This window comes from Gasterosteus aculeatus, chromosome 18 (genome assembly GCF_964276395.1).
Source record: "Gasterosteus aculeatus chromosome 18, fGasAcu3.hap1.1, whole genome shotgun sequence".
Classification (NCBI taxonomy): Eukaryota; Metazoa; Chordata; class Actinopteri; order Perciformes; family Gasterosteidae; genus Gasterosteus; species Gasterosteus aculeatus.
The window spans coordinates 718,735-825,651 of NC_135706.1; the positions used below are offsets into that span (position 1 = coordinate 718,735).

A 106,917-nucleotide genomic window follows, 5' to 3' on the forward strand; every position below is an offset into this window, starting at 1 on the left:
CTAATATCTATCTAAGTTCTGTGTGTCTGTGTACGTGGCGCGAGCTGCAGCTAAATGGAAGGTACTCAGACATAATGTCCAGCCTACTTTTCTTTCTATTTATTATTTTATTCTTTCCTTGATTCTAGTCCCAACACATTAATGCAAACATTTCCCATTCCTTTACACACTCAGTGATTCACTCTTTTTTTTACTTGCACACGTACATACAAAAACAACTTTCAATAGCAAATTATTCATACAGTAATTTTATACTTTTTTCTACTATTCGCACCTTTGAAGGCTTTGGTAATTATTTAGTCTCTAACGTCTCCCCAGTTCCTTGAAATGCAACTTATGCAACAATGCATCAACAAGAGGGACAACCAGTTCTACTGGTGTTTGGAGCTGGGGCACATTTTCTCAGCAGGCCTGGCTGTCAGCTCACATCTTGATGACAATGGGTATCGCTTCAAGATGGTATGCAGAGACAGAGCGATCCAACCACAAGACAACCATTACACACCATTACCATTACACCCTCACCCAGGACATCCAGATAACCTGATGTGTGAATGGAAACCATAGGGAGCACAACAGCAGATACAACTGTTACTTTACTAAAATAATACCCCCCCCCCTGCTGTGTTTTGTCTCCCTTGTGATTTTCTGCCTGTGTCCTTGATTCTTTTTCATCACCGGCACCTCCCAGGGTACCTAAAGCGAGTGCGTGCAGAGAGCAGTAGTTCAGCCAGCCAAGGCTCAGAGGCTTCCGACTAAAAATACGTACAGAACGTCAAAAACAATACGTTACACCCAAGAAGACTTGCGTGTTGCTAGCTTTAAGTTCCTGGGTGTCTCTCTTGGACCCTCAACCCTAGTGAAGATTGGACCAGCAGTTTCCGACAGCTTCTTCCTGCTGCTGTCACCCTGCTGAGCTCTGCACCACGGTGACAGCCTCTCGTCCCCCACACCTCGCCAGTGAGCTTACCCCCCCCTCAACCCAAGGAGAGTCCACCCAGCCACTGTACATTTTGCACTTCAATTATGCCATATTACGCCACATGAGGTGACTCACAGTAACTTGAACCGTGGAAAGCGTGAACTATGGTTAAAAACCAACTAAACACGTACACTACAAATATCACCTAACAAACTTGAAACAAATGGTAAGTGAGCTTGTGGAACGGTGTGGCCCTGAAGGTAGCATACTGACATTCGGGTCTTCAGGGATCACATCTCCAACCCTTTAGGGCAAAAGAAAAGTTGTGTTTTGGCCATCGACATCTTCAGCTGTTTACCATTGTAATCTGTGTTTTTGTTAGACACAAGTTAGCAAAGAGGGTACAGCTAGGTACAAACAAAAACTAATTAAAATGTTTAATGAACTGAAAGTTAAAATAAAACAACTGCCAGACTGGACAAAGTCTTAATTGTGACCTGTCAATCAGTAGTTAATGCCCCCAAAGCATACTCTGCTATATGTTCTATTTGACTCTAAATGGACCATCATGAATGAAAAGAACATAATTATATACTTTCAAACTTCCATCCAGTCTGTGATAGATTGAGATTGAGATTTATTTTTTAGCCTAGGGCTTGGAAAGGTGCAAAAATGGGTGTGACCAGGACTCTCACTTCCTGGCAGTGCTGATGCTGCAGACAAACACATCAACAAGGGTTGGGTAGCCAGAACCAGTTCTGAGTTGGAACAACAAGAACCGATTGGATCAGGTTCGTGACGACCATAAACATCTGGTCTGGACTGGTCCGTCTCCTTACGAATCCACCTGCCCCCCACCGTGGACATCTCTCCTCTCAATACCACGTCCAGTGCTTTGCGTCTAATCTCCATGGTCAATGGAGTTGTTTAAAGCGTGGTGCGTCTCAGAGTATTATTATCTGATGCCAAGGGAGTGACGCTCAGCGGACCAATTCCACGTTGAAAAGAGAAAACACTTCTCATTGCCATACAAACAGTCAGTCCAACAGACCTTAAACATTCCAGCAATAAAATTCAAATAAAGCAGTTTGCCAAGTACTCCATCCTGAGCTCCATGTATCACGTGTAACAGGTTGGAAATTGCTGCTCCACCTGAAGCTCCCAAACAACAACAGAGGTTTGCTGTTAGGGAGCGTCTATAGCTTCTGTCTCCAGACGTGCTTTCCCAGGCTTGCACATTCGTTCCAGTTTGACATGCATTGCTGAGATGCGGCCGTGTGGCTCGGCTTGTGAATTTTTTTTTTTTTACCTAAGATGAAATGTAGCTGCCACTGTTTGGACCCCTGAGCCACTGGTATTTATTTCTGAGTAGTGTTATCATCCTATCCCTTAAATGTGTTGAATATCCTGCTAAGTTCACGTCAAGAATACGTAAGATCTGAAAAAAATCTATCTTTTATCTTTTGTCAATTCACAAACACACACAGGTTTGAAGATCAAGTGCTGATGAAGTCGAGGTTGCTGAGGAGATCATTAAACCTGTTGAGCCACTCTGTCTCGTGTTATATTTCAGGAAATGACCTGCGTAGCATGTTCCACATACCGGCACTTGCCTGCTGAAGCCGCCACACGACTCTGCTGGCTTCTGTAATGACATTTGATTCCTGAAAGCGGGACTGGATACATACAAATAGGCGCCAGAGAGGATGGTAAGGAACTACTTTTACATTTCTGTAGAAAATTTGTTGGGACTTTAACGGATCAGCTTTTCAAAGTGATTGTGTAGAAATATTTTGCCACAAACCTTTTTCAACAAACTGTCGCTGTGTTTGTGTATCTCCTCCATAAGGGTCCGTGTGCTAACAAGTGGGTTTAACTGGAGCGGTCTATTATTTCTGTATTACACACCCCCGCCATACATTGGTCAGTTGTTGTTGGTATTATAGTCTTTGAGGGCCCTTTCCTTACTCAGGAATCAAATTTCTCTGCGGAAAATGTTAAGTTAAAGTCACAGATGCTTTAACTTAAAAAATGACACGAAAAAGGTACAACATTGGAATTGGCTGCTTTCTATGGAGTTAAGCATCCAGCATCTATCATAGAGTGAATAGTGAACGAGGGAACAAGGAAGTGATTCTGGACACAGTCCTGGCTTTATATACCTCGGCAGCAGGACGCATCAAAGGCCAACTTGTGAAATGAAACTAGAGCATCTTTTACTGCATTTTGTTTTGTTCAGATCAGAAGCCGGCCAAAAGGATACCATGCTTTATGGTCCTTTTGACTCTAATATCATTTATTATGGAACATTTTGCTGTGTTGAAGAAGGCCGGAAAATAGAATAAAGCCCTGTTGATTGACTTCCACTAACTGTTACTTAGTTGAACCAGTTAAACCATAACGTTAAACGTTATTGATGGATGTTGAATGCAGGATTTCTTGAGATTCATGACTTTTGATTCACATAGTTCTGAAGTACGTGAATTCAACATCTCCTTTGTTCGGTGCAGTACTTAACAAAGGAGATGTTTGAACCTGAGAGCCAACCTATTATATACCCATTATATACCCATACCTTCCCTGCTGTCAAAACCTTGTGTCTTTGTTCCCTGTCAATTGCAGAACTATGGATCATCTTTCATCTTTCCATTAAAGTGGCAATCATAATAGGGGCTTTAGCAGCTGCCTGACTTTTTTTTAAATACCACTGGTGTCAGTAATGCACAGCATTTCCATTTTTTATATCCTGTTCGATCAACAAAAAAGATAAAAATATATGATGGGATTCTTTGAAGCATCATCAATGTAATCATCTGACTCAGTACCATTCTGCATCCTAAACTACTAAATCTTTTGCCTTGTTTCATCTAGCCCCACTAGATCTTATTGAGCCACGGCCAACATGTGGAAGAATATCTGTTGAGCAAAGTTAAAGACAACGTAAAAGAGGACAAGTCATTCAAGGTGGGTTTAGATTCAAACAATGAAGATTGTGTGCTTATTGTCTCCAGATAAAGAAATACGATTTTCAGTTACCCTCGAGAGCACAAGTAGGTTTCGGCGTGAGTCACTGCTGACTGGGTTCACCCAAGATACTTATCCCTTTTCCTTATCCTTAGTTATCCGTTTTACATTAGATGATGTTTTTCTTTCACTTTACTTAAAGCAAACAATGAACACTTACAGTGTCTTATGATTAGATTAAAATGCATACAAATGCATTATGTATTATTATGAAAAAAGAGGTATTACAACTTTCGCATTGTTGCAGAAAAATAAATAAAGCCATAAAGTATTTTTTAATGTTTTTTTTATTTATTAGTGTAGCAACTACACTAATAACAATAATACATATATTTATAACGAACTCTTCACCAACAGATCTCAGAGTGCGACAGATGGCCATGCAGTACACTGTATTACTGCAATAATAAAAAGCACTATAAAGTGAGTAAGTAAGTAAAATATCCTTATGATGCCTTATAGACATGGGCAGTCAGGGCCGTGCTGAAGCTCAATGAAACTTTGTGTTTTTATTTTCTGTTCTTTCCAACCCGTCTTTAAAGGAATGGCAATACCCAGTCATGTGATCATGGTCATGATCACCACCGCCCTTCTGCTGACAAATATTATTTTGGAAACAAGGTGCTTCTCAAGTCCCATCTTACAGGTAGGTCCACTGCTGAAGGGAAAACGTGGAAACTGAGGTTTTGATTAATAACACAAAGCCACTGTGTGGCGGTGTCCTTTGTGCCTCCAGGTGCACAGTGAAGAAGAACACTCTGTATCTCCCGTCAGGGAGAAAAGGAGCGGTGAGTCCCATTAAAGAATACGATTGAATAGGATTTCTATAATGGGAAATATGCTTATTTGCTTTATAAGTCAAAGTCAGATGTGAAGATTTGTCCCAACATATGAAGACACAGCCATGAGATTGGTTCGCTTTTAACATTTATTTTTAAGTTGGGGAAAAACAGCTGACCTGAATGAAGGGTCTTTTTGTTGCTGTTGTGACGACATTTCAAGGAATTCACGTTGATCAGTTCAACAAAGAAAAAGTCCAGGAGGAAACAATCCTTCATTACCGCATCGTGGTTTCTGTCTTTATAAGTTAACTTGGCATGTTAACTAGCCGACGGGCGGCACTGTCGCCTCGCAGCAGGAAGGTCCCAGGTCACTTCTGCGTGCAGTTTGCATGTTTGCGTGGTTTCTCTCCGTCTGTCTCCCACAGTCCAAAGTAACGCAGGTTGGGTTCATTGGTCAATCAAGTTACACGCATGTGAATAAGACCGACTGAAGGCCAGTTTAGGGTGTAACCCGTCCCAACGGCAGCTGGGATTGACCCCAGCACCCACCCTCTATGGATAAGCTGTATAGAAATGGAATGGAATGAATTAGTCAGTTTTGCTAAACTGGGCAAATTGTTTCTAGGCTGTAACACTACAATGTACTGGCATGAAAGTGTTGTCAATCTTCTCACTGACAACAAGAAAACCAACACGACTGAATACCTTGTTCATCATGCATGCATGGCCGCCAACATTCTCTCATGTAAATACTTGCAGTACCAACGAACCAATCGGATTACCTTATTGATGTCGTTGTGACGGCCCCTGATCTACAAACATTCCAGCTGCTTCAGTCCCTGGCGAATACCAGTTTCCCCATAGTACTTGATAACAGCACAGAGATCTCTGAGATTATTGTCACAACAGGTGAGTAGCTTGAGCCTCAGGCTTCGGCCTTCTATGAAACATTCAAAGACAAACATCCTACCAAGCTTAATAGTATACACACTAAATCTGCTCAAACAGTGTGCTCCCCAAGAGAAGCTGGCTTCCAGTGCAGATGTGAGGAAAACTTTGCTTGGCCGTACAGCAGTTGTGTCAAGTATGGAGCCTGTGGTGAAATATCCGGAGGTATCTGTAAATGCATCGACCGCATTCCGGACGATGGCCAGTCCTGCCAGCTGATGTCAGGTAATCAAGTCGTGAACCATAATAGAGGCTGTCCTTGACTAAGAATGTGCATACAGTAGTCAAATTTGATTGGTCCAGTTGTTGCCAATCACTCATTTATCCTCCCTCTAGTTAATCTTTACGTATGGATAAAACTAATGCCAATTCAATTTGAGTTCCACTTTAGAAGAATGTCACCCCCATGTACTGCACAATGAGTGCTTGTAGAATTTTAGCCCAATTGATATTTGTCCCTGAAATGAACAATGAGACCGTAAATGTGCTGTTCCTACAGCGCTGCTAACTCCGGTTGAGTACACAGTGGACGTGGAGCTGAACGTTTCAGACATTCAGATAGTGGACCAGCTGAGGATCCTCCTGCAGCACGGCCCTGAACTCCTGAGCTTGGGTCCCATTGTCAACGTCACTCACATTAACATCACCACAGGTGAGAATGGAGCTTCATCTGATACACCGATCGAGGCAGACTTTTGTGTCATTTGTGTGTGGTAACGTGTGTTGTGTACCATTCAAACAGGGTGTTTGATTCCGTTTGAGATGGATTTCTCTGATAGATATTTTATTTATTAGTTATTGTTAATATTATTTGAAGCTAATTAGCATATTTCAGGAGCAGGACCACGCCTCTACCACCCCCCATCCGGCATTCCTATAAATACAGCCCATCCCGCTCTTCCTGTTCATACGAACACCTTACCTACTTTACGTCATCTAACCTGCGGCACCGAGATGCCATCGCACCTTCCCCTTCAGACGATAACAACATTCTCTCCAGGAAAGACCAGCACGAACCACTTCCAGTTGAAGTTTCCAGTATTCCACGAGATCCTAACATTGCCTCCGTGATCCAGATGCCGCTTTTCCCCAGAAGCAACCGAGTAGAGTAAGCCAGCCTCCCCCGACTATTCCAGGCTTACGACACGTAAAGTTAACCGGAAGCTCCATCACCACGCTACGGCCGACCCCCCCCAAAATCCAGCCTTCATCAATCTCCGGACCGGAGCGTTGTAACCCCGCAAAGAAGCAGTAATAGAAAAAGGATTCCCTTTCAATAGATCAGACACAAGAGTTAAACTCTTAAATCATTTAACGTCACGCAAAAAAACACGTCAAAACGTGTTAAGTTAAAGATACAAGTCACCCAGCAGTAGCAGCTCATGGCACCGGATTGCCCCCCGTCTTGCAGATGCAACCTTGTAGTGTTTCGCGTGGCTTAATAATGAAATACCCCCAGATGTTTGGCCCGCTCACGCTCTTTTTCACCATGATTGTTCAAAAAACATTATTCTTCCCTGCCTTGGTTGCAGTTAAACATGGAGGCAACACTGCCCCCAGCACTTCCCATAGTGCATTGCAACACCAAATGGAAATCACCACTACCACCCACGCCGTTTGGAGCTACCAGCACCAGGACGCCAGCTCACAGCTACAATCCTCAACCTCCCCAGCCAGTTTAGCCGGTGCACGGCACCGGGATGCCAGCATACTCACCACATTCTTCCAGCCCCCCCACTGCCAGGCGTTTCCATCGGGATAGACCTTTATGCCTTCCAGTCACACCATTCGTAGCCACCCATGCTAGTTGGAGCCACTAGCACCGAGATGCCGGCCCACAGCGATAATCCTCAGCATTTACACAATAATGTAGCAGAAAAGAGAAACCTTCCCAGTTGCACCGGGATGCCAAGCCTTCACGCCTCCCAGTTGATCTTTAGTATTTACACAATGCAACACTAAGATTCTAACCTAACTGTACCTCAAGAAAGTTACTCAACAAGGAACGCATTGACTCAGCTTAACGACGCAGCAACATATCGCAGCAACTCAGCAACACAAGCCGTAGCCGAGGCTCAACGCAGCGAGATGCCGGGCCCCCCCACCATCTCCTCCAAGCCACCCAGCTGCTCGGCGTAACCTCTGGCACCAAGATGCCAGACCTTCACACTTCCCAGTGGCACCATGCGTGGCCACGAGTCAGAGCTACCAACACCGGGACACCAACTCACAGCTAACGTTAATCTTCAGCAACTACATGTAAAAATGTAACACAACAAGATAACCTAACAAGGCAACTCGAGAATGTTACTCAACAAGAAAAGACACAAGGTAACGTAGCATAGCAACTTAGCACAAAGGACGCAGAACGTAATGCAAACCACAACCTAACACTGTCAAGAACGTAAAGCAACAAGGCACCGGGATGCCCGTCCACCCTCATCCCATCCAAATCATGGGCCTGGTCCTCACAAGCCCATCATCGCTGCATCTGTCTGGATCTTAAAAGACCTTCAAGTCGCTCAATCACACCTCACGTAATGGCAGTCTTTTGGGGGTTCGCCGTGCCACAGGGCGCACGACGGATCCCCCGACGTAGTTCCCCACAACCCATCCAACCAACCAGACAAAATCATTCAATTACATGTTCGCTCATGACAAACGCCTTCAGTGGATGGCGTGGTCCTTTCTAGTTAAAGTGCCATCCAGGAACGCCCTTGGCTCTCCTTTGTAGTAATGCAGTAACAAATGTTACTGAAATGTTTATTTTAAGTTTACTTTGATTATTAAACCTAGTGAAGTACTTTGGTAGCATATTTTATATTATTACCTTTTTGTTTTGAATTACGTAGGTTGAACCTGAAAGTGTGTTTTCCACATATTGACACTGCAGATTAGCAGGAAAGGTATCGCATTGCATTGATACTGCATTATAGAGTTTATTAAACCTCTTTTCTGGTACGCTGTTTCTGTGGAAAAAGAGTCTTATCTCCTTTTTGGAGGGGTTTGGACACAAATATTTAATAAACAACACATATGTCCTCATTTTGTTTTGAAATAGTCAACAACAAAAACAAAATAATGGAACCATCAAGGCCTGCGCACAAACACACATATCAAAGTTACACAATGTCAAATCCGCAGTCCCCAGAGACCAAACAGAGTAGACGACCTCTGGATAATAAATGCAAAAGGTTCCCATGTTCCTCGTAGCTCTCAACAAAATGAAATGTCTGATGCATGCAGTTTAACACTTTTACTTACCTTTCTCTTGTTTCCTTTAGTGTGTTCCCTAAATGGTACAAACTTCCAGTGCAGGTGTGAGCAACAGTATGTTTGGTCATATGACAACTGTCTCACATACGGAGCCTGTGACGACATCATTGGAGGGACATGTGGTTGCATCAACAGGCTTCCTACCAACGGGCAGTACTGCCAGCCACAGACAGGTGATTCTTTTACATATCAGCTGAATCTTGATGTTTTGGGTCGAGTCTTTTTACGCAAAGATTATGGACATAAACAAATGGGAAAATACATCTTTATGTATTGTAATAGAATAATCTTTTTGTGCCGGCTAGCTATAATCCTAGGCCTCATATCATTTCAGCAATTGCTCTTTGCTGATTGTATATATTGGCTCAATGTTAAGACTGGACATCTGGAGAAATCTTGACAAAAAGATGAATGTGTTTATTCTTGAGCATCAAAACAGCTGATGCAAACAGACTGAAGACACAGAAGTCCTAATAATCACAGCACGGATCAGAAATAATGGAACGTAATGCTTTTCTGTGTCTCTACAGCCCCTCCAGTTGTCTATGATTACCTGGTTTCTATTGAGCTGAACACCACAGATGTTGGTGTCATAGACCTACTGAGGAGCATCAGTTACCCGATCAGCATTACCGACACCATTCTAGTCTCTGACTTAAATATTTCTACAGGTGAGAATAATGCCTTTTGAAGTGTAATGTGTTAACATGGCATATATAACCCTTCATCCAACTGGTGATGTACTTAAATATGTTACACATTGAATTCAAGGTTTAATCTTTTACTCAACATATATGATGGTTTCCAGTTTGCTATCCGAGCAGCGCTGGTTACCAGTGCAGATGTGAGGACCAGTATCGTTGGTCATGTGACCAGTGCTTCAAATACGGATCCTGTGACAACATCACCGACGACACGTGTGGATGCATCAGTGGCATTCCCCCTGATGGACAACACTGCCAGTCTGCTGATCAGCACAGTAAGTCACTGCCAGCTCTGTGTCTCAATGCAGAAACCCTTTTTTAACTTTTTGTTAATAAGAATAGTACTTTCAATAAAACACATAGACGGGCCGGTGCTGAAGAATAATGTCCACATTCCAACTTCTCTCACATCAAAACTGTTCCCTCAGTAAGTACCATTCTAGTTGCTTGCCGCTGCTGCTAAAATCCACCTGATACAGAGTGAATGAATGAATGAGGAAATGAAAGCTTGGTTACCGCTACTACTCGTACTACTCGTACTACTACAGTAGATCAATGACTTGGTCAATTCAAAAGTAGCTTCAATACTTCCTCATTTAGCCCCTTTAGCATAGGGAGTACTGGACCATCCTTTACGAAAGGAAAGGAGATCATTACGTCCCACAATTCCTTGCGGCAGCAATATTTAAGTAGTGACGGATCATTTGGCTGTTAACGAGAACTAACAATCATGACCGACCCCCACGCCTGCATGTCTGATGGCCTTGTAGAAGAGATGCACGCTGGCTAGAGCAGATCTGGGAAGGTGAATTTGACCTCTACTTGACCCTGTAATGTTTTTCACAGAGGAAAAGTAGTCAGTAGGGTTGCCACCTTTAGTACAGAAAAATAAGGGATGATACAGCCGACGGGAGGAGGGACGCTACCTCCGCCATTCTTTCAAATCGACACTCAAGTCCCGCCCTCCTCTGACTCTGATTGGTTTATTTCAGGTTCATGGCCAATCAAACCAATGATGGCAGTATTACCCAATACAGGGCCGAATAGGATGCTGCAGTGACGACAGCTCGGAATATACGAAACAAACCCTGTCCTGTTCGATTCAAAACGGGACGCGTTATTTTATTACGGGACGATTCCGTATTTTAAGGGACGGTTGGCAACTAGGAACAGACGTTAGGAGTTTTTATTTTGACTATTCGAATCCAGCCGATATGTGTCCCTTGTCTCCTTGTCAGTTCGTTAGTCAATATTGGGGACTCGTTTTGGATAGTTTTGCTGGCCTTGTATCTTGGTCCCTGTTTGCCCCAAGCCAGCTTGTGGTCTTCGTTAGTTATGGTTTCTGCGTTTGAGTCCTCCTTTCTCCTGTTCCTGGATTTATCTTGGCAATTTATGCAAGGACAACTGGTAATAGGCTCCTGGTTAGAATACACTGTAAAGACTATAGATCGCATTTGTGGTTTCCCCAGAAAGAGCTGTATATTCTTGCTGGGGAGAGGCCTTCCTAGCCCTGGACAAGTGGAAGACAATGAATAGATAACTAAATAACTAACTAAATAAAAGCAAAAACTGCAACAAATTATGATCAAGCTTATATTTCATCTAAATGGCTGGTTTTTAAATGTATTAAATATCCTAAAATGTGATAAAATTGTCAGCAATTTTAATGCACACACTTTTCCAGAATATGAATTGGGTGGCAAAAATAAAGATGTGTGCCTTTTTCAAGTGTAATATCAAAATGTTGTGATGTTGTACCTTCAAACAATCTGTGCAACTTTTAAATACAGTAGTAACCTTGGACATGTCAGTATGTATTTGTATCGATTCAGGACAATCTTCTGTCCCAATACAACAAAAACTCCAAACCTAACAAGTAAGACTGTTTAAGATAGTATTTAACTCAATATATAAAAGCATTTACAAATAGGACATGTCTTAGAATTTCTTTTCAGATTCATTAACTGTTATTATAGATAATTTGCTGAATTTTACAATTGAAAAACTGAAAAAATGTGTGTGTTTTCTACTTTTCTGACAGTTTTCATACTGTTTTATACTTTAAAAGTTTTTATATTATTATAAAATATTCTAGTATATTATATTAATATAGTTCCTACACCTTCAACTTTTGTTACCAGTAGGTATTCAGAAATAACCAATAGGATAACTGCTTCCTGGTTGACATTTACTTAAATACTTCTACAATATTCTTAATATTTAATCTTATGAATCATCCTTCAGATTCAACAACAGTCGTCAACACAACACATACAACAAATACAACGAGTAAGTATCTGAAAAATAAGAGTTTTAGCAAAGAAATAACAAATCCAGCCTGCAGTAATTGTAACTATATGTAAAAAGACAGTGTTTTACCATGTTTTGTTTTGCACATTCAACAACAACAGTTCCTACGCCTTCAAGTTTTGTTATCAGTAGGTATTTAGAAATAACAGCTTCCTGGTTGAGATTCACTGAAATACTTGATGTAATATTTTGTTTATTTTTGAGATTGCAGTTAAATATTTAATCTTATAAATTATCTTTCAGATTCAACAATAGTCGTCGACACAACACCTACAACAAATACAACGAGTAAGTGTCTAAAAAAAATAGTTTTAGCAAAGAAATAAGAAATCCAGCTTGAGTAAATGTAATTATATGTAAAAAGACAGTGTTTTACCATGTTTTGTTTTGCACATTCAACTACGACAGTTCCTACACCTTCAACTTTTGTTACCAGTAGGTATTTAGAAATAACCAATAGGATAACTGCTTCCTGGTTGACATTTACTGAAATACTTCTACAATATTCTTAATATTTAATCTTATGAATCATCCTTTAGATTCAACAACAGTCGTCAACACAACACCTACAACAAATACAACGAGTAAGTGTCTGAAAAATAATAGTTTTAGCAAAGAAATAAGAAATCCAGCTTGAGTAAATGTAATTATATGTAAAAAGACAGTGTTTTACCATGTTTTGTTTTGCACATTCAACTACGACAGTTCCTACACCTTCAACTTTTGTTACCAGTAGGTATTTAGAAATAACCAATAGGATAACTGCTTCCTGGTTGACATTTACAGAAATACTTCTACAATATTCTTAATATTTAATCTTATGAATCATCCTTTAGATTCAACAACAGTCGTCAACACAACACCTACAACAAATACAACGAGTAAGTGTCTGAAAAATAATAGTTTTAGCAAAGAAATAAGAAATCCAGCTTGAGTAAATGTAATTATATGTAAAAAGACAGTGTTTTACCATGTTTTGTTTTGCACATTCAACTACGACAGTTCCTACACCTTCAACTTTTGTTACCAGTAGGTATTTAGAAATAACCAATAGGATAACTGCTTCCTGGTTGACATTTACTGAAATACTTCTACAATATTCTTAATATTTAATCTTATGAATCATCCTTTAGATTCAACAACAGTCGTCAACACAACACCTACAACAAATACAACGAGTAAGTGTCTGAAAAATAATAGTTTTAGCAAAGAAATAAGAAATCCAGCTTGAGTAAATGTAATTATATGTAAAAAGACAGTGTTTTACCATGTTTTGTTTTGCACATTCAACTACGACAGTTCCTACACCTTCAACTTTTGTTACCAGTAGGTATTTAGAAATAACCAATAGGATAACTGCTTCCTGGTTGACATTTACTGAAATACTTCTACAATATTCTTAATATTTAATCTTATGAATCATCCTTTAGATTCAACAACAGTCGTCAACACAACACCTACAACAAATACAACAAGTAAGTGTCTGAAAAATAATAGTTTTAGCAAAGAAATAACAAATCCAGCTTGAGTAAATGTAATTATATGTAAAAAGACAGTGTTTTACCATGTTTTGTTTTGCACATTCAACTACGACAGTTCCTACACCTTCAACTTTTGTTACCAGTAGGTATTTAGAAATAACCAATAGGATAACCGCTTCCTGGTTGACATTTACTGAAATACTTAATGTAATATTTTGTTTATTTTTAAGATTGCAGTTATATATTTAATCTTATAAATTATCTTTCAGATTCAACAATAGTCGTCGACACAACACCTACAACAACTACAACGAGTAAGTGTCTGAAAAATAATAGTTTTAGCAAAGAAATAACAAATCCAGCTTGAGTAAATGTAATTATATGTAAAAAGACAGTGTTTTACCATGTTTTGTTTTGCACATTCAAATACGACAGTTCCTACACCTTCAACTTTTGTTATCAGTAGGTATTTAGAAATAACCCATAGGAAAACCGCTTCCTGGTTGACATTTACTGAAATATTTAATGTAATATTTTGTTTATTTTTAAGATTGCAGTTATATATTTAATCTTATAAATTATCTTTCAGATTCAACAACAGTCGTCAACACAACACCTACAACAAATACAATGAGTAAGTGTCTGAAAAATAATAGTTTTAGCAAAGAAATAACAAATCCAGCTTTGAGTAAATGTAATTATATGTAAAAAGTCAGTATTTTACCATGTTTTGTTTTGCACATTCAAATATGACAGTTCCTACACCTTCAACTTTTGTTATCAGTAGGTATTTAGAAATAACCCATAGGAAAACCGCTTCCTGGTTGACATTTACTGAAATACTTCATGTAATATTTGTTGGACTGGTTATGACCTTTTTAGCAACTTGTTTTTGAGTTCATGTATTCAGAATTTAATTTGCTGCATTTTGCCAAAACAACACATGTAACGCGTCATCCACGGTTAATTTTACTCTAGCTCCAAACACAAGTACCAAGGCTCCAACCACTACCATCACTGCTCCACCAGCGGTTTCTACCACCACCAACACCCCGATAGGTATCGTTACAGGTTTTGCTTCAATGCAGTAAAAAATGCTGCTATGTATCCGTTTATGATCACCAAATGTAACTTGTATCATTAAGTACATTGCTTTGATCAGATGCCTAAACACCCTTATTCCAATGTCATATTTGATGGCCATTCAATTTAATTTGGCATTTAAGTACTGTTCAAGCATTGCATATATTTTGCATAGTTTAAATAGAAAGCTCTAATTTTGCCACACACTTCGTGTGCCATATTTAACATGTGTTAAGTCAACTTGTGTGTACTAAGTGTACTAACTTGTGTGTTAACAAAGCAAATAGCAAATAGCATTAAATACAGATTGATTATTTGCTTACACATTTCAATTCTGACAGTTACGTTACAACTTTAATTGTGAATGAAGTTCACGATTTTAAGTACCTATTAGCTCTTTAGAGAGAAACGGTTATACCATTGGTCCTCCCTTTTATTCAAATAGATTTGAAAGTGAGTCATGGTTTCTTGTCTACCTATAATTTGGGGTTTTATCGCATGTAAAATTCTCTCTCTGGAAGGCCCAGCGCCAGAACAAGACCAGAATAAGTCAGAATATATAGTCCATTCTAAAAATTCCAAGGTGAAGTCACAAAATGTCACATAAATAATATTTGATTGAATAGACCCTAAAGTTAGCTATGAAGGGAATACCTCTAGAGGTCTGCGACTTCCGAAAATCGTCCCACAGAGATACTGTTCTTAAAGCCCTCCTAAGTTTTACACGTCCTCTGTCCTTGCATCCATATGTAAGGACCATCCAGCTCAGGGATTGGCTGAGACCACGACTGTATCCTCCATACCTCAAAAAACCGCACCCCCTCACTGATCTCTTACCTTACAGCCTTGATTATCTTACATGGCGTTCAAGCAGTCAGCTTGCTGTGCTCTCAAATGTTTCTTTTACTCTTCAGTCTTCACAATATATAATTTTTCCCAATCACAACAAAATGTATTCATTTTCTGTTCTTAGCTTTGCTCATATATTTCATTTCTTTTAAACAAACAGGACTCAATGTGGAAATGTCTGTCGAATTAGACAGGACATTCAACAGCAATTTAAGCAATCCATTAAGTGATGAATACAAGACACTTGAGTCAAGTATTAATAAAGTGGTAAGTGCATTGATCACACCGCATTAAATTGATTCTTGTTTTATCAGTTCTTTACGTTCCAATATTGATATTACCAACCACATTTCTCCCACAGTTAGTTAGCCAGTATAGCAGTATCACAGGGTTCATTAAAGTTTCTGTGACCGGCTTCAGGTAATGGAAATTCTGCTGTCAAAAACATTTTTAGGTTGATGAAGTTTTACACCACGACCTTGACTTGTCTTTGTTCATACAGAGAAGGGAGCGTAATTACAGAGTTTACTGTTCAGACATCAAACATCAATCTGGGTGAAGTGGCAACAGCAAATAAAAACCTCATTACTGCAATAACGCCTATTGCTCCTGTGATTGGCTCAGTTACTGCATTGATTAACAGTAAGTTTTAAAACAAAAGTAATTACATTTTTATTCACCTTGATTGAATTACAATGTGATATATATATGTGTATATATTTTTTTTTTCTAAAGGTAAAACCCCCACAAAGACCATAAAACCATTTCCTATTTTCACCGGTCAAACCATGGCGCTGATGTGTGAGGTTTCTCCGGAGCTGAATATAGGAGATATTTCTGGCTCTAAATGGAAATTCAATGGAAAGGAAATTAATACCAATCAAGTATTGTTCTCTGGCTCAACCTCAACCCTTACAGTTAACAATGTCGCCCTTCTTGATATTGGTAAGTCTCAGCTTGCTGAAGTTGTTAACTAATAACAAATCAATTACCATGAAATCACTTTGCAATTTGTATAAAGCATAGAGTAATGTATGTTTAGTGATGATTGTCAGTTGGCACTCTTGCTGGTAACATCACAGTATGAATTTGTGTGAATGGGTGAATGATGACATTTAGTGTTAAAGCACCTTTTAGTGGTTGGAAGACTAGGAAATTGCTTTAGAAGAACTGTCCATTTACTATTTTACACTAATACTGTGCATGGGTTAAAGTTCTAAATTGATCAACATTGACAACAGTGTAATGGTCTATTTACTCTAAAACGTGAGCATGATTTACTAAATGATTATCAATGTCTAAGGAAATGCTTCAATAAGACTACATTTACCATCAACACTAATTGGACATACTCTTGGGTGCTAGATTATCCTTTTCAATTAGGGTAGCTACAGTCATCTAGGAAAGTAATGTCAACGTGTCAGCGTCAAAATGTTTAGACTAAGATACATTTAAAACAGTTGACAGTTAACATTGTTTATTTATTTTACGCCAGAAAATGTAATCATTGACATTTGTTTCTCTTAATCACAGGACTTTACGAATGTACTCTGACGGGTGGAGTCATATCGTACAGTCAAAAAAGGGCTGTAACAAACGACGAAATCAAAGAAACTCCCATCATACGACTGAAGAGAAGAGTCAATGTTAAATGTGGCGGGGGGGGACAGGTAATACCCATTGAGTGCTGTGTGCAGTCCCCCTATACCGTCAACTGGTTCAGGGGGTCAGAAGATTCGGCCCTTGGTAGGTACCTCAAATGATAATGAAAACTCCTATATATACACATACTGTACATACATATATATATATATATATATATATATATATATATATATATATATATATAACTGTTCACAGTTTATCTCGTTAACACTGACAAACATCCACAGTTTCCTCTGCCATTGGCGGCTGCATCAACTATGATCACCGCCTTGAGAGCTGCAGCGAGCGACCACTTTTCACCTGTAAAGTTCAGAATTTAGCATATGAAGATAAAACAGAGATTATCGTTTTCACACAGGGTAAGAGCAGCTCTCATACTGCGTTCACACCAAAAGTGAAGCAAATTTTCGCAATGCTTTACTTGCTCGGGTTTACGCGCCCGACTACTTGGAGCTAATTTGTTTCATTCGCTCTTAAATATTACGCTTTTTAGCGTCCTTGGCATTGAATCTACTCTGGGAAATAATTTTCTTATTAATAGCTTTTGGTGTGAACGGAGAACTAAAAGACTTTCCTTGTTTTTTTCTATCTAATTGTGTGACATTAATTGATTATTTTACTCTTTAGAAGTTGCATGTAAGGATGGTCAGTACGGTGATGGACGAGACGGCGACGAATCAACCATAAAATGTGACGCAGGTCTAGAAGGGTTCAAGAAGGCGCGGTGTGTGTCAAGAAAGTGGACCGTTTTCGAGGACACCTGCATCGTAACAAGAGTCAAAGAGTTGTTATTTGCATCGGAGGTAGGGAATCAATTGTGCTACTTCACCAATACGTAGCTTCAACTTTTGATCTTTGTCAGATCACCATTATGTAATTGGTCAATCAGTACCTTGACATAGTTGAATTTTTGCTTAAATGACATTGAGGATTCACATTACATTATATTACACGTAATTTAGCTGGGGCTGTTATCCAAAGTGCCTTACAATTAGTCCATGTCATCCATAAGGATACAAACTTTAAAAGAACAAGAAACAAGAAAGTGCAATTTCATTAAATAAGCTGATCTACAACTTGCTATAGATAAGAGCCATCATAAGTATAATTTAAGTACTACAGTATGTTAGTGTTTCAGAGGAGGTAGAGTCTGAAGAGGTGTGTCTTTAGTCTGAAGATGTGAAGGCTCTCTGTGGTCCTGATGTCTTCAGAGACCTCCTTCATCCATTTAGGAGCAGGAAAGCAAAGAGTGGAGATCTAGTCGAGTGTTTTGCTCTCAGTGAGGAGGAACAAGCAGTTTATCAGATGCAGAGCGGAGAGTGCGGGTCGGGATGTTGGGTTGGACCAGGTCCTGGATGTAAGCTGGACCCCATCCATTCACAGCATGGTACGTGAGCACCAGTGTTTAGAACTGGATGAGCCACCGGTACCAGTGAAGAGAGCGGAGGAGTGTGGGAGAACTTAGGAAGGTTAAAGACCAGTCGAGCTGCTGCATTCTGGATGAGCTGCAGAGGTCAAATGGCGGGAGCAGGGAGACCTGCAGGAGAGAGTTACAGTAGTCCAGGTGGGAGATGACAAGGGATGACCTGCGCAGTACAGAACCCTGAGGAACTCCAGTAGTAAGAGGACAAGGTTCCGACACAGATCCTCGCCAGGTTACCCTGCTCTCTCAGAGGCTCTGCTCTCTCCCAGAGACACCAAGTTCCTGAAGGGAGGAAATAAGGATCTGGTGGTTGACTGTGTCAAATGCAGCAGAGAGGTCCAGAAGGACGAGGACAGAGGAGAGAGAGCAGCTCTAGCAGTGTGGAGATGCTCTGAGACAGCAAGGAGAGCAGTCTCTGTGGAACGGCCTTGAAGCCTGACTGGTGGGGGTCAAGGAGGTTGTTAAGGTGGAGATAAGAGGAGAGTTGGTTAAAGATCACACGTTCAAGAGTTTTGGACAAAAAAGAAAAGATTTCACATGTAAGAGTAAGACAACTGGTAACTGATGTTTCTATTATTATAAATTGTTTCTGTGATGGGAGGTCTGTCTCATATACTGTGGTGAAGGTATTATCAGTGTCAGACTTGCAGTTGACGATGCCCTGACCAAATAGTAGAGACAATATTAATCTAAAGCTACTACGAGGAAATTAATTTTGTGTTGAGTCCAGAACCGGAACCTGAGTCTATCCCCATGTCTCTCTTCCTCCCAGTTAAACGTTCATTTATAGGATTATTTTACTTACTGAGAGAGGTGTCAAGTACCGAAGTATACTTATGTAGAAATCTATACATTACTGGAGTATTTATTTTTCAGACGAATGTAATGCACTGACATGTTCTGTGAGCGAGGTTACACATTAAGAGTTTGTCCCTTACACTATCTTACATTAATTTTACTTTTAAACTTTTAAGTAGTTTTTAAACCAGTACTTTTATACTTTTACTTAAGTAAAGAGCTTGAGTTGATACTTCAGCTTCTACAGAAGTCTTTTTAAACACTAGTATCTATACTTCTACTTGAGTAATGAATGTGAATACTTTTTACACCTCTGCTTCAGTACCTTCAGTAATTTGGATGAAGAAATAAGGTGTCAGATGCAGCAGGCTACAGGTGCAGCTACAGCAGCTGGCTATGGCTAAATTAAAAAATATTAGGCATCTGATGGCAGATACCTAAGGACGGATTGATATCAGGTCCAAAAGAACCGAGACATCCTTAATAGCAGCTCGTTCTTTTAGCCTGCCCTACAATCTGGCAGTTTCTAGCGGCCAGAAGAAAAACATCTCTGCATCTGTCATGAATAATTTTGATTTTGTTTTTAATGTTTCATTCTTTTAGCGTTTGAATGAAGAAACAGTGGCAGAATTTGCGACAAATTTAAGCAAAGTTGTCAAAGAAGAAGAAACTAAAATTTTGAGTTCACCTGCAACCATATCTGCTATTGTTGACATCTTAAAGAACATTGCAGCCCATATTGGCGAGGTGGTCAGTAAAGACTTTATCGAGGTAGGTCAAACCGTTTCTGTAGCCTCTTAATATGAGTTATGTGTGTACTTTTTTATGATGTATCCCCATCAAAATGAAATCTCTCTTTACCTGCAGGATGTACTTGAAACAGTTGATGTCATTGTCGGTGATGGTTCAAGAGAGTCTTGGACAACTCTGAATGGCAATGAAACCAAAAATGCAAGCTCAAGTTTACTGGGCTCAATGGAGTTGCTCGCTGGTGGATTGGTCGGGGAGGAGGCCTTGGCGACTAAACGGATACTGTTAAACAGAACATCATTCAACAACTCCTTTAGTGCAGATCTGAATTCCAGCATCTTTATAGATATACCAGACATCAACCTTCGTAACGTCTTTATAACCACCATCACCTTTTCTACACTTAACAATGTTATGCCGGTGCGGCATAACTCCAGCAGCGTCTTGGACACCACCGGCAATGAGAGCAGAGTTGTGGACATTGCCGTCAACGCTGCTGTTGTGCTAGTTCAAATAAATGAAACAATTCAAAATGTTACTCTGAGCTACAGCAAGCTGAACAAGTTGCTGTCACAAGGCCCGCAGTGCGTCTTTTGGAACTTTAAACTTTTTAATAATCGTGGCGCTTGGGACAGTGAGGGCTGTAAATTTGTTTCCGACATAAACAACACTGTAACCTGTAATTGCAACCATCTCACCTCCTTCTCAATTCTGATGTCAACCAACATCCCTGAAGAGATAAGATTTGCCTTGGATGTAATCACCTATGTTGGTGTTGGGATATCTATGGCAAGCCTAGTTATATGTCTAATAATTGAAGGATACATTTGGAAAGCCATGACCAGAAATAGCACTTCCTTCATGCGTCATGTTTCCATCGTTAACAGTGCTGTGTCTTTGTTGATTGCAAACATCTGTTTCATCATCGGAGCCTCTATTGCAGATAATCCCCTCGAAAACCCTGAGAGTGATCATTTGGTACCAGTTGGTCCATGCAGCACAGCAACATTTTTCATGCACTTTTTCTACCTTGCCCTGTTCTTTTGGATGCTGGTGTCAGGCCTACTGCTCTTCTACCGGACGGTCATGGTCTTCTCCCACATGTCCAAGTCAATCATGTTGGGGATTGGCTTCGTATTAGGCTATGGGTGCCCCCTGATTATAGCTGTTATTACTGTTGCTGTCACAGCACCAGGAAATGGATACATCAGGAAAGACAATGCCTGTTGGCTCAACTGGTTTGAGACAAATGCCCTGCTGGCGTTGGTGATACCTGCCTTGACCATAGTTTCCATCAACCTTTTAATAGTGTTCGTGGTTGTGGTCAAAATGCTAAGAAGAGGTGTGGGAGACGCTGCCCAAGCAGATGAGAGGCACACAGTGGTGGTCATTCTAAGGTGTGTGGTCATTTTGACTCCTTTATTCGGACTGACCTGGGCTTTAGGAGTCGGAACCATGATAGACTCAACAAATAAGGGAATCCACATTGCCTTTGCCTTCTTCAATTCTCTACAGGTATTTGCCACAGTTGTAATTAAATAATTACGTAGCAGTATTTTCGTGTAATAAAAGATTGTGTTCCATATTTTAGTTTCTAAAGAAATGTGCATGTCATCCGTGTTTCCTCAGGGTTTCTTCATTTTAGTATTCGGGACCCTATTCGATTCAAGGGTATGTTGGCTTTCAAAAAAATCATTTTACATGCTAGGATACGCACTTACTTGCTTCTTTAAGACATAGATGGCATTCGGCTATAGGTACTAGTTAATAGTTGTGTTTGTACTAGCTTAGCAATAAATAGCAGGAACCCCTAAACCCATTGATGACAACAAGTATTACTGTATTACTGAAATTTGACATGATTTTGATTGTGCCCGTAGATCCGTTCTATTCTGTTGAAGAAATCACCCGCATCAAGCACAGGCTCAAATCATACATCAAGGGTAAGTCTTTTTCAGATCCCAAACTGTTACATAACATCTTTTAAATGATGGTGGTTTCCTTTGTTCCTCGTGAATCGTAGTTGTACTTTCATCTACACTGATCAAGTCTCTTATGCAATCACTCAATTTGACATCTTTTCATTTTTTTTTTACCATAGACTACAAGTGGTGGTCTTTCCTCTCACAGTGGACTAAACTGGATAAATCGACTGCGCAGAAAAAGAAGTAGTTCTTTTAAATTAAATTCATTCAATTTTTCATCTGTTTGAATTGGCTGTTAACAATTGTTTTCTCATCTTTTAGATATCTACCATGTGTCAGAAGCAGCACCCTCAAGTAACACCGGTGCATCAGAGTCATTTATGAATACTTGAGTCAACGCACTCAAACTGTTTAATTTAATACCAAAACTAATTCGAACGATCAGGCAATTTCTTTAATAATACCAAACTATAAAAGGCACCAAGTTGTGTTAGATGTGCCCAGTTGTCTAATGACAAGGCATAGAAAAGCAAGCAGGACTTGTCCAAAAGTTTGGTGCTATTTAAATTGACAATTAACTTGCTAAACATATGCCTTGTGCTGCAAATTTTCGACTGTTTCTTGGTTTGGTAAGAAGCGCAGAGGTCAGAGGAAGTAAGAAGTAGAGAAGCAACTTCTGATTTCTGAATAACTCACAAGAGTGACACAGAAACTATGACTGTAATTAAGTGATCATTTATAGATACACTCAAGTAGTGAATCGTACGATAATGGCTGATCATGATTACCATTAACTTTTCTAGACCCATCTGAAAAGTTACAACTGAGGATTTAATGAACTAAATGGTTCTCCCTAGAGAACAATCAGTTATTTAATGAAATACATCTCCATAAATGCTTTTCAAGGTGAACTTTACTGTTGAACAATGTGTACGGTAGACTGGGTTGTGAAGGGAAAAAATATTAAAATATTTTTGTATTTCTTATTATTTTAAATAAAACCCTTAACAAGAGGAGTATTGCTTTCACCATGTCACCTTCAATATTCCATCCATCACAATGAAATAAGCGAGCACACTAAACATCACAAGAGTTTTAAAGATGAATTAAAAATCCCTTAATGCATACTGGATTTTGCTTTAAAACATGGACAGACATCAACTTGACTCAACAGATTTAAATCATGTCTTGATAAAATGAAGACATGGCCAATCGGAGTGACTGAATGGACCCCAATGCATGAATTTTAACCCGTTGATAAAGTAGCCCATTTGCCCCGATCCAAAGCGGTCCATTAAACAAACATATCTCACACCATTAGAAAAAAGAAATTAAAACCATAAATAATACACCATTTTTTTTATTTAACAGATTTTCCAGATTGAACACCAGAACACACATTAATGTTCGGTCAATGAGAGCAATGTTGAAAATGGCCCGGTCTCCTGGAGCCATTGTATTCACATTCTCCATAAACAAGCCCTAAAAACACTTGATGAAGAAAAAAAAAGTCATGGAATTGCCCCCACAAATTAATATTCATCAATTTTGCGAAATCATGACAAACACTGAGAGGAAAACGAAGAATCGTAACTTCACTCAGTGAGAAGTGGAAATGATCATTGGGAGGTGGGAAGGAGAAGTAAGATGCTCTTTGGAGGACACAGTGTGGATCACTGATGCCAACAAGGCACCTGAGTAGCAAAAGGTTGCAGAGCAACGCTGCAGCCTCACAACCTCGGACCCAAATAAAGAAAAAATGGTCTGACATCAAAGTGGATGCAAAAAAGCGTTTAGCGCGCCATCGCCAAAGAGTGCCTGGGGGGGAAAGGGACACCGGAGCTGTCCCCTCTTGATGAGAGACAGGAGGCAATGATTGGGGATCGGGGACAGGGTCTGGGCCAACATCGGCGTCAGGGGGTCGAGGCACGTTTGGAAGCTGTGCCACATCATGTAGCACAGCACATGCAGCACGATGTTTCACACCTTTTCAGGAGTAAACAACAACCTCCCTCCAGTGCAGTCGAGGCAGCGCCATCTGCCCTTAAACAGGCCGACGGTGCGCTGCGCTACAGCATGAATCCTTCCATGTGCCACGTCTTCTAAGAGCACGAGATCAGCCATCAGCGTCATTACGCATTGTGACGCATCATGGCGTTTTATTACCGTCCGTCTGATTGCATCTGACAAGCAACAGCTGTATTTTGAGGATGAATTTAACAACATGCCAATATTATTGCTGAACATATTTCACTTTTCTTTTTGAAAATGTCTAATACGAAAATGTCAATTTGTATTTGTTTGTTTTACGCTGCAGATCGATCAAACGGGTGTTCGTGTTATTTATAAGAGGCAGTATTGGCATTTCTTTTACAACAGTCTAGTTTTACACACTTTAACACACGTTTGCGTGTTTCTTGCATTTGCAATCAAAATGGTATTTAATGAATCAAGATGCAGTGCCGCATGTGTCGTTGGCTCTGCATCCCAAACATCAGGCTAAAGACTTAGGTCTAATGACGAAACGGGCGCTGCTGCTAGACGACTGGGTATGCACACAGCTGCCGGATGTTTGTTTTTCTCCCTCTGCTAGAATGTACAGAATTACAGGGAAAGTCACTAACTCTGTCATTTTAACACACAAACAGGTGTCCAGAGACCACGGACGCGAAAAGACCGACCATCCCTGCACAGCAACCCTTCTTGAGAAACTTCCAGACTACCTCTGGTCAGAAGGTCCGACTGACGTAGGTTTTTGTAATGCATGTAAACCAGTGACGTTTGAAGTTCATGACGGTCCTCCCATTTGGCAACCTCAATACCCTCACAAGCCAGCCGCTGCATAAGGGATCAAAGAAACTATTGAGGGCCTCATCAAATCAGGTGTATTGGAGCCCTCACAGTCCGCCTGGAACACGCCCATTCTTCCTGTAGAAAAGACAGGGACTGGTAAATATCGCATGGCACATGACCTCAGAAAGATAAATTACATACTGGTACCCACTACAGTACCTGTCCCAAACCCGTACACTACATTGACTAGTCTTACACCACAACAGTAATGGTTCACTTGCATTGATTTGGCGAACGCGGTCTTTGCCAGCTGTTACACAAAGATTTACGGGTTGTGTTCTCATTCACGTATGGGAACAGCTACGTTATACTCGGCTACCACAAGGGTTCGCGCTTTCGCCAGGTATCTTTAACCAAGTGTTGAAACAAGCGTTAAGAGGGTGCCTCCTGCCAGAGGGCACGACATTGATCCAATATGTGGACGACATCCTCCTCGCATCCACTTCAGCAGAATCCTGTTTGGAAGCAACAGACACCGTCCTACGCTGGTTGGCCAAAACAGGTTTTAAGGTCAGTAAGTCTAAGTTGCAGGTCGCCAGAAGACAGGTTTGGACTACTGTCAGAAAGCGGCTCAGGGCTCTCGGCCGCTCACAGGTCCAGTATTCTCCATCATCCGTGTCCACAAAACGTAAAAGAAATTTTGTTTTTGGGCCTCACAGGGTTCAGTAGACAATTCATTGAGCGCTATTTGAATCCCACTCAAGTTCTGCGTGCGAAGGTAAACAAGAAAGGGATGCGAAATCTCACTGCTAATCTTGTATGGGACCAAGGGGCGGAGGAGGGGTTTATCAAGCTAAAAACAGAACTGGCACAGGCCGCAACAACAGGGGTGGTAAATTGGGTTTTGTTTCAGAAAAAGGGGGATGGTAAAAGGAAGGTGCTTCTACATAGCAGTGTCATGTTGGATAACATGGAAAAACGACATCATGAATGCACACAACACGCAGCAGGAGTCGCAAAGCTTGTAATGAAAACAGCACACGTTGTCATGGGCCATCCACTACATGTGCTAACAACACATAGCATAGTAGCTTACGTAAATTCGCAAACTTTTACGATGACGTCACTAAGACAAAGAAGGCTGAGTAAGCTGTTAGAAGCTCCAAATCTCACCTTCACACATGAAGGCATCAACATGGCTGATCACATGGGAAAGGGAGAACCACACCAGTGTGAATACAAGGTGGAACTAGAAGCAAAAGTCCGAACAGACTTAAAAGGCACACCACTGACACACTCTGATTGGCAATTGTTCACTGATGGCAGCTGCTTTAGACATCCAGAGAAGGGGTTGCAGTCGGGATACGTGGTAGTCAGAAGCCATGGGGCAGTGACAGAGGTTCTGGAAGCAGAAAGGATCCAGGGAAGTCAGTCAGCTCAAAGAGCTCAGGTACTCGCATTGATAAGAGCATTACAGCTGGCAGAAGGTAAGGCAGTAAACATCTATACTGACTCGGCGTATGCAGTAGGAGCAGCTGTGGAGCTGGGACAATAGTTAAGAGCAGGTTTTCTGACGGCTAGAGAGAAACCGATTAAACGTGAACAAGAAATGAAAGATTTGGCGGCAGCCTTGGCTCTACCGAGCACCGTGGCTATCATTAAGTGCAAAGGACACGAGAACTCCAACAGTATGGTTGCCAAGGGAAACCAGGCAGCAGACCAAGCTGCAAAACAGGCTGCAGGTTATCAAATTGGGCTCCAAATGGTAAGTGCAGAAGATAAGGGACAGTTAGGGCCACAACTTAATGAGGAACAAATTTAGGAAGCCCAAAACGGGGCGTCTCCTCAGGAGAAAACAGTGTGGAAGCAAAGAGGGGCTACAGAGGTTGGAGGCCTCTGGAGGTCCCCTGATCGTCGCCCAGTGCTGCCGCCGGGCATCAGAAACAAGTGTCGAGGAGGCACATGGGATGGCTCATGTGGGGCTGAAACACGCGTTTGGTACAGTATATCACCCACAATCGCAAGGCAAAGTAGAACGCATGAACCAAAACTTGAAACAAAAATTGTCTAAAATCTGTGCACAGACAAATTTAACCTGGGTTCAAGCGCTCCCACTCGCGTTAATGGCCATTAGAAGCTCAGTAAATCAGGGTACGAACTGACCACCGGGAGACAGTTCCCTGGACCCAGTGCCGGCCTGAAGCTTAGGCCCAACCCGGAAGCTCCGCCAGGTGAGTATGCAAGTCATTATAACGATCTACAAGCTCTCGTTTCAGATTTTGCGGACCAGGTGCGAGACAAAACGGGATCAGAACGCCCACAACCCCCACACGGCAGCCTGGATCCTCCTGAAGGTCATTAAGAGAAAGTGGTCAGAGACGCGGTGGATAGGACCATATCAGGTGGAGGAGAGAACCTCACATGCAGTGAGGCTGAGAGGGAAAGGTGATACCTGGTACCACTGGAGCCAGTGTGCCACCGAAGAGGAACCAGCTCGCACTCTCCAGGACGTCCTGAAGGATCAGGAGCAAGAGGCGGCAACGGGCACCGGAGGGTCGCCAAACGCCTGGAAAGGAGGCGAGAACTCAGATGAGGAGGCTGATCCAGCAGACGTTCTCCAATAGCTGGGGTGATCTCTGAAGAGATCAAAAGGGGGAATTGTGAGATGCATGTACTGGTAAAATATATTATAACATTGTTTTGTGCTAAGGCCGTGTCTCAAGTGTCCTGTATTTGTCCCTGTTGTGCAAGGAGCAACATGATGCAGAATGATAGTTTGCAGCTGTTCATGGCCTTGGTTCATATCTTATTCGGTACGAAAGATCCGGATCCACGTTTTTACTTTATGGCAATTAATTATGATTTGGACCGGCCATTGAGGATGATCTTGCTGTGTGTGTGCGCTACCCTCAGCTTCACTGGCACTGGTCTTCATGTGTATAAAAACTCAGCGGTTTTACTGCTTGGAGACGCCATTACACCGAACGCTGAGATACGTGCTTGTGTGTTTGACCTCCAGCTTGCAAGCAATAGTTAGAGCCAGATATCTGCAGAGAATTGCTCATGTAATCTTTTTCTCTTCAAAATAAATCAATGTGCTGGATCCTTCTCATCAACCGACTCGGGGGGATCGGAGATCCCGACACTTGACTACTTAAAGTAAAAACTACTATCTTACTGCTGACTAGAAAAAGAATGGAGATCCAGACTGCTGTGAGTAGCTTAAAAGAGGAGTCCAGCCAATTAAAGGAGATTCACGTTTTTAAAGCAACATTCCAAAGACTGTTGAAATCCTGAGGACCTGATGCAAGCAGAACGTTATCTTGTGCAGTCAAAGACAAAGCTTTGAAGAACTATCTACGCTAGAGGCTCGTAAAATGGTGTTAAAAGAAGTAGTCATCTGTACAAACTGGACGATGGTCGTCTGATTAGACTAGCGATGCCTGAACAGGCCAAGCACCCAGTTATTCTCTCGAAAGACCTGCACATATCCACACTTTTGCTACGACATATCCATGGACAAATTGGCCACGGAAGAAGAAATCATATGCTGTCCCGACTCCGTAAAAAATATTGGACTATCAAAGCTAACGCGGCAGCAAGAAGGATCAGATCATAGACTACGAATTGGAGTCCACAGATCAAAATCAACCGGTATGTTCATCGATTTATACAATTTACTGCAATAAAACTACAAACCTCAACTGCAATATTTGTCGGAATGTCTTTGTGTGTGTCTACGTAATAACTTCACTCTTACCTGTGCATGATGGCAGAAATACATTTGTTGGAAAGAAGGCTAAAAGGTACAGCAAAGCAAATATTGCCATCTGCATGCAAGCCTGGCCAGTGGAAATGTTTTTTAATGCAAGCAAAGGTTCTGTTTTCCTAGATGGTCTGTATGTATATATATATATATATATATATATATATATATATATATGTACATGCATGTTTATATATTACGTATATATATATATATATGTTGGCCCAGACCCTGTCCCCGATCCCCAATCATTGCCGCCAGTCTCTCATCAAGAGGGGACAGCTCCGGTGTCCCCTTTCCCCCTCCCCCCCGGGGCAGACACACTTTGGCGATGGCGCGCTAAACGCTTTTTTGCATCCACTTTGATGTCAGACCATTTTTTCTTTGTTTCGGCCACGGTCCGAGGTTGTGAGGCTGCAGCGTTGCTCTGCAACCTTTTGCCACTCGAGTGCCTTTTTGGCATTAGTGAGGCTCATACAGTGCCCTCCAAAAGGCATTTTACTTCTCCTTTCCACCTCCCAATGATCATTTCCACTTCACACTGAGTGAAGTTTTCCTCTCAGTGTTTGTCATGATTTCACAATCGATGAATATTAATTTGTGGGCGTTCCAACGACCATATATGGGCACGTATGGGCGTGTCATGAAGCTGCAAAAGCTGCGCTGCATTTAGAAGTGATTGTGATTTATTAAGGGAAAACTGCGTAGGACGTTTTATAAGTCTGAATATTTCTGTGCGTACGCACGTCCAACGTTTCATCCGTACGACACTTCTGCCGCAAATCCTACGCAAGGTTTTATAAATGAGGCCCCTGGCAGCTAATTAGTTGGTGGTGTTCAGGAATCAGGAATCAGGAAACATTTATTAGCCAAAATATGTCAAACATACAAGGAATTTGTCTTGGCGGTTAGTGCGCGACAGTAGACAGACAAGACAACAGTGCACAGGTAATAAAATAAAGTGGAATGAAATGCTAATGCAATGGGTTAGTAAGAATAAGGCTAAGGCTATGGGTTAGTATAAAACAGGGGAATAAAGTTAAACAAATTTTAAATATTAAAAAGTTGAAAAATATTAAGCATAAAGTGCACTAACAAACAAGTAACAGACAAGAGACAAAGTGACAAGTGACAAAGTGATGAATTAATTATTAATTATTAATTAATTGCAGTTAAAGTGACGTGTGCAGTGTGAGGGGGAGTGACCGGTGGAGTGTTATAGTCAGTCAGTGGGGGACCGGCTCTGTTGATGAGCCCGACTGCCGACGGGAAGAAACTGTTGGTGTGGCGGGAGGTCTTAGTCCTGATGGACCTCAGCCTCCTGCCAGATGGAAGGGGCACAAACAGGTTTTGTCCGGGGTGGGAGGGGTCGGCCGCGATCTTTTTAGCTCGCTTCAGAGACCTGGAAGCGAACAAGTCCTCCAGGGACGGCAGATTGCAGCCGATCACCCTCTCTGCAGAGCGGAGGACACGCTGCAGCCTGCCCTTGTCCTTGGCTGTGGCTGCAGCGTACCAGACGGTGATGGAGGAGCAGAGGATGGACTCGATGATGGCCGTGTAGAAGTGGACCATCATCGTCTTTGGCAGGTTGAGTTTCTTCAGCTGCCTCAGGAAGAACAACCTCTGCTGAGCCTTCTTGGTGATGGAGCTGATGTTCAGCTCCCACTTGAGGTCCTGGGTGATGATGGAGCCCAGGAAACGGAAGGAATCCACAATAGTGACGGGGGAGTCACACAGGGTGATGGGGGAGGGTGGGGCTCTGTTCCTCCTGAAATCCACAACCATCTCCACTGTCTTTAGAGCGTTGAGCTCCAGGTTGTTCTGGCTGCACCACGACACCAGATGGTCAGACTCCCACCTGTAGGCGGACTCGTCCCCACCAGAGATTAGTCCAATGAGGGTGGTGTCATCCGCAAACTTCAGGAGCTTGACGGACTGGTGGCTGGAGGTGCAGCTGTTGGTGTACAGGGAGAAGAGCAGAGGGGAAAGAACCCAGCCTTGGGGGGAACAGGTGCTGATGGTCCGAGAGGCTGAGACATGTTTCCCCAGCTTCACATGCTGCCTCCTGTCAGACAGGAAGTCTGTGATCCACTTGCAGGTGGAGTCGAGCACGTGCAGCTGGGAGAGTTTGTCCTGCAGCAGAGACGGGATGATAGTGTTAAAAGCAGAGCTGAAGTCCACAAACAGGATCCTGGCGTAGGTTCCTGGGGAGTCCAGATGCTGGAGGATGTAGTGGAGGGCCATGTTGACAGCATCGTCCACAGACCTGTTGGCTCTGTAGGCGAACTGCAGGGGGTCCAGGAGGGGGTCGGTGAGGGACTTTAGGTGGGACAGGACTAGCCGTTCAAAAGACTTCATGACTACAGAGGTCAGGGCGACGGGCCTGTAGTCATTGAGTCCTGTGATCCTGGGCTTCTTGGGGACAGGGATGATGGTGGAGGCCTTGAAGCAGGCTGGTACGTGGCATGTCTCCAGGGAGGTGTTGAAGATGTCAGTGAACACCGGAGACAGCTGGTCAGCACAATGCTTCAGGGTGTGAGGGGAAACGGAGTCCGGACCGGCTGCCTTACGGGGATTTAGTCTTCTAAAGAGCCGGTTAACGTCTCTCTCCAGAATAGAGAGGGTCGTTGCTGGTGGGGGAGGGGAAGGTGATAATGATGAAGAGGCGTGAGCACCTGATGGGCTGGGGGAGGGAGGTGAGGGGGACTGCAGCAGGTTGGTGGAGCTGTGGGGGATGGGATCAGGACATTGTCTTTCAAATCTGCAGTAGAACTCATTGAGCTCGTCTGCCAGGCGGAGGTCATTCATGGAGTTGGGGGTTTTTGGCTTGTAGTTGGTGAGGTGTTTGAGGCCTCTGCAAACTGAAGCAGAGTCACTTGCTGAGAACTGTTGTTGGAGTTTCTCAGAGTACAGTCGTTTAGCTTCTCTCACCGCCTTGCTAAACTTGTATTTTGCCTTGGTGTACAAGTCTTTGTCCCCACTGGTAGATTGTGGCGCTTTTCTACTGTTTTTGCGTTTGTGCTTGATACGGACGTTTTGATTTTTCTGTTAAATAAATTTCTTTTGAAACACAGAGGTTTCTGGGACAGAATGTTGCATTTGTGCACATTTTGAAGCCGTCTGAGGTAAAATTTTAGTTTTTGATTGTGGGAAAGAGACAATTAAATGAAAAAAAAAAATTGAACAAGCTTTTTTCATGAAATCTTATTAATTATCTCCACTTGAGTTAGTTCATTGATGAAGCATAAGGGTGAAATTGTTCCATGCCATTGTTTTGTGATATTTCTGGTGTAATAGCCGTTTGTTTCCATTTCTGCATTGCTTTATCTAAAATGTATACATTGTAATAATCAGTCCATTAATTCTTTCCTAATGCACGGATTCATTGTAGAATGTCATTACAAGATAGTGGAAACAACAAGTTTAATCAGGAAACATTTATTGCCAAAATATGTCAATGAATGTGAGTGTGAATGGTTGTATGTCTCTGTGTTGGCCCTGCGATTGGCTGGCGACCAATCCAGGATGTACCCTGTCTATCGCCCGAAGTTGGCTGGGATGGACTCCAGCCCCCCCGCGACCCTGTGTGCAGGATAAGCGGTTTGACAATGGATGGATGGATGGAAATGCTAATGCAATGGGTTAGTAGAATAAGAATATGGGTTAGTATAAAACAAGAGAATAAAGTCAGAGTTAAAAATTTAAAATATCAAAAAAGTAAAAAAATATTAAGCATAAAGTGCACTAGCGAACAAGTAACAAAGTGACGAGTGACGACAAAGGATAAAAAAAGACAGTTAAAGTGACATGTGCAGTGTGAAGGGGAGTGACCGGTGGAATGTTATGGTCAGTCAGTGGGGGACCGGCTCTGTTGATGAGCCCGACTGCTGACGGGAAGAAACTGTTGGTGTGGCAGGAGGTCTTAGTCCTGATGGACCTCAGCCTCCTGCCAGATGGAAGGGGCACAAACAGGTTTTGGGTGAGAGGGGTCGGCTACCATCTTTTTAGCTGCTTCAGAGACCTGGAAGCGAACAAGTCCTGCAGGGACGGCAGATTGTAGCCGATCACCCTCTCTGCAGAGCGGAGGACATGCTGAAGCCTGCCCTTGTCCTTGGCTGTGGCTGCAGCGTACCAGACGGTGATGGAGGAGCAGAGGATGGACTCCATGTGTCAGGGTTGGAGGTGGAATGCAGGACTCAGACGCAGACTTGCGGGAAACAAAAGACTTTAATAGTCACAAGGGTCAAAAAACACAGGAACCGGGGCAAACGCACACAGGCAAGAGACTACGGCGATCCAAGACGAAAGACATGCGTGGCGAAAGACAATGACGCGACAAGTGACACAAGAGACACATGGCTTAAATACACAAGGGAGGTGCAGGTGATTGGACACAGGTGGAAACTATTAGACGAACACAGGGGATGACGAGACAAGGCAGGAAGTGAAGTTACCCGGGGACACGAGTGGCAGAAAACTACAAAATAAGACAGGAAGTGAACCACACCGTGACAGTACCCCCCCCTTAAGGGCCGAATTCCAGACGGCCAACACTAGAGCGAACAAGGGGTGGGTGGGGAGGGAAACCAGAGACGTTGGTCGGACCACCCTGGAAACTCTGGCGGGCGGCCTGGCGGGCGGCCCGACCGGCGGGGAGCCTCTGGGGGTCGGCCCGGCGGGCGGCCAGACGAGCGGGGAGCCTCTGGGGGTCGGCCCGGCGGGCGGTCACCAATCCGGCTCCGGAGCGGCGACTGCAGGGCACGGAACGTCTCTAGAATGGCAGACTCTGAGACACGGGAAACGTCTGGGGTAGTCGTCGTCGGCAGCTCGGGGACACGGGAAACGTCCGGGTTAGTAGTCGTCGTCGGCAGCTCGGGGACACCGGAAACGTCCGGGTTAGTAGTCGTCGTCGGCTCGGGGACACGGGAAACCTCCGGGGTAGTAGTCGTCGTCGGCTCGGGGACACGGGAAACCTCCGGGGTAGTCGGCGGCGGCGGCTCGGGGACACGGAACACCTCCGCAGTGAGGTCCAGCTCGTGGACACGGAACACCTCCGCAGTGAGGTCCAGCTCGTGGACACGGAACACCTCCGCAGTGAGGTCCAGCTCGTGGACACGGAACACCTCCGCAGTGAGGTCCGGCTCGGGGACACGGAACACCTCCGCAGTGAGGTCCGGCTCGGGGACACGGAACACCTCCGCAGTGAGGTCCGGCTCGGGGACACGGAACACCTCCGCAGTCGGCTCCGGCTCGGGGACACGGAACACCTCCGCAGTCGGCTCCGGCTCGGGGACACGGAACACCTCCGCAGTCGGCTCCGGCTCGGGGACACGGAACACCTCCGCAGTCGGCTCCGGCTCGGGGACACGGAACACCTCCGCAGTCGGCTCCGGCTCGGGGACACGGAACACCTCCGCAGTCGGCTCCGGCTCGGGGACACGGAACACCTCCGCAGTCTGCTCCGCCTCGGGGACACGGAACACCTCCGTAGTCGGCTCCGCCTCGGGGACACGGAACACCTCCGCAATCGGCGGCGGCTCAGCCCCCCCCATAACCCACCCCGTAGCCCCCCCCTCAAGGGTCGGATCCCAGACGGCCCTCAAATCACCAACGGGAGGGTGGGAGAGGACCATGGGATGGGAGGGAGGGAGCCTGAGTCTCGGAGCGGGGACTGGCCGAGTCGGGGGCATGGAGCGTGGGGCCGGTACTGGTCGGGTCGGGGGCATGGAGCGTGGGGCCGGTACTGGTCGGGCCGGGGGCATGGAGCGTGGGGCCGGTACTGGTCGGGTCGGGGGCATGGAGCGTGGGGCCGGAACTGGTCGGGTCGGGGGCATGGAGCGTGGGGCCGGAACTGGTCGGGTCGGGGGCATGGAGCGTGGGGCCGGAACTGGTCGGGTCGGGGGCATGGAGCGTGGCGCCGGAACTGGTCGGGGGCATGGCTGAGAGTCGGGCCGGCCCAGCGGGAACGGGAGAACGCTGCGGCGGCCCAGCGGGAACGGGAGAACGCTGCGGCGGCCCAGCGGGAACGGGAGAACGCTGCGGCGGCCCAGCGGGAACGGGAGAACGCTGCGGCGGCCCAGCGGGAACGGGAGAACGCTGCGGCGGCCCAGCGGGAACGGGAGAACGCTGCGGCGGCCCAGCGGGAACGGGAGATCGCTTCTTCCGCTTGCTCCTCCTAGGGTTAAGGAGGTCCCGGAGCTCGAGGCAGGCGAGCTGATAGCTCCTGGGACCAAAAACACAGTTTGTTTTCCGCTGCCAGAAGGGACTCCTTACGTCCAGGTAGTCCGGACCGTAGTCTGGCAGCGGGTCTGCTGAGCCCTTCTTTGGTCGCGTCATTCTGTCAGGGTTGGAGGTGGAATGCAGGACTCAGACGCAGACTTGCGGGAAACAAAAGACTTTAATAGTCACAAGGGTCAAAAAACACAGGAACCGGGGCAAACGCACACAGGCAAGAGACTACGGCGATCCAAGACGAAAGACATGCGTGGCGAAAGACAATGACGCGACAAGTGACACAAGAGACACATGGCTTAAATACACAAGGGAGGTGCAGGTGATTGGACACAGGTGGAAACTATTAGACGAACACAGGGGATGACGAGACAAGGCAGGAAGTGAAGTTACCCGGGGACACGAGTGGCAGAAAACTACAAAATAAGACAGGAAGTGAACCACACCGTGACACCATGATGGCCGTGTAGAAGTGGACCATCATCGTCTTTGGCAGGTTGAATTTCTTCAGCTGCCTCAGGAAGAACAACCTCTGCTGAGCCTTCTTGGTGATGGAGCTGATGTTCAGCTCCCACTTGAGGTCCTGGGTGATGATAGAAACCAGGAAACGGAAGGAGTCCACAATAGTGACGGGGGAGTCACACAGGGTGATGGGGGAAGGTGGGGCTCTGTTCCTCTGGAAATCCACAACCATCTCCACTGTCTTTAGAGCGTTTGAGTTCCAGGTTGTTCTGGCTGCACCACGACACCAGATTGTCAGAATCCACCTGTAGGCGGACTCGTCCCCACCAGAGATCAGTCCAATGAGGGTGGTGTCATCCGCAAACTTCAGGAGCTTGACGGATGTGTACAGGGAGAAGAGCAGAGGGGAAAGATTCTGTGTTAACTTCAATAAAATGTATGTTAATGAGGACACTATTTGGAGAGTAGCTCAAATGCATTCTGTGTGACATTCCATACAAAAAAATGATTATTCTAGTGCTCGACACGTTAAATGGTAATGGTAAATGGACTGTACTTGTATAGCACTTTTCTAGTCTTTCGACCACTCAAAGCGCTTTAACACTACATGACATCATTCACGCATTCACACCCATACATACACTGATGACAGGAGAACCACACACAGTGACACCTGCCATCAGTAACTAACATTCACACACTGTAGTTGCAGCTACAGGAGCAATGTTGGGTTAAGTGTCTTGCCCAAGGACACAACGACATACGGGTTAGCCGGGCCTGGGATCGAACCGACAACCCTGTGATTGGAGGACGACCGTGCTCCCCACTCACCCACAGTCGCCCCTAACAGGTTAACAGGTTAGTCTCACGTTAAAATAATTGCCATTCATGAATCAATGCATTAACACGCACAAATAACCACTACCAAGCAGAAACTTTTAATGTGGCTCAATGATAAAAGAAACATGTTGTACCTGTTCAGAAGAGAAAAACTTGAAATTTGATTTAAAAGTGTTAACTTGCCGTTGCTTGGAAAGAGCCTGTCATAATGTAACTAGATAAAAAATGAATGCCCTTGCGGTGGCAAATAGCTTTGGTTTTACATTTGACCATATTTCAAGTTGTGATTTATAATAAATATTTCAACTCTTTTAACAGCACCTTATTTGTTTGCATAAATTGAGGTGCACAATACACTACTTGAATTGAATTTTGCGTTTAATCATGATAAAAAAATTATCCAAAAATTGTTCCAGAGCACAAGTTTAATCATTTTTATGTTTATTTCTTATGAGTTCAGTGAGATAACAGTACTAGAGAAAAGGACACACTTCTAATAACACTTTTTTATTATTATTAATCCCCAACAAAATCAGTTTATAAAAAAATTTGATGTGACTAATTGCAAATCCAGCTGCTGAATCATCCCTTGTATTAGCCCTAAAAGGCCTGATCCAAAGGAGGTTACATCTTTTGCTGCACAGCGACAAGCGAACGGCCCAAGCTCCAGTGCTGTCGACAGATTTTCAGATTTAATTCAGTGAATTAACGCATTTTTGCAATTTTCTGTCAAAAATATTTCATGAATTAACATGTCAGAATATGTTCTGAATGTGGACGTTTAACTAATGTCTTGAAATAGTCCGTTAAATTCTAACCCTTGTATGGAACAATTTTCATACGTAGTTGTAGTGACACTTAACCTGCTTATTGGACAAATGTGGTTAATTTGTATTCATTAAGCAATAATATAAATATACCTTTAAAATATTCTTTAAATAAAACAATGAAATTCAAAAGACAACATTTTTAGAATCACTTTATTTTTTAAATATTGTTGTTAAAGCTACCCGGGAATTAGTTTCAGGGCATGTGATGCCTTTGCCATTGTAGGAGAAAAAATGTGTCAATCTGATGATATAAATCTGTATAATAATTAGCAATGTCTTTCTGCTTATTGCACGGTGAAATACCGTAATTTCTTTAAAGGTTTTGGGCTTTTGGAGTAATGGGCCGGAACATGGCACCCGTGTGGAAGCCATTTTCTGTTGGCCAGTACGAAGTCGCAACACCATTCTTTAGTATAAGAAAATTCCCTATCACTTTGAGGCTGAGACTTGCTAATAATATGTAGGTTTAAGTTAAATATGATATATGAAAAGACACAGTTGTAGAATTTTGAATTGTGAAATAAATAGACTAACTATTTTTACATTTTAATTGGATGTCTAAACTTGTGTTATTATTTTTTTTGATGACTTTCTTTTTTTCTGCAGTGAAGGTAATATTGTGGTTAAAACAATTGTATTCATATTTCAACCTTTGCAAAAACTAAAATTGCATTTTAATATGCAAGAAGTAGAATCACAGGAGTTTTGAATTTTCTAAATTGCCCCAAAATACTTTTCCAGAAATGATCATTTTGAATGCTGATCTGAACCAGCTGTAAAAGAAAGCATAAATAAATGGATTGAGCATTGAATTTGACAGTGTAAGCCAGTTAAGAGTTTCAATCACAGCAATTGGTGTCACATTGTATGTTATAGGCTGAAAAATCATACAAAGAAAGTATGGAGCCCAACATAAGAGAAAAACTCCCAAAACAATAGCCAGAGTTTTGGTGGCCTTTCTCTCCCTCTTACTCACAGTTGTTCCAGACTTTTTGGTCAGACCGGTTGTGATCTGAATACTGATTGCCTGTCTCTTTGCAACAAGGAAAATTTTCAGGTAGATACTGAGCATTATAATGACTGGAATATAAAAAGAAAAAATACACGCCAGAGTGGTTGATATAAGAGCATCAATTAAGCAACTTTCTTCACATTTTCCTTGATTAAAACCTGCAATTATAATGCAGATGCCAATTAGAAGAGGCACGGCCCAGCTCATCAGGATCATCATCCCAGTGACACGATCATTTACTTTACTTTTATAAGAGAGGGGCTGACATACAGCATAGTATCTGTCAATAGAAATACAGCACAAGTGCAAAATAGAAGCCGTGCTCAGTGTAACATCGAAGCCTCCTCTCACTTTACAGAACAAACCCTCATGATGCCAACATGAGGTCACAGTGAAAACCATGCTGAAAGGAAAGACCACAACTCCGACAAGCAGATCAGCAACAGCCAGTGACAGAATGAGGAAGTTAGTAGCGACGTGAAGCTGTTTGAAGTAAGAAACTGAGATTATTACGAGAAGGTTTCCGCATATTGTGACAACAGATAATCCGCCAAGGAAAACATATAATGAAACACATGATATGGAGAAGTTGCTGGTAAATGAGTACGTTCCATTATCTGATTCGTAGCAGGGATGTAAGTCACTAACAGCATTAAACCCGTTGTCAGTCTCTTCTGGTTCCATGCTGCTACATATATTCCTGAAATTCAAATGTACAATATTACCCAACAGACGTTTCTTTCAAATACTTGGATATTTACATTAGTAAACAGCAATTTTGCAATTTTTAAAGTCAAATAAGGTTAAATAAAGTCATTACACTTGTATTACCTTCACAGTATCAAAACATACCACTCAAGATAGATGACACATCAGTGTGTGTGTCTGCAGCCTTCTCTGTGCTGCTTTAAAAACCTGGGACTCGATGTTAAAATAATCAAACTCCACCTAATTACCATAATTAATGTAAAATGCTTCAGTCCAATCAGATGGGAAGAAGCTACATTCTGTTTGCACGTGGTGTGAGTTATAACACACCTCTTTGAGTTTGTTTTTACAATATCAGAGAAACTTTTTCAATGAACAGGGATTTGCCCTGTGGGGCCCAGTCGGGCTCAGCCTGAAGAAAGAACATGGAGCAGCCCCCCTGTGGACCCACCATCCACAGGGACAAGCATCGGGGTGCTGTAGAGACCGGGCAGAAAGACTGCGGCATAGACTGGATCCAGGGATGTGAAACATCACCTCGCCTATGTTCGAACATAAGGTGGCCCATTAGTTTCTATAATGTATTAACCCTATGATAGAACCACTCGTTACTCGCTGTAATGTAGCCTTGGCCCTCCACCCACCACATCCCCCCCAAAACAGTTCTGCACAGCTCTCTATATTGCGTCCCAGGCTTCGAAGGCAAAAGAACGAAATGGATTACAACAACAATGACATTTTCTGGCGGGCGCTCTATGTCTGCTGTGTGTGCTTACTTAGGAGAGCCCCGAGAAGACCCAGCACAAGCTGGTGTCACAACGGCCATGGCCGGATGCAGGACTCAGACTCAGAGTTTGACAACAAAAGGTAACATGCAATGACGCGATAAGGGACAAGAGACACACATGGCTTAACCCAGTTAACCCAGGAACACCAGAGGCATAAAACTACTAAATAAAACGAGACGTGAACCCAAACCGTGAGGAAAGCCCCCCCTCAAGGGCCGAATTCCAGATGGCCCTAACAAAACCCTAAAGGGGGGGGGGAACCGGCAGAGGGCAGACAAGGGGTGAGAGGGAGAGCCGGCTGCAGGACTGGGTGCCGAGCTCTTAGGGGGCGGCTGCAGGACTCCCCCCAAGGGCCGGATTCCAGACGGCCCTCAAAACCCTATAGGGCAGGAGGGAGAGGACCAGGGGATGGGAGGGAGGGGACCTGAGTAGTGGAGCTGCAATCGGCGGAGTCGATGCCGTGAGCAGTGGAGCCGCAATCAGCGGAGTTGATGCCGTGAGCTGTGGAGCCGCAATTGGCGGAGTCGATGGCGTGAGCTGTGGAGCCGCAATTGGCGTAGTGGAGCCGGGACTTGCGGAGTCGAGGAAACAAGTCGTGGAGTCGGGACTTGCGGAGTCAAGGAAACGAGTCGTGGAGCCGGGACTGGAGTCGATGGTGTGAGTCGTGGAGCCAAAAGGTGCCTTCAGATCACGTGACCTGCTGTTCATATGATGCTACATAACTTAAACAGATAAAAACCAGAACCCATTTTCGTTCTCTAGGTTTACAACTTCATGGGGGGGAGGGGTCAGACTTTTTCTGGGGTGGAGGGGCGCACCCCAATTATAATGGTGGGCAAACACTGAACTGGCAGCGGTCCGTTGTCAAAACATTGGCCAAATAACCCATTTGTTAAGGCTTTGTGAGCAAATACAGAATCCCTGTGTGTTCATTTCTAATGCCTCGCATTAAGACACACGTCACTTTATTTACAAGTCACTGTGTTGTGCCACATTTTCAATAAAGTTAGACAAAAACATTTACGGCAAACCCATGGTCAAGAAGATACTCATTCATTCAGTTACATGGAATCTGCATGAGGAGGAGGCGGGTTCATGTCGCAAAATACCAACTGAGATCGGCTTGTGCCGTTCTGAAAAGGATCCAACCACTGACCACCGGAGGAACCGACCACCCAACCTGCCGTTCTGATAAAGAAAGCTGCCACCGACCATGACCCGGCATGATTTGTGTCATCTGCAGGTGTATCAGGAGAAAAGCAATAGGGTATCTGAATGGAATATGTTTGTACTTCTTATCCAACCACAATCAAATTCACTCTATCCGGATAGCGCGATATATCTTCTGAGGGTTTTGGTGTGTGTGTTTTTGAACGATGACAAGCCGGAAAGACTCATGGCCCCGACGCCCCCAGTCCCCGCTCCGAGACTCATGGCCCCGACGCCCCCAGTCCCCGCTCCGAGACTCATGGCCCCGACGCCCCCAGTCCCCGCTCCGAGACTCATGGCCCCGACGCCCCCAGTCCCCGCTCCGAGACTCAGATTCCCTCCCTCCCGCCCCATGGTCCTCTCCCACCCTCCCGTTGATGATTTGAGGGCCGTCTGGGATCCGGCCCTTGAGGGGGGGGGGCTATGGGGTGGGTTATGGGGGGGGCTGAGCCGCCGACTGCGGAGGTGTTCCGTGTCCCCGAGCTGGAGCCGACGCTGACTACTGCGGAAGTGTTCCGTGTCCCTGAGCCGCCGCCGACTACTGCTGCCGTGTTCCGTGTCCCCGAGCTGGAGCCGCCGCCGGCTACTGCTGACGTGTTCCGTGTCCCCGAGCTGGAGCCGCCGCTGACTACTGCGGAGGTGTTCCGTGTCCCCGAGCTACCGCTGACTACTGCTGACGTGTTCCGTGTCCCCGAGCTGGAGCCGCCGCCGACTACTGCTGCCGTGTTCCGTGTCCCCGAGCTGGAGCCGCCGCCGGCTACCGCTGACGTGTTCCGTGTCCCCGAGCTGGAGCCGCCGCCGGCTACTGCTGACGTGTTCCGTGTCCCCGAGCTGGAGCCGCCGCTGACTACTGCGGAGGTGTTCCGTGTCCCCGAGCTACCGCTGACTACTGCTGACGTGTTCCGTGTCCCCGAGCTGGAGCCGCCGCCGCCGACTACTGCTGACGTGTTCCGTTTCCCGTGTCCCCAAGCCGCCGCCGACTACCCCGGAGGTTTCCCGTGTCCCCGAGCCGCCGCCGACTACCCCGGAGGTTTCCCGTGTCCCCGAGCCGCCGCCGACTACCCCGGAGGTTTCCCGTGTCCCCAACTGCAATTCCAGAGACTTTCCGGAGCCGGCCAAATGACCGTCCGCCGGGCCGACCACCGGAGGCTCCCCGGTAGTGTGCCTATCCACCAGGCCAACCCCCAGAGGCTCCCTGGCCGCCTGGCCGCCCGCCGGGCCGCCCGCCAGAGTTTCCTGGGTGGTCCGACCATTGTCTCTGGTTTCCCTCCCCCCCCACCCCTTGTTTCGCTCTAGTGTGAGCCGCCTGGAAGTCGGCCCTTAAGGGGGGGGAACTGTCACGGTGTGGTTCACTTCATGTTATATTTTGTAGTTTTCTGCCACTTGTGTCCCCGGGTAACTTCACTTCCTGCCTTGTCCCGTCATCCTCTGTGATTGTCTTAATAGTTTCCACCTGTGTCCAATCACCTGCACCTCCCTTGTGTATTTAAGCCGTGTGTCTCTTGTGTCACTTGTCGCGTCATTGTCTTTCGCCACGCATGTTCTTGTCTTTTGTCTTGGATCCCCGTAGGTTCATGCCTGTGTGTTTTTGCCCCTTGGCCTTTTGGATTTTGGATCTTGTAACGATTAAAGCCTTTTGTTTCCTGCAAGTCTGCATTTGAGTCCTGCCTTCCACCCCTCTCCCTGACAACATTGTTTAATATGTAATCTCATAATCTGTGTGTGTGTGCGTGTGCGTGTGTGCGTGCGTGTAGAGCTGCCCCAGCACATGCTCCTTTTAAATGTGAGGACAAGATGGAACTCTGTATTTGATGATGGAGAGATTTTGTGAACAGTTTCCTGCTATCCAAGCTGCAGCTATAGACCAACGGCTTAGAAAGCCCATGGAGAAGGAAAAGTAAAAATAATGTTTGACATTTTTTAATGACTTTTAAAAGCCATTAAAGGGGTTATGTATGTTGTTGTTTAGCCAATGTAATATTTTTAGTTTTGGTTATTGCAGACTGGCCAGAATGGGCAATGAGGACCTGAGGAAAGCAGAGGAGTTTGTGCTGCTGATGAGGATGCATTACACATCCACATTGGCTGTTTCCAGCGAAAGATTCCAACCTGTGGCCAAATACTGCCCATCCTCCAGAAACTGCGCAAACATTACACAGTTCAGACAGACGACTCGTCAGGAGCATCAAGCAGAACATTTGGAATGATCTTTCCAAACATTACCAGCTACAGTCACTGTCGGACATATGATGAAAAACTATATGACAATCATATACATGGTTATTTATTGTCATTCACATTTTCTTCTAAATTTGTGTTTGTCCTCCATTTCAAATTCAAGGGTGATGATATCCAGGCCTTCCTGGAGGAAGCCACTGTGTTAGATCCAAGATTTAAATCTAAAATGGACAGGGATGAAATCTGGGACAGGATCAGGGCATCAGCAGTGGCAGCAAACACAGTTGAGATTGAGAAGGTACTTGAATTTGACAATGCCTTTCCCATATCTGAGAGCTTTTCTTCTTGCTCTCTGGTTTTTACACTGTAAATTTCTTCTCAAGCTGTCAGAGCAAAGAGACACAGGGGCAGGCAGAAGAAGAAGAAGAGGAGGAGGATTACGTAAATCTATTGTATCTTATTGTGATGAATGATGATAGATGGCAGGGATTATTACACTATTTCATTAAAAACTAAAGCTTGTGGTTATGTCATTATTTCAGACGCCACCTGTAAAGCAGAAAAAGAGGACAGCCCTAGAGGAACTTTTTGAAGAAGAGGACAGCAAGCTGCTTTCCACACAGCAGCAGCCCCCTGTCTCCACAGCCCAGAGAGTGGATCAAGAAATCCAGCTTTACAGAAGCCTTCCTCCCATTCCAACCAAAGACAGTGCCAGTTTCTGGTGGTGGGAGAAGAGTGACACCTTGCCAGTGTTGTCAGCTCTAGCTGAGAAGTATCTCTGTGTCCAAGCATCCTCCACCCCTTCTGAAAGGGTGTTCTCCACTGCTGGAGACACCCTAAGTCCAGAAAGATCCTTCCTGAGTGGTGAGAAGTAACTCACGTACTTTAAGTTTGTTTTGAGGTTGCTACACATACTTTGTGTATACTCCATGGTGTGTCTTAAAGTTAATTAAAGCGAGTTATAACAAACAAACAAATTTGTACTTATTCCCTCACCAAATGAGAATCGATAAGGAATCGGACCGTTAAGCAATATCGATAAGAGTTTTACGATTCCGATTCCCTTATCAATTCCCATCCCTACCAGTTACATTACATTACATGTAATTTAGCTGACACTTACAATAAGTGCATTCAACCATTGGGGTACAAACGCAGAAAAACAAGAAAATGCAATTTCCTCAAACAAGCCAATTTACAATTTGCTATAAATGAGTGGCGTTACAAGTACAATTCAACCGTAATGTCGTTCAGTTGGCGATAGTCAATGCAGGGTCGGAGACCCCCATCCTTCTTCACAAAAAAGAAACCCGCTCCCACCGGGGAGGACGAAGGCCGAATGAGCCCTGCTGCCACTGACTCCGAGATGTACTCATCCATGGCGGCCTTCTCAGGAATGGACAGGCTGTACAGCCGACTGCTGGGAAGGGGGGCCCAGGGCGGAGGTCGATCGCACAGTTATATGGCCTATTTGGAGGGAGAGATTGTGCTCGGGACATACTAAAAACCTCTCCTAGATCATGATACTCCCGAGGGACAGAGGAAAGATCCGGGGAACACTGGGAGTCGGCTGGGGTGACGGGCTAGGAGCTGCCAGGAGACACTGCGCGTGACAGGAGGCACCCCACTCCAGGATTGTTCCAGAGGACCAGGCAACGTGTGGCTCATGCTGCACGAACCAAGGTTATCCGAGAATCACTGGAACCAACAGGGACTGGATGAGGTAGAACTGGCGGGTCTCCACATGGTTCCCCGCCACAGTGAGGGAGATGGGATAGGTGCACTGCGGGATGTGGGCTAGTCGGCGGTTGTCTAGTGCAAAGGCCTCCACGGGCTCCTCCAGAGCCTTTAGCGGGATATTAGTCTGGACAGCGAACTCCAAATCCAGGAAACAATCATCCGCCCCTGAATCGAGGAGGGCCCCCACCGTAATCCGCTGATCCGCCCAGGACAGGGTGACGCTAAGCCGCCGGTTAGGTGGTGCAGGACTACGGGAACAAGAAAGGCGGCTCACTAGTATCTCCCGGGGTCCTGGTGACAGTGTTAATTTTGTCAGCTATTTAGTGGATTGATTCAGTCTTATGCATTTTTCGTCTAAAGACTAAGACTATTAGTTTTAGTCACATTTAGTCATTTTAATCCTTAGTTTTAGTCTAGTTTTCGTAGACGAAAACTAGACTAAAATGTAATTCGTTTTAGTCTAGTTTTAGTCACATTTAATAGCCATATTAAACTCCTTTTCTTCCCTTCTCAGGCACAGGGACCCCCTGTGTTGTATCTACAACTGCATAAGAGTCTAGCTTGCAGTACTTGGTTGTCCATTAGATGTCCCTCCTAGGACAGGTCTATAGCAGGGGTCGGCAAACTTTTTGACTCGTGGGCCACAATGGGTTGTAAAATGTGACGGAGGAGCCGGGCCAAGAACAAATGGTTGAAGGAACAAACAAAAACTGCCTCCTTAATTGGCAGGGGAAAACAAAAGAAACAACTCAAAATCCCTTGGTCCATGGGTGCTCACAGTTCAACGAAAAAAAGGAAAACTCACTCTCAATAATCCACATGGAAAAGTTTCTCGTAGGTATCCACAGGGAAGTCTCCAAACAACGACCAATATCTCTGGAAACAGGGCACAAACTCGCGAAGAGCCATTGGGAGTCCTCCAACTTAACTCTCCATAGAACGAGCTGCAGCTGCGCAATGAGCAGAGTGGCTTGTGATCCAGTGCACGCCCGGCTCGTCCCCGCCGCAAGGCGCGTAACTCTCTGGCTGGCCGAGCCGTAACACTAACCAAGCCATTTTCATTTCAGGGATCATATCTCCAACCCTTTAGGGCAAAAGAAAAGTTGTGTTTTGGCCATCGACATCTTCAGTTGTTTACCATTGTAATCGGTGTTTTTGTTAGACAGAGGTTACCAAAGAGGCTACAGCTAGGTACAAACAACAAAGCTTGAGCTTGACATTTATTTTTTAGCCCAGGGCTTGGAAAGGTGCAAAAATGGGTGTGACCAGGACTCTCACTTCCTGGCAGTGCTGATGCTGCAGACAAACACATTAACAAGGGTTGGGTAGCCAGAACCAGTTCTGGAACCGACAATCAACAAGAACCGATTGGATCAGATTTGTGACGACCATAAACATCTGGTCTGGACTGGTCCGTCTCCTTACCAATCCACCTGCCCCCCACCGTGGACATCTCTCCTCTCAATACCACGTCCAGTGCTTTGCGTCTAATCTCCATGGTCAATGGAGTTGTTTAAAGCGTGGTGCGTCTCAGAGTATTATTATCTGATGCCAAGGGAGTGACGCTCAGCGGACCAATTCCACGTTGAAAAGAGAAAACACTTCTCTTTGCCATACAAACAGTCAGTCCAACAGACCTTAAACATTCCAGCAATATTCCAGCAATAAAATTCAAATAAAGCAGTTTGCCAAGTACTCCATCCTGAGCTCCATGTATCACGTCTAACAGGTTGGAAATTGCTGCTCCACCTGAAGCTCCCAAACAACAACAGAGGTTTGCTGTTCGGCAGCGTCTATAGCTTCTGTCTCCAGACGTGCTTTACCAGGCTTGCACATTCGTTCCAGTTTGACATGCATTGCTGAGATGCGGCCGTGTGGCTCGGCTTGTTTTAGGGGTTAAATGAGACGAATCCTGGGGCTCGGCTTTGTGGTGTTTCCCAGCAGCTTTTAGGCGTAATAGCTTTGCAAAATACATAAATCCTCACTAGATACCTCTTTTGAGTAGTGTTATGCTGTGTTCAAAAATGAAGAAACGCCGGACGGACAGAGGGCATCGCAGATCGAAAGGTTAAAATCAAATGTATTTAATAAAGGAGATGGTGTTGTGGTAAAAAGAACATCTCAGCTGAGGACCCGCTGGTCATTGCAAAAAACATGTCCCAGGTCAGTCCTTTTGACCATCCCTAGTGCCCGTTTGTAGTCTCCAACTCGAGAACAATGGTTGCCTACAGGTATTTATACCAATCCTTAAAGGTGTGAAAGTTAGTGTCCACACCTCTGGGAGTCTTCTGGTAAGTTCACTGTAATTCGGATTTCGAATGATCCTTAGTCAATATCAGTTGTTGTGCAAGTATTACATGCATGCATTCCAGTTGATTACATTACATTAAATACAATCATAACTGTATATGGATGTTATTCTATTACAGTTGCAGAATTACAGTGGTTTTACATATATTGTCATTACTTTATTGATTACACAGTTTCAGAATAATGGCTGTATCCTGGTGTACATGTATTTTATTAATTTTATGAACCGGGTCATCAGTTTATTTCTAATACCCTACAGTTATCCTTTAACTGTCCTTCAACTGTGTTTAATATCCTGCTAAGTTCACGACAAGAATACGTATGAACTGAAAAAATATATCTTTTGTTAATTTACAAACACACACAGGTTCGAAGATCAAGTGCTGATTAAGTCGAGGTTGCTGAGGAGATCATTAAACCTGTTGAGCCAATGTGTCACTTATTATATTTGAGGAAATGACCTGCGTAGCATGTTCCACATACCAGCACTTGCCTGCTGAAGCCGCCACACGACTCTGCTGGCTTCTGTAATAATATTTGTTTGGATACATACAAATAGGCGCCAGAGAGGATGGTAAGGAACTACGTTTACATTTCTGTAGAAAATTTGTTGGGACTTTAACGGATCAGCTTTTCAAAGTGATTGTGTAGAAATATTTTGCCACAAACCTTTTTCAACAAACTGTCGCTGTGTATGTGTATCTCCTCCATAAGGGTCCGTGTGCTAACAAGTGGGTTTAACTGGAGCGGTCTATTGTTTCTGTATTACACACCCCCGCCATACATTGGTCAGTTGTTGTTGGTATTATAGTCTTTGAGGGCCCTTTCCTTACTCAGGAATCAAATTTCTCTGCGGAAAATGTTAAGTTAAAGTCACAGATGCTTTAACTTAAAAAATGACACGAAAAAGGTACAACATTGGAATTGGCTGCTTTCTATGGAGTTAAGCATCCAGCATCTATCATAGAGTGAATAGTGAACGAGGGAACAAGGAAGTGATTCTGGACACAGTCCTGGCTTCATATACCTCGGCAGCAGGACGCATCAAAGGCCAACTTGTGAAATGAAACTAGAGCATCTTTTACTGCATTTTGTTTTGTTCAGATCAGAAGCCGGCCAAAAGGATACCATGCTTTATGGTCCTTTTGACTCTAATATCATTTATTATGGAACATTTTGCTGTGTTGAAGAAGGCCGGAAAATAGAATAAAGCCCTGTTGATTGACTTCCACTAACTGTTACTTAGTTGAACCAGTTAAACCATAACGTTAAACGTTATTGATGGATGTTGAATGCAGGATTTCTTGAGATTCATGACTTTTGATTCACATAGTTCTGAAGTACGTGAATTCAACATCTCCTTTGTTCGGTGCAGTACTTAACAAAGGAGATGTTTGAACCTGAGAGCCAACCTATTATATACCCATTATATACCCATACCTTCCCTGCTGTCAAAACCTTGTGTCTTTGTTCCCTGTCAATTGCAGAACTATGGATCATCTTTCATCTTTCCATTAAAGTGGCAATCATAATAGGGGCTTTAGCAGCTGGCTGACTTTTCTAAATACCACTGGTGTCAGTAATGCACAGCCTTTCCATTTTTTATATCCTGTTCAATCAACAAAAAAGATAAAAATATATGATTGGATTCTTTGAAGCATCATCAATGTAATCATCTGACTCAGTACCATTCTGCATCCTAAACTACTAAATCTTTTGCCTTGTTTCATCTAGCGCCACTAGATCTTATTGAGCCACGGCCAACATGTGGAAGAATATCTGTTGAGCAAAGTTAAAGACAACGTAAAAGAGGACAAGTCATTCAAGGTGGGTTTAGATTCAAACAATGAAGATTGTGTGCTTATTGTCTCCAGATAAAGAAATACGATTTTCAGTTACCCTCGAGAGCACAAGTAGGTTTCGGCGCGAGTCACTGCTGACTGGGTTCACCAAAGATACTTATCCCTTTTCCTTATCCTTAGTTATCCGTTTTACATTAGATGATGTTTTTCTTTCACTTTACTTAAAGCAAACAATGAACACTTACAGTGTCTTATCATTAGATTAAAATGCATACAAATGTATCATGTGTTATTATGAAAAAAGAGGTATTACAACTTTCGCATTGTTGCAGAAAAATAAATAAAGCGATAAAGTATTTTTTTAATGTTTTTTTTATTTATTAGTGTAGCAACTACACTAATAACAATAATACATATATTTATAACGCACTCTTCACCAACAGATCTCAGAGTGCGACAGAGATGGCCATGCACTACACTGTATTACTGCAATAATAAAAAGCAGACTATAAAGTGAGTAAGTAAGTAAGTAAAATATCCTTATGATGCCTTACAGACATGGGCAGTCAGGGCCGTGCTGAAGCTCAATGAAACTTTATTTTCTGTTCTTTCCAACCCGTCTTTAAAGGAATGGCAATACCCAGTCATGTGATCATGGTCATGATCACCACCGCCCTTCTGCTGACAAATATTATTTTGGAAACAAGGTGCTTCTCAAGTCCCGTCTTACAGGTAGGTCCACTGCTGAAGGGAAAACGTGGGAACTGAGGTTTTGATTAATAACACAAAGCCACTGTGTGACTGTGTCCTCTGTGCCTCCAGGTGCACAGTGAAGAAGAACACTCTGTATCTCCCGTCAGGGAGAAAAGGAGCGGTGAGTCCCATTAAAGAATACGATTGAATAGGATTTCTATATTGGGAAATATGCTGATTTGCTTTATAAGTCAAAGTCAGATGTGAAGATTTGTCCCAACATATGAAGACACAGCCATGAGATTGGATCGCTTTTAACATTTATCATTTTTAAGTTGACAGCTGACCTGAAGGGTCTTTTTGTTGCTGTTGTGACGACATTTCAAGGAATTCACGTTGATCAGTTTAACAAAGAAAAAGTCCAGGAGGAAACAATCCTTCATTACCGCATCGTGGTTTCTGTCTTTATAAGTTAACTTGGCATGTAAACTAGCCGACGGGCGGCACTGTCGCCTCGCAGCAGGAAGGTCCCAGGTCACTTCTGCGTGCAGTTTGCATGTTTGCGTGGTTTCTCTCCGTCTGTCTCCCACAGTCCAAAGTAATGCAGGTTGGGTTCATTGGTCAATCAAGTTACACGCATGTGAATAAGACCGACTGAAGGCCAGTTTAGGGTGTAACCCGTCCCAACGGCAGCTGGGATTGACCCCAGCACCCACCCTCTATGGATAAGCTGTATAGAAATGGAATGGAATGAATTAGTCAGTTTTGCTAAACTGGGCAAATTGTTTCTAGGCTGTAACACTACAATGTACTGGCATGAAAGTGTTGTCAATCTTCTCACTGACAACAAGAAAACCAACACGACTGAATACCTTGTTCATCATGGATGCATGGCCGCCAACATTCTCTCATGTAAATACTTGCAGTACCAACGAACCAATCGGATTACCTTATTGATGTCGTTGTGACGGCCCCTGATCTACAAACATTCCAGCTGCTTCAGTCCCTGGCGAATACCAGTTTCCCCATAGTACTTGATAACAGCACAGAGATCTCTGAGATTATTGTCACAACAGGTGAGTAGCTTGAGCCTCAGGCTTCGGCCTTCTATGAAACATTCAAAGACAAACATCCTACCAAGCTTAATAGTATACACACTAAATCTGCTCAAACAGTGTGCTCCCCAAGAGAAGCTGGCTTCCAGTGCAGATGTGAGGAAAACTTTGCTTGGCCGTACAGCAGTTGTGTCAAGTATGGAGCCTGTGGTGAAATATCCGGAGGTATCTGTAAATGCATCGACCGCATTCCGGACGATGGCCAGTCCTGCCAGCTGATGTCAGGTAATCAAGTCGTGAACCATAATAGAGGCTGTCCTTGACTAAGAATGTGCATACAGTAGTCAAATTTGATTGGTCCAGTTGTTGCCAATCACTCATTTATCCTCCCTCTAGTTAATCTTTACGTATGGATAAAACTAATGCCAATTCAATTTGAGTTCCACTTTAGAAGAATGTCACCCCCATGTACTGCACAATGCGTGCTTGTAGAATTTTAGCCCAATTGATATTTGTCCCTGAAATGAACAATGAGACCGTAAATGTGCTGTTCCTACAGCGCTGCTAACTCCGGTTGAGTACACAGTGGACGTGGAGCTGAACGTTTCAGACATTCAGATAGTGGACCAGCTGAGGATCCTCCTGCAGCACGGCCCTGAACTCCTGAGCTTGGGTCCCATTGTCAACGTCACTCACATTAACATCACCACAGGTGAGAATGGAGCTTCATCTGATACACCGATCGAGACTTTTGTCATTTGTGTGTGGTAACGTGTGTTGTGTACCATTCAAACAGGGTGTTTGATTCCGTTTGAGATGGATTTCTCTGATAGATATTTTATTTATTAGTTATTGTTAATATTATTTGAAGCTAATTAGCATATTTCAGGAGCAGGACCACGCCTCTACCACCCCCCATCCGGCATTCCTATAAATACAGCCCAACCCGCTCTTCCTGTTCATACGAACACCTTACCTACTTTACGTCATCTAACCTGCGGCACCGAGATGCCATCGCACCTTCCCCTTCAGACGATAACAACATTCTCTCCAGGAAAGACCAGCACGAACCACTTCCAGTTGAAGTTTCCAGTATTCCACGAGATCCTAACATTGCCTCCGTGATCCAAATGCCGCTTTTCCCCAGAAGCAACCGAGTAGAGTAAGCCAGCCTCCCCCGACTATTCCAGGCTTACGACACGTAAAGTTAACCGGAAGCTCCATCACCACGCTACGGCCGACCCCCCCAAAATCCAGCCTTCATCAATCTCCGGACCGGAGCGTTGTAACCCCGCAAAGAAGCAGTAATGGAAAAAGGATTCCCTTTCAATAGATCAGACACAAGAGTTAAACTCTTAAATCATTTAACGTCACGCAAAAAAACGCGTCAAAACGTGTTAAGTTAAAGATACAAATCACCCAGCAGTAGCAGTTCATGGCACCGGATTGCCCCCCGTCTTGCAGATGCAACCTTGTAGTGTTTCGCGTGGCTTAATAATGAAATCCCCCCAGATGTTTGGCCCGCTCACGCTCTTTTTCACCATGATTGTTCAAAAAACATTATTCTTCCTCGCCTTGGTTGCAGTTAAACATGGAGGCAACACTGCCCCCAGCACTTCCCATAGTGCATTGCAACACCAAATGGAAATCACCACTACCACCCACGCCGTTTGGAGCTACCAGCAACAGGACGCCAGCTCACAGCTACAATCCTCAACCTCCCCAGCTAGTTTAGCCGGTGCACGGCACCGGGATGCCAGCATACTCACCACATTCTTCCAGCCCCCCCACTGCCAGGCGTTTCCATTGGGATAGACCTTCATGCCTTCCAGTTACACCATTCGTAGCCACCCATGCTAGTTGGAGCCACTAGCACCGAGATGCCGGCCCACAGCGATAATCCTCAGCATTTACACAATAATGTAGCAGAAAAGAGAAACCTTCCCAGTTGCCAGAGCTCAGAGCTACCAACACCGGGACACCAACTCACAGCTAACGTTAATCTTCAGCAACAACATGTAAAAATGTAACACAACAAGATAACCTAACAAGGCAACTCGAGAATGTTACTCAACAAGAAAAGACACAAGGTAACGTAGCATAGCAACTTAGCACAAACAACGCAGAACGTAATGCAAACCACAACCTAACACTGTCAAGAACGTAAAGCAACAAGGCACCGGGATGCCCGTCCACCCTCATCCCATCCAAATCATGGGCCTGGTCCTCACAAGTCCATCATCGCTGCATCTGTCTGGATCTTAAAAGACCTTCAAGTCGCTCAATCACACCTCACGTAATGGCAGTCTTTTGGAGGTTCGCCGTGCCACAGGGCGCACGACGGATCCCCCGGCGTAGTTCCCCACAACCCATCCAACCAACCAGACAAAATCATTCAATTACATGTTCACTCATGACAAACGCCTTCAGTGGATGGCGTGGTCCTTTCTAGTTAAAGTGCCATCCAGGAACGCCCTTGGCTCTCCTTTGTAGTAATGCAGTAACAAATGTTACTGAAATGTTTATTTTAAGTTTACTTTGATTATTAAACCTAGTGAAGTACTTTGGTAGCATATTTTATATTATTATCTTTTTGTTTTGAATTACGTAGGTTGAACCTGAAAGTGTGTTTTCCACATATTGAGACTGCAGATTAGCAGGAAAGTTATCGCATTGCATTGATACTGCATTATAGAGTTTATTAAACCTCTTTTCTGGAAAAAGAGTCTTATCTCCTTTTTGGAGGGGTTTGGACACAAATATTTAATAAACAACACATATGTCCTCATTTTGTTTTGAAATAGTCAACAACAAAAACAAAACAATGGAACCATCAAGGCCTGCGCACAAACACACATATCAAAGTTACACAATGTCAAATCCGCAGTCCCCAGAGACCAAACAGAGTAGACGACCTCTGAATGATAAATGCAAAAGGTTCCCATGTTCCTCGTAGTTCTCAACAAAATGAAATGTCTGATGCATACAGTTTAACACTTTTACTTACCTTTCTCTTGTTTCCTTTAGTGTGTTTCCTAAATGGTACAAACTTCCAGTGCAGGTGTGAGCAACAGTATGTTTGGTCATATGACAACTGTCTCACATACGGAGCCTGTGACGACATCATTGGAGGGACATGTGGTTGCATCAACAGTCTTCCTACCAACGGGCAGTACTGCCAGCCACAGACAGGTGATTCTTTTACATATCAGCTGAATCTTGATGTTTTGGGTCGAGTCTTTTTACGCAAAGATTATGGACATAAACAAATGGGACAATACATCTTTATGTATTGTAATAGAATAATCTTTTTGTGCCGGCTAGCTATAATCCTAGGCCTCATATCATTTCAGCAATTGCTCTTTGCTGATTGTATATATTGGCTCAATGTTAAGACTGGACATCTGGAGAAATCTTGACAAAAAGATGAATGTGTTTATTCTTGAGCATCAAAACAGCTGATGCAAACAGACTGAAGACACAGAAGTCCTAATAATCACAGCACGGATCAGAAATAATGGAACGTAATGCTTTTCTGTGTCTCTACAGCCCCTCCAGTTGTCTATGATTACCTGGTTTCTATTGAGCTGAACACCACAGATGTTGGTGTCAGAGACCTACTGAGGAGCATCAGTTACCCGATCAGCATTACCGACACCATTCTAGTCTCTGACTTAAATATTTCTACAGGTGAGAATAATGCCTTTTGAAGTGTAATGTGTTAACATGGCATATATAACCCTTCATCCAACTGGTGATGTACTTAAATATGTTACACATTGAATTCAAGGTATAATCTTTTACTCAACATATATGATGGTTTCCAGTTTGCTATCCGAGCAGCGCTGGTTACCAGTGCAGATGTGAGGACCAGTATCGTTGGTCATGTGACCAGTGCTTCAAATACGGATCCTGTGACAACATCACCGACGACACGTGTGGATGCATCAGTGGCATTCCCCCTGATGGACAACACTGCCAGTCTGCTGATCAGCACAGTAAGTCACTGCCAGCTCTGTGTCTCAATGCAGAAACCCTTTTTTAACTTTTTGTTAAAATGTTAATAAGAATAGTACTTTCAATAAAACACATAGACGGGCCGGTGCTGAAGAATAATGTCCACATTCCAACTTCTCTCACATCAAAACTGTTCCCTCAGTAAGTACCATTCTAGTTGCTTGCCGCTGCTGCTAAAATCCACCTGATACAGAGTGAATGAATGAATGAGGAAATGAAAGCTTGGTTACCGCTACTACTCGTACTACTACAGTAGATCAATGACTTGGTCAATTCAAAAGTAGCTTCAATACTTCCTCATTTAGCCCCTTTAGCATAGGGAGTACTGGACCATCCTTTACGAAAGGAAAGGAGATCATTACGTCCCACAATTCCTTGCGGCAGCAATATTTAAGTAGTGACGGATCATTTGGCTGTTAACGAGAACTAACAATCATGACCGACCACCACGCCTGCATGTCTGATGGCCTTGTAGAAGAGATGCACGCTGGCTAGAGCAGATCTGGGAAGGTGAATTTGACCTCTACTTGACCCTGTAATGTTTTTCACAGAGGAAAAGTAGTCAGTAGGGTTGCCACCTTTAGTACAGAAAAATAAGGGATGCTACAGCCGACGGGAGAAGGGACGCTACCTCCACCATTCTTTCAAATCGACACTCAAGAGTCCCGCCCTCCTCTGACTCTGATTGGTTTATTTCAGGTTCATGGCCAATCAAACCAATGATGGCAGTATGACCCAATACAGGGCCGAATAGGATGCTGCAGTGACGACAGCTCGAAAAATACGAAACAAACCCCGTCCTGTTCGATTCAAAACGGGACGCGTTATTTTATTACGGGACGATTCCGTATTTTAAGGGACGGTTGGCAACTAGGAACAGACGTTAGGAGTTTTTATTTTGACTATTCGAATCCAGCCGATATGTGTCCCTTGTCTCCTTGTCAGTTCGTTAGTCAATATTGGGGACTCGTTTTGGATAGTTTTGCTGGCCTTCCGCCTTTGCCGGATCTTGGTCCCTGTTTGCCCCAAGCCAGCTTGTGGTCTTCGTTAGTTATGGTTTCTGCGTTTGAGTCCTCCTTTCTCCTGTTCCTGGATTTATCTTGGCAATTTATGCAAGGACAACTGGTAATAGGCTCCTGGTTAGAATACACTGTAAAGACTATGGATCGCATTTGTGGTTTCCCCAGAAAGAGCTGTATATTCTTGCTGGGGAGAGGCCTTCCTAGCCCTGGACAAGTGGAAGACAATGAATAGAAAACTAAATAACTAACTAAATAAAAGCAAAAACTGCAACAAATTATGATCAAACTTATATTTCATCTAAATGGCTGGTTTTTAAATGTATTAAATATCCTAAAATGTGATGAAATTGTCAGCAATTTTAATGCACACGCTTTTCCGGAATATGAATTGGGTGGCAAAAATAAAGATGTGTGCCTTTTTCAAGTGTAATATCAAAATGTTGTGATGTTGTACCTTCAAACTATCTGTGCAACTTTTAAATACAGTAGTAACCTTGGACATGTCAGTATGTATTTGTATCGATTCAGCACAATCTTCTGGCTCTCTTCCTGCTTACAGACTTCAGAGTGTGTCCCAATACAACAACAACTCCAAAACTAACAAGTAAGACTGTTTAAGATAGTATTTAACTCAATATATAAAAGCATTTACAAATAGGACATGTCTTAGAATTTCTTTTCAGATTCATTAACTGTTATTATAGATAATTTGGTGAATTTTACAATTGAAAAACTGAAAAAATGTGTGTGTTTTCTACTTTTCTGACAGTTTTCATACTGTTTTATACTTTAAAAGTTTTCATATTATTATAAAATATTATAGTATATTATATTAATATAGTTCCTACACCTTCAACTTTTGTTACCAGTAGGTATTCAGAAATAACCAATAGGATAACTGCTTCCTGGTTGACATTTACTGAAATACTTCTACAATATTCTTAATATTTAATCTTATGAATCATCCTTCAGATTCAACAACAGTCGTCAACACAACACATACAACAAATACAACGAGTAAGTGTCTGAAAAGTAATAGTTTTAGCAAAGAAATAACAAATCCAGCTTGAGTAAATGTAATTATATGTAAAAAGACAGTGTTTTACCATGTTTTGTTTTGCACATTCAACTATGACAGTTCCTACACCTTCAACTTTTGTTACCAGTAGGTATTTAGAAATAACCAATAGGATAACTGCTTCCTGGTTGACATTTACTGAAATACTTCTACAATATTCTTAATATTTAATCTTATGAATCATCCTTCAGATTCAACAACAGTCGTCAACACAACACCTACAACAAATACAACGAGTAAGTGTCTAAAAAATAATAGTTTTAGCAAAGAAATAACAAATCCAGCTCGAGTAAATGTAATTATATGTAAAAAGACAGTGTTTTACCATGTTTTGTTTTGCACATTCAACAACAACAGTTCCTACGCCTTCAAGTATTGTTATCAGTAGGTATTTAGAAATAACAGCTTCCTGGTTGAGATTTACTGAAATACTTGATGTAATATTTTGTTTATTTTTGAGATTGCAGTTATATATTTAATCTTATAAATTATCTTTTAGATTCAACAACAGTCGTCAACACAACACCTACAACAAATACAATGAGTAAGTGTCTGAAAAATAATAGTTTTAGCAAAGAAATAACAAATCCAGCTTGAGTAAATGTAATTATATGTAAAAAGTCAGTGTTTTACCATGTTTTGTTTTGCACATTCAAATATGACAGTTCCTACACCTTCAACTTTTGTTATCAGTAGGTATTTAGAAATAACCCATTGAATAACCGCTTCCTGGTTGACATTTACTGAAATACTTGATGTAATATTTTGGTTACTTTTGAGGTTGCAGTTATATATTTAATCTTATAAATTATCTTTTAGATTCAACAACAGTCGTCAACACAACACCTACAACAAATACAATGAGTAAGTGTCTGAAAAATAATAGTTTTAGCAAAGAAATAAGAAATCCAGCTTGAGTAAATGTAATTATATGTAAAAAGACAGTGTTTTAACATGTTTTGTTTTGCACATTCAAATACGACAGTTCCTACACCTTCAACTTTTGTTACCAGAAGGTATTTAGAAATAACCAATAGGATAACTGCTTCCTGGTTGACATTTACTGAAATACTTCTACAATATTCTTAATATTTGATCTTATGAATCATCCTTCAGATTCAACAACAGTCGTCAACACAACACCTACAACAAATACAACGAGTAAGTGTCTGAAAAATAATAGTTTTAGCAAAGAAATAACAAATCCAGCTCGAGTAAATGTAATTATATGTAAAAAGACAGTGTTTTACCATGTTTTGTTCTGCCCATTCAACTACGACAGTTCCTACACCTTCAACTTTTGTTACCAGTAGGTATTTAGAAATAACAGCTTCCTGGTTGACATTTACTGAAATACTTGATGTAATATTTTGTTTACTTTTGAAGTTGCAGTTATATATTTAATCGTATAAATTATCTTTCAGATTCAACAACAGCCGTCGACACAACACCTACAACAAATACAACAAGTAAGTGTCTGAAAAATAATAGTTTTAGCAAAGAAATAACAAATCCAGCTTGAGTAAATGTAATTATATGTAAAAAGACAGTGTTTTACCATGTTTTGTTTTGCACATTCAACTACGACAGTTCCTACACCTTCAACTTTTGTTAGCAGTAGGTATTTAGAAATAACCAATAGGATAACTGCTTCCTGGTTGACATTTACTGAAATACTTCTACAATATTCTTAATATTTAATCTTATGAATCATCCTTCAGATTCAACAACAGTCGTCAACACAACACCTACAACAAATACAACGAGTAAGTGTCTGAAAAGTAATAGTTTTAGCAAAGAAATAACAAATCTAGCTTGAGTAAATGTAATTATATGTAAAAAGACAGTGTTTTACCATGTTTTGTTTTGCACATTCAACTACGACAGTTCCTACACCTTCAACTTTTGTTACCAGTAGGTATTTAGAAATAACCAATAGGATAACTGCTTCCTGGTTGACATTTACTGAAATACTTCTACAATATTCTTAATATTTAATCTTATGAATCATCCTTCAGATTCAACAACAGTCGTCAACACAACACCTACAACAAATACAACGAGTAAGTGTCTGAAAAATAATAGTTTTAGCAAAGAAATAACAAATCCAGCTCGAGTAAATGTAATTATATGTAAAAAGACAGTGTTTTACCATGTTTTTTTCTGCCCATTCAACTACGACAGTTCCTACACCTTCAACTTTTGTTACCAGTAGGTATTTAGAAATAACAGCTTCCTGTTTGAGATTCACTGAAATACTTGATGTAATATTTTGTTTATTTTTAAGATTGCAGTTATATATTTAATCTTATAAATTATCTTTCAGATTCAACAATAGTCGTCGACACAACACCTACAACAAATACAACGAGTAAGTGTCTGAAAAATAATAGTTTTAGCAAAGAAATAACAAATCCAGCTTGAGTAAATGTAATTATATGTAAAAAGACAGTGTTTTTGTCAGGGTTGGGGTTGGAAGGCAGGACTCAAACGCAGAGTTGTCAGGAAACACAAAAGACTTTAATAATTACTAGATCCAAAAACACAGGAACCGGGAGGAAAAACAGCAGGCAACATGTGTGACGAAAGACAAGGACATGCGTGGCTAAAGACAATGACGCGACAAGTGACACAGGAGACACATGGCTTAAATACACAAGGGAGGTGCAGGTGATTGGACACAGGTGGAAACTATTAGACGATCACAGGGGATGACGGGACAAGGCAGGAAGTGAAGTTACCCGGGGACACGAGTGGCAGAAAACTACAAAATACAACAGAAAGTGAAACCACACCGTGACAGTTTTACCATGTTTTGTTTTGCACATTCAACTACGACAGTTCCTACACCTTCAACTTTTGTTACCAGTAGGTATTTAGAAATAACCAATAGGATAACTGCTTCCTGGTTGACATTTACTGAAATACTTCTACAATATTCTTAATATTTGATCTTATGAATCATCCTTCAGATTCAACAACAGTCGTCAACACAACACCTACAACAAATACAACGAGTAAGTGTCTGAAAAACAATAGTTTTAGCAAAGAAATAACAAATCCAGCTCGAGTAAATGTAATTATATGTAAAAAGACAGTGTTTTACCATGTTTACCATGTTTTGTTTTGCACATTCAACTAAGACAGTTCCTACACCTTTAACTTTTGTTACCAGTAGGTATTTAGAAATAACCAATAGGATAACTGCTTCCTGGTGGACATTTACTGAAATACTTCTACAATATTCTTAATATTTAATCTTATGAATCATCCTTCAGATTCAACAACAGTCGTCAACACAACACCTACAACAAATACAACGAGTAAGTGTCTGAAAAATAATAGTTTTAGCAAAGAAATAACAAATCCAGCTCGAGTAAATGTAATTATATGTAAAAAGACAGTGTTTTACCATGTTTTGTTCTGCCCATTCAACTACGACAGTTCCTACACCTTCAACTTTTGTTACCAGTAGGTATTTAGAAATAACAGCTTCCTGGTTGAGATTCACTGAAATACTTGATGTAATATTTTGTTTACTTTTGAGGTTGCAGTTATATATTTAATCGTATGAATTATCTTTCAGATTCAACAATAGTCGTCGACACAACACCTACAACAAATACAACAAGTAAGTGTCTGAAAAATAATAGTTTTAGCAAAGAAATAACAAATCCAGCTCGAGTAAATGTAATTATATGTAAAAAGACAGTGTTTTACCATGTTTTGTTTTGCACATTCAACAACAACAGTTCCTACGCCTTCAAGTATTGTTATCAGTAGGTATTTAGAAATAACAGCTTCCTGGTTGAGATTTACTGAAATTCTTGATGTAATATTTTGTTTATTTTTGAGATTGCAGTTATATATTTAATCTTATAAATTATCTTTTAGATTCAACAACAGTCGTCAACACAACACCTACAACAAATACAATGAGTAAGTGTCTGAAAAATAATAGTTTTAGCAAAGAAATAACAAATCCAGCTTGAGTAAATGTAATTATATGTAAAAAGTCAGTGTTTTACCATGTTTTGTTTTGCACATTCAAATATGACAGTTCCTACACCTTCAACTTTTGTTATCAGTAGGTATTTAGAAATAACCCATTGAATAACCGCTTCCTGGTTGACATTTACTGAAATACTTGATGTAATATTTTGGTTACTTTTGAGGTTGCAGTTATATATTTAATCTTATAAATTATCTTTTAGATTCAACAACAGTCGTCAACACAACACCTACAACAAATACAATGAGTAAGTGTCTGAAAAATAATAGTTTTAGCAAAGAAATAAGAAATCCAGCTTGAGTAAATGTAATTATATGTAAAAAGACAGTGTTTTAACATGTTTTGTTTTGCACATTCAAATACGACAGTTCCTACACCTTCAACTTTTGTTACCAGAAGGTATTTAGAAATAACCAATAGGATAACTGCTTCCTGGTTGACATTTACTGAAATACTTCTACAATATTCTTAATATTTGATCTTATGAATCATCCTTCAGATTCAACAACAGTCGTCAACACAACACCTACAACAAATACAACGAGTAAGTGTCTGAAAAATAATAGTTTTAGCAAAGAAATAACAAATCCAGCTCGAGTAAATGAAATTATATGTAAAAAGACAGTGTTTTACCATGTTTTGTTCTGCCCATTCAACTACGACAGTTCCTACACCTTCAACTTTTGTTACCAGTAGGTATTTAGAAATAACAGCTTCCTGGTTGACATTTACTGAAATACTTGATGTAATATTTTGTTTACTTTTGAAGTTGCAGTTATATATTTAATCGTATAAATTATCTTTCAGATTCAACAACAGCCGTCGACACAACACCTACAACAAATACAACAAGTAAGTGTCTGAAAAATAATAGTTTTAGCAAAGAAATAACAAATCCAGCTTGAGTAAATGTAATTATATGTAAAAAGACAGTGTTTTACCATGTTTTGTTTTGCAAATTCAACTACGACAGTTCCTACACCTTCAACTTTTGTTAGCAGTAGGTATTTAGAAATAACCAATAGGATAACTGCTTCCTGGTTGACATTTACTGAAATACTTCTACAATATTCTTAATATTTAATCTTATGAATCATCCTTCAGATTCAACAACAGTCGTCGACACAACACCTACAACAAATACAACGAGTAAGTGTCTGAAAAGTAATAGTTTTAGCAAAGAAATAACAAATCTAGCTTGAGTAAATGTAATTATATGTAAAAAGACAGTGTTTTACCATGTTTTGTTTTGCACATTCAACTACGACAGTTCCTACACCTTCAACTTTTGTTACCAGTAGGTATTTAGAAATAACCAATAGGATAACTGCTTCCTGGTTGACATTTACTGAAATACTTCTACAATATTCTTAATATTTAATCTTATGAATCATCCTTCAGATTCAACAACAGTCGTCAACACAACACCTACAACAAATACAACGAGTAAGTGTCTGAAAAATAATAGTTTTAGCAAAGAAATAACAAATCCAGCTCGAGTAAATGTAATTATATGTAAAAAGACAGTGTTTTACCATGTTTTTTTCTGCCCATTCAACTACGACAGTTCCTACACCTTCAACTTTTGTTACCAGTAGGTATTTAGAAATAACAGCTTCCTGTTTGAGATTCACTGAAATACTTGATGTAATATTTTGTTTATTTTTAAGATTGCAGTTATATATTTAATCTTATAAATTATCTTTCAGATTCAACAATAGTCGTCGACACAACACCTACAACAAATACAACGAGTAAGTGTCTGAAAAATAATAGTTTTAGCAAAGAAATAACAAATCCAGCTTGAGTAAATGTAATTATATGTAAAAAGACAGTGTTTTTGTCAGGGTTGGGGTTGGAAGGCAGGACTCAAACGCAGAGTTGTCAGGAAACACAAAAGACTTTAATAATTACTAGATCCAAAAACACAGGAACCGGGAGGAAAAACAGCAGGCAACATGTGTGACGAAAGACAAGGACATGCGTGGCTAAAGACAATGACGCGACAAGTGACACAGGAGACACATGGCTTAAATACACAAGGGAGGTGCAGGTGATTGGACACAGGTGGAAACTATTAGACGATCACAGGGGATGACGGGACAAGGCAGGAAGTGAAGTTACCCGGGGACACGAGTGGCAGAAAACTACAAAATACAACAGGAAGTGAAACCACACCGTGACAGTTTTACCATGTTTTGTTTTGCACATTCAACTACGACAGTTCCTACACCTTCAACTTTTGTTACCAGTAGGTATTTAGAAATAACCAATAGGATAACTGCTTCCTGGTTGACATTTACTGAAATACTTCTACAATATTCTTAATATTTGATCTTATGAATCATCCTTCAGATTCAACAACAGTCGTCAACACAACACCTACAACAAATACAACGAGTAAGTGTCTGAAAAACAATAGTTTTAGCAAAGAAATAACAAATCCAGCTCGAGTAAATGTAATTATATGTAAAAAGACAGTGTTTTACCATGTTTACCATGTTTTGTTTTGCACATTCAACTAAGACAGTTCCTACACCTTTAACTTTTGTTACCAGTAGGTATTTAGAAATAACCAATAGGATAACTGCTTCCTGGTTGACATTTACTGAAATACTTCTACAATATTCCTAATATTTAATCTTATGAATCATCCTTCAGATTCAACAACAGTCGTCAACACAACACCTACAACAAATACAACGAGTAAGTGTCTGAAAAATAATAGTTTTAGCAAAGAAATAACAAATCCAGCTCGAGTAAATGTAATTATATGTAAAAAGACAGTGTTTTACCATGTTTTGTTCTGCCCATTCAACTACGACAGTTCCTACACCTTCAACTTTTGTTACCAGTAGGTATTTAGAAATAACAGCTTCCTGGTTGAGATTCACTGAAATACTTGATGTAATATTTTGTTTATTTTTAAGATTGCAGTTATATATTTAATCATATAAATTATCTTTCAGATTCAACAATAGTCGTCGACACAACACCTACAACAAATACAACGAGTAAGTGTCTGAAAAATAATAGTTTTAGCAAAGAAATAAGAAATCCAGCTTGAGTAAATGTAATTATATGTAAAAAGACAGTGTTTTACCATGTTTTGTTTTGCACATTCAACTACGACAGTTCCTACACCTTCAACTTTTGTTACCAGTAGGTATTTAGAAATAACCAATAGGATAACTGCTTCCTGGTTGACATTTACTGAAATACTTCTACAATATTCTTAATATTTGATCTTATGAATCATCCTTCAGATTCAACAACAGTCGTCAACATAACACCTACAACAAATACAACGAGTAAGTGTCTGAAAAACTATAGTTTTAGCAAAGAAATAACAAATCCAGCTCGAGTAAATGTAATTATATGTAAAAAGACAGTGTTTTACCATGTTTACCATGTTTTGTTTTGCACATTCAACTACGACAGTTCCTACACCTTCAACTTTTGTTACCAGTAGGTATTTAGAAATAACCAATAGGATAACTGCTTCCTTGTTGACATTTACTGAAATACTTCTACAGTATTCTTAATATTTAATCTTATGAATCATCCTTCAGATTCAACAACAGTCGTCAACACAACACCTACAACAAATACAACGAGTAAGTGTCTGAAAAATAATAGTTTTAGCAAAGAAATAACAAATCCAGCTCGAGTAAATGTAATTATATGTAAAAAGACAGTGTTTTACCATGTTTTGTTCTGCCCATTCAACTACGACAGTTCCTACACCTTCAACTTTTGTTACCAGTAGGTATTTAGAAATAACAGCTTCCTGGTTGAGATTCACTGAAATACTTGATGTAATATTTTGTTTACTTTTGAGGTTGCAGTTATATATTTAATCGTATGAATTATCTTTCAGATTCAACAATAGTCGTCGACACAACACCTACAACAAATACAACAAGTAAGTGTCTGAAAAATAATAGTTTTAGCAAAGAAATAACAAATCCAGCTTGAGTAAATGTAATTATATGTAAAAAGACAGTGTTTTACCATGTTTACCATGTTTTGTTTTGCACATTCAACTACGACAGTTCCTACACCTTCAACTTTTGTTACCAGTAGGTATTTAGAAATAACCAATAGGATAACTGCTTCCTTGTTGACATTTACTGAAATACTTCTACAGTATTCTTAATATTTAATCTTATGAATCATCCTTCAGATTCAACAACAGTCGTCAACACAACACCTACAACAAATACAACGAGTAAGTGTCTGAAAAATAATAGTTTTAGCAAAGAAATAACAAATCCAGCTCGAGTAAATGTAATTATATGTAAAAAGACAGTGTTTTACCATGTTTTGTTCTGCCCATTCAACTACGACAGTTCCTACACCTTCAACTTTTGTTACCAGTAGGTATTTAGAAATAACAGCTTCCTGGTTGAGATTCACTGAAATACTTGATGTAATATTTTGTTTACTTTTGAGGTTGCAGTTATATATTTAATCGTATAAATTATCTTTCAGATTCAACAATAGTCGTCGACACAACACCTACAACAAATACAACAAGTAAGTGTCTGAAAAATAATAGTTTTAGCAAAGAAATAACAAATCCAGCTTGAGTAAATGTAATTATATGTAAAAAGACAGTGTTTTACCATGTTTTGTTTTGCACATTCAACTACGACAGTTCCTACACCTTCAACTTTTGTTACCAGTAGGTATTTAGAAATAACCAATAGGATAACTGCTTCCTAGTTGACATTTACTGAAATACTTCTACAATATTCTTAATATTTAATCTTATGAATCATCCTTCAGATTCAACAACAGTCGTCAACACAACACCTACAACAAATACAACGAGTAAGTGTCTGAAAAATAATAGTTTTAGCAAAGAAATAACAAATCCAGCTCGAGTAAATGTAATTATATGTAAAAAGACAGTGTTTTATCATGTTTTGTTCTGCCCATTCAACTACGTCAGTTCCTACACCTTCAACTTTTGTTACCAGTAGGTATTTAGAAATAACAGCTTCCTGGTTGAGATTCACTGAAATACTTGATGTAATATTTTGTTTACTTTTGAGGTTGCAGTTATATATTTAATCGTATAAATTATCTTTCAGATTCAACAATAGTCGTCGACACAACACCTACAACAAATACAACAAGTAAGTGTCTGAAAAATAATAGTTTTAGCAAAGAAATAAAAAATCCAGCTTGAGTAAATGTAATTATATGTAAAAAGACAGTGTTTTACCATGTTTTGTTTTGCACATTCAACTACGACAGTTCCTACACCTTCAACTTTTGTTACCAGTAGGTATTTAGAAATAACAGCTTCCTGGTTGAGATTCACTGAAATACTTGATGTAATATTTTGTTTACTTTTGAGGTTGCAGTTATATATTTAATCGTATGAATTATCTTTCAGATTCAACAATAGTCGTCGACACAACACCTACAACAAATACAACAAGTAAGTGTCTGAAAAATAATAGTTTTAGCAAAGAAATAACAAATCCAGCTTGAGTAAATGTAATTATATGTAAAAAGACAGTGTTTTACCATGTTTTGTTTTGCACATTCAACTACGACAGTTCCTACACCTTCAACTTTTGTTACCAGTAGGTATTTAGAAATAACCAATAGGATAACTGCTTCCTAGTTGACATTTACTGAAATACTTCTACAATATTCTTAATATTTAATCTTATGAATCATCCTTCAGATTCAACAACAGTCGTCAACACAACACCTACAACAAATACAACGAGTAAGTGTCTGAAAAATAATAGTTTTAGCAAAGAAATAACAATTCCAGCTCGAGTAAATGTAATTATATGTAAAAAGACAGTGTTTTATCATGTTTTGTTCTGCCCATTCAACTACGTCAGTTCCTACACCTTCAACTTTTGTTACCAGTAGGTATTTAGAAATAACAGCTTCCTGGTTGAGATTCACTGAAATACTTGATGTAATATTTTGTTTACTTTTGAGGTTGCAGTTATATATTTAATCGTATAAATTATCTTTCAGATTCAACAATAGTCGTCGACACAACACCTACAACAAATACAACAAGTAAGTGTCTGAAAAATAATAGTTTTAGCAAAGAAATAAAAAATCCAGCTTGAGTAAATGTAATTATATGTAAAAAGACAGTGTTTTACCATGTTTTGTTTTGCACATTCAACTACGACAGTTCCTACACCTTCAACTTTTGTTACCAGTAGGTATTTAGAAATAACCAATAGGATAACTGCTTCCTAGTTGACATTTACTGAAATACTTCTACAATATTCTTAATATTTAATCTTATGAATCATCCTTCAGATTCAACAACAGTCGTCAACACAACACCTACAACAAATACAACGAGTAAGTGTCTGAAAAATAATAGTTTTAGCAAAGAAATAACAAATCCAGCTCGAGTAAATGTAATTATATGTAAAAAGACAGTGTTTTACCATGTTTACCATGTTTTGTTTTGCACATTCAACTACGACAGTTCCTACACCTTCAACTTTTGTTACCAGTAGGTATTTAGAAATAACCAATAGGATAACTGCTTCCTGGTTGACATTTACTGAAATACTTCTACAGTATTCTTAATATTTAATCTTTTGAATCATCCTTCAGATTCAACAACAGTCGTCAACACAACACCTACAACAAATACAACGAGTAAGTGTCTGAAAAATAATAGTTTTAGCAAAGAAATAACAAATCCAGCTTGAGTAAATGTAATTATATGTAAAAAGACAGTGTTTAACCATGTTTTGTTTTGCACATTCAACTACGACAGTTCCTACACCTTCAACTTTTGTTACCAGTAGGTATTTAGAAATAACCCATAGGAAAACCGCTTCCTGGTTGACATTTACTGAAATACTTCATGTAGTATTTGTTGGACTGGTTATGACCTTTTTAGCAACTTGTTTTTGAGTTCATGTATTCAGAATTTAATTTGCTGCATTTTGCCAAAACAACACATGTAACGCGTCATCCACGGTTACCTTTACTCTAGCTCCAAACACAAGTACCGAGGCCACACCCACAACCATCACTACTCCCCCAGTGGTTGCTACCACCACCAACACCCTGATAGGTATCGTTACAGGTTTTGCTTCAATGCAGTAAAAAATGCTGCTATGTATCCGTTTATGATCACCAAATGTAACTTGTATCATTAAGTACATTGCTTTGATCAGATGGCTAAACACCCTTATTCCAATGTCATATTTGATGGCCATTCAATTTAATTTGGCATTTAAGTACTGTTCAAGCATTGCATATATTTTGCATAGTTTAAATAGAAAGCTCTAATTTTGCCACACACTTCGTGTGCCATATTTAACATGTGTTAAGTCAACTTGTGTGTACTAAGTGTACTAACTTGTGTGTTATCAAAGCAAATAGCAAATAGCATTAAATACAGATTGATTATTTGCTTACACATTTAAATTCTGACAGTTACGTTACAACTTTAATTGTGAATGAAGTTCACGATTTTAAGTAGCTATTAGCTCTTTAGAGAGAAACGGTTATACCATTGGTCCTCCCTTTTGTTCAAATAGATTTGAAAGTGAGTCATGGTTTCTTGTCTACCTATAATTTGGGGTTTTATCGCATGTAAAATTCTCTCTCTGGAAGGCCCAGCGCCAGAACAAGACCAGAATAAGTCAGAATATATAGTCCATTCTAAAAATTCCAAGGTGAAGTCACAAAATGTCACATAAATAATATTTGATTGAATAGACCCTAAAGTTAGCTATGAAGGGAATACCTCTAGAGGTCTGCGACTTCCGAAAATCGTCCCACAGAGATACTGTTCTTAAAGCCCTCCTAAGTTTTACACGTCCTCTGTCCTTGCACCCATATGTAAGGACCATCCAGCTCAGGGATTGGCTGAGACCACACTGTATCCACCATACCTCAAAAAACCACACCCCCTCACTGATCTCTTACCTTACAGCCTTGATTATCTTACATGGCGTTCAAGCAGTCAGCTTGCTGTGCTCTCAAATGTTTCTTTTACTCTTCAGTCTTCACAATATATAATTTTTCCCAATCACAACAAAATGTATTCATTTTCTGTTCTTAGCTTTGCTCATATATTTCATTTCTTTTAAACAAACAGGACTCAATGTGGAACTGTCTGTCGAATTAGACAGGACATTCAACAGCAATTTAAGCAATCCATTAAGTGATGAATACAAGACACTTGAGTCAAGTATTAATAAAGTGGTAAGTGCATTGATCACACCGCATTAAATTGATTCTTGTTTTATCAGTTCTTTACGTTCCAATATTGATATTACCAACCACATTTCTCCCCCAGTTAGTTAGCCAGTATAGCAGTATCACAGGGTTTATTAAAGTTTCTGTGACCGGCTTCAGGTAATGGCAATTCTGCTGTCAAAAACATTTTTAGGTTGATGAAGTTTTACACCACGACCTTGACTTGTCTTTGTTCATACAGAGAAGGGAGCGTAATTACAGAGTTTACTGTTCAGACATCAAACATCAATCTGGGTGAAGTTGCAACAGCAAATAAAAACCTCATCACTGCAATAACGCCTATTGCTCCTGTGATTGGCTCAGTTACTGCATTGATTAACAGTAAGTTTTAAAACAAAAGTAAGTACATTTTTATTCACCTTGATTGAATTACAATGTGATATATATATATATGTGTATATATATTTTTTTTCCAAAGGTAAAACCCCCACAAAGACCATAAAACCATTTCCTATTTTCACCGGTCAAACCATGGTGCATATGTGTGAGGTTTCTCCGGAGCTGAATATAGGAGCCATTTCTGGCTCTAAATGGAAATTCAATGGAAAGGAAATTAATACCAATCAAGTATTGCTCTCTGGCTCAACCTCAACCCTTACAGTTAACAATGTCGCCCTTCTTGATATTGGTAAGTCTTAGCTTGCTGAAGTTGTTAACTAATAACAAATCAATTACCATGAAATCACTTTGCAATTTGTATAAAGCATAAAGTATGTATGTTTAGTGATGATTGTCAGTTGGCACTCTTGCTGGTAACATCACAGTATGAATTTGTGTGAATGGGTGAATGATGACATTTAGTGTTAAAGCACCTTTTAGTGGTTGGAAGACTAGGAAATTGCTTTAGAAGAACTGTCCATTTACTATTTTACACTAATACTGTGCATGGGTTAAAGTTCTAAATTGATCAACATTGACAACAGTGTAATGGTCTATTTACTCTAAAACGCGAGCATGATTTACTAAATGATTATCAATGTCTAAGGAAATGCTTCAATAAGACTACATTTACCATCAACACTAATTGGACATACTCTTGGGTGCTAGATTATCCTTTTCAATTAGGGTAGCTACAGTCATCTAGGAAAGTAATGTCAACGTGTCAGTGTCAAAATGTTTAGACTAAGATGCATTTAAAACAGTTGACAGTTAACATTGTTTATTTATTTTACGCCAGAAAATGTAATCATTGACATTTGTTTCTCTTAATCACAGGACTTTACGAATGTACTCTGACGGGTGGAGTCATATCGTACAGTCAAAAAAGGGCTGTAACAAACGGCGAAATCAAAGAAACTCCCATCATACGACTGAAGAGAAGAGTCAATGTTAAATGTGGCGGGGGGGGACAGGTAATATCCATTGAGTGCTGTGTGCAGTCCCCCTATACCGTCAACTGGTTCAGGGGGTCAGAAGATTCGGCCCTTGGTAGGTACCTCAAATGATAATGAAAACTCATATATACACATATTGTACATACATATATATATATATATATACACATATTGTACATACATATATATATATATATATATATACACATATTGTACATACATATATATATATATATATATATATATATATATGTATAACTGTTCACAGTTTATCTCGTTAACACTGACAAACGTTCACAGTTTCCTCTGCCATTGGCGGCTGCATCAACTATGATCACCGCCTTGAGAGCTGCAGCGAGCGACCACTTTTCACCTGTAAAGTTCAGAATTTAGCATATGAAGATAAAACAGAGATTATCGTTTTCACACAGGGTAAGAGCAGCTCTCATGCTGCGTTCACACCAAAAGTGAAGCAAATTTTCGCAATGCTTTACTTGCTCGGGTTTACGCGCCCGACTACTTGGAGCTAATTTGTTTCATTCGCTCTTAAACATTACGCTTTTTAGCGTCCTTGGCATCAAATCTACTCGGGGAAATAATTTTCTTATTAATAGCTTTTGGTGTGAACGGAGAACTAAAAGACTTTACTTGTTTTTTTCCTATCTAATTGTGTGACATTAATTAATTATTTTACTCTTTAGAAGTTACATGTACAAATGTTCAGTACGGTGATGGACGAGACGGCGACGAATCAACCATAAAATGTGACGCAGGTCTAGAAGGGTTCAAGAAGGCGCGGTGTGTGACAAGAAAGTGGACCGTTTTCGAGGACACCTGCATCGTAACAAGAGTCAAGGAGTTGTTTTTTGCATCGGAGGTAGGGAATCATTTGTGCTACTTCACCAATACGTAGCTTCAACTTTTGATCTTTGTCAGATCACCATTATGTAATTGGTCAATCAGTACCTTGACATAGTTGAATTTTTGCTTAAATGAGATTGAGGATTCACATTACATTATATTACACGTAATTTAGCTGGGGCTGTTATCCAAAGTGCCTTACAATTAGTCCATGTCATCCATAAGGATACAAACTTTAAAAGAACAAGAAACAAGAAAGTGCAATTTCATTAAATAAGCCGATCTACAACTTGCTATAGATAAGAGCCATCATAAGTATAATTTAAGTACTACAGTATGTTAGTGTTTCAGAGGAGGTAGAGTGTGAAGAGGTGTGTCTTTAGTCTGAAGATGTGAAGGCTCTCTGTGGTCCTGATGTCTTCAGAGACCTCCTTCCACCATTTAGGAGCAGGACAGCAAAGAGTGGAGATCTAGTCGAGTGTTTTGCTCTCAGTGAGGAGGAACAAGCAGTTTATCACATGCAGAGCAGAGAGTGCGGGTCGGGATGTCGGGTTAGACCAGGTCCTGGATGTAAGCTGGACCCCATCCATTCACAGCATGGTACGTGAGCACCAGTGTTTAGAACTGGATGAGCCACCGGTACCAGTGAAGAGAGTGGAGGAGTGTGGGAGAACTTAGGAAGGTTAAAGACCAGTCGAACGGCTGCATTCTGGATGAGCTGCAGAGGTCAAATGGCGGGAGCAGGGAGACCTGCAGGAGAGAGTTACAGTAGTCCAGGTGGGAGATGACAAGGGATGACCTGCGCAGTACAGAACCCTGAGGAACTCCAGTAGTAAGAGGACATGGTTCCGACAGAGATCCTCTCCAGGTTACCCCCTGAGACACCAAGTTCCTGAAGGGAGGAAATAAGGATCTGGTGGTTGACTGTGTCAAATGCAGCAGAGAGGTCCAGAAGGACGAGGACAGAGGAGAGAGAGGCGGCTCTAGCAGTGTGGAGTTGCTCTGAGACAGCAAGGAGAGCAGTCTCTGTGGAACGGCCTTGAAGCCTGACTGGTGGGGGTCAAGGAGGTTGTAACAGTGGAGATAGGAGGAGAGTTGGTTAAAGATCACACGTTTAAGAGTTTTGGACAAAAAATAAAAGATTTCACATGTAAGAGTAAGACAACTGGTAACTGATGTTTCTATTATTATAAATTGTTTCTGTGATGGGAGGTCTGTCTCATATACTGTGGTGAAGGTATTATCAGCGTCAGACTTGCAGTTGACGATGCCCTGACCAAATAGTAGAGACAATATTAATCTAAAGCTACGAGGAAATTAATTTTGTGTTGAGTCCAGAACCGGAACCTGAGTCTATCCCCATGTCTCTCTTCCTCCCAGTTAAACGTTCATTTATAGGATTATTTTACTTACTGAGAGAGGTGTCAAGTACCGAAGTATACTTATGTAGAAATCTATACATTACTGGAGTATTTATTTTTCAGACGAATGTAATGGACTGACATGTTCTGTGAGCGAGGTTACACATTAAGAGTTTGTCCCTTACATTATCTTACATTAATTTTACTTTTAAACTTTTAAGTAGTTTTTAAACCAGTACTTTTATACTTTTACTTAAGTAAATAGCTTGAGTTGATACTTCAGCTTCTACAGAAGTCTTTTTAAACACTAGTATCTATACTTCTACTTGAGTAATGAATGTGAATACTTTTTACACCTCTGGTTCAGTACCTTCAGTAATTTGGATGAAGAAATAAGGTGTCAGATGCAGCAGGCTACAGGTGCAGCTACAGCAGCTGGCTATGGCTAAATTTAAAAATTTTAGGCATCTGATGGCAGATACTTAATATTAAAGGACGGATTGATATCAGGTCCAAAAGAACAGAGACATCCTTAATAGCAGCTCATTCTTTTAGCCTGACCTACAATCTGGCAGTTTCTAGTGGCCTGAAGAAAAACATCTCTGCATGTGTCATGAATGATTTTGATTTTGTTTTTAATGTTTCATTCTTTTAGCGTTTGAATGAAGAAACAGTGGCAGAATTTGCGACAAATCTAAGCACAGCTGTAGGAAAAGAAAAAACTACAATTTTGAGGTCACCTGCAACCATATCCGCTACGGTTGACGTCGTAAAGAACATTGCAGCCCATATTGGCGAGGTGGTCAGTGAAGACTTCATGAGGGTAGGTCAAACCTCTGTAGCCCCTTAATATGAGTTATGTGTGTACTTTTTTTATGATGTATCCCCATCAAAATGAAATCTCTCTTTACCTGCAGGATGTACTTGAAACGGTTGATGTCATTATCGGTGATGGTTCAAGAGAGTCTTGGACAACTCTGAATGGCAATGAAACCAGAAATGCAAGCTCAAGTTTACTGGGCTCAATGGAGTTGCTCGCTGGTGGATTGGTCGGGGAGGTGGCCTTGGCGACTCAACAGATACTGTTAAACAGAACATCATTCGACAACTCCTTTAGTGCAGATCTGAATCCCAGCATCTTTATAGATATACCAGACATTAACCTTCGTAACGTCTTTATAACCACCATCACCTTTCTTACACTTAACAATGTTATGCCGGTGCGGCATAACTCCAGCAGCGTCTTGGACACCACCGGCAATGAGAGCAGAGTTGTGGACATTGCCGTCAACGCTGCTGTTGTGCTAGTTCAAATAAATGAAACAATTCAAAATGTTACTCTGAGCTACAGCAAGCTGAACAAGTTGCTGTCACAAGGCCCGCAGTGCGTCTTTTGGAACTTTAAACTTTTTAATAATCGTGGCGCTTGGGACAGTGAGGGCTGTAAATTTGTTTCCGACATAAACAACACGGTAACCTGTAACTGCAGCCATCTCACCTCCTTCTCAATTCTGATGTCAACCAACATCCCTTCAGGGATAGGATTTGCCTTGGATGTAATCACCTATGTTGGTGTTGGGATATCTATGGCAAGCCTAGTTATATGTCTAATAATTGAAGGATACATTTGGAAAGCCATGACCAGAAATAGCACTTCCTTCATGCGTCATGTTTCCATCGTTAACAGTGCTGTGTCTTTGTTGATTGCAAACATCTGTTTCATCATCGGAGCCTCTATTGCAGATAATCCCCTCGAAAACCGAGGGGGGGATCATTTGGTACCAGTTGGTCCATGCAGCACAGCAACATTTTTCATGCACTTTTTCTACCTTGCCCTGTTCTTTTGGATGCTGGTGTCAGGCCTACTGCTCTTCTACCGGACGGTCATGGTCTTCTCCCACATGTCTAAGTCAATCATGTTGGGGATTGGCTTCGTATTAGGCTATGGGTACCCCCTGATTATAGCTGTTATTACTGTTGCTGTCACAGCACCAGGAAATGGATACATCAGGAAAGACAATGCCTGTTGGCTCAACTGGTTTCAGACACATGCCCTGCTGGCGTTGGTGATACCTGCCTTGACCATAGTTTCCATCAATCTTTTAATAGTGTTCGTGGTCGTGGTCAAAATGCTAAGAAGAGGTGTGGGAGACGCTGCCCAAGCAGATGAGAGGCACACAGTGGTGGTCATTCTAAGGTGTGTGGTCATTTTGACTCCTTTATTCGGACTGACCTGGGCTTTAGGAGTCGGAACCATGATAGACTCAACAAATAAGGGAATCCACATTGCCTTTGCCTTCTTCAATTCCCTACAGGTATTTGCCACAGTTGTAATTAAATAATTACGTAGCAGTATTTTCGTGTAATAAAAGATTGTGTTCCATATTTTAGTTTCTAAAGAAATGTGCATGTCATCCGTGTTTCCTCAGGGTTTCTTCATTTTAGTGTTCGGGACCCTATTCGATTCAAGGGTATGTTGGCTTTCAAAAAAATCATTTTACATGCTAGGATACGCACTTATTTGCTTCTTTAAGACATAGATGGCATTCGGCTATAGGTACTAGTTAATAGTTGTGTTTGTACTAGCTTAGCAATAAATAGCAGGAACCCCTAAACCCATTGATGACAACAAGTATTACTGTATTACTGAAATTTGACATGATTTTGATTGTGCCCGTAGATCCGTTCTATTCTGTTGAAGAAATCACCCGCATCAAGCACAGGCTCAAATCATACATCAAGGGTAAGTCTTTTTCAGATCCCAAACTGTTACATAACATCTTTTAAATGACGGCGGTTTCCTTTGTTCCCCATGAATCTTGCTTGTACTTTCATCTACACTGATCAAGTCTCTTATGCAATCACTCAATTTTACATCTTTTCATTTTTTCTACCATAGACTACAAGTGGTGGTCTTTCCTCTCGCAGTGGACTAAACTGGATAAATCGACTGCGCAGAAAAAGTAGTTCTTTTAAATGCAGTCATTGTTTTACCTCTGTTTGAATTGGCTGTTAACAATTGTTTTTTCATCTTTTAGATATCTACCATGTGTCAGAAGCAGCAACCTCAACCGACACCGGTGCATCAGAGTCATTTATGAATACTTGAGTCAACGCACTCAAACTGTTAATGAAAAGGCTTAGAAAAGCAAGCATGACTTAGTGAACATAAAGTTTTGAGCTATTTAATTAACACATACCTTGTTTTGCTAATTTTCTACCCAGCACATTTCTGAGAGTTAAATTGACTCTGAGATTCAATTTTAACTCTAAGCTGGTGTTTTTATTCTCCCAATCTTGTCAGTGTTAAATCAACAAGTCAACGTAGTATTAATTTCACTCTGAGTAAGTGTCAAAAATAAATCGCTCAGTGTTCAATACACATATACATATCTTTGTCCTACCTTCCCCCATGGTCATGAAGGATGGGTCATGACCAAAAGAACTAGGTCACGGGTACAAGCGGCCAAAGTGGGTTTCCTCAGGAGAGTGGCTGGCGTCTCCCTTAGAGAAGCTCAGCCATTCGTGAGGAGCTTGGAGTAGAGCCGCTTCCTTTGCTCTCCACCGAGTCCTGGGTCTTCCCCGGGGCCTCTTCCCACTGGCCTGGCCTGGGAACGCCTTGGATCCCCCAGTCAGAGCTGGTAGATGTGGGAAAGGGAAGTTTGGGGTCTTCCCAAGAGCTGTTGCCCCCGCGACCCGACCCCGGATAAGCGGTTGAAAATGGATAGATGGATGGAGTGTTAAATACACAGTACGGAGAGTTAAACAGGACATACTTGGACGTCCTCTCAGCAAATTACATTAAGTCAAATGACTAAATTCAAGATGAAATCTTGTAATGAAGTCACGGTCTGCAGGCTTTGTGCTAACATACGTATATGTTTTGCACTATTTTAGTAGTGGTACAGTTTGATAATGCATGTTAGCTCAACAGAAGGCAAAGTGAACTAGCATACATTTGATCATTCTATTATCTCCCTACATAACATTGAGAAGATCTGTTATTTAGTGAAATCTCCATAAATGCTTTTCAAGTTGAACTTTGTTGTTCAGCAATGTGTAGGGTACACAGAGTTGTGAAGAGTTGATTTTTTTAAATAAAACACTTAACAAGACTGAGGAGTATTGCTTTCACCATGTCACTGTCAATATTCCATCCATCATATGATATAAGTGAGCACACTAGACATCACAAGAGTTAAGTAAAGATGAATTAGGATTCTATGTTGATGATGTCAACCAGAGTAAACGTAAAAATCCCTTATTGCTTACTGGATTTTGCTTTTTGGCCTTTTTTTTCCATTTTGTCCTTTCCAGGTGATGCTCCTCCCAACATCCCCACTGAAAATGCTCCATATAACGCCGATGGTCGCCAGGGTGGAAATCTAAAATGGATTATAAAAGTTATATTATATCTGATACTCAACAGAAACGTTTAAAAAAACAACAACCATTAAACAGCATATTATTTAGTGTTGCTGGGTGACGTACTGGCTTTTAGAAGCTGTTCCTCCTGCTGGTCTTCCACTGTCCAGCTGTGGAAGTGATGGAGTACGTGGGAGAGGTGGAGGAGGGGTAACTGTGCCGCTCGTGGTCAGACCTCTGGCAGGTGGAGGGCGAAGAGCTGGGGGGGGGGGGGGGGCTGCGTTACTAGTGGTTGGACATCTGACTCTTTCTTTAAAAGGATCTCTCTTCTAACTGTCGTCATCAGAGTACTGGGGGTTATAAGAATAGGTCATTTTTCATAATGTAACACGAAGAAAATAAACGTATATGCATTTACATCACATGTCATTTAGCTGCCGTTTTTGTCCAAAGCGACACACAATAAGTACATTCAACCATAGGGTACAAACTCACCAGAGCAAGAAACAAAGTGCAATTTCATCAAATAAGGCAATTTGCTGTAGATAAGAGCCATTATAAGTCCAATGTAAGTGCTACAGTTAGTTAGTGTGTTAGTGGAGGTAGAGTCTGAAGAGGTGTGTCTTTAGTCTGAAGATGTGAAGGCTCTCTGTGGTCCTGATGTCTTCAGAGACCTCCTTCCACCATTTAGGAGCAGGACAGCAAAGAGTGGAGATCTAGTGGAGTGTTTTGCTCTCAGTGAGGAGGAACAAGCAGTTTATCACATGCAGAGCGGAGAGGTCAGAGGTCGGGGTGTCGGGTTGGACCAGGTCCTGGATGTAAGCTGGACCCCATCCATTCACAGCACGGTACCTGAGCACCATGTTTAGAACTGGATGAGCCGCCGGTACCAGTGAAGAGAGCGGAGGAGTGGAGGAGTGTGGGAGAACTTAGGAAGGTTAAAGACCAGTGGAGCTGCTGCATTCTGGAGCTGCAGAGGTGGAATGGTGGTAGTAGGAGACCTGCAGGAGAGAGTTACAGTAGTCCCGGAGGGAGACGACAAGAGCCTGAATCAGTACCTGCGCTGCCTTCTGAGTGAGAAGAGGACGTGTTCTCCTGATGTTGTAGAGTTGTAGAGCGTGTCTCTACAGGATCGTGTTGTCGCTGTAATGTTGGGAGTCAGGGAGAGTTGATTGTCAAGTGTCATACCGCCATTGATTTCTCTTTATTGGAATTGCCTCTTCCTACTGTTGATCCATGTGTTGCAAAACATACTGTACTGTATAATTTCTCATGCTTTGCTCCAAGTAACAAAATAAAAACGAAAGTGCAGAATTATGAACAGAACAATGTGATAAAAATGTTTTTCCCCTTAATTAAAAACACAAGGTAAATTATTTTGGATTTCCTTATAAGACTGCTTTATAAGACGAATTACATTTTTTTCCTCAGTTGCTGTGGTACTATTCTCGAATCATCCTCGTCATTTGCTAAACAGCACGTGCATTTCTCAAAACAATTTGAACAAATAGCTAAACACCATGGATTACTGCAGAAGCTAGTCTCCTGCTCAACATCCTTAGCTCATCTCTCAAAAGTAAATATCTGTGTCAATGAACATGTCAGTGGCATCAGAAGGACAAGCCCTTGTGTCATTGTGTACGGACCAGAAAGTCAAATTGCTTAGTCGTGTTGTCAGTAACAGTGTACTCTAAAGGTTACTCTGAAAGTTTTCATGACAATTATACTAAATTGCAAGTTCAACCTTTGTGTATGTGGGACATTTATTGAAAGACACTCAACTGTAAGACACTTCACATTTACGCTTTCACTGTAATTTGTTGACAGACATGTCATTGCCACAAGACAGCAATGCACTGCAAAAACACAAAAGTAGAGATGTGAACATTAGACAATCTCCTTAGGGAAAGCTGCACATGCAGTGCTGTATGAATTACAGTGCAGTCATTTATACCTCCTGATGGTCTGTTGGGCCACACATTTTCATCTACATCACTACAAATGTCTTCTCTTGTGATGCAGCGCGGAAAGAATCTTTTAGTGTCTTATCCAGCCTCAGCAGGCATCTGCTGTGAAGTAATCATATGCTGATCCATGGCAGCCAGAGGGGTCATCTGTGTATGTGGTTGGTGTTCATACACTTTCCATCTCCATGCTGAGAAGAATTTGTGTTAAACCTAGTTTATGCTTCTGTGTTTTCAGAGCGACGCAATGAAACGCAGACGCAAGAGCCCTCTGCGTGTTTTTCACACCTCCTTGCGTGCGTCGACCCATTTTTCTAGGCTTGCGTCGAAAACTACGTCTGCCAAGATCGGCAGTATTAAAAGGTGAAGTGTTGGCTGTGTTCAAGGGAGCTTGGATACAACAATAACAGCTCATCTATGCTGAGGCATTATAGAGCCCTGCATGTGAACAAGGAGACCAACCAAGATGGACCAAACTTTGGACGTTTGGAGAACCCCCTGGAGAATGTGCCCCAGCTTCATCTGGGCCCTGTGAAAGGGTTCTCTAAATCAGCCAGCACAATAACAATAATATTTTAATAGTATTAAATAGATTGTTTTAATACAAAATACCTTTGTCTATGTAGACGTCCTTCTTTCTGCTGTGAAGGTACTATTCTAGAGGTTAAATAAATTTTTATTCATATTTCAACCTTTACAAAACTAAAATTTCATTTAAATATGCAAAAGGTAGAATCACAGGAGTTTTGAGTTTGCAAAATTCCCCCAAAATACTTTCCCACAGAGGATCATTTTGAAAGCTGATCTGAACCAGCTGTAGAAGAAAGCATAAATAAATGGATTGAGCATTGAATTTGACAGTGTAAGCCAGTTAAGGGTTTCAATTACAGGAGTGGGTACTGAATTCTTACTAAAAGGATTAAATGGGACACAAAGAAAGTATGGAGCCCAACATAAGAGAAAAAATCCCAAAACAATGGCCAGAGTTTTAGTGGCCTTTCTCTCCCTCTTACTCACAGTTGTTCCAGACTTTTTGGTCAGACCGGTTGTGTTCTGAATACTGATTGCCTGTCTCTTTGCAACAAGGAAAATTTTCAGGTAGGTACTAAGGATTATAATGACTGGAATATAAAAAGAAAAAATACACGCCAGAGTGGTTGATATAAGAGCATCAATTAAGCAACTTTCTTCACATTTTTCTTGATTAAAACTTGCAATTATAATGCAGATGCCAATTAGAAGAGCCACGGACCAGCTCATCAGGATCATCATCCCAGTGACACGATCATTTACTTTACTTTTATAAGAGAGGGGCTGACATACAGCATAGTATCTGTCAATAGAAATACAGCACAAGTGCAAAATAGAAGCCGTGCTCAGTGTAACATCGAAGCCTCCTCTCACTTTACAGAACAAACCCTCATGATGCCAACATGAGGTCACAGTGAAAACCATGCTGAAAGGAAAGACCACAACTCCGACAAGCAGATCAGCAACAGCCAGTGACAGAATGAGGAAGTTAGTAGCGACGTGAAGCTGTTTGAAGTAAGAAACTGAGATTATTACGAGAAGGTTTCCGCATATTGTGACAACAGATAATCCGCCAAGGAAAACATATAATGCAACACATGATATGGAGAAGTTGCTGGTAAATGAGTACGTTCCATTATCTGATTCGTAGCAGGGATGTAAGTCACTAACAGCATTAAACCCGTTGTCAGTCTGTTCTGGTTCCATGCTGCTACATATATTCCTGAAATTCAAATGTACAATATTACCCAACAGACGTTTCTTTCAAATACATGGATATTTACATTAGCAAACAGCAATTTTGCAATTTTTAAAGTCAAATAAGGTTAAATAAAGTCATTACACTTGTATTACCTTCACAGTATCAAAACATACCACTCAAGATAGATGACACATCAGTGTGTGTGTCTGCAGCCTTCTCTGTGCTGCTTTAAAAACCTGGGACTCGATGTTAAAATAATCAAACTCCACCTAATTACCATAATTAATGTAAAATGCTTCAGTCCAATCAGATGGGAAGAAGCTACATTCTGTTTGCACGTGGTGTGAGTTATAACACACCTCTTAGAGTTTGTTTTTACAATATCAAAGAAACTTTTTCAATAAACAGGGATTCGCCCTGTTGGGCCCAGTCGGGCTCAGCCTGAAGAAAGAACATGGAGCAGCCCCCCTGTGGACCCACCATCCACAGGGAGCCCTGTGTGTCCTTGGTCGCATCTTTACTGAATGTATGCATGTTATGCCTGCCATCCACAGGGACGAATTGTAAATCCAGCTGGTGAATCATCGCTCATATTAGCTCTACAAGGCCTAATCTAAAGGAGGTTACATCTTTTGTTGCACAGCGACAGGGCACCGCTAGAGACTCCAGTGCTGAGTCTGCAGATTTTCACATTTAATTTTTGTAAATTAACACATCTCGTTAAAATATGGAACAATTTTCATGCGTAGTTGTGGTTCATTTCTAGACATTAAGCAATAATATAAATACCTTATACAATGTTCTTTACATACATTTTTGAATAATTTAAGTTTTTTAAATGTTGTTGTTAAAGCTACCCAGGAATTCGTTTCAGGGCATATTATGCCTTTGCCATTTAAAAAAAGTCAGCCGTATGGCCCCGCTTTAGTTTCGGAATGCCCAGGACACAGAAAGACCACCAGGGATATCTGTATAAAATACACTTTTATTTGTAGTAAAACATAGGAATAATTTATATTTTAAAATCACAGTCTCTGATCGGTAATCAGTTACACATCCTGTCAGGAACAATCCAATTACCAACTGTCCGACAGAGAGTCCATTCACAGTCTCTCTGGCAAAGTTCAGTTCAAATCTGGAAGCGATAATCCATAACAGTCTTAATTTAATGCATTGATCGCTCAATCACTTTGGCTCCCGGTGATTAAGGACTGATCGCGTCTGCCCTATCTGTTGCATGCCCGTTCGATTGGCCTGCCACATTCACGTAGCCCTGCCGTTTCGTCTGTTATCCTTCTCCATTCCATCCGTTTTTCTCCTTCCCCCCTTGAGTTAACATCTTCCACTTTTATACTACTCCTCGCCATTCGATAGGTTGGTTGATGATTGCCGGTAATTAGTCCAGGTGAAAACAATTGAGCGGTTTGTTATGCCCAATAGGAAGTTTGTATAGGGGCAGCAGTCCATACAACTCACACGGTGCACAAAGAAGATCATACTATATAGTAAACACACAAGACGACAGCAATCAATAAAAGCACAGCACACTACTCACCGCAAACCAGAAACACACCATTACATTCCTAATAGGGTGACAAAAATGTGTCCATCTGATGACATAAATCTGTTTATTAATTAGCAATGTCCTTTTATTTATTGCACGGAGAAATACCGTAATGTTCTTCCGACTTTTCGGCCTCTGGAGTAATGGGACGGACCATGGAACAACTGCTTTGCACCCATGTGGAAGCCTCTTTCTGTTAATAATAATAATACATTTTATTTATAATGCACCCTTCATCAGCAGATCTCAGAGTGTGACTGAGATGGCAAAGGTATGTTTTACATAGGTAAAACATAATTGAAAATCAAGTAAAAAGGTAGTAAAAACATTGGGGTAGAAGATAAAGCATTTAGGTTAGTAAAGTAAAAAACGTATTTAGGCCACTTTTAAAGGAGTTCAGTGACCGTACTGTCCTCAAGTGGGCAGGGAGACGGTTCCACTTCCAAGCCCGGTCGCCTGTGGTGCCGAGCTTGGTGTAGCGACCTGCTTGCAGATCTGAGGGTGCAGGTGGAGATTTGGGGAGTGAGTAGTTCTTGCAGATAGGGAGATGCATATCCATTTATGCATTTATGAGTGAGTAGTAGAATTTTGTCGTCTGTAAGCGGTTGGCCAGTATAAAGTCAAGCTGGCTCTAGCAAAACTTTTGTTCAGATATAAGAACATTCCCTGTCATATTGAAGGTACATTACAGGTCATTTAGCAGACGCTTTTTTCCAAAGCGACTTACATTACATTTTTAACCCATGGCTTTTTACATTTTTTCCCTGAGAGTAATTAGGGGTTAGGTGTCTTGCTCAGGGACACTTCGACATGGGAGCTGGAGCAGCTGGGGCTTGAACCACCAACCTCGCGGTTCCCAGCGCACCCTCTCTACTTCTGCGCCACATCGACCCTGGTAAATGTTAAAGGTTGTTATTGTCATTGTTGTTATACAACAACATTTTGTTTGGCAGCCTTATCAAGATAAAGATACATTTAAAAAATACACAAGATAAGTGAAAACGTTACCGACGTATAAATTAAGAGGTCAAATGTGTGCGTTTGTTTCTTGGCTCAAATAGAGTGTAAGGGCGGCACGGTGGCGTGGTGTTTAGCACTGTCGCCTCACAGCAAGAAGGTCCTGGGTTCGATTCCGCCCAGTGGCCTTTCTGTGTGGAGTCTGCATGTTCTCCCCGTGTCTGCGTGGGTTCTCTCCGGGTTCTCCGGCTTCCTCCCACAGTCCAAAGACATGCTCTGGGATCAGGTTAATTGGGTACTTTAAATTGCCTGTAGATGTGTGAATGTGAGTGTGAATGGTTGTGTGTCTCTGTGTAGCCCTGCGATTGGCTGGCGACCAATCCAGGATGTACCCTGTCTATTGCCCGAAGTTGGCTGGGATGGACTCCAGCCCCCCCGCGACCCTGTGTGCAGGATAAGCGGTTTGACGATGGATGGATGGATGGTGTTTATTGTTTCATTTCAGCAGCCCGATGTAGGAGGGTTTAGCTGTTTATGGTTGTGTTGTAGCTGCAGCTGTGTGTGTGTGGGGGGGGTGAAATATATGCTACAGCTCTGTTTCAACATTCTGTTTGTGCCTATGTGTATGCTTCTCACTCTTTTCTTCGAAGGGACAAACAGACTGTGACCTGGGAGGGTCAGGTCCTTGCTCACTGTCCTGATACTGCTCTTCTTAAGGTTTTCAACGAGATCCACTTAAACACAGACAATGGCAGAATATCAGTTTTAGTATTACTGGATCTAAGCGCAGCATTTGACACGGTTGACCATGACATACTACTGGATAGACTAATCAACTGAGTGGGACTCTGGCACAGCACTTAACTGGTTTGAATCCTACTTGAAGGACCGAAAATACTTTTCTGTAGCTAATTACACATCAGAGCTGAAGAAAATGACCTGTGGTGTTCCCCAAGGTTCAATACTGGGGCCACTTCTGTTCAACATCTACATGCTTCCATTGGCTCATGTTATGGAAAACAACAAAGTGTGTTATCATAATTATGCAGATGACACACACACCTATATTACTATATCACCAAGGGACAACAATCCAATACAGGGGTTGGGTAAATACGTTGAACAAATCAACAACTGGATGTGTCAAAAGTTTCTTCAATTAAACAAATATAAAACAGAAGTAATTGTTTTTGGTATCAAGGGTGAACAATTGAAAGTCAGCGCTGAGCTTCAATCACTGATGTTGAAAACCACAAACCAAGCTCGAAATCTAGTAATTATGGATTCTGACCTCAACCTGAACAGTCATATCAAGACAGTTATAAAATCAGCTTACTATCACCTAAAGAATATATCAAGGATTGGAGCACATATGTCTCAACCAGATTTGGAAAAAACTTGTCCATGCATGTATCTTCAGTAGACTTGACTACTGTAACAGTGTTTTTACATGTCTCCGTAAAAAGTCAATCAGAAAGCTACAGCTTATCCAGAACGCTGCAGCTCGAGTTATCAACAGGAACAGGAAAGTGGATCACATCACGGCAGTTCTCAGGTCTTTACACTGGCTTCCTGTCAAACTAAGAATTGACTTAAAAATCCTGCTGCTAGTTTATAAAGCACTGGATGATTTAGGGCCAAAGTACATTTCTGATCTGCTGATACATTATAACCGCCACGAACCCTTAGGCTGTCTGGGACGGGTCTATTTTCTGTTCCCAGAGTCAGAGCTAAACATGGAGAAGCAGCGTTCAGTTTTTCTGTATATATATATAATATATATGTCTTAGAAAGCTGCAGGTCTGCTGGGTCCCTCAGATCCTTCAAATCCAGATTAAAGACTTTTCTGTTTGCTGCTGCCTTCAATTGTCCAAGTCAAAATTCTTAAAGACATTCTTAAACTACATTACATACAATTTTAAACTATTTCAAATCTTTTAACTTAATTTTAACATTAAAAATGTCTGTTTTTCGTTTATGTTTCAATCTGAACTGAACTGAAATCTCCTTGCTTTATGTTTGGATGTTTTTAATGGTTTTATGTGAAGCACTTTGAACTGCCTTGTTGTTGAAATGTGCTATACGAATAAAATTTCCTTGCCGACGTTGCTAGCCTTATTGTTTAGACGGCTAGCATACACATACGGCTAGCGTACACGTGTCCACAGTTGGGAGCTTGGTCCCTGTGATCCCCCGGCCCGGTCTTTCTGGTTCAGTACCGCGCAGCTGGGGTACCACACTGTGGCGCAGTGGTAATTGACTCAATGGTGCTCCTGTAACAGTTGACCAGGAGCTTATAAATAAATTTGGCTTCATTAAGTCTTCTTCTGAAGAAGAGCCTCTGTTGGTCTTTCTTCACCATGTATGAGGTGTTGAGGACCCATTTGAGATCCTTTGTGATGTGGATTCCCAGGAACTGAGGCTGGGCCTTTCCATCCATCCATCCATTGTCAAACCGCTTATCCTGCACACAGGGTCGCGGGGGGGCTGGAGTCCATCCCAGCCAACTTCGGGCGATAGACAGGGTACATCCTGGATTGGTCGCCAGCCAATCGCAGGACTACACAGAGACACACAACCATTCACACTCACATTCACACAACTACGGGCAATTTAGAGTCACCAATTAACCTGATCCCCAGAGCATGTCTTTGGACTGTGGGAGGAAGCCGGAGAACCCGGAGAGAACCCACGCAGACACGGGGAGAACATGCAGACTCCACACAGAAAGGCCACTGGGTGGAATCGAACCCAGGACCTTCTTGCTGTGAGGCGACAGTGCTAACCACCACGCCACCGTGCCGCCTGGGCCTTTCCAATAGTATTTTAATTGTATTAAATGGATTTTTTTAATGCAAAATACTTTTGTCTATATAGACGTTCTTCTTTCTGCTGTGAAGGTACTATTCTAGTGGTTCAATACATTTTTATTCATATTTCAACCTTTTATAAAACTAAAATTGCATTTAAAAAGTAGAATCAGGAGATTCGAGTTCGCAAAATTCCCCCAAAATACTTTCCCAAAGATGATCATTTTGAACGCTGATCTAAACCAGCTGTAAAAGAAAGTATAAATAAATGGATTGAGCATTGAATTTGTCAGTGCAAGCCAGTTAAGAGTTTTAATTACAGAAATTGGTGTCACATTGTATGTTATAGGCTGAAAAATCATACAAAGAAAGTATGGAGCCCAACATAAGAGCCAGCACTGTGGAAACGTTGCTATTGATAAATAAAAATAAATGAAATGTTTCATGTGTTACATGTTGTCCCTAGTAACATAAGCACAGTCACAAACCAAGAAGTCCATATGTATTTGGCCGTGGTTCAATGGGTAGAGAAGGTTACACAGTAATTGCAAGGTTGGTTCAATCCTTGAATGGTATTTTTTTTTTTACTTTTCACATCACAACCCTTTCCCCACCTTTCCCTTTTGACCCTGCCATTGTATCATAAGTTATGCTTCACACACCAACATCATGGTGTCATTTCATTTACTGTCCACTTGACTAGAGCAAATGAAGCAACACAAAGCTTCGGCCCATGTGTGACACAACTGGATGGAATGCTTCATCTCGCCATCAATCAGACAGGCAAACAAATCCGAAAAGGAACAGGCAGGGAATTTGTGGTCAAAAAGGCAGGCTAAGTCAGAACAGGATATCAAGTTAATCGAGAAACGCTGGAAATCTTGGCTTACACACAAGACAGTGGCAGGGAGAAAGTGCGGGGACCTAATGAGGGAATGGGCTCCAGGTGGTAAGGGCATGAGGACCGGGTGAAGAGAATGAGAGATGATCTCTTGTTAATGAAAGGATCTGGAATGACAGTAGAGTTAATTGACAAGCAGGCAGGCAGGAGAAAAAACTAAGACGAAGGAGAATTTGTGACAACTGCAGTATAAAAGTATGAATAAAATTAAGGTGGAATGTTTGCGTTTTGTTAGTTTGTTAACTGAGTTTTAAGTGTCAAATGTTGAGTGTTTCATTCCAGCATCTCAATGTGGGGGGATTTAGCTGTTTATGGTCTTGTTGTAGCTGCAGTTGTGTATTTGTGTCTGAAGGGAGGGAACAAAAGGAGCAAAGCGAGTTCAGTTTCTTTGTGTGTAACAATAATATTTTAATAGTATTAAATAGATTGTTTTAATACAAAATACCTTTGTCTATGTAGACGTCCTTCTTTCTGCTGTGAAGGTACTATTCTAGGAGGTTAAATACATTTTTATTCATATTTCAACCTTTACAAAACTAAAATTTCATTTAAATATGCCAAAAGTAGAATCACAGGAGTTTTGAGTTTGCAAAATTCCCCCAAAATACTTTCCCACAGATGATAATTTTGAAAGCTGATCTGAACCAGCTGTAAAAGAAAGCATAAATAAATGGATTGAGCATTGAATTTGACAGTGCAAGCCAGTTAAGAGTTTCAATTACAGAAATTGGTGTCACATTGTATGTTATAGGCTGAAAAATCATACAAAGAAAGTATGGAGCCCAACATAAGAGAAAAACTCCCAAAACAATTGCGAGAGTTTTAGTGGCCTTTCTCTCCCTCTTACTCACAGTTGTTCCAGACTTTTTGGTCAGACCGGTTGTGATCTGAATACTGATTGCCTGTCTCTTTGCAACAAGGAAAATTTTCAGGTAGATACTGAGCATTATAATGACTGGAATATAAAAAGAAAAAATACACGCCAGAGTGGTTGATATAAGAGCATCAATTAAGCAACTTTCTTCACATTTTCCTTGATTAAAACCTGCAATTATAATGCAGATGCCAATTAGAAGAGGCACGGACCAGCTCATCAGGATCATCATCCCAGTGACACGATCATTTACTTTACTTTTATAAGAGAGGGGCTGACATACAGCGTAGTATCTGTCAATAGAAATACAGCACAAGTGCAAAATAGAAGCCGTGCTCAGTGTAACATCGAAGCCTCCTCTCACTTTACAGAACAAACCCTCATGATGCCAACATGAGGTCACAGTGAAAACCATGCTGAAAGGAAAGACCACAACTCCGACAAGCAGATCAGCAACAGCCAGTGACAGAATGAGGAAGTTAGTAGCGACGTGAAGCTGTTTGAAGTAAGAAACTGAGATTATTACGAGAAGGTTTCCGCATATTGTGACAACAGATAATCCGCCAAGGAAAACATATAATGAAACACATGATATGGAGAAGTTGCTGGTAAATGAGTACGTTCCATTATCTGATTCGTAGCAGGGATGTAAGTCACTAACAGCATTAAACCCGTTGTCAGTCTGTTCTGGTTCCATGCTGCTACATATATTCCTGAAATTCAAATGTACAATATTACCCAACAGACGTTTCTTTCAAATTTCAAATATTTACATTAGCAAACAGCAATTTTGCAATTTTAAATAAGGTTAAATAAAGTCATTACACTTGTATTACCTTCACAGTATCAAAACATACCACTCAAGATAGATGACACATCAGTGTGTGTGTCTGCAGCCTTCTCTGTGCTGCTTTAAAAACCTGGGACTCGATGTTAAAATAATCAAACTCCACCTAATTACCATAATTAATGTAAAATGCTTCAGTCCAATCAGATGGGAAGAAGCTACATTCTGTTTGCACGTCGTGTGAGGTATAACACACCTCTTTGAGTTTGTTTTTACAATATCAGAGAAACTTTTTCAATGAACAGGGATTCGCCCTGTTGGGCCCAGTCGGGCTCAGCCTGAAGAAAGAACATGGAGCAGCCCCCCTGTGGACCCACCATCCACAGGGAGCCCTGTGTGTCCTTGGTCGCATCTTTACTGAATGTATGCATGTTATGCCTGCTTGTCGTTTCTTGAATTTCTTGCCTCTGCCTACACCCCGAATGTGACAGCTTCATTCTTAACTATGCCACGGTTTTTCAGCACTCCCTGGCTTCCAAAATTCAATGGCGAGTGGCGGTGATTCAGGGATTGGCATGTTAATGAACATTATAATAGACCGTCTAAAGTCTTTTTGTTGTCAACTCTGCATTTGACTCCTGCCTCTGCCTACACCCCAATTCTGACAGAATGACGACCACAAAAGCACTCTGCAGACCCGCTGCCAGTTTACGGACCCGAGTACTTGGATGTGATGTTCATAGACGGCATCTGGTATGGTCCGAATGGTAATCCATGCTTACCTAAACATTTCTTCCCTCACTATGCAAAATTGACTCATGGGTTAGACCATGTGTCAAAAGGGGGAATGTTAAGTATCATTGATGCAACATGGTTCACAAAAGGCTTTGCAGCTTACGCACAAAGGTTCTGCCAAGCGTGCATAACATGTGCAACTCACAATGTAGGTCGTTCAGTACAGGTGTCACATCATGCAGCACATTCACCGCCTGCAAGAGCGTTTGAACATGTAATGATGGATTTTGTGGAACTCTCCCTATCGGAAGGTAAGAAACACTGTCTTGTAATGGTAGACATGTGGTCCAAATGGGTTGAGGTGTTTCCGTCCAGTAAGCAGACAGCCTCCACAGTGGCTAAAGCCTTGATTTCAGAGATCATTCACAAGCAAAATTTCTAGCGACAATGGTTCAGATTTTTTTCAACCAAGCAATCACAGAATTAAGTGAATACCTGGGTATTGACTTAAAAACATACTGCGCATACCATCCAGCTAGTGGAGGAGCGGTAGAGAGAGAGAGAATGGAACATTGAAAACCAAACTGGCCAAATGTTGCACAGACACAGGTCTACCGTGGACAAAAGCACTGCCATTGGTTCTGATGTACATGCGGATGAGGAAACGAACACGCAGCAACCTAACGAACATTTGAAATCCTTTTCGCAGTTCCTCCCCATATAGGTGTGGAAGCTCCAGGAACACCACTCCCTTCCACCACAATGTGCGAGAATGACATGTTAACCTATTGCATTCGACTGTCTTCCACTTTGTCTGATGTAAGAAAACAGGTTGTAGCTGCACTTCCGAGAGAAGCAACGGGTCCACTACACCGACTGCAACCAGGTGACTTCGTGGTGGTAAAGGACTTCAGAAGGAAAAGTTGGAAAGCTAAACGGTGGCAGGGTCCATTCCAGATTCTCCTGGTCACCCAAACAGCGGTCAAGGTAGCTGAAAGGGCAACTTGGGTCCACGCATCACATTGCAAGAAGGTTCCAGATCCAGTACCAGCAGTGGGCTCAGGCGACCCTACCTCCACAACAAGTGTCAATCAACCGACACCACCGATCCAGTGACCACGGACGGGCAGTTGACCGACAGACACACAGTGCATTGTGATCTGTGTTGACTGTCTACAACGCGGATGCCTCACAAAAAAGAAGGTTGGCAGACTCCACATCCCAACGTGTACCTGCGGACCAACACAAGAAGAAGAACACGGCCAGGACCCCTCCACATAGACACAGTAGTCGTTTGTGCCACGACAGTTTTATTCATATTATTGCTTGCTTCAGTTTCATTGTATTGTATTGTTCATTGTATTGTAAAAAGCCATGGGTTTAAAGTGTATGTAAATGTAAGTCGCTTTGGATAAAAGCGCCTGCTAAATGACCTGTAATGTAATGTAATGTAATCTCAGCATCTTTTTGTGGTTCTCTCTGGAACCCCCTCAGACGACGGGGAGGGGGGGGGGGGGGACTCGTGTAACCATGTGTATTTGCAGATGTCACTTTATTTGTGTTGATTCCATATTTTGTCCTCAACCAGAAACATTTAGACGACCTACTTGACCGACGCAACAACTCAACTCACTCTAACTCGACCATTCGCAACCGCACCAAGCGAGCACTGACCCGCATGCCGGGACAGCATATTCTATATCTGTATTGTGTGAAAGGGAATCAAGTTCTGGTTTTGTGATTGAAACATGTTCTCATTCCTTTTTTATTTCAATACTGTACACATGACATCTGGGGTGTAACGCTCAAATCCTGTGAGAAGGTTTCCAGTCTTTTTCTTCTCCTAACAGATTTCTTCCTATTTTCCCCCATTTCGGAGTTTTTTTTAGGGAGTTTTTGTTCTGTGGCAGGCAAAGTTTTGTGAGCGATGTCCAGATGTTCATGTTTTGTGATATTTGATGTGGTAAATATCAGATGATAAATTTTTAGAGTAGGTATTCTAAATTGATGCATAGTGTGTGATTATTATGTAATCAAAAGAGTGGAATGTAATGGTAAAATGATATGTGACCCTTTTAAATGCTTCATTCGTATAACCAGTTTATTAGTTGCAAGTGCTTAGTTCACAAAGGCTCTGACATAAGAACTGATGTCTCCCACTTGGATTAGATGTTTCCAGCGTCATAGCTGTAGAGATTGAACAAAGTGTTTGTTATGTCTATGACCACCTTTGTTTTAGCATGTTGGGAGAGCAAGGACACGGTCAAAGAACTGACGTGTCTTACATGGATAAGATGTTCCCAGTATCCTGGCTGTAGAGACTCAACAAGATGGTTAACGGTTTCTGTTGACGCCACCGATATCTAAGTTTAGGTATAAGAACTGCCTCGATGTGTTGGGGGCAGAAGGGAGATTCTTGACAGTCTACTGACCACGTAGCTGTTGTGACCCTCTTTTCCTTGCAAGGAAATAAACGGAGAAAAGACATACTTGACTCAGAGCCTTTGTTTCTTACTTAACGATTGTCTGTGCAAAATCTTCCACCACAGGAGCCCGTTTGTGTTCGGTCCCTGGAGCAATTACATTACATTTCAGGTCATTTACCTGACGCTTTTATCCAAAGCGACTTACATTACATTTTTAACCCGTGGCTTTTTTACGTTTTTTGCCCAGGGAGCAATTAGAGGTTAGGTGTCTTGCTCAGGGATACTTTCAACATGGAACATGGGGCAGTCAGGTCTCAAACCACCAACCTTGTGCTTCCCAGCACACCCTCTCTACCCCCTGCGCCATGACGAGCCTGTCTCGAGCTCAGGGACCTCCTCAACCCCAGGAGAGAGAGCACTGGCCAGAGGAAGCAGCGTACTCCCGTTCCCTGGGAGTATGCTGCTGGCAACCTCCGACCCCAGTACGCCGGACTCCAGTCCGGCTCCCTGGCTCGTTCCCCCAACTCCTCCAGTCCTTGCTCGCTCCCCACGACTCCTCCAGTCCCGGCTACCCGACTCGCGCCCCCGACGCCTCTAGTTGTCGCTCCGCGACTAAGGTCCCCTTCCCCCAGTCCCGTGGTCCTCTCCCACCCCCCCTTTGGTGTTCTGATGGCCGTCTGGGATCCAGGCCTTGAGGGGGGGGTTCTGTCACGGGTTGGGACAACTCCCCTGTGCCCGGGAGCTGACACCGTCGTGGCTGCCTCCGCGTGACCAGCAGCAGCCGGCGACGTCGTGCCCGGCTCCCCATGACCTGTCGTGGCGCCTCATAAAATTGTATGTAATGTGGGCTCCCGCCGTCCAGCTCTCCTGCTATGTGTAGCTAGCTGTGTTTTTTATGGCATATTTAAATTGCATATTCTTTCTTTATGCTAAATTATGTTTTATCAGAAATACACACACATACACACACACGCACGTTACTTCCAACCACCAAATCCCACACAACCCAGAACAAATTACACCGTCTCAATTGCCAGCACATTACCATATAAGTAGCTCAAGTATACACAAGGTATTAAATATGGTGTAGGAGGGTGGTACAAACAACCAGAAACCAGTAGTGTTGTACAACAATATTATGGGTCCAATGAGAGTCCTATTAAGAAAGTATTGTATGATCGAGTCCCAAGGGTATTTGAATTTCTCAGGGTGTCCCCGCAGTGAGAGCTTGATCTTCTCCAACTTTGTGCCAAGAGGGTTGCGATAGCAATTATGGTTTTGTGTTCCTTAAAAGTTAAAGTTTGGTCTTCATTCCCCTGAACACCAAAGATGCACATTAAAGGATTGGGTTTAAGGTTAAGATGAAGGGACTCTGATAACACTTTTTCACCCAGTAATTTGTCAATTGAGGGCAGGACCAGAACATGTGTGTAAGATCTGATGGTGAGTGTTGGCATCTATTGAAGCAATCCTTTATATAAGAGCACATTTTTGAGAGTTGGAGTAGTGTAAGCAATGCAGCATGAAGAGCTGTTATTGACTCTAGCCAGGGCCTGGTTCCAAACTGAATCTGGTATGTTCATGGCAGGTTCTTTTTCCCACTCTACTTTGATTTTGAGATTAGTTTGAGCAATTAAGTTTCATAATTTGATATATTTGGGATATAAATCCTTACTGCTGGTGGCGAGTTCAGAATTCTCTCATATACTGAGTCTTGTGGTTGACTAGGAAAACAAGAGTAGATGGATTTAGCAAAATTCTGAACCTGGAAGTAGTGAAACAAACCGGAGGGAGGGATATGATATCTCTTAAATATATCCTCGGAGCTTCCAAATACTTCTCCAGTGTATAATTGACCAATGTTAGAAATGCCATTTTTAAGCCATAGTGATAATGCCCAGTCTAGGGGAAGAAAAGAGGGGATTGTCGTGAGTAGGGGTTATGGTGGATAAATTGGTCAAGGCAAATTGTGTGCAAAACTGTGCCAGAAATTGTAACGTTGTAAACACGGGTTGGTAAGTATGTTTTTGGTAAGAAAGGTAGTCCTGAAGAAGCTTCATCAAATATATTATTTTCTGTATATTCGCTTACCAGTAGTTCTATCTGAAATTTGAGAGAGTCCCCCTTGAGATCGATGTCTTTGCATCATCACTTTACTTATCGATGGCTGCTTATTGTCCCATAGAAAGCCTATATATGCTCATCCAAGTTAGTTAAAAACATTTTAGGCAGGAACACTGGCAGGCATTGAAACAGATATAAGAAAAGTTGTAAAACATTCATCTTAACTTTGCCTGTTAATGAAGCAATTTATGAGTGATATAGATGCCCAAATAAATTCATTAGTTGTATTCCTGGAGTGCTTTGGCATAATTTAGAGGAAAGCGTTCACTTTTGGAGAAATTCAATTTCCCTTTAAATTATTTACTCTTTGTTGCATTGCAGCGTTTTGCTAAAATCAAAAAAGTTTATTTTATTTATCCGTAATGTAAACTCAGCACCCCATCTTGACAGAAATGTAGAAATTTTTGCAAATTTATTAAAACTGAAAAATTGAAATATTACATGGTATTAGTATTCAGACCCTTTGCTCAGTATTGAGTAGAAGCACCCTTTTGAGTCTTCTTGGGAATGAGTTTTTCACACCTGGATTTGGGGATCCTCTGCCATTCTTCCTTGCAGATCCTCTCCAGTTCCGTCAGGTTGGATGGTGAACATGGTGACCATTTTCAGGTCTCTCCAGAGATGCTCAATGGGGTTTAGGTCAGGGCTCTGGCTGGGCCAGTCAAGAATGAGGCAAACTATAGAAGAGTCGTTGAACATATCATTAGTCTATCTAGTGGCAATGGTCTATCGGAGAAAGCCTTGAAAAATTCAATGGGGGAACCATCTGGCCCAGATGCTTTACCATTTCGAATAGCTCTAATTGATGCCAGTATCTCGCAAGTGTTTAGTGATTAATCTAGATTTTTTTCCTGGACATAATCAAAATTCAGAAATAGAAGACCCCCAAGGAACTTTTCCATGTCTGTGTCATTGGGTCGGCTTTCTGATTGATATAAGTTAGAGTAATAGTCCCTAAAGGTATCATTCAGATGGAATTCCTGTCACATGTGTTTTTCATTTCTGATATTTGCTGAGAGGTAGACTTGACTTCGACTTGGTGTGCCAGTAACCTTCCTGTTTTCTCACCATGTTCGTAATGAAACCCCCAGGCCCGTAAGAGTTGTTTTTCTACTTTGCGTGTCGACAATAAGTCATTATACTTTGTTTCTGTGATGACTCGAGAGAATAACTTCCTGTTTTATTCTTTTAACCACTTTACTTCCTGTCTTTGTTTAGTTTCCCCGCCTATTTCCCCCACAGCTCAGTTTACCATCACCCCACTTGTGTTTTAGCCCCAATCACCCACTCATCCAATCTATCGTCTTACCCTGAGATTGTATGTTTCAAGCCAACTAGTGTTTGTTTTTTATTGCCAGGCCTTTTTCTTTCTCCCTCGCCAGCGTGTTAAGTCTGCGTGTGCCTGTGCTTCTTTTTTTGTTTTGTTTTGTAAAGTTGACCTTTTGCCAGTAAAGATCCTGAAGATCGTAGAAGACTATGAGACAGGTTCTCTTTCAAAGGTGAACCAGAGACGGGCCAAGAGCAACAGTCTGAAGCTGCCCCCTTTTCTGTACAGGTCTTGTTTAATGTCATTAGAGGCCTCTCGGTTTTTGGCAAGGGAAGCGCTCATGTCCTTGTACACTCTCAAAGTCACATTGCAGAACTTTAACTTGTGTTTCATAGCCCATCTCAGTATTCTTTCCTTAATTGAGTAGTTGTGAAAGCATACGATGAAAGATGTGGCCTTGTTGGACCCTCGTTCTAGTGTCGGTCTGGCGCGATGTGCGCAGTCAATGAGCGGCAGTGAAGTGAAAACCTCCGTCCCCACCGTCTCCATCAGTAGGTGGCAGGGAATCAGTAGGTTCCCTGCCAGCCCTGCTGCCCTCTGGTACATATGATACGGAGGTTGGATATTCCGTACCTGTTTTCCAAGTCCCCCATGAGCCCATGTCAATAGAATTCTGTTTTTAAAAATGTCCTTTTATTATTTGATGTTGATAAAACATACACAACACAAACATATTTTAAATGTTGCTTTTTATCAACATAAAATCAACATACTTGACATTGGTTACAGTGCATAGTATTGAATATGTGGCTGTATACTCTACATACATATTTGTAAAGTTTATAAATGTGTCATTCAGGTTCATGTCTACACAATACATTGTATTTCTGCACAACAGAAAAAAAATCAGTGTAGGTTTGTATTCTTTAAATTACCTTGAAATATCTTTCCGGAAATGATGATTCTGAAAGCTGATCTGAACCAGCTGTAAAACAAAGCGTAAATAAACGGATTGAGCGTAGAATTTGACAACGCAAACCAATTAAGTAATTCAATCAGGGGAAGCGGCACATTAACACGACTAAAAGAAAGAACGGTGGTACAGAGAAAGAAAGGAAGCCAAGCAATCAAAAATAATCCTATCACAATAGCCAGAGTTTTGGTGGCCTTTCTCTCCATCTTGACTGTTCCCCCACCCTTTGTCCTCTGACTCGTTGTGTTCTGGATGCGGCGTGCTTGTCTCTGTGCCACTAGGAAAATCTTTAGGTAGATAAACAGCATTACAATTGTAGGGAGGTAAAAGGAGAAAACAAGTCCCAAAATGTTTGCCATTAAAGCAACAATTGCACATTTTGCAGCACATTTTTCTTGATAAATTCCTATAATAATGAAGCTGATTCCAATTACAATAGAAGCCCCCCAGCTTACCAAGATCATGATGGCAACAACGTGATTATTTATCTTAGCTCTGTATGTCAAAGGCTGACACACAGCATAATATCGATCAACTGAAATACAACACAAGTTTAGAATAGAACATGTGCACAATAATACATCAAAGGTGCTGCGTACTTTACAAAATATATCTTCATCGTATAGACATAAGGTTATGGAGAATTGCATGGTAAGAGGAAAGACTAAAACCCCAACAAGTAGGTCAGCCACAGCAAGAGAGAGTATGAGGAAGTTTGTAGAATTTTGGAGCTGTTTGAAGTAAATGATGGCGATTATTACAAGAAGGTTTCCACATACAGTTATAGCAGATAACAGGCCAAGGAAAATATGAAACAATGCACATTCTGCAGAAGGGTTGATTGCAAGTACATAAGATACGTCTATTTCATAGCAGGGATGTATCTCGGTAAGAACATTAGTCTTGTTGATTTCCATATCCAACTTCATGCCTTCCTGTCATTCAGTTATTCCGTTTTTCCTATCATACTATCTCTCTATATATCCATACCTGTGAAAGCCTTCAGAAAGCTCCAGTGTGGAAGTCCTTGATCACTGTGGCACTCAGTTGCTTATACCTACTAATTCCTGTCTCATTACTATAATTAATGCAAACCTCACTTGTCCAATGAAACGTTGGATGTCATTTGAAAGGTTGAACAGCAAAGCGAATAAACACGTTGCTGTGTGTGTGTGTGTGTGTGTGTGTGTGTGTGTGTGTGTGTGTGTGTGTGTGTGTGTGTGTGTGTGAATGGTAGTGTCTGTCTACCAAGATGGCTGAAATAATATAAGAAAAACATATTGAGTCTTCTCCTTGTGCATTGACAAAACAGACCTGGCCTCGAGAAGGCTCCATTTCTAGTCTTGAGCTGATGTCAAAAGGTCAGAATGAAAAGGTTGGGACCAAGTTGTATTGAACCAAAGATTGTCATGTTTCATCCGACTTTCACACATTCCAGTGTGTGAAGATTTCGTTATGCATGGACTGTCCCGCAGACCGTCTCACACAGTGTCTCTTGTACTGTGTCTCATCTCATTCACTGCCCCACAGAGCGTCTCACACAGTGTCTCTCATATCTCATTCGCTGTCTCTCATATCTCATTCACTGCCCCACAGACTGTCTCTCGCACTGTACCACAGACCGTCTCACACAGTGTCTCTCATATCTCATTTACTGGCCCACAGACTGTCTCTCGCACTGTACCACAGACCGTCTCACACAGTGTCTCTCATATCTCATTTACTGGCCCACAGACTGTCTCTCGCACTGTACCACAGACCGTCTCACACAGTGTCTCTCATATCTCATTTACTGGCCCACAGACTGTCTCTCGCACTGTACCACAGACCGTCTCACACAGTGTCTCTCATATCTCATTCACTGCCCCACAGACTGTCTCTCACACTGTCCCACAGACCGTCTCACACACTGTCTCTCATATCTCATTTACTGGCCCACAGACTGTCTCTCGCACTGTACCACAGACCGTCTCACACACTGTCTCTCATATCTCATTCACTGCCCCACAGACTGTCTCTCACACTGTCCCACAGACCGTCTCACACAGTGTCTCTCATATCTCATTCACTGTCTCTCATATCTCATTTACTGGCCCACAGACTGTCTCTCGCACTGTACCACAGACCGTCTCACACACTGTCTCTCATATCTCATTCACTGCCCCACAGACTGTCTCTCACACTGTCCCACAGACCGTCTCACACAGTGTCTCTCATATCTCATTCACTGTCTCTCATATCTCATTTACTGGCCCACAGACTGTCTCTCGCACTGTACCACAGACCGTCTCACACAGTGTCTCTCATATCTCATTCACTGTCTCTCATATCTCATTCACTGTCCCACAGACTGTCTTTCACACTGTCTCTCATATCTCATTCACTGTCCCACACACTGTCTCTCACACTGTCCCACAGACTGTCTCTCACACTGTCTCTCATACTGTCTCCTACTCACAGAATACAGAACAGAAAAAGCAACGTAAAAGATTTCCTTTGAGTTTATTTGCCGTTGTACTGTTGGATAATCCTGGTGTTGGTGATCGATTCTTCCGCCTTCTAACGTGGGACGTGCGATTATGACACTGCACAATGTCTTGTTTGAGTTTTTTTGCACAGTATCGCCTGTATTGGTGGGGTTAGCAATAGAACGTCTTGTAGAGGCCGTACGCACTGATCCGGAGCGCTTAGCGCTTTTCAAAAAGGGCACAAAGCAGCACAAAACGTATTTGTATGCTGTTACACAACCTATGCAATCTTTCCGAGCTGAGTTATAAAGCTTATTTGTGCGTTCTTTACATTCTACAAGTGATTTCTCTCTTCACGAGGAATGCTTGTGCAGCCACTGATGCTTCTACTTTCCAATAGTCTCCATTAGGATCCACTTATCCATCTTATCCATTTCTCAACTATTCATAAACTCGGTTCAAAGAGGGGGATGATATGTGGCTGAACTTGTCTAGCTATAGTACTGCCCTGTCATTTTAACAACAATCTGTGTTTTGATAACTATGCTGATGTGATGCAACAGCCTTCAATTAGAGGTGTGAATGTATGTGGTGGTTGCTGGTCCCTGGCCACACACACACCTACTCTCACTTCATGTTTTTGCCACCATCATCTCACCTCTTCGACTTGGGGCCTCATTGTTTTCCAACAACAACAAAACTCATTGAGCAAAACAAACGTGTGGTTTGCTAATGATGTGAATAACGACATAACAAACCCAGAGAGTCCATGTTTAATGAGGAACAAGAAACAAACAAGACACCTCAGTTGTATTCTGTCTACTCACTCACTCGATGCATTCTAAGCCAAAGGTTTTCTAATGTGTAAAATGTTTATATGCTTAGTACAAAGAATGCTTACATTTCCATCATGGTGTTGTGTAACTACACGTATCCACATAAGAGATAAATCATTTTAACATTCTATAAAGGTAAGTAAAGGTTAACAGATGTAAAGGGAACCAATGGAAGCTAAAATACAATTTTTCTGTACAGAAAAAATCAAAAGTAAACGTGTTCTATTCATTTTTACCATTTAAGTGTAGAAAATGGACAGAAGCTTTCTGCAACTATGTCCTGTGTTCTGTTAACACTACTAAGTTGTTATTCGAATGGCGCGAGAAAGAGACAGCAAGCTCTTGTTGACTGAATTTGTTTTTGAATAATTTCTTTGAGTGTAAAGTGGTCACCAGTCCAATGTACCCACGTACACAGACTCTAGTTCTGATGCATACCTGACAGATACGGAGCAGTCGCAATTTTCTGTGACTTGGTGTAAAGCCAAGATAAGAGCTTTATATCAATTTATTTGTGTGCTTCAATTAATCTAATTAAGTGCAAACTGTCCTTGTGTTACAATGTGTTTCAAGAAATTAAATTCTTTAAAGAAGAAACATTGACATGCTCTAAATGCTCTCAACAGATATTTTCTCCCCCTATATTTTTATATTACCAGATGGCAGAGAATCCGGCCCGCCGGGGGTCCGGTGCGGCCCGCCGGATGACTTTCCTATTGTGAGAGAGACATAAATTGCATTTCTATAAAAATAGCTGCTATTCCTACAAAGTCCACTTGGGGTCGCACTCTGAGTGAGCACATGTGTCAGACCGGGGGGACCAGGCCGTTCACCAACGCGGTGCCAGTAGATCCCTTCCATTGGAAATGAATCACGTCAGGTCACCACGCTGCCCGAGCGGGAGGGGGGTGGATCGCCAGTGAAAAGTGGCTTGCGAGCCAGTGTGGGGACCCCTGTGACCTTTTTTTAACACTGCGTTACATCCAGGCAGCAGCGCCCTCTTGAAGATGACTGTCCCCCCTGTCGACCGGCAGCGGCGCCACACAATCAATGATCAAGTACTCAAATGGCTGACTGATAGCTGGGAATGGTTTCAGCCGAGCCGGCTTAATGACCTGATTGGGCTTACCGGTCCGCTGACATGTGCAACAGGTTTTAATGTGCTTAGAAACATACTTTCTTCATGTATGGCCAGAAGAAATGACAAAATTACTTATTACTATTACTTCTTCCCCGTCAGTGTTAAATGCGTCAATCTGCTCTGTCTCATGCGCGTCTGTGTGCACACCACAGCCCTGTTCCTCATACGTGGCTAACTGAGTTAGCCGGATCATCTTCAGGATGAGATGATGTAGATCCGGCTTTTCAGCTCCCCAAAGCAGGTTTGGCTAAATCACCGTAGCAACACATCTGTAGCGTAGGCAGGGTGCGGGAGAAGATCCTGTTCCTCACTCGCTCACACAGATTCCAAGTCTTTTTGTTTTAAATAAAGTTCCCGTTTATTAGTTTTATACTTTACAAACCACAACTGCATCTATATTTAGTTCTTGATCTCGCTGCGCATCTTGGGAGCGGTAAAATTCGTGCAATCTCCCCGTCACCCATGCACCATTACCCTGGCTGATTGCACCTGTGCCCCCATGTGTAGACTGGGTCACACTGCCACGCATGGCCAAGTGGTACACAAACATCCTGAATGGCTCCTACAACATTGAAAAACTTGAACCTGCTCTGGCGCAAACAGACACATTTAAAGTAATATTATCTGATTGATTAGAGTGATGAGCCACTTAAAATGAGCCTATATATTTTACCAATATTTTACGCATTTAACGTTAACTTGTGTGCGATACTTTGTCGGGCTTATAGCCTCAAATTTGCCTCAGAGGTCTTTACAGTCTGTACACATGTGACATCCTCTGTGCAGAAACCCTCACATCGGCACAGGAAAAACCCCACAAATTAAAAAGCATTTGATGGGGAGAATAAAGGGAAGAAACACAGCATGTCATAGAAACGCACAGTATGTGATAGCGATGGCGGCAAATTCCTTAGTAGCAGAAAGCTTGCAAAATGCGCCTTAACTAAGTTTTAATTATGGCCTTTTCTCTGTTCATTAATAAAACAATGATTGTTCCCGTCATTGAACATGTCTGGTTGAGCTGCATTCCAACTCAGCAAATACTCTTTTAACTACAGTGACGCCCTCCATTCGTCCCCTTTCATACCAGCTGGGTTTAATGAGAGAGCATTCAAAGATAAAGCTGGTGTCGCGTTGACGTCTATTACCCTCAGTACTGTTTCCTCCCTGTCAAAATGTTTTCTGAGAACTTCCTTAAATAAACAATGTGCTTTTTGCTCTTCTTTGGACTCGAACAAGACAACGCTTCCACTATCGCCTGTATTGGTAGGTTTAGCGATTAGAGGTGTGAATGGATGTGGTTGCTGGTCCCTGGGCCAAAATTAATTTGGAAATTACGTGTCTCGCCAGATTAAGCCACACAGCGTTTAGGAGAAATGGGGAAAAATGGGTTTTTCACAAATTCATAATAGTGGAAAATGTAGTTAGGCGCATTTTTGTAGAGCATGTCCAAGAGCACATGTATGCCAAATTTCACGTCAACCAGGCATTGGGGGAAAAACTGGGGTATTGTGGTATTTTTCTCATTTCTAGGGGGCGCTATGGGCATTTCTTTATATCCAAATGTGAGACCCTGAAATGATCAAATTGTTCACCAGCCCTGGTATGCATGCCAAATTTAGAAACTTTTTGGATATGAAAAAGCCCCCCCCCCCACCCCCCAAAAGGCAAGCTTCCGTAGAAAAGAGTAATATTAATAATTCCTTGAAATACAATAGGTTCCCTTACGACTAGTCATAGCGAGCACCCAAATAAAACTCCAGTCATGAGTCATACCACAGCTTGCATTAGGCTGTCCGAGGATCTGAACCACTGGAATGCATCTGGCTCAGCAGGCAACAGCCTCTGAATGAATGCCAAACAAAAGGGGTCAAATGTTAACACAAATATACATCATGAAAAAATAAAGACACACATTTGATATGTGGTATTTATTTCATCTATTATATTTTCAATATAATGGGATTCAACTTTATGTGAGTATGTAGAAAAGCAAACATCATAAGATCACATAACATTTTTCCCTAACAATGTTTCTAGGCCAAGGAAAAAACTTGCTGAACTTGCTGAACAGGGTTGTGACTCACCTCAACCGTGACTAATTATTCCAGGAAGCTTTTTGATATCTGGAGACTCTACTAAAATCAGCGTTCTCTGTTGGGGAGCCATTTTTGGGAGCTACAAGAGAAGAGAGGTAAAGAAATGAAATAACCATACCAGTAACACAACTTGAGCTTTTCTTGCAGGTGGTTATTTTGCTTTCAGGAGCTGTATTATCCAGAAAAAGATTCTTTTTTCCTCAGGCGTTACACAAGATATAATTATTTGTTCTTTGGTTCGTAAGTCACTCTCCATCTGTGTTGTCTAAAGCCTCGGGGAACGTTGACGAGGAAAACTGTTCGCTCAAAGTACACTGGTTGCTCTCGCTGAAGCGACCAGTGGACTGATGTCTTTTCAATTCTCGCTAAAATGGTGTAAGAACAATATGTAACACATGATTTGGGGAAATACTGGGGTGGCAGTAAGTAATGAGTCCATATTCAACCCAATTAAAGGGTCAGCTGTGGATTCCCTCATTATTTCTAAAAGGTTACAGTCAGTGTAATGAAGCTAACATCTAGTAGTCATAAGTATGACGTTCTAAACAAGGTGGAGGCGATTTAACAAAGAGACAAACTACAGAAAAGTGAGCATTCACCTGGATATGAATGTCTCAAAGGAAGCATGAGTGTATAAGACATGATAAGTCTATCATAAGTGGAGCGGAGCAGCGGTGATTATTACCTTTAACTGCAGGGTGTGTTGGTCTCTTAATGTTATGAAGACACGAGGAACTGTTTGATTAAAATGAGTAGAAAAGGTAATTGTGGAGAAGTTCTCAAAATGTCTTGTTAAAATATTCAAGCAACAGGCTTCATGCTCATGACACAATTCCATAACCCACAGATTTAACTGTTCTTTAGGTTAAGTTTATTTGTACCCGTAGGTCGACCTAGTTTGCAATAGAGAGCTTCTAATGTGGTTGAGGGTTAATCAAAACTATTCTACTGCGTTTCTCAAAATAATTTCAAGCATCATTGCAGACATCTGAAGTCTGAAGAGTCCAACTTAATTAATTCCTATAATAATACCTACACTAGGAAATTGGATTCAAACAAGCACTATAACTTTATTGACGTGATCATGCCTCAGCAACAGCAATATTTAAGCCCTGTGTGTGTTTTGTCCTTTGTTGTGTCATTGAATGTTCTACCCTGAATGTCTTGGTGAATGTCCTACCTGTTCCTGTTCCTGTTCCTTTTCCCTCAGCCAGTTTGTATTTTGACTCTTAAAGCCTTTTGTTTGGAACTCTGCATTTGGGTCCTGCCTCTGCCTACCCGATCTTGACACAGTGTGTGGACAGTAATCATGGGAAGTTTGACGTTGATACAGTACTGATATCTCCTCTAGCAGAGGCCTCACGGCTAAATGCGGCTCTGGTTGGCCGGTTGACACGGTTTAACTCTCAACAGCCAACTAGAATGATGAGCGTAAAATGACACTTGAGCGTGGCTTTGAAAGTTGATCTCCTGACCCCTGTAACGGCCTTCAAAAGCGATGATAAGCTGTGTGAGTCGTGCAAGATGGCTGCTGGACGTATTGCACTGCAGAAACCGCCAATTCAATTTTTAAAAGGGCAAAGGTGAGGGGCATTTATCATTCAAACGCTTCCATGTCTTGGTGCTTTTTTACTTTCTTTGGAAAGGTTACAGATGGTACAGATATCTCTGGATTCAGCGTTGAACAATTTTCTGCCTCGTTTTCCGTGTTCGCTTTAAGCTCCTGATATCTGAACTAATTTGCATATAATACTTTTTTGATCTGGATTTTTGATTTTATTTTTTTATTGGCGGCCTCCTGACAGCATTTAGAAAAAAGCTTTTGCTCCAGCACAATATCAATTGATGTCTACGTGTGCAATCATCAGCTACACTCCTTGGGATACGTGTCCGGTCGCACACATGTCCTGTGACCGGTTTGGTAATGACTAATCCATGTGTTGCTCGTTTCTCCCTCTAGCTGCGATGGCGTTATCACAGGCAGCGGGATTCTTGGTGCTCCTTCTGGTAACACAGCCCTGTCTGCAGAACCAGACTGTCAGTTCATCCTTTGAGGTAGGAACAGCACCTGATAAGCAACAACACTCAACTTAAATGGAGATGTGAAACTAATCAGCTCGCCATTTCTTTTTGCAGGAACTGGTGTGTCCTCAAGTGTCACACGTTAATGCCAGAGAAAAACGAGAGGGTGAGTCACATTGTGATATCATCAACAGAAGACAGCACTTCAAAATCTCTCCTGATCTCTTCACTGGGTTCAGTGTCTAAATCAATCATGTCCGCCCATGTTTCCCCAGTGAGTTTGTTTGATTTCGAATTACAAGTTGTTATCAACACCTCTGACCCGGAGAGCCTCCGAGCGCTTGTGAGCAACCTCAGATCTCCTCCACTGGTCAACAAAACGTTTGAAATTACCAGCATCGACATCACAACAGGTACAATGTCCTTCCACCGTGGTACCACACGCTTTTCTATGTGTCAATGTCACCAGTGAGCTTGTTGTTCCCTCACGTGCTGCAGTGTGTTCACCTACCGGAGCTGCATACCAGTGCAGATGTGAGGAGAGCTACGCTTGGTCATCTAACATCTGCGTTAACCAAAATGCCTGCGATGACGTCATCGGTGGCACGTGTGGATGCCTTAGCGCCCTTCCAGCTGACGGCCAGTACTGTCAGCGAAACACCAGTGGAGCAGGTAGGACCGCCGTGCAGCACAGGCTCAGTGCGTACACGTGTCATCACGCACACAGATGTGTGTGTCATCCGCACTGGGAGCTGCCGGTGAGGTTTAACAGGAAGTGAGCGGAGAAGTGAAGATGCAAGTGTTGTTAAGGCGAGTTATTTACTGCAAACACTACATCTCATAAGACAGCCTTAAGCACACCCTGCAAAACAAATGTAATTAAACATTTATTAAATGCATTCTAACAAACAAAGCTGATTTTCCAGTAAACAATTTTACCGATGATGATTTGGCTCCAAAATGTTTGCTCCAAATGCGGATGAGCGCAAAGCAAACTGCATAGCACATTAAATGTAGAGGTTGAAAACCTGTGTGTGGCACTATAAAATCAAGACCGAATGATCACAAAGTCCCAATTTGGTTAAGAATATATTGCTGAAAGTGTCAAATAAAGTATCTATACGTGTATGGTGGTAATAGATTTGTTGTCCTGTTCTCCACAGACCCGGTGGACTTTGATATAGTCATCGACTTGCGCTTCCCAGTCGCTAGTGTGACGCCAAATTTCATTCAGATTTTACGGGACAATCTGACACGTTTGTCATTCCCCCAAACCATCACGACATCTTTAACAGTAATAGGCTTAAACTTCACCACAGGTAAGAGCTTTTGCTGCTTATTTGTTCACTGACGTTAGTGACTTGTTTTGAACTATGGTCCATTTAAAAGGCTGTTCCCCGGACTCCCTTGGAGGACTGCAGTGTAAGTGCGAGGAGCACTTTGCTTGGTCATGTGACAGGTGTGACAGCTATGGTGCGTGCAGTAATGCGACCGATCAGACTTGTGGGTGCATAAATGGACTTCCCCCAGACGGAGAGTTCTGTCAACCAATCACAAGTAAGCATTGCTATTTCCCAGTCGTCCGATCAACGATAATAAATAAATATGTTTAGTACCAGCTGTCCTAAATGTGATTTGTGTTGAGTTTGTCTCTTAAACGGAGGGTCGTACCTGAAAGGATCACATGTGGATTGTAATTGACTGTATTATTTTTTTCCCTAATAATAGAACAACATGATGTAATCATTTAACCTCCAATGTTGCTCTGCAGATGTCACTCGATGTTCAACAACGCCGCCGACAACAACGACAACCGCAAAAACACAAGAGGGATTTACAGGTTAAACAAATGAAGAGAATGAAGTGGCATCTGATGAAAGGGCTTGTTTGTGAAAACAGCTGTTTCTGTTGTAGAGCGGAACCTCTCATTCACTATGGACTTGCCCTTTGACCCTTCGTACAATGACAAGAACAGCAGTGTTTACAAAAACGTTTTTAATGCCGTGAGTCTCAATTTACCGTCTGCCTCTGTCACTTAGTTTTGTCACACAACTGAAATATTTCATCCTGATTTGTGTGTATTGCATAACAAGCCAGATATGTCTCTGTCTCAATCAGATTAAAAGTCAAAGTGAAACGCACATCTCGACCTTCCAAGCAGTTCAGTCAATTAACTTCCGGTAAGTCAAACTCTTTTCATAACTCATGGTATTCATGGACCCACACGTCATTCACTTCTGTTGGGCCTGGACGTTCTGTAGATTAATAAAAGCACTAATAGATCTTTAGAGTGTTAAAATGACGTAAAACAGACTTGAGTACCTTTTTAAAAAGCGCATATTCCCTTTACACAGCGCAGTTGAAATAATTATTCTAAATCTCAAAATAAATTTCAAAAATGAATAAATTACATTACATTACATTACATGTCATTTAGCTGACGCTTTTATCCAAAGTGACGTACAATAAGTGCATTCAACCATAGGGTACAAACTCAGGAGAACAAGAAACAAGAAAGTGCAATTTCCTCAAATAAGCCAATTTACAATTTGC

The 106,917-nt window shown here is 41.7% G+C and overlaps 6 protein-coding genes across 13 annotated transcripts in view; 2 read left to right on the plus strand and 4 right to left on the minus strand.

The window, feature by feature from the left end:
• The first annotated feature begins 2,477 nt into the window (after positions 1–2,477).
• LOC120808316 (adhesion G protein-coupled receptor F5) lies at positions 2,478–76,434 on the plus strand. 4 transcript variants are annotated; one of them, XM_078093893.1, is made up of 32 exons: positions 2,478–2,631; positions 3,794–3,886; positions 4,304–4,369; positions 4,489–4,592; positions 4,683–4,734; positions 5,488–5,637; positions 5,737–5,901; positions 6,176–6,328; positions 8,961–9,125; positions 9,483–9,623; positions 9,761–9,931; positions 50,229–50,378; positions 50,478–50,642; positions 50,917–51,069; positions 53,385–53,549; positions 53,907–54,047; positions 54,185–54,355; positions 55,956–56,000; positions 67,490–67,570; positions 68,603–68,709; positions 68,804–68,862; positions 68,945–69,084; positions 69,182–69,391; positions 69,979–70,191; positions 70,398–70,529; positions 70,799–70,974; positions 72,975–73,142; positions 73,237–74,634; positions 74,749–74,790; positions 75,000–75,062; positions 75,219–75,282; positions 75,358–76,434. In XM_078093893.1, exons 4-32 carry the CDS (start codon positions 4,491–4,493, stop codon positions 75,426–75,428), a joined length of 5,013 nt encoding a protein of 1,670 aa, XP_077950019.1. In that variant the 5' UTR covers positions 2,478–2,631; positions 3,794–3,886; positions 4,304–4,369; positions 4,489–4,490; the 3' UTR covers positions 75,429–76,434. The 4 variants fall into 4 exon arrangements, with proteins under 4 accessions (XP_077950019.1, XP_077950020.1, XP_040017085.2 ...); XM_078093894.1 differs by lacking the exons at positions 50,229–50,378; positions 50,478–50,642; positions 50,917–51,069; ... (16 more) ...; positions 75,219–75,282; positions 75,358–76,434 and adding exons at positions 11,901–11,945; positions 12,210–12,254; positions 14,426–14,506; ... (11 more) ...; positions 22,117–22,183; positions 22,262–22,953 and having other exon boundaries at positions 2,479–2,631; XM_040161151.2 differs by lacking the exons at positions 50,229–50,378; positions 50,478–50,642; positions 50,917–51,069; ... (16 more) ...; positions 75,219–75,282; positions 75,358–76,434 and adding exons at positions 12,210–12,254; positions 14,426–14,506; positions 15,540–15,646; ... (10 more) ...; positions 22,117–22,183; positions 22,262–22,953 and having other exon boundaries at positions 2,479–2,631.
• LOC120808390 (trace amine-associated receptor 1-like) lies at positions 37,095–38,713 on the minus strand. The gene has a single exon (XM_040161283.2). The coding sequence runs from the start codon at positions 38,556–38,558 to the stop codon at positions 37,557–37,559; it is 1,002 nt and encodes a 333-aa protein (XP_040017217.1). The 5' UTR covers positions 38,559–38,713; the 3' UTR covers positions 37,095–37,556.
• A 2,949-nt stretch (positions 76,435–79,383) lies between the features above and the next one.
• Positions 79,384–80,385, minus strand: LOC120808391 (trace amine-associated receptor 1-like). Its single transcript, XM_078093902.1, has one exon. The coding sequence runs from the start codon at positions 80,383–80,385 to the stop codon at positions 79,384–79,386; it is 1,002 nt and encodes a 333-aa protein (XP_077950028.1).
• Positions 80,386–87,132: 6,747 nt separating this feature from the next.
• LOC120808392 (trace amine-associated receptor 1-like) lies at positions 87,133–88,183 on the minus strand. The gene has a single exon (XM_040161285.2). It carries the CDS (start codon positions 88,181–88,183, stop codon positions 87,182–87,184), a length of 1,002 nt encoding a protein of 333 aa, XP_040017219.2. The 3' UTR covers positions 87,133–87,181.
• Positions 88,184–95,628: 7,445 nt separating this feature from the next.
• On the minus strand, positions 95,629–96,771 carry LOC120808359 (trace amine-associated receptor 1-like). The gene has a single exon (XM_040161240.2). It carries the CDS (start codon positions 96,725–96,727, stop codon positions 95,732–95,734), a length of 996 nt encoding a protein of 331 aa, XP_040017174.2. The 5' UTR covers positions 96,728–96,771; the 3' UTR covers positions 95,629–95,731.
• A 5,569-nt stretch (positions 96,772–102,340) lies between these two features.
• LOC120808517 (adhesion G-protein coupled receptor F1-like) overlaps positions 102,341–106,917 on the plus strand; it is a 20,866-nt gene continuing 16,289 nt past the window's right edge. For 4 of the 5 annotated variants that reach the window (XR_013453448.1, XR_005709970.2, XM_040161484.2 and 1 more), the window contains exons 1-10: positions 102,341–102,437; positions 104,303–104,397; positions 104,479–104,530; positions 104,640–104,777; positions 104,863–105,036; positions 105,528–105,683; positions 105,754–105,921; positions 106,136–106,204; positions 106,279–106,367; positions 106,483–106,544. Coding sequence is in view for 3 of the 5 variants with exons in the window: in XM_040161484.2 (XP_040017418.2) it covers positions 104,308–104,397; positions 104,479–104,530; positions 104,640–104,777; positions 104,863–105,036; positions 105,528–105,683; positions 105,754–105,921; positions 106,136–106,204; positions 106,279–106,367; positions 106,483–106,544 (998 nt within the window). In the remaining 2 variants the exon portion in view is untranslated. Of the gene's footprint in view, positions 102,438–103,834; positions 103,926–104,302; positions 104,398–104,478; positions 104,531–104,639; positions 104,778–104,862; positions 105,037–105,527; positions 105,684–105,753; positions 105,922–106,135; positions 106,205–106,278; positions 106,368–106,482; positions 106,545–106,917 lie in introns of those variants that run through there. The other variant, XM_078093896.1, reaches the window with a different exon arrangement.

Coding starts and splice junctions, on each gene's coding strand:
- LOC120808316 (XM_078093893.1), top strand. CDS start 4,491: ATGGCAATACCCAGTCATGTGATCATGGTCATGATCACCACCGCCCTT. Junction 67,571..68,602: donor CACCACCAACACCCTGATAG/GTATCGTTACAG, acceptor TTAAACAAACAG/GACTCAATGTGGAACTGTCT. Junction 74,791..74,999: donor GGACCCTATTCGATTCAAGG/GTATGTTGGCTT, acceptor TTGTGCCCGTAG/ATCCGTTCTATTCTGTTGAA.
- LOC120808390 (XM_040161283.2), bottom strand. CDS start 38,558: ATGGAACCAGAAGAGACTGACAACGGGTTTAATGCTGTTAGTGACTTA.
- LOC120808391 (XM_078093902.1), bottom strand. CDS start 80,385: ATGGAACCAGAACAGACTGACAACGGGTTTAATGCTGTTAGTGACTTA.
- LOC120808392 (XM_040161285.2), bottom strand. CDS start 88,183: ATGGAACCAGAACAGACTGACAACGGGTTTAATGCTGTTAGTGACTTA.
- LOC120808359 (XM_040161240.2), bottom strand. CDS start 96,727: ATGAAGTTGGATATGGAAATCAACAAGACTAATGTTCTTACCGAGATA.